A 126,026-nucleotide genomic window follows, 5' to 3' on the forward strand; every position below is an offset into this window, starting at 1 on the left:
GATTCAGACCGACTGGTTCTCCAAATGCTCTCTAGGCCCCTCCTCTGGCGCTTCATCTCCCGAAGGTCCACAGAAAACCAAGGGGCCAACCAGGACCTGCACCGGGTCAGAGGCCGCAAAGGCACAATGCGGTCAAGAGCCTCAGAAGCAGCCCATTGCCAGGCGTCAACCAAGGTCTTGACCGGGCTGTGGGAAAGGGAGGCAGGAATCAGTCCAAATGCCGTCTGAAACCCTTCCGGGTCCATCAGGCGTCTGGGACAGAACCACCTGGTCGGTTCTGCCTCCCAGCAGTGGGAGGTGGCATGACGGAGGCCCAGCCACAGGAGATAATGATCTGTCCATGAGAGGAGTTTAGTAGATGGAGAAACCCCACCCAGACCATTAAGCCACCGCCTGGAGATAAAAATAAGGTCGGGCGAGTTTCCCCCCTCGTGGGTCAGACCCTGAATAATCTGGATCAGGTCCATGGCCATCATGGAAGCCATGAACTCTCGGGCCACTTCCGAGGTCTCCCCCAAGGAAGGCAAGTTGAAATCCCCCAGAACCATAAGTCTGGGAAACTCAACCGCCAACCCCGAGAGAGCGTTGAGCAGCCCGGGCAGGGCCATTGCCATGCAGCTGGGAGAAAGGTACGCAAGCAACAGGCCCAACTGACCTCCAGGGCCCCACCTCAGGAGGAGGGACTCACATCCGCCTATCTGCAGGGCCGTGGCCTCCCACGGTCAAAGGGCCTCCTTGATGACAACAGCCACCCCTCCGCCCCTACCCTGAGCCCGAGGCTGATGCAGCACACGGAAACCTGGTGGACATAATACAATCAGAGGGACTCCTCCCTCCAGGCCCAACCAAGTTTCCGTAATGCATGCCAGGTCTGCGTCTTCCTCCTCGATCAAATCCCGGATGAGGGGAGCTTTATTCACCACAGACCTGGCATTCAAATAGACCAGCTTGAGCTCAGGTACCTGTCCTCCCCTACCCCTGGAAAAGCAGGATGAAGCCAGAGGGTCGGAGCACGCCACCGCTCGAAGATAGCAGGGGCGGGATCCCAGATTTTGATATGGCCCTCTGTTCATCCATCTGCCACCATTCCCAATCACCATGGGGATCACTGTCCCCACCCCATCCCCTCGGGCCCCAAAACTCCCCACCGTGGCCCCCCCATCGCCACGACTGTCTACCAACCTGGACTGAGAAAGGTCTGGCAAAATACCCCCATCTTTCTGCCAGGCCTTACGTCCCTCCCCCCTCCCTAACCCATTAAAAAGTTTAAAAAGAAAATCCCTAAGCCTCCTTTTTGTGCCATGCCACCTCTCGGGGTCCCAGTACCCATCATTAAGGAACCAGCGGCATAGATTAGAAGGCCACGCCTGGGAGAGGGGGGAATCTCTCAGGGCAAGCAGTTTGCCAGCAGAATAAGCCATCAATAAGAGTAAAATAAAAATAAAATAAGATAAAAGCAGGAAGGAATGAATCGGCAAGAACCAATACAGTGAATATTAATGATAAGTCCACAAAGCTGGACAGTGACTCCTGAGCATGGTCACCCTCTCACAGTGACCAAGATCTTCTGGCATCAGGGAGAAACCACTATCCAGCTCCGAGCAGGTCGCAGAGCGGAAAAAGTCTGATGAGTGGGTGATAGTAATAAGTCCATTTGTCAGTGAGGGCATCCATAGCTCCGGCGATGGACAGATGTAGACACGTCTCTGGCTTCAGGTTCCAGGCCCAGCTGACAACAGTCGGGCCCCCCTGCTGCCCAACATCGCCAGGCCCCACCGCCAACACCTCCAAAGCCGCCAAAGGTGTCAAATGGCAGCAACAAAATCTGGGCCAGTCATCCATCTCCATCTCTAGATATAACTCACGACCAAAAAGTGCTATAGTAGGCCTCAAGGCACAGATGTCATCCAGGGAAATAGGGTGGTCTCACCGCTGATCTTCGAGTGGCCTCGTCGGCAGCCTCCACCCTCCAAAAACGGCCTCAAAAGGGCCTCTGCGGAGGGGGAAGCTCGCCCTCGGCCCGTTGGTCGGTACGCCTCCACCCCCTGAGGAACCTCCACTGGAGAGGAAAGCCCACCGACCAAATCATCAATTGGGCACTCGGCCACTGCAGGCCCCAGGTGCTTTGCCGCCCGAATTGTCTCACCATCATCACGACTGCCGCAGGCCCCAGGTGCCTCGCCGCCTGGATCATCATCTCCAATGGCCTGAAAAGGAGTTGACACGGTCACCGCAGGCCCCAGGCGCCTCACTGCCTAGATCATCTCGACCGCCACAGGCCCCAGGTGCCTCGCCGCCTGGATCATCTCCAATGGCCTCAAGAGAGGTTGCCGCGGCCGCCGCAGGCCTAAGGTGTTTCTCTGCCTGGACCATCACACTACCATCATCCACAGCCTCAAGAGGAGTTGCCGCGGGCCCAGGGGCTCCCAGTGCCCAGCCGAGGCCATATGGCAATCAGCAGCCTCATCAAAATTCAAGAAGCCGAAGCTCGTTCTTCTGCATCCCTTAGCTCAGCCACGGGTAAAAAAAAATAATGGAGCTGGACTCCGGCTCCGCCAACTCTGTCATTTTGCATGAGACCTATCAGTTAATCTGCAATAGGAGCAGCCAGTGGGTTCCCTTGAGGCCATCTAGCATCACTCTTACCGATTTTCAGAATACCCCAATACAAGTCCAGCGGGAGGCTACTTTCTCTGTGCGGTACAGGGAGTTCCAGGGGCCCTTGGACGTCCTAGTGGTCAAGGGACAGAGGAATAGCCTGTTAGGGTTAGACTGGTTCCAAGCACTGGGAATTCGCATTATGGGAATTCACTAGACCCAGACTCTCAGCATCGAATTGGTGTGCAAGGCGTTTGCAGACGTGTTCGATGAAATGCTGGGAAAATACAAAGGACCACCAATTGCGTTCAAATTGAACCCCAACATTCAACCCATCAAAATCAAGCCCCGGATGGTACCATTTGCATTAAAACACAAAATCGAGCAGGAACTCGGCAAGCTAGTCATGCAGGGGGTGTTGCACCCAGTCGAGGGAGCTGAGTGTGAAACCCCCATCGTTACCCCACTCAAGGCAAATGGTGACATAAGAATCTGCACTGATTATAAATGTACATTCAATAAAGTGCTAAACCCACACGCGTACCCAGTGCCCACAGTCAGCAGCATCCTTGCATCACTCCAAGGAGGTGCGATCTTCGCCAAACTGGATCTCGCTCAGGCTTATTTGCAACTCCCGGTCAACCCAGAGACCGCCACTGCACAAACAATAGTCACCCACAAGGGTGCGTTCTGGGTAGACTGGTTGCAGTTCGGAGTTAGCGTAGCTCCAGGCATCTTCCAGGAGGTAATGGAGCGAACACTAAAGGGTATACTGGGAGTCTGCCCATACTTTGACAATGTTCTCATCGCAGGGGACACAAAGGAGATTTTGGCAGAACGACTGCAGGCTGTTTTGGGAAGATTTCGTGCTGCTGGCCTTAAGCTTAAAAGAGATAAGTGCAGCATTGGGGTGCCAGAAACGGAATTTTTGAGGTTTAGAATTGATGCTAAGGGGGTTCATCCCACAGCATCCAAGGTGCAAACAATCAAAGAGTCTTCCACACCCAAAAACAAGGCGGAGCTGCAAGCTTTCCTGGGGTTACTTAACTTTTATCACGCTTTTTTACCCCACAAGGCATCTATTGCTGAACCCTTGCACAGATTATTGGACAAGAACTCCACATGGAACTGGACCAACACACATTTATTTATTATTTATTTATTAATTGAATTTATATATCGCCCTATTCCCAAAGGACTCAGGGCAGTTCACAGGGCAAGTTAAAAACAACACAAAAAGAGAGAATAAAATAGAATTAAATTAATACAAGCCCACAAAATTAAGATAACATTAAAACTGAAATTTAATTTAATTTAATTTAATTTAATTTAATTTAATAATTTAATTTAATTTAATTTAATTTAATTTAATTTAATTTAATTTAATTTAATTTAATTTAATTTAATTTAATTTAATTTAATTTAATTTAATTTAATTTAATTTAATTTAATTTAATTTAATTTAATTTAATATACCTCAGTCCAGGCCAGACAATTCAAACAACCAGGTTTTTAAGTCCCGGCGAAACGAGCGAAGGTCGGGGGCAGTCCGAAGTTCCATCGGCAGTTCGTTCCAAAGGGCGGGCGCACCCACAGAGAACACCCTCCCCCTGGGAATCACCCGCCAGCAATCTCTAACCGGTGGAACCCTAAGGAGGCCCTCCCTGTGGGCACGCACAGGACGATGGGAAGCTGATCCTGGCAGCAGGTGCTCCCTAAGGTAATCCGGACCCATGCCATTTAGGGCTTTATAGGTCATCACCAGCACCTTGAATCTCACCCAGAGGGCAACTGGAAGCCAACGCAGCTCACGGAGAAGAGGTGTTACATGAGAGTATCAGGAAACTCCCATTACTACTCGCGCAGCTGCATTCTGCACCAGCTGAAGCCTCCGAGTGGTCCTCAAGGGCAGCCCCATGTAGAGAGCATTGCAGTAGTCTAACTGGGAGGTCACGAGCACATGAGTGACTGTGTGTAGGGCATCTCGGTCCAGATAGGGCCACAACTGGCGCATCAGGTGAACCTGGGCGAAAGCCCCCCTGGTCACGGCTCCTATATGATCTTCCAAACTGAGCCGTGAATCCAGGAGGATGCCCAAGTTATGAGCCCTATCGACAGGGGATAACACCTCACCCCCATCATTAAAGATGGAGAAGAATGGTTCACTCGAGATGCCAGTATGTACAGCCACTCAGTCTTGGCAGGATTGAGTCAGAGCCTGTTTCTCCCCATCCAAACCCGAACCGCCTCCAGGCAATGGGACATCATGTCGAGGGCATCGCTGAGTTGGTTCGGGGTGGAAAGAAAAAGTTGGGTATCATCAGCGTACTGATGATACCCCACCCCGAAACCACAAATGATCTCACCCAGCAGCTTCATATAGATGTTGAACAGGAGGGGAGAGAGGACCGAGCCCTGAGGAACTCCACAAATGAGAGGCCTCGGGGCGGACCTCTGCCCTCCCGTCAACACTGAATGCGAACGGCCCAGGAGATAGGAGGAGAACCACTGTAAAACAGTGCCCCCCACTCCCAACCCCCTGAGACGTCGCAGCAGGATACCATGGTCGATGGTATCAAAGGCCGCTGAGAGATCTAATAGGACTAGGACAGAGGAGCAACCCCTGTCCCGAGCCCGCCAGAGATCATTCATCAGCACGACCAATGCCGTCTCCATGCTGTACCTGGGCCTGAAGCCCGATTGGTATGGGTCAAGATAATCAGTTTCATCCAGGAACAGAGGAACTTGATGCGCTACCACTCTCTCAACAACCTTCGCCAAAAAGCGAAAATTGGAGACCGGACGATAGTTATTCAGAATAGCTGGATCCAGGGCAGGCTTCTTGAGAAGGGGTCTCACCACCGCCTCCTTCAAGGCGGCAGGGAAGAGACCCTCACTCAAAGAAGCAGATATCACTGCCTGGAACCAGCCTCGTGTCTCCTCCCGAGCTGAATAAACCAGCCAGGAGGGGCATGGGTCCAATAAACACGTGGTAGAGCTCAGCCTCCCCATAATCCTGTCCACCTCCTCAGGAGTCACAGGATCAAACTCAGTCCAGATAATACTACTCTCAAGACCGCTCGATTCCTCCCCATCAGACTCTGCCCAGTCAGAGTCCAAACCGGTCCGAATCTGAGCGATTTTGTCCGCCAGATGCTGGGTGAACTCCTCAGCCTGCCCCTGTAAGGGCTCCTCCCTCACCTCCTGATTAAGGAGGGAACGAGTTACCCTAAACAGGGCGGCCGGGTGATTATCTGCGGACGCGATGAGGGCAGCGAAGTAATTAGACTTCCCCGTCCTCATCACCGCGAGATAAGACCTAGTAAAAGATCTTAGTTGCAATTGGTCAGATTGAGACCAGCTGGATCTCCAACAGCTCTCCAGACTCCATCTCCGACGTTTCATCTCCCGGAGCTCCACAGAAAACCATGGAGCCCATCGGGATCTGCCCCGGGTCAGGGGTCGCAAGGGTACAACATGGTCAAGTGCCTCGGTGGCAGCTCTCTCCCAAGCCTCCACCAAGGCATTGGCCGGGCTGTGAGTGAGGGAGATAGGTATAGACCCAAGTGCCGTCTGGAACCATTCTGGATCCATTAGGCGCCTGGGGTGGAACCACCTAGTTGGCTCTGCAACCCAGCAGCGAGGGGTAGCATATCGGAAGACCAGCCATAGGAGATGATGATCAGACCATGACAGGGGGACAATATTTGGCGAGCCCCCTCCCAGATCATCAAACCACTGCCCAGATAGGAAAACCAGGTCAAGAGTGTGAAACCCCTCCATGGGTCGGACCCTGAATTATCTGGGTCAGTTCCATGGCCATCATGGAGGCCATGAACTCCCGAGCTAACTCTGATGACCCGCCCAGGGATGGAAGGTTGAAATCACCCAGAACAATAAGTCTGGGAAGTTCAACCACCAGCCCTGAAAGGGTGTCGAGAAGCCCAGGCAGGGCCGTTGCAACACAGCTGGGTGCCAGGTATGTCAGCAACAAGCCCAACTGAGCCCCAGAGCCATACCTCAGGAGGAGTGACTCACTCCCGCCAATCTGTACGACAGTGGTCTCCCGTGGGTATAAGGTCTCCCATATAACCACTGCCACACCACCGCCCCTACCCTGAGCCCGCAGCCAGTGCAGCACACAGAAACCTGGGAGGCAGAGCTCAGTCAGAGGGACACCTCCCTCTGAGCCCAACCAGGTTTCCGTAATGCATGCCAGATCCGCGCGTTCCTCCTCGATCAAATCTCGGATGAGGGGAGCTTTGTTCACCATGGATCTGGCATTAAAATACACCAGCCTAAGCTCAGGGGCCGGATCTCCCTCACCCCTGGATAAACGGGTATCAACCGGAGGGTTGGAGCACGCCACCGCTTGGAGACAGGGGGGGCGTGATCCCAGATGTTGGTATGGCCCTCCGTGCAGCCGCTTGCTACCATTCCCAATCGTCATGGGGATTTGAAACCCCACCCCACAGCCGGGAGAACCAGAAGTCCCCAACCCCAAGCCCGTCTCCCCGGGAACCGTCTCCGGCCTGGACTGACAGCTGGTTGATAAAATACCCTTATCCCTCCCACCCCTATCATTCACTCCCCTCCCTAACCCCCTAAAACAACCAGCTAAAAACATAGTAGGGGCTTTTTAATCCGATTCAGCCAACAGCCCCTATCTATGCCAGTTTCCAGTCCTTAAAAAATCTTTTGGCAAGCAATGCCACAATTACCCATTTTATAGAAAACAAACCAATTTGCATTGCTTGTGATGCATCCCCTTATGGAGTGGGGGCTGTGTTGAGCCACCTAGAGGAGGATGGCAGACAAGTCCCTATTGCATATTACTCCAGGACATTGTCAGCGGCTGAGCGGAACTATGCACAGATAGATAAGGAAGCCCTGGCAATAGTTGCTGGAGTAAAGAAATTCCATGACTATTTGTATGGTAGGAATTTCACTATTTTTACAGATCATAAACCCTTACTAGGTCTGTTTACCACAGACAAGCAGACCCCACAGATTATGTCACCCAGAATGCTCCGGTGGTCCATTTTCCTGTTGGTTTACTCATTAAATTAGTGCACAAGATGGGCAAGGAAATGGGCCATGCTGATGGCCTAAGCAGACTTCCTTTAAACAATGCTGAACCAGATCCAGCACCTGCAGCCCAAATATTGGCCATTCAAGATCTGCCAGAATGTCCTCTCAGTGCCAGGGACATTGCAACTGAAACACCAAAAGACAAGATTTTGAGTAGGGTCCAGACGTGGGTGAACACGGGGTGGCAAGACAAATCCCCAGGGCCTGAATTCATGGCATTCTTCACCAGGAGGCACGAGTTGTCCTCACACAAGTGCTGCCTATTGTGGGGATGCCGGATCATCATACCACAAACATTGAGAGACAGAGTCATTCACTCACTACACGAGGGTCACCCGGGGGTGGTACAGATGAAGGCATTGGCAAGAAGTTATTTGTGGTGGCCAGGACTTGACAAGGACATTGAGGAACAGGTAGCTGGTTGCTACACCTGCCAAAGATCTCAGCCACCACAGCCGCATGCCCCAGTCCACAAGTGGGAGGAAACACACACACCCTGGTCCTGAATACACATTGACTATGCAGGCCCCTTGCACAACCAATCATTCTTGGTAGTGGTGGACAGCCACTCCAAATGGTTGGAGGTGGTACCTGTGAGTAGCATGACCACAACAGGGACTGTCCAAGTGCTCATGGGACTGTTTGCCACTCATGGCCTTCCTGATGTATTGGTCTCTGATAACGGTCCACAATTTACCTCCTCAGAATTTCAGGCATTTCTGAAGACCAATGGGATTAGACACGTCACCTCTGCTCCTTTCCATCCTTCAACTAATGGCTTGGCTGAATGCATGGTGCGCACCACAAAGGACGCATTGAAGCGCATCATCCAAGGGGACTGGAAACAATGCTTGGCCAAGTTTTTACTACACCAAAACACCACACCCTGCACTGCTACCGGAAAAAGCCCAGCCGAACCTCGTTGGGGAAGGCGTCTCATAACTACTCTTGGCAGACTACACCCAGAGTGGCAGCAGACATGGAACACCCAAAAGCCCCCAGGGAATTTTCAGAAGGGGACTCCATTTGGGCAAGGAACTACAGTTCTGGGGAAGCATAGGTGCAGGGGGAAGTGGTTGAGAGAACAGGCCCATTGTCATACGTTGTAAGGGTGGACGGGAGCCTCCAATGGAGGAGACATGTTGACCAGCTCAGGCGTCGAGCACCTGAAAAGGTGCCAGCCAGCAACAATCAGGAGGCCCTACCCAGACCTGAACCTACTCAGAGGGACCAAAGAGACACAGTAAACAGAGAAGCATTTCCCAATCCTTGGGTTTTGGATCTAGGCAGACCCCACCAACATCCGGACCAGAGTAATGGGGTTACAACATCTTGTACAAGCCCAGGGAGTCCCCATAACTTCAGGTCCAATGAGGACAGGTGCATCCCCACACCTGAAACACCACCTGCACATGGGGCACACCACAAGCCCAGGTCAAACAACTCAAAGAGCAACACCAGGCCAGAAGGGAGGGAACCCCTGAGACATTCTGGCCAATCCCACAGGCCTCCTGCTTACCTCTCAGAGGATGTGCAAACTTGAGGGGTGGCAGGGGAAGCCTGTGTGGGAAATAAGTGTATATAGTTATGTGGGGGGGGGAAAGGTTGGAAATTGGAAAAGGGTATTGTCTTTGCTTATGGGGGAAGGGGTGTTGTGTATGCTGGCATAGCATACAGTGTAACAGCAGAATAAGGAGGCGCGGAGCTCGACAGCTCCGTGCAGGAACAGCGTTCGGTGGGAAAGCTGGATTTAAAGGGATTGGCTGCCCAGCCAGCGGGAAACCTGAGTTTAAACCTATTGGCCAGGCATTCACCTGGTCAGGTATAAAAGAAGGCAGGTAACCTTTGCTCCCCAGTTCGGACCACACTTTCTCCTAATAAAGGCTCTAACACACCTAACATCTGTGTCTCATCGATCCGCGAACCCTACCTAACACTTAACATTAAGAAAACCAAGATCATGGCATCCAGCCCTCTCAATTCCTGGCAAATAGATGGGGAAGAAATGGAGGTAGTGACAGATTTTATTTTACTGGGTTCCAAGATCACTGCAGATGGGGACTGTAGCCAAGAAATTAAAAGACGCTTGCTCCTCGGGAGGAAAGCCATGGCAAATCTAGACAGCACACTAAAAAGCAGAGACATCACCCTGTCAACAAAAGTGTGTCTAGTCAAGGCTATGGTCTTCCCAGTTGCAATGTATGGCAGTGAAAGTTGGACCATAAGAGGCTGAGCGCCAAAGAATCGAGGTCTTTGAACTATGGTGCTGGAGAAGACTCCTGCGAGTCCCTTGGACTGCAAGGCAATCAAACCGGTCAGTCCTAGAGCAGATCAACCCTGACTGCTCTTTAGAAGGCCAGATCCTGAAGCTAAAACTGAAATACTTTGGCCACCTAATGAGAACGAAGGACTCACTGGGGAAGAGCCTAATGCTGGGAAAGATTGAGGGCAATAGAAGAAGGGGACAACAGAGTATGAGGTAGCTGGATGGAGTCACTGAAACAGTAGGCATGAGCTTAAATGGACTCCAGAAGATGGTAGAGGACAGGAAGGCCTGGAGGAACGTTGTCCATAGGGTCGCGATGGGTCGGATACAACTTTGCAGCTAAAAACAACAACAAGGAATTGCTGCTGAGCTTGCCAAAAGACCCCATAGGCAAACGTTGTAGCGAAGGCAGGAACATTGCACTCTTCCCTGCTCCCCAACTACTCCATCTCAACTAGGTAAGTAAGATATTATTTGCAAATAGGATATCCAAGTATGACTCGAGGAAATTTTCCCTGCATGGAGGGAGTAGTGGTTTGTTTCACTTTGTTTTACTTTTCAAATTTTTGTAGGGAAGAAATGATGATTAGAAAAAGGCAGGAAGTTATTTTTATTAGGAAGAATTCATTTATCCCATGCTAGATCTTTGGGAGCTTAGTACCACCAGCACAGAACATTTGCTTTTCTGAAACTTCATTCAAATTCAATTGCTGATAGGGGCATTTGGGGAAAAAAATGTTATTTATTAAATTTATATGCTGACTATCTCACCAGAATGACTCTGAAGTCAAGGAGAGGGCTTGCAACTTCTGTTTGTAGTTATCCACGCTTCTGCACATTGAGATAATCGGCCATTGTACAAATACAGAGCCTATCATGCTTTTATATTTATATCGAACAGATACATTACCTGAAATTTTTGGAATGTGTAAAAAATTTGAACCAGCCCAGAAACTCATTTCCCATTGTTTGTGTATATAGAAAGTAAACCCTGAAATAGATTTGGAAAGAGCAAGGACTTTGATTAAATGGAAATGTTGCTAAGCATAGAACTGTTGAGTTAATTTGCAGCTGTTTCTTCTGTTTTCTTTTTATGTGCTTATGATTTTACATCACATTTTAAAATCAGCCAAATTGAATAGGAATAAGATTGTGACTGAAAGAATACTAATTCTGAAATATAGTAAATATCTTTAACAAGTAACATTAAATTTAGCTTTAGTGTAATTTGCTTGTTTACTGTAGCTAAAACTGGAAATTATATTTCTAAAGCATTAGTTTGGATCATTGGAAAGAAAAAAAGATTTAATATTTATGATTCAAAAATATAAATATGTGAGAAACTTGTTTTTAAAGACCTTTGCAGCTTTTTCTCATATATACCCTGCCACAAAGGAATAACTAAAATTATGAAATTTAGAATCTACCAAGCTTCCCTCCCATGGACAGAAGACAATCCATGGGAAATGTGAATCCGTAATCCACAGCTTTAGCAGCAATAATAAATCTAATTATGCTATGCATATTTAAGTTAGCCAAACCCTGGAGCAGTGGTAGCAATCTTCTATCACAATGGCAAGCCCTTTAAGATTATATATTGTTAATCATATAAGTGAAGAAATGAGGAAAACTGTGGTTAAAGTAATTGTTAGATCCAATAATAAAATTTCATTGATAATTGATGAATCAACCACAATAAGCAAAAAACCCTACCCTCATAGTATTTGTTCGATGCTGTATCGAAGGTATGGGAATGAATTCACCAGTAAATTTGTTTTTGGACTTGGTAGAACTTGAAAAAGTAACAGCAGAAGGAATATTTGATTCCTTACTCCAATGTCTTTACTCTTATGGGATGGCAGAAGATAATTTGAAAAAATATTTGATTTCTCTGGCATGCAATGGCACCGCTGTGATGATGGGATGTAAAAGTGGAGTGAAAAAATTGCTGTCAGAACGTTTTCCTTCTATTATAGTTTAGCATTGTGCTAATCGCAGACTAGAATTATCAGTAGGTGATGCTGCCAAGGAAACTTCAGGAATAAATAGATTCCAATCATTTATTGTTAAACTGTATGTCATATACCATACTTTACCAAAGAATAGCAGAGAGTTGCATTCATGTGCAGAATTACTGGGGACTGAGCTGCTGAAAATTGGAAGAATTTTAAGTACCCGATGGGTGTCATCTATTTTGCATACAGTTTTGGCTTTATGGAATAATTTTGAATGCCTTGTGTATCATTTTGAACAAGCAATGCATGATGCTACAAGAGATAAAAATGATAAATGCACTTATGATGGCTTGAAAAGAAAAATAACATCTACAAAATTTTTATTGGACCTAGGATTGATGTGTGACGCTCTCCAAGAATTGTCAGATTTAAGTTTGGATCTACAGGACCGCAACATCGACTTGTATAAGGCAAATAAGAAAATAAAAATACTGGTACAAGTTTTTGAAGAAAGAAGACAGAACTTTGGGTGCTATTATAAATGTGCTTTTGCTGCTGTAAGTGATCTTCACTTTTGTGGAATTTTACTTCACAAAAGAGATTCAAAAAAGGATCCTCCCATTGACCCAAGTATATTTTATAGAAAATTGAAAGAGTCAATTGAAAAAAGATTACTTGATAGCAAAGACGATGGGTTGGCGTATTGATCTCACATACTTGATCAGAAGTACGTGAAGATGTTAATACTCAACTGACATTTGTTGAAGTGGAAATTAGAAACTTATCAATCAGACTGCAACTAAATGAAAGAGAAATGATTTGTGGATTCCATGAATACATTCTCGAAAAGACATATGCAGAAAAACTGTTGCATTTGATATGGACTCTGAATACCATTCCTATTTCTTCAAGTGAATGTGAACGTGGGTTTTCGCAGATGAATCTAATTGCCACACCAACAAGAGCTTCGTTAAAGACTAAGACAATATCAGCACTTTTGTTCATCAAACTTGTCGGACCACCTCTGAGACTTTTCGATCCTTCAAAGTACGTTGATCTGTGGTTACTCAGAGGACGGCATTCGGCCATAGATACTAAGAGCAAGGAAAGGAGTCAAGAAGATTTGCCAGATGAGAATTGGACAAAAGTTTGAAATTTTCTATGAACATTTGCCTTAAATACAATAAATTAAATGTATGTTAAGAATTAGTTAGTTTGACTTCCGGTGGCGACGTGGCGCCGAAGACAGCCGGCTCCGGGCTGTCTGCTTCGCAGCTGTGTTTATCCACCTAAAACAGCGCCGATCAGCTGTTTAGGTGGATTTGAAGCCCCCTCCTCAGGAGAAGAGGAGGGGGTGAGGCCCCAGGTAGGGGTTGAGCTCTCCGGGGCCGCCTGAGCTGTAAGTTTGGGCGGCTGAAGAATTGAGCCCCCCCGAAGCCTGGGTTGCTCCGAGCTGCGCAGCGTCTCTGCTCCGTGAATTTTGGAGCGGAGCCAGGCGCTAGCAACCACCCCTGCCAGAAGGAAAGACTTTTGAATAACAAGGTGCAGGCAGAGCGGTACAGGAGGTCAAGGTGAAGTGGACTTTTACTTTTACTCCCTGGCTCAATGGATTTTTTAGCTTTAAAGTGAAAGTACGCAATAATTGAAAGTTGGGCAAGATGGCGGCTAAATCTTCCTCTAAAGTTCTTCGGAGTGCGGGAACTTCCCCGGTGCAACAGACATCGTTGCACGCTTTGCTTCCTCCTGCACCTCCTGTGGCATTGACACTCAAGGACTTACAAGATGCCTTTGCAAAGCAATCCCAGGTAATGTCAGAAATGATGGATGATAAGATGGTAAAGCTGGAGGAGAAACTGGAGAAACTGGAGGAGAGGATGGAAGAGAAGTTTAGTGCAATGGAGGAGAGGATGGAAGAGAAGTTCAGTGCAATGAGGGTAGACATTTTGTCTACAATTGAAAGCGTGGCTGAATGTGTGCAACGTTTGGATGAAAAAGTGGAGGATCTTAGTCAAAAGAACTCTATATTAGAAGTAAAGGTACTGGAGAATGAAAATTTAAGGGATAAAATGGACGGAGAATTGAGCCTTGTCCAGTACCATCAGATGCAGTATGTTATTAGAATCAGGGGCTTAAAAGAGAATCCTAAAGAAGACTTAAAGCAGCTAATTTCTGAGGCTTTGGAAGCAGTATTGGGCCAGCCAGCATCTGAAATAGAGGCAAGCATGGATAAAATTTTTCGTGTTAATTCATGGATTGCAAGGCAGAGGAAGCTACCTAGAGATGTGGTGGTCTATTTTACAAAGAGAGCAACTAGAGATGAAGTTATTCAAGCTGCTTATGATACTAAGGTTGTGGTTGCTGAGCAAGAAGTCCTGGTTCTAAAAGAGATTCCTCCAAAGATTTTAAGGAGAAGGAAAGATTTTGCATTTCTTGCACAGGAACTTAAGCAACGTGATATCAAGTTTAGATGGGAGATTCCAGTCGGATTGGTGGTGATGCACGAAGGTAAAAGATATCGTCTGGTTACTGTGGCTCAGGCACGTGATTTCTACAGCAATGTTTTAAAAGCAACCCCTCTATCACTCTTGGAAGCTGCAAAGGGATCTGGAGAGGGAAAATCTCAAGATGCTGAAGGGGGACAGACAGAGGAGAATGGTGCTGGAGGGGATCAAATTACAGTTTCATCGGCTGTTGCTGGAGAGCAGAGGTTGACGCGTGCCGCTTTAAGACGAGCAAGACAAGTACAAGAGCAAGATCAGCAGAAGTTTATGGAACTTTCAAAGTGTACTTACAGTGAAGCTGTGGGAGGAGCGTGGCCCAAAGAAGTTGCAGGGGCCATTGAAGATGTGCTCCAAAAGCTTCGGGGCGCCAAGCATGGCGACTAAATTTCTAACCTGGAATGTTAATGGATTAAACTCACCACAGAAAAGAAAGAAAGTTTTTCAATATTTAAAGCAATTTAAGATTGATGTTATATGTTTGCAAGAAACGCATATTAGGGTTATGGACCAAAAGTATTTATCGAACTCAAGGTTGGGCACGCAATTTGTTGCCTCTGCGATGAATAAGAAAAATGGAGTGGTTGTCTACGTTAAAAGTACTCTAACAGCGGAACTAATTGAAGTAGATAAGCAAGGAAGATATGTTATGATAGATTTGCTGTTAGAAGGTAAAAAAACGCTTCTAGTTGGACTGTATGCTCCTAATCAACAACAAGCTGATTTTTTTAGTTTACTTCACACAAAGGTTACCCAATTGGATTACAAATCGTTTATTTTTATGGGGGACTGGAATGGTGTATTGGACGTACAGATGGATAAGGCTGGTTCTTTTAAGCGTGTTCCGAGTCATGCCAGATTGCCTAAATCTTTTTTCGAAATGAAGGATGATTTGGAACTGCGAGATATTTGGCGTGATACTCACCTACATGAAAAGGATTATACTTTTTTTTCTGACAGACATCAATCTTTTTCCAGGATTGATTTTATTTTGCTGACTAATGATTTTTTTTCTAGGATTAAGAAGGTAAAGATCTGTGCAAGAACTATTTCTGACCATAGTCCAGTTTGGTTAGAGATCAATAAGGACAATAGGGATAGGCGCTCGTGGTGCGTAAATGAGAATTTGTTTAGAAATCAGAGAAATGTGGAAGAATGTAAACAGCAGATGAAGGATTTCTTTGAAATTAATATGAATAAGGATACCTCTATGGACATGGTTTGGGATGCTAGCAAGGCCTACATGAGAGGGGTGTTGATATATATGAATAATAAATGCAGACGTACTTTGGAAGTTAGAAGGAAAGAACTGGAGAATGAAATTAGGGAAAAAGAAAAGGCCCTAATCGTGAACCCATTGGATGTGAAGACTAAGGAGGTTATTAACCTATTAAGAGGACAATTTGATAAGTTGATGGCTGATCAAGTGGCAACCAATTTACGGTTTGCTAGGCATAATACTTTTTGCAATGCTAATAAGCCAGGTAGATGGCTAGCTTACAGACTAAGGAAAAAGCAAAGGGCTTCTAATATAGATAAAATTGAATATAAGGGAAAGGTTGTGTTTCAACAGGATCTTATTAAGGAAGCTTTTGTGGATTTTTATTCTAAATTATATGCTAAGGAGAAGATTAATGAAAAAGATATTGATGTATATTTGGAGAATGCTAGCATCCCGGTTCTTACGCAAGCACAAAAGGAGGAGATTAATCAACTGATAACAGAAGAAGAAATTCTTATAGCAATTAAGGAATTGAAGGTGGATAAAGCGCCAGGTACGGATGGTTTGACTGCGGCTTATTACAAAAATTTACAACTGGAGTTGATAAAGCCGTTAAAGGAACTGTTCCAGACAATTCAGAGAGGGGGAAAGGTGCCTCCGTCTTGGAGAACTGCTTTTATCTCTTTGATTCCGAAGGAAGATCAAGATGCTACTCAAGTAAAAAACTATAGACCGATATCACTTTTAAATACAGATTACAAGATATTTGCTAAGGTGTTGGTTAACAGATTGATGAGGGTTCTGCAACAGGTGATTCATGGGGATCAAACTGGGTTTATTAGTGGTAGGCAAATGAAAAATAATGTGAGGCATATAGTTGATGTGATAGAGTTTTTGGAGAGGAACAACCAGATCCCTGCGGCGCTAATTTTTCTAGATGCTGAAAAAGCTTTTGATCAATTGAATTCGCAATTTTTGTTGAAAGATCTAGATAAAATGAATTTTGGGGATAAATTTTTGCAACCAATTAGGGCATTATATCAAAAACAAACTGCCCGAATAATAGTTAACAATAGTTTGACTGAAGCATGTAATATTGAGAAGGGCACAAGGCAAGGGTGTCCGTTATCGCCTTTATTATTTGTGTTAACATTGGAGATATTATTGGTAAAAATACGGAATTCGGAAAGAATTAAGGGTATACAAATAAGAGATCAGGATTATAGATTGAGAGCGTTCGCAGATGATCTGGTTGTTATAGTGACCCAGCCGGAGAACTCTGTTGTGGACCTGATGGAGATAATAATGCAATATGGGAAGGTTTCTGGGTTTAAAGTTAATGCACAAAAAACTAAAATTCTGGCCAAAAATATGACAGTATCGCAAAAGGCTCTTTTAGAAGGATTAACTGGATTTGAGATTGCTAAAAGGGTCAAATATTTGGGGGTGTTTTTGTCACCCTCTAATACAAAGTTATATAAAAATAACTATGAAAAATTATGGGGAAAAATTCAAAAAGAAATGGAGAGTTGGGAAAAACTGCAATTGTCTTTGCTGGGAAGAATCGCAGCAGTGAAAATGAATGTCCTGCCTAAATTTCTATTCTTATTTCAAATGATACCGGTTCTTAAAAAAGACTCTAATTTGGAAGAATGGCAACGGGGTATCAATAAATTTGTTTGGGCAGGGAAAAGGCCACGAGTTAAACTTAAGATTATGCAAGATACTCGTGAAAGAGGTGGACTTAAAATGCCTAATCTTAAATTATATTATGAAGCTGCTGCGTTATCAGGAATAAGTGATTGGATTAATTTGACACAAGAGAGATTATTAAATCTTGAGGGCCACGACTTGTTATTTGGCTGGCATGCATATTTGTTGTATGATAAGAAGGTAGATAATGTATTTAAAGTGCATATTCTAAGACAGGCATTGTTGAGAGTTTGGAAGAAGTATAGACATAAGCTAGACTGCAAGATGCCATTGTGGGCAATTCCAAAACACGCAATAGAAAACATAAACGTTGGTTTCAAGCATGATGTGACTACGTATAAGGAGATTTTAAGCTTGGAAAGAAGTGTCTGGTGTTTAAAATCGTATAACCTCTTGCGAGATGAGAAGATTGTTCAAACTTGGTTTCAATATACTCAGTTACGGGCCAGGTGGAAAGAAGATCAGAAAACTGGTTTTGCAATGACTGACGAAAATTTGATAAAGCAAATTAGAAATCAGGGTCCAGCACATATCAAACGAATATATCTTGCATTGATAGAAATTGACTCAGAAACAGAACTTGTTAAAGATTGTATGATAAAATGGGCCCAGAATATCCAAGAAGTTATTACAATGGACACATGGGGAAAGATCTGGGTGAGGAACGTAAAATTTACACAAGCTCAAAACCAAAGAGAGAACTTTTATAAAATGTTTTATAGATGGCATTTAGATCCTAAAAAGCTTGCAAGTATGTATCCGAACTTGTTCTGAACCAGCCTGCTACCGGCCTTGCAATAAGGCAAACCCCTGTTCAAACAGTAGAGACTGGAGAGCGTCTGAGGCTGGAAAGCGTCTACCAAGATTTATTACTCAGACAAGAAACAAAAACACTGGAACTTGAATCCTCAAACGGAAGGGTTGCTTTCAGCAACCAGCCCTTCCCCAAACACTCCTTTTATTTAGAGTTCAGGGCGTGGCCTCCCTGTGCCTCCTCCCGAGGAGTCCCACAGCCTTTCTCTGTTTGTTCCTGCTCGACTGCCTCCTGCGTCGGGCGTCCTTGAACAGGGCCAGCTGTGGGTCATCATCCTCCGCACTATCGGGCTCACGCAGCTGAGAAGAGGGCCCCGGCTGGGGGCTCTGCGAAGCCTCCAAACCATCATCAGCCGGTTCATCTTCCACACACTCCTCCTCCCCCTCATCTGAGTCATCCGAGACATCTGAGCCGGCTGCCGGACCCACAGGCTGGCCCTGAGTCACAACAGAACTATCAGCCAAAATGTTGGAGGTGTGGTGGCGAAGATGCAACATATTTTCATATATGGTGGACCTGCAAAAAGGTTAAGGCTTTTTGGATAAAAATTTGGTGGAATATGCAGAAGATCTTCAAGCAAAGGGTAAAGTTTTGTCCGCAATTGTTTTTGTTGGGTATAATTACAGATGCTACTGTTGTGGACATTAAGTTGATGTTGAATTTAATTACAGCAGCAAGACTTTTAATAGGTCAATATTGGAAGAAGGAGGAACTGCCGACTATAGAAGAATGGACTTTAAAGGTTTCTGACCTGGCGGAAATGGCAAAGATCTCGGCTTATTTGAAAGATCACTCGCAAGAACGTTATATTATGGAGTGGAAAAAATGGATTGAATATATCCAGAACAAATATGGGACTAAAAAGTTTCATTTAGCATTTGAATAAGTCTTCCTTTCTATTTTCTTTTTTTTTTATATGTAATATTAGTATTGCTTGTAGTTATCTTATATGAGCTAGAGAGTGATAGATTTAAGAATTTATTGTTGGTAGCATATGGATGTTTATGATTGTTCTTTGTTTTTATACCTTGTACTTAGCTCTGGGAAGTCGGGGGGGGAGGGGGAAGGGGGGGAGGGGTAGGGAGGGATAGGTAGGGGTGGGGGGAGGGGGGGATGGTTAAAGATAAAATGTATTTTAAAACTTTTCAATAAAAAAAAGAATTAGTTAGTTTAGTTTATTAGACTTATATACCGCCCTTCTCCCGTAGGACTCAATTCAAGAATTGAATATATAATTGTTTAATTGTATAAATATATAAATAAAATTATATAAATAAAAGATTAACAAGATGAGAGTTCCGGCACCTTTTTTTTTTTAGAAAAAAAGCACTGGGAATAGTGCATGAGAGTTTAATTTTGGAACTGAGCAGGTCAGTTTCCTACATTCTGTATATGAAGACTTTACTGAAAGGGCTATGATAAACAATACTTCATTTTCTGCAGTAAATAAAAAGCTCCAAAGCAAAAAGGTTTCAGATTCTCTGAATAATGATAATATGACCTTTGCACATCAGAGTGGACTTAACAAGCAACAGGCAAACAACGAAGCAGAAAACAATACATTAATCAAGAAACTACCAAGAAAAATAGAAGAGGAGTTTCTGGAAGCAGAAGAAAAGAACATGTGCGAGCACACAGGCTTACCAGAGGCTGAGGAGCAAGCATCATCCAAGCAGACAGTTCATAATCCAATACTGCACAATAAGTTGAAAATTACCAAACGACAACAGAGAGATTTGGTCAGGAATATGCCAAAGTCAAAACGAAGCAGGAGACAAGATCAGGATTTCACAATGCACAAAGTCAGATGCAAAATTTGTTTCCAACAACGGAGGGCACTCTATGCACAATTTAAATGCTTTCTCCATTTAGTGGGCACAGGTGAGGCTTTGCTTGCTCAAAGGTTGCTAATGAGGCACTACACTTGCTTGCAGGCTCAGCATTTTGCTGCTTATTAGCAAGGTTCCTACTCTTAGGCTGATGGGCTCTGTCCTGCAGCTTAGAGCCTGGTTCTGAGGCCATAGCACTACTGTATGTAAACAGAAAGTGTACTGTTTACAAATAGAAAATAAACGCCACACTCATGGGCACTGATAATGTTACTTAGTCAGCTAATGAAATATCTACTTGCAAACAAGGAAGCTCAGGTTGTACCAAGGACTTCACAGAATGGACATGTTCATGATATTGCATAGCCACTTTGATGAATTTTCCTAGGATCCAGGGCAGACTGAAAACAAGACTTCAGCTCAGTGAACACTCTAAAAGCCTGATTACTGATTTATGTACAACTGCATCATTTAATCAGCTTGATGGAGAATTAACAACTAAGCTTACTATGCAAGGGCAAATGACAAAAATATCAAGGAAAATCTAAGAGATATATATTATTTTCTTCCTACAATTTTTGACCCAAAGATCAGACCCACTAATTATAACTGTACTGTAGATGAATAGTATACCTTATGGTAGATTCATGTTCACTTCTTAACATATTGTATACGTATTTTCATTACAGACTAAGAGAAACATTTCAATAATCTGTTCTTTGCATTCCACATATTTGAGTGCACTTGCTTCATGGAACACACAGTTGAACTCTGTGTCAAAAAAGAAATGCATTATATGTACAGCTTACCAAAAATTAGTGGTACATTGAATGACAACTCTACCATCTGATCACAGAGAATTACATGAACCTAACATCAAGGGCTAACCAGTTACAGTTCCTGGCGGACAAGACTCTTTGTCTCTTGCAAATAACATCCAGGTCTATTTCAATAGAAGTTTAACATCCCGGTTTCAATCCTGCATGTATTTCTTTGACATTGGATAAAATGAATTCCTACTGAAGGATCTGCTAGACTTGCATTTTTTCCTAGCTATAAAAAAGGGGGTTTTAAGTTTTAGTTAACTTTTTTCCAAAACCTTTATTTTTCCAAATGTTGATGTTGATAAAGCTGTATGCCTGCTTGAATGTTTCAAAACATTCTTTATATGCCCACATATTGCAAAGCCCTTCTTTTGAAAGGTTTGCCCAGTCCTAATACCAAGTTGTATTTCTTTCTATTAGATGGAGATCCAGCCTAATTTGTTCAACAGTAAATAGTATAAATTGTTCAAGTGAAATCATGGATTCTTTTTGGAAAGCCACTCCAAAATTTGTTCTCTCCAGATGTGTTACATGCTCCATTAGCTATGTCAGTTCTGTTAGACATGCAGTGCAGAACAAATATCAGGTTATCCTAAGGGCAGGTGAATCTGGACTTATTCCCAGTTAACATGAAAAATCTATTTCTGTTTCAGCAGAATAATAATATCAATACTATGGTTTTCTAAAATATCCAAGCACAATCCCTAATGACAACTATAACGTTAAATGCTTTGAGAAAAGATTGCAAGAAAAATATGATTTTGGAATATAACCAAATGTCCTCTGTGATACAGTGCCCCTTACAGAGGCCTTAGTCCACATTCTCTTCAAGAAGCCATTGCTGTACCCAACCATTCTGGACAGTTTTTATCTAGTACCCAATTTTCCCTTTGGGGAGAAGATTGTTGAGAAGATGGTCACACAATAACTTCAGAAGGTCCAAGATGAAATTGTTTATTTGGACCCATTTTAGTTGAGTTTGGGGCCTGCATATGGGACTGAGCATTACTTGCACTTTTTGATCACCTCTGGCAAGAGCTGGATAGAGGTAATGCATTTATCCTTCTTCTTCTTGACCTCTCAGTAGCCTTCAATACCATCAAGCATGATATCCTTCTGGACTGGCTGTTCTGAGCTGGTACTTTTCCTTCCTCATCAGCCAGTTTCAGTCAGTGCTATTTGTGCACTACATATCTGCCCTTAGCTCTAAATTGTAAGGTACTGCAGGATTGGATACTCTCCTGCTTAACATCTACTTGAAACCACAGGATGAGGTCATCCAGAGCCATAGGGTAAGGTGACATTAATATACTGATGACATCCAGCTATATATCTCACCCCTGGTAAAGTAAGTAATGCTGCCAAGGTCTTGTCTCAGCATGTTGACACTATAGGGCAGGGGTGTCAAACTACTGGCCCACGGGCCAGTTTCATCATACTGAAGCCACGCCCACCCCATTGCCGGCAATGCAAAAATAGTTGCGATACGTTGTGACACATCATGTGACATGGCAAGTTTGACACCCCATCAGCTCAATTCTGGCAACATTGAGTAGCTTTGGGTTGGGTGGGGGCACCTGGATCTTGGAATTTACTATCTTGGTTCTGGATGAGATTGTCCTTCCTCAGACAAACCCAATGCTCAATCTGGGGAGCATTTGGAACTCATGACTCCTGCTCAAAGTGCAGTAGGTACTTGTGGCTAGGAAGGCCTTTGTACAATTTCAAGTTGCATGCCAGTTGCACCCAGTCCTGAGTCACAATGCTCTATACTGAGTTATTTATGTCCTTGCCATCTCCCATATGGCTTACTGTAATGTGCTTTACCATAAGACTGCCCTTAAAGAGTACTAAAAATTTTCAGCTCGTGCAAAATTCAGTAGCATGGGCAGTTTGGGGTATGCCTAGATATGAGCATGTTACATCTGTGCTCTGCAAGCTGGATTAGTTACCAAATGGTTTCTGGGCTCAATTGAAGATGCTGGTGATAACCTATAAAGCCTGAGGCAGGGTTATTTGAGGCGGGGTTATTTGAGGGACTGCCTCCCCCCAGTGATATCTACATATTCAACAATGAAAGAGACTTACTGCCTCCAAAAAACCAGCTACACAACACTGGTGACGAAGGTGGGATCCTGCTTCTTTGAAAGAGCTGAAAGTCACTAGGGGGTGAGGCCAGCACAGTGCCTGGAAGGGATTGTGTTTCCACCCCCCCAGTCGGCCTAGCAAGCCACACTAGCGACCACCTGCCCTGCGGTCCAGTCCCAGGGCCTATGAAGAAGAAGCAGCAAGAGATAATGCGAGGCCAAGCCCAAAAAACTTTACGCCATGTTGAAGGTCAGAAAGCTTGAGGAGTTCGACGTCACTCACCCAGAGAGATGGTCGTCCCACATTTCAAGAGTAGACAACTACCTCTGTGCAATCCAAGTTGTCAAAGATGGCCTGAAGGCCGCAACACTTCTCTGTGCACACCTGCAACGTTTGACATCATGGAGAACCTAGTCACACCGGTGCAGCTGGAGTCCATTACGCAGACCTGGAGAAATGGCTCGGCAACCATTTCTAACCAAAGCTGTCGGTGATAGTGTGGAGGCATGCCTTCGAACAACGAGTACAAGAACCTGGCAAGACAGCCACAGAATTCATTGCGGCATTGAGACAAGCTTTGCACCTGTGCCAATTTTCACACTTGGAAGAAAGGCTTCATGACCAGCTCGTCTGTGGACTCAGGAGCAGAGAGTTACAACAAAAACTTTTTGCAAAAAAGACTCTCTCGCTCCAAGAAGCTTTAAAAGTGGTCATGGCAAATGAAGCCACCGGCAGGGCCGTGAAGGTGTTGTGGCCCACCAAAAGCACTCCTCATGAGGAAGCCGTCCACCACGAGGACACTGAGCATCAAGAAGACATCGACTCTGACCACAAAGTCGACAAGATTCAGCAGCACTACGACAAGGAACTGAAGCCCCCTTACAAGGCAGTTCCCTTCCTTCGGTGTTTGGGCTGTGGCGGCCACCACCAATGAGCAGACTGCCGGTTCCAGACAGCCACGTGTTGGGCCTGTGGAAAATCCAGCCACATCGCAGCTGTCTGTAGAGGTCGCCAGAAGGACCACCAATCAGACAATCCGATTAGGAGAGGTACTGTGTGCCCTGGGGCAGCATAGAGTAGGGTTCTACTCCAGTTGCCAGAGCATTTGCCACACTGGAGCTCACCACCCCCTTAAACCAAAACTTTGGCTTCACATCGAGCTGCAAGGCATTCCTTGCAGAATGGAACTGGACACTGGTACAGCTGTATCTATTATTTCCCTAGAGACTTTCTGGTTTGTGTGCAACTGCAGCAAGAGATGGGCCAAGCTTAGGCCATCCGATATCATTTTAACTGACTTCCAGAATTTGCGAGTAGCCGTCAAAGGCAAGGCCACCTTGGCCATCAAATTCAAGTGGTTTTCAGGGGCCCTAGATGTGATTGTGGTGGAGAGCCAGAGAACAAGCTTAATAGGGCATGATTGTTTTGATGTGATATGCAGGTTCTGAGGTTTTGCTGGTAAAAAATACAGGAAACCAAAAGTTGCCTTCAAGCTTTACGTTTTTATTCAGCTGAACAAAAAGATGGGCTCCTCTAAATGAGAGCAGCCCCAAAAGACAAGAAATCCTTGTATTTATTCTTTCTGATTACATAAGCAAGCCATCCAGCAAAGCTGACACGCATATGATAAAGATTTCACCCAGTAAGTCTGGCATACTGTAGATAAGAGAGCAGAAGTAACAAACATGTTCCCTTTTGGGTGTTTCCCTAAAGATATAGTATGTTCTTGGGTGGGTTAGGACATTTGCAACAGCCCAAAGACAGTAGGGCCATCTGCACATTCACAATTGATATTTCCTATACTGTCCCCTAATTCTGGGTCAACAGATGCACTGAGCATTCAAGTAACTGGGAACCATCGAACACAAGCAGCGAACTTGGCATCAGTAGGTGAGGAATTTGCAGATATTTTTGACACAAGCCTGGGAGAGTGCAAGGGCCCTCCGATAGCCTTTAAGCTTGATCCAGCTGTAACGCCTATTAGGATCAAGCCCCGTAGAGTGCCATTTGCACTAAAACAGAAAATTGATGCAGACCTGGACAAGCTAGTCAGTCAGAGGTGCTACAGCCCTTAGATGGGGATGAATGGGAAACTCCCATTGTCACGCCACTTAAGGCCAATGGGGAGGTCAAGATTTGCACTGATTACAAGTGCACCATTAACCGGGCACTACAGCAGCACGCGTACCCGGGGCCAGTCATTAGCCACATTTGGGCATTGCTGCAAGGGGGTACCGTGTTTGCTAAGTTAGATTTGGCATGGGCCTATCAGCAGTTACCTGTGGATGAGGCCACAGCGTCTCCACAAACAAGTGTGACACATGGGAGCTTTTAAAGTCAAACGCCTTCAATTCGGGGTTAGTGTAGCCCCAGGGATCTTCCAGGGAGTTATGAAGCGTACACTCAAGGACATTCTGGGGGTCTGCCCCTACTTTGACGATGTGCTCATCGCCGGTGATTCCACTGAGGCGCTTGCAAGGAGGATCAAAGCCATCCTTCAACGGTTCCGCACAGCGGGACTCAAACTGGAAAAGGACAAATGTAAAATTGGTGTCCCTTCCACTGAGTTCTTGGGATTCTGTATTGATACTGAAGGTATTCATCCTGTGGAGTCCAAGCTGAAGGCAATTCAGCTGGCACCAAGTCCCAGATCCAAGGTAGAGCTCCAGGCATTCCTGGGTCTCCTGAATGTTTACCATGCATTCCTGCCTAGCAAGGCTGCAGTGGCAGAGCCATTACACTGGCTCTTAGAAACCATACAGACGATGGAAAAATTGATTAATGAGAACCAAATAAAGGCTGAAAATAATAGGTACTTTGTCTGGTTAACCAGCTGGATTCCTAATTTGGGTCTATGGGGGCAGAGGTTACTTAGCTTGAGCATCCTGATTATAGTATTGCTTTTGAGCTTATGTTGCATGCAATGTATCCCGCTACTTATTTCATCCTTTAGGGAAGGAATTATGAATAATGGTCAAATTAAATTAATGAAGGTGACGCTAGCCCGGATAAGCCAACCTCCCAGGATTGAGGATATTGAAAAGGCAAATAAAATGCTACAAGAATTTGAAAGATATCAGTCTGTGGAGAATTCCAATGGGTATGTAAAAGAAAAAGAGTGGATTGTGAGATATAATATAATAAATTGTAATTTTCCACAATGTAGACTAGCATACAGCTTATGAATGATAAGATTTATTCTTTGTTCAAATTACCTAGAGTTAGTATTTTAAATATAACCACACACTACTACACATCCAAAGCACAGCCATGCTTAACCGATGCATGAACTCTGCTAGGCAATGATGTGCACAGCTTCTGACTTGAGATATGTACCAGGTACTGCATTGAACAGATAAACAAGAGAACTGATAAGGGAATACCCAAGAAGTGAGAAATGAAGGGGATAAGTGCTTAGCAAGTTTGGATGACAATAAGGGCTTAATTAACTTTAAGCATTTAAGTGTGATGACAGCTTATAGGCAGACTGTTAGCATGTGACTGACCTAGGCCTATCAACTGGGCCTGGGAAGGATGGACTGTGCAGCCAGGATAGAAATGTATTTAAACTGCTGAGATCTGTAACTAGCTGTGGTCTCTCTCTCTTGCTTGTATGCTTAGAGATCCACCAGCTTTTGCAAAAGCTCTAATAAAACTTTGTTATTTCCAACCATTTGAATGCGAGACTTGTTTCTCACATTATGCTCACCAGCAACTTAATACTGCTTATTTTGTATTTGGGTTCTTATTGTATGTGTTTCTATTTTTACCAGTTTCACCATCCTGTTCCTTTAATAAAGGATACAGATCTACACACATGGTCTGTTCTATTGGAGGATAGGTGAGATTAGCTGCATGTCAAGCTACCCACAGACTAAGGTGTAGCAACAAAAATAATTATTGTCAGCAGCAGAATCCATTCTTATGTCAGCTCAACATATCCAGTATAAGAGCACTCCATCTTGCTGGACTCATAAATTCTTGTATATGCCCAAATGTCCTACTCCTCTGTTGGGTAGGGATAAAATATGCAAATTAGAAGCTGAAATTTCTTTTGACAACAATACAATTACACTTAAAGTATCTAAGCAAGAGGGGTATAAATTATAAGCATATTTGCTAGGTCTTAAAGCCACACCGACACAAATACCTTCAGCAGTCACTGATGCAGTAGCCATGGATTTGTTAAGGAAAATAGGATGGCCTTCCTGGAGTATGCAATATATATTAAGGAAGGCAGAAGCCTTAATCCTGAAGTTTACAGAACCCCCCCCCCCCACACACACACAGATCAATAACTACATTTTGATTCTCACCACCAACCGGAGCACAAAATGGGAGTGATCAGAACCCTACACCATAGGGCTGAAAGTTTGCCTACCAGCAAATATGGAAAAGAAAAAGAACTAAAACAGGTCAAGTAAGCCCTCAGAACTTGTGGCTATCCCAAATCCAAAAAAAAGACCCAACAGGACGTCCTCTATAACAGACAAAGAAGAGAACAACAAACAAAGCAATATTGTCATTTCATATGTTGCAGGAATATCTGAAAAGCTCAGAAGGATTTTCAACCAACACAATATATATACACACTTCTAACCCAAAAATACACTAAGGCAGAAGCTTATCCACCCCAAGAATAAAACACCTAGACACAAACTGAGCAACATGGTACATGCAGTACAATGCAGTGAGATATGTACAGATCTGTACACTGGAGAAACAAAACAAGCACTTCAAAAACAACAAACATAGAACAAACCCTTCAGGACAAGATTCAACCATCTATCTGCATTTGAAAGACAAAGGTAACTCTTTTGAAGATAGCAAAGTCCAGATTCTGGACAGAGAAGACTGCTGGTTTGAAAGAGGGGTCAAAAAAGCCATCTATATTAAGAGTGAACAGCCTTCTCTCAACAGAGTGGGAAGGATAGAAACCACTTATCTCCTGTGGCCTCGATGTTCAGAAAGAGTGCTAATGACTAGATAACTGCAAAGGAATATAGATCCTTCCATCCTTCCCAATTCAGTCAGAACTGAAGAAGCTTCTTGGATGATAAGTGAAGCTTCTTCAAGGAAAAACAAAGCCCAGTTGCCTTTTGAAAAAGCACTTTGGGATACACCATGGATTTGGGAAACACACATACCTGCAAGGTAAAATGAATGCAACTCCTATAGACGTAGATGTAATTCTTGGGTTCAAACTATCTTGGATTTGGCAAGAAGCCTAATAGGATTGGCACCATTTGGTTGACATTTTTTTTACAATTTGAGCTAATACAGAAATGCCTGGCTGCATTTAACCCTCATTTTATCTGTGGGGAAAAAAACAAATTCACCTGAATGACATTTCATGCAAGATCTCACATCTGTGAACAGAGTTACTGTAATGATTCATCTACTATACCGAACTTTACACATTATTCGCTACTCTACTGCCTGAGGGATCTAGGTTCTCTGTGATAGACTTTAAAAGATGCTTTCTATTGCATTCCATTAGATGAAGATCATCAGAAAATTTTTGCTTTTAAATAGGAAGACTTAGAGGGATATAAAACTCAAATGTGATGGTTAAATACTTCAAGGATTTAACAACAGCCCCACCTTATTTGGAATTGCTCTTGCAACAGATTTTTGTTCTTGGCAACCACCTAAAACCTCCCTTTGCACTCTCCTTCAATATGTTGATGACCTATTATTTTGTACATCAATTAAAGAAGATATATTCAAGCCACCATAGACTTACTCAACTTTTTAGCTCAAGCAGATTACGAAGTATCCAAAGGTAAGGCTCAAATTACTCAACAAATTGTTACATATCTAGGTTTCATCATAAAACAAGGGAAAAGGCTGCTTTTATCAGAGCAAAAAGAAGCCATTTGTCACTTAGCCTCCACCCAAAATCAGAAACAACAGTGTGGAGTTTTGCCTTCAAGACAAATGGCAAGTTGGTTTTGCTAAAATGCCAAGGTGAGGAGATGCAAATATTCACTGATATTTCTAGATACTTTTAATGGCTGACCTCATGCATATCCTTGCTGAACCAACAAGGATAGGGAGGTCATTAAAACATTAACAAACTGGACTTCTGGTTAGGCATCATGGCGTGATGGATGCAGGAAGATGGGGCTCCATCTTCCATGTTTGATTTTGCCCCACTGGGACCCTAAAAAGGGTTGAAAGTCACCCCGGAGAGGCAACGAAGAAGGAGGGGGATCCTCATTGATCATGGAGAGATGGCAGTCCTTCCTCTGGATCTGAGGAAGTCTTCAAACCAGATGTTTGAATATGGTTAGAAGGATAGGATTTGTAACTAGAATATTATACTTTGTTATGAGATGGGTTTTTTTTAAAAAAAGAGTTTGAATAAGGGAAGTTTTTGATTACCCATATATAATTTATTATGAGAAAATTATAAGGGATATATTTTGAATGATGATGGGAAATTAAAATTTTTAAAAAGTGAAGAAAACAGGATATTGATTGAACAAATGGATTTTAAGTGCAAATACAATTGAGATATGTTCTGGCTAGAAGAGATACTGTATAAACTGACACCATTGATATTATGTGGAAAAATGTGATGAAGATGTCTATATTTAATTGTATATGTATTAACAATAACAAGAATTGTGTTTGCCCAGTGTGGAAAAATGCATACCACCGGAAGAAGAGAGGACCAAGGAAGCACTGGATGGTGTAGTATTGGAACTACACTGAGAAAGTTGATATGTACCACTGAATTACCAAAGGACCCAGACAACACATTGTTTATTAAGTACTCATGATTGTAAATTTAGAAAATTAATATTTATTTAAAAAACATTACTAAACCATCTTATTGTTATATTTGGAATGCTTTCTAGCTTTGGGAGAAACTGTGGGCCACATTTCATTGCACAGATAACACAAATAGCAAAATACCTTGGTATTCAATGGAAATTACACACTATTTATACAGTAGGCCCCAAATGAGCTGAAAAATAGAGTAATTGAATTGTTCAATCAAAGGTTTTGCCATTTCCCCAAAAGAGGGAATCCAAGGGTGACAGAATCCCAAGACCCCCAATAAGGCTCGAACTTGATGCTTGGTTTGTGGGTGTTTCATTCCTAAAATGGTTTTAACCCTTTCTGGTGCCAACCACCTAATCCCAGGGGCAATGATGTATCCTAAGTAGGTCACTTCCTTTTTTAGGTACTGTAGCTTTAAGGGTGAGGTTTTGTGTCCTCTTTGGGTTGGTCTTGTGGGTGGTCTTAGGAGGTGTCTTAATGGGACTTGTGAGCAAGTAAACTTATAAAAATGTATTGTTTAAGGCAGGGGTGTCAAACTCAATTTCATTGAGGGCCGCATCAGCATTGTGGTTGCCCTCAGGGGGCCAGGTGGGTATGGCCAGGGTGGGCATGGCCTACTGGTTGGGCGTGGCTGGAGTGCGTATGGCCTACTTGGTTGGAATGGCCAGCTCTACATCGTTCGCATCAAGGGTGCCTATGGGGGCCTGGGCAGGAGTGCAAGAGATCTGAGGGTCTCTGGCAGAAGGAGAGTCTCTGGGCCAGGGCCAAGGCAGTGGGGGCCGTTCCCTCACTGTTTCCAGCATGGCTTCACGGGCCGCATGAAACCACTTTGTGGGCCGGATCTGGCCCCTGGGCCTTGTGTTTGACATGTCAGGTTTAAGGTGTAGCATACAGTAGACAGGCATAATGGGAGTGGTCCCCCTGTGTTCTCCTTCTGTGCAGAATAAAGTATTTTCTATTTTCCACTTCAGTGTGTGTTTTCATTGGGTGTTACACGCTGGGCAAGACCAGTTTTCTGAGATAACAGTCCTGCCCTCAAGTGCTTTGGAGGATAGGTAGACTGTCTCTTCTCTGTGACAGCCCCTCAAACATTGGAAGACTGCCATCATGTCCACCCTAGTCCTTCTCTTTGCTAGGCCAGATATACCTAATTCCTCCAGCCATTCATCATACAGATTAGCCTCCAAATCATCTTCATTGCTCTTTTCTGCATTCTTTCTGGAGCATCAACATCTTTTTGTATTGTGGAGATCAGAACTGGATGCAATATTCCAACTGTGGTCTTACTAATGTGGTATAAAACAGTACTATCACTTTGTGTAATCTGATATTATCCTTCTGTTGATGCAGCCTAGCACTGTATTGGCTTTTTCGCTGGCTCATACTTATTTACTGCTGTTGAGCCAGGCACCACCTATTCTATATCTGAGCATTTGTTTTTTCTTGCCTAAGTGTAAGACCTTACTTTTCTCACCACTGAATTGCATTTTGTTGGATAGAGCCCAGGGTTCAAATCTATCAAGATCCTTCTGTATCTTGAGCCTATCTTTTGAAGTTTGGCTATTCCCCTCAAGATGGTATCATCTACTAATTTGATTTAATGTTTTATCTTGTTGTTTTCATTTCATTGTAAGCCACCTAGAATTGCCAATATTTTGATTGCATCTTTAAAATCTTAATGGATTAGATGTTCTAGATGCAATGTTGCATGTTTATGATCTTCAGATTATTTTATCTATATATTTGATAGATTCCATATAATTCAGGCATTCTTAAAAACAATGCATGAATCTTTAATATTCAGCAATTGAACCAAATTCATGTTAGCAGTCCTTCTGATGTCAGCTCAAAGTGATGAAAATAGAACAAGCCAAAACCATATGGGATAATATTTTAATTTCTTAGTTGCATCACCAATTGTCTTAGTTGCAAGACAATTATAACCTTCTGTATAAGGTATTTTAAGGTGTCCAGTATAATGAAGCATTGACAAATGTAATCAGTGGTGGGATTCAGCCATTTTGCACCAGGAAACAAATTTCAAATTATTTATTGACTTTCCTTTGATTTACCAAGACAAAATAGTCAAGATTATTATTCCAGACATTCTGTACATAATTAGTTGAATCAGCATCCTTCAATATCCTATTCAGCAAATATTTAATTCTGAAATAGAGTAACCAAAACAAAAAAACCACTCCACTCTAAGGCATTTTTGCAATTCAGCAAATGTTTTTAAAAATGTTTTCTCCAAACTGAATTGATCCAAACTAATAATACTATAGAAAGGCTACTTTGTCCTTCTCAAATAACTAACATGTGCTATTTTTTTTTCAACTGAGATTATTTCATAGTGTAAGCTATTCACTATGAATAGTTCGGTATAAGTCTGGTGTAATAGTTAAGGCACCCATTTAGTATAGATCCAGTTTGGTGTAACACTTAAGATATCAGACTAGAAACTAGGAGACTTTGGGACTTCTGGTTTTTGCACCATAGCTCATGGCTGCAGGATTGCGAAACTCTGGATCCCGTGGCTGTTTTTGTCCTGCCAGGGGACCCTAAATGGTCTAAAGTTGCCTCGGAGAGATGGCAAAGGAAGAGGGGCACCCCGCTGATCATGGAATGGTGGCAGTCATTCCGTTTCGATCTGGGGGAAGCTCTCTGACCCGACAGGAGAAAGGCTAACCTCATGCCAGCGTCTAGCCCAAGCTACCTGCAGCTGAAGTCCAAGAGTACTAGCCAGAACAACGGTGAACAGCGTGCTTGGAATTGCTGAGAGTATCTGATTTTCGCTCCTTTATTTTGCAACTAAGTCCCTGGGAAAGATCCCCAAAGCAAGAAAACCTCTGAAAGTGAGGAGAGAGAACTATATTCCCATTCCCCCATAGATGGAAGTGACGAATTAACTTTTAAGGATGAAAGAAACATATTGAAATTAAATTCAAAATACCACAATCTGATCAAATTTAGAAACTAAAACAAAATGCTAAGATTATATTCTAAAGGTTTTTGATGAAATTATATATAAAAAAGAAAAATAATAAGAATAATTTCTTGCCTGAAAGAGCTGGAAAACTAATATTCGCTGACACCTAGTGGACAATTAGAACATAGCACATTAAAGAGAATGTCCAGAAACAAAGAAAAATATGTTCCCATGAACTTTAATAGTCTTTCAGAGAAGAGATTATATACTGGGCCAGCTATAAGATTGGAAAGTGTCTGAAGGAAAAGAAATACTTTGTGCTCTAAATTTATGAATTGTTTACAGAAAAAGAAAAGCTTTGATCTATGACTAATCTTTGAGAGGGAAAGTTACAGGAAGGATTTAAGGTGGCAAAATATATTGAATTGTAATTCTGACTTATTGACAATTAACTTCTGAAAGAAATAATTATTATAAAACATTGATTTTACTGAAACCTTGACAATTGAAAATAGAGTGGATTATAAAAACTATATATAAAGACAAGAACTATACAAAATTGGACTGTTTGGATTTGAGTTTACAAGATTTACAAGATTTGGATACAAAAATAAATATGGAAAAGATACCTTAGGTATTAGAATATCAAAATAAACCTGAGAAGAAAGAAGACTTAACAAAGTGGACACTGCTAGGAGAATCACTGTTTGGGAGACAAAAAGCATACATCTTACATACTATGTATCCTCTACTCCTAACAACAACTATAAATATACAAGAATTGTTTGACTTGAAAATATTATTTTGGAAAACTATTTGGCAAAGGAAGAAGACCAGAGATGGGCTTAACAGACTTGATCTGCCCTACCAGATGGAACATTATACAAGCAAACACTTGTTTGAATATGGCTAAATAAACAAATAACTGGCTATAAAGGGGCTTTAGAATAAGTGGGATAAGAGATATAAGTAATATAGTATTTTTGATAAGATACAAAATGTAAAAATACTGGGATGATGTAAGTGAACAAAAAGTTTGAATTGTAAAGATAAATTAAGTTTGAAAAAATTTAGGAATGATTGAAATATTGAAGGGAAATTTGGCTTAATAAGAAGTTTGAAAAAAGGATATATAGTGATTTAACAAATCAACTTTTACAAATAGAAGTGAAATATAAATTGATTTAAAAAGATGTTATAGGTGGATGTTATGATAGATAACATCTATCATAGTAGTATAGTTTTTTTTATAATATATGAAATATGAAAATACTGGGATGATATATTTAAATGGAAAATTTGGATACTTATATGTTAATTACCAAGAAAATTATGATTGGTAAGAATTGTTTGAATATTAAGGAGAAATTTAGCTTAAACAAGATTTATGAAAATAAGATGCATGGTGAATCAATAAGATGACTTTTACGAAAATAATATAAGTTGATAAGAAAAAATGCTATGTATGGACGCTATTATTGTTGGTATAAATATAGAAGAAAATGTTTATTTTAATCATTTATATATATAAAATATCAAAAATTATATTTGTTCAATGTTGAAGAAGGAGAATACTACTGGGAGAAGAGAAGATCAAGGAAATATATTTATTTATTTATTTTATTTATTTATTTGATTTATATACCGCCCTACTCCTAGAGGACTCAGGGCGGTGTACAGGGCAATAAAATAAGAATACATTAGATAAATAATTTTAAAACCCAAATCCATCTGTTGTGATTCAGGGCCAGCCTGTGGGTCCGGCAGCCGGCTCGGATGTCTCGGATGACTCAGACGAGGGGGAGGAGGAGGGTGTTGAAGACAAACTTGCTGATGATGGCTTGGAGGCTTCGCAGAGCCCTCAGCCAGGGCCCTCTTCTCAGCTGCGCGAGCCCGACAGTGCGGATGATGATGACCCACAGCTGGCCCTGTTCAAGGACGCCCGACGCAGGAGGCAGTCAAGCAGGAACAAGCAGAGAAAGGCTGTGGGACTCCTCGGAAGGAGGCACAGGGAGGCCACGCCCTGATCTCTAATAAAAGGAGTGTTTGGGGAAGGGCTGGTTGCTGAAAGCAACCGCTCCGTTTGAGGATCAAAGTTCCGGTATTTTGTTTCTTGTTCTGTTGTTTGTGTAATAAATCTTGGCAGACGCCTTCCAGCCTCAGACGCTCTCCAGCCTCTGCCGTTTGTACAGGGGTTGCCTTTCTGCAAGGCCGGTAGCAGGCTGGTACAGAACACCATCAGGCCAGGCCGGCTTGTTCGAATAGATAAGTTTTTAGATCATGCCAGAAGGAGCGAAGTTCGGGGGCCATCCGGAGTTCATCTGGTAAGCGGTTCCAAAGGATTGGAGCACCCACCGAGAATGCTCTCCCCCTGGGGGTCACCAGCCGACATTCTCTGACCGGTGGTACCCTGAGGAGGCCCTCTCTGTGGGAACGTATAGGACGGAGGGACGATGACGCCGGCAGTAGGTGCTCCCGTAGGTAATCCAGACCCATGCCATGTAGGGCTTTGTATGTCATTACCAGCACCTTGAATTTCACTCGGAAGGTAACTGGAAGCCAGTGCAGCTCACGGAGCAGAGGTGTAATATGGGAGTATCGGGAGACCCCCAAAAGAACTCGTGCAGCTGCACACTGTACCAGCTGAAGCTTCCGAGTGGTCCTCAAGGGCAGCCCCATGTAAAGAGCGTTGCAGTAGTCTAGACGAGAGGTCACAAGTGCATGGGTGACTGTACGTAAGGCATCCAGGTCCAGATAGGGTCGCAACTGGCGCACCAGACGAACCTGGGCGAAGGCCCCTCTAGTCACAGCTCCTATATGATCTTCTAAGGAGAGCTGTGAATCTAAGAGGACACCCAGATTGCGAGCCTTATCTACGGGGGGTAATAACTCGCCCCCAATATTAAGAGATGGAATAATCTGAATTTCCTGACATGCCGGTCTGTACAGCCATTCAGTCTTGTCCGGGTTGAGTTGAAGCCTGTTCCTCCCCATCCATTCCCGGACCGCTTCCAGGCAACGGGACATCACGTCAAGGGCATCACTGGTGTGGTTTGGGGTCGAGATGAAAAGCTGGGTGTCATCAGCATACTGATGATATCCCACTCCAAAACCACGGATGATCTCACCTAGCGGCTTCATATAGATGTTAAACAGGAGAGGTGAGAGGACCGACCCCTGAGGAACTCCATAAATGAGAGGCCTCGGGGTCGATCTCTGCCCACCCGCCAACACCCATTGTGAACGTTCCAGAAGGTAGGAGGAGAACCACTGGAGAACAGTGCCTCCCACTCCCAATCTTCTGAGACGCCGCAGTAAGATACCATGGTCGATGGTATCAAAAGCCGCAGAGAGGTCTAATAGGACCAAGACAGAGGAATAACCCCTGTCCCGAGCTCGCCAGAGATCATTCATCAGAGCGACCAATGCCGTCTCCGTGCTGTGTCCAGGCCTGAAACCCGATTGGTACGGGTCTAGATAATCAGTATCTTCGAGGAACAGAGGAAGCTGATGCGCCACTACGCTCTCAACAACCTTCGCAAGAAAGCGAAGGTTGGAGACCGGGCGAAAGTTGTTTAAAACAGCTGGGTCCAGCGAAGGCTTTTTGAAGAGGGGTCTCACCACTGCTTCTTTCAAGGCTGTGGGGAAACTGCCCTCTTTCAATGAAGCAGTTATCACTGCATGGATCCAGCCTCGTGTCCCATCTCGAGCCGCATAAACCAGCCAGGAGGGGCACGGGTCCAATAAGGATGTAGTGGAGCTCAGCTTCCTCATGATCTTGTCTACCTCGTCCAGAGTCACAGGATCGAACTCTTCCCAGATAACATCAACAAGACTGTCCATGTTCTCATCGTCAGATTCTGCCCAGTCGGAATCCAGACTGGTCCGGATCCGAGCAATTTTGTCCAGCAGATGTTGGCTAAATTCCTCGGCACGACCCTGTAAGGGATCCTCCTTCACCTCTAGATTAAGGAGGGAGCGGATCACCCTAAACAGGGCAGTCGGGCGATTATCTGTGGACGCGATAAGGGTAGCAAAGTAATTAGACCTTGCCCTCCTCAGCGCCATGAGATAAGACCTCGTAAAGGACCTTAGTCGCGATCGGTCGGATTCGGATCGGCTGGATCTCCAACAGCTCTCTAGGCCCCGTCTCTGACGTTTCATCTCCCGGAGGTCCGTAGAAAACCATGGAGCCAACTGGGATCTGCACCGGGTCAGGGGCCGCATGGGTACAACTCGGTCAAGTGCTTCTGTGGCTGCCTTTTCCCAGGCTTCCACCATGGCATTGGCCGAGCTATGAGCAAAGGAGGCAGGTGGGGGACCAAGCGCTGTTTGGAACCGTCCAGGGTCCATTAGCCGCCTGGGGCGGTACCATTTTGTTGGTTCAGTAACCCCACGACGGGGAGTGGCAAAGCGGAAGGTCAGCCGCAGGAGATGATGATCTGTCCATGACAGGGGTGTAACAATTGGGGAACCCCCACCCAGATCATCTAACCACCGTCCAGATAGGAAAATCAAATATTATTAATTGATATACTAATTATGGAAATATAAAAATTATTACTGATTGTTAATTAAGTATTATTGATTGTATATCTATCCTAAAAAATTATGAACCAAGACAACAGGCTATACACCAGTTACTAAGGTTGTTATTGTAAAAAATCAATAAAGCCTTTACAAAAAGAAAAAGGAGAGTTCTAGTTCTGCCTTAGGCACAAAGCCAGCTGAGTAACCTTGGGACAGTCACTCTATCCCAGTGCTAGGAAACAAGCAATGGGAAATCATTTCTGAAATATTGCCAATAAAATTTGTCCAGTCAGGCACCGGGATTTGAATGACACACACACACACACAAAAAGAGCATCTTCCTTGTATAATGTGATTAAAATCTGTTTGGAATGTGTAAAGCTCTTAAGTTCAATCCATTTATTAGTGATCCATCTCTGTCAGCTCCCCATGACAGACTAACACTACCAGTAGGATGTGAAATTTGTCACTGTAATGCTTTGACAAATGAAAAGCTTTTTTCAGATTTTGCCAGTCTCCTTTTTCTGCGTAGAAATTCTCAACCTGTGACATTCCAGGGACGAAGAGGAGGCAGAAAGAGAAGAACCAACTCTGAATCACAAGTCAGGCTGTTCTCCAAAATGAATACTGGCACAACTGATTTTGGCCCCATCACTACAGTTGGGGAAGTCAAGCTTTACAGACACCCCTCCCCCCATGGATCTGGATTGCAGGAGCATTTCTTTCCCTCTTCTCCGTCCCAAACTTTTCAAATACTTTTCTAAGAAGTGTGCGCATCCTCCATCCGTGGTGCGAACATGCGAAGTAAGCACGATGATATTCAGGAAGAACTTAACTTCAGACTGAATCGCAGATTGGCATTTGATCGAATTGCCTCCCGTGACTGCGGGGCTAAAGAATTGGGGCGATCTTGCTTCTTGATGAAATCAGTCAAAATAGAGGCTCCACAGAGAGACTCCAAAACTTGTTTCCCAGTTTACTGAAATCAAACGAAAGGACCTTAATTCTTATCCTTTTGCTTGCGAAGAAATAGGATTTCTATGGAACCAATAAAAGGAGTTTGCTCCCCTTACTGCAGAAAAAGCTGCCAGCCGCCAACTCCTCTTTCGGACTCGAAATTCCGAACTTCCCAGGCTCGGCCGAGTTGGCTTTTGCGGCACCTCCCTCTCCGCGTTTGTTCTCCACGAGAGCAGCGGCAATGAAACTCTGTCGGCCAATCGGAGAGGGAGAAGGGGGAAATCTCTCTCGCCAGGACCCGCCCAGTCCGCCCTCCCGGTGGTGCTGAAAAGGACAGTGCCAGGTACCCCGAAGCCTCAGTCGGGAGGGTGATGGCTTCCCAGCAAGGAGAAACCGGGGTCAGGCAGAGGAGGGAGGCTGATCCCGCGGCCGATCTCTCCGGTCCTTCGCGGTGGTTTACCTGGGACGAGATCGGGCTGCGCACTGGCCAGGGAGACCCGCCACAGGAGCGCTGGCTGGTGATTGACAGGAAAGTCTATGACATCAGCCGGTTCTACAGGAGGCACCCAGGGGGTTCTCGGGTCATCGCAAGTTACGCAGGGCAGGACGCCACGGTAAGGCGCGCGGCAGGGGCGAGACGGAGAATCGGGTGTTTCCAATTCCGTGCAGCACGATTTTTTCACTCTTCGTGTCAACGTTGGATTCCTTTTCTTGCTGTTGTTACTTCTTTTTTAGCTTATTTCATTTATATTGCACTAAGATATATGTAAAGATAAACCCATCTATGATGCCAGATATGGATTTCTTCCTTTCTTTTGGAAACAGACTTTTTTTTCAATTCCTTCTTTCTAACATACTCTAATCCAATTTAATCTAATCACTGATTTTCTCCATGACAAGATTGACTTTTTTTCGGGGGGGGGATACCTTTTTTTTCACCTTGCAGAATTTGAACTTCAGTTTAAGTACTAATAGATGATGGTCTGAGCTACAATCAGCCACAGGAAGTGTTTTAACAGATGCAACTGAACTTTTCCAGTGTTGCTGGCATACAATGATTTCGAATGTTGTGCATTTGGTGCTGTCCATTTATACGAAGTTGCTTGTATTGAATAAACCATGTGTTCATTATGCTGAGATGGTTTTCCTGACAAAATTGCACTAGGTAATTCCATTTCCCTAGCTAGCCCAAACTTGTCTACTATTCTTGAAATTTCTCCTTGGCCTACTTTTGTATTGAAATCGCCCATAATGTACAAAAGATCCTTTTTGAAAGCACATTGAAGCTCACTTTTAAAAAGTTCAATTTTATCATTTGAGCCTACGGTTGGAGCATAGATTTGTAGTATGTAGTATGCTATGTAATTCTCAACACATTTAGCCGCTTGTTTGGTTACGTCTGATATTGTTTCCAGAAAAATAAACCATAAACTCGTCTGATTTGAACTGATCACTCCCATATCCAGTATAACTCACTGACACCAAGGATGCCTATATTCACCCTAAACATTTCTCTTTTTACAATTTTAAGCTTCCCAAGGGACATGCCGCTAACATTCCATGATCCAATTTCCTCTCCAAATCATCTTTATTGGGTTATGACCTGCCCAAACATTAGTTTCTATCTCAATTTCTTGTATCATCGTATTAAGTTCCAAAGATGTCCATATCATATCATTGATTTCAAGTCCAATGAGATCCATATCATATCGATTCTTGACCATGATTTATGTCTATTTGAGTAAAATGTATATTGTAATTTCTTTGGATTTTTCTCTCTCCATATATCTTGGACATAGAGTTCCTCTGTCATTTTAAAAAAATGCTTTAGGTAATATATGTCCTCCTTTTCTCCCTCGTTTGGCACTTTTGTAGTCCAAAGTTCCATCTGTTATTGCATTAAAGTCTCCCATTATACAAAGATTTTGATAGTTAAAATCTAATATTTTCGTATAGTTTTTGGTAAAATTGTTCTTGTTTATCATTTGGTGCATATATTGCTACCATCAGTATCTGTTTTGATCCTTTATTATTTCCACCATTAATATTCTCCCCTCTTCATCTGTGTAGATTTGTTTGGGGTTCATCGTTTCTTTAATGTATAAAGCTGTTTCTCTTTTCTTTTGAAGTGCTAATGCAAAGTGAAATTTACTAATTTTCAGTTGTTGTAACAACGTATAATGTTGTCTCTTAATGTGTGTTTCTTGAAGACAAATTATATCCATTTTTTAATTTTTGTAATCGTGTAAAGATTTTTCTCCTTTTTGAAGGAGAATTTAGTCCATTTATATTCATTAACAAAATCCCACTCTCCTCCATCTCTTTCAGTTATATCTAGGTCTTAATTTTCTAGTCGATCTTACCTGTCTCTGATCTCTTGGTCTTGCTCCTTCTTCTGTATATGTGTTTTTAATTTCTTCCTCCTGTCTTGGTTTGACTGCTCCTTCTACTGCCATTTCTTCCTGTTTCTTTGCTTCTCTCTTTGTACCAAATTCAGGGTCACCTCTTTCCAAAAATGCTGTATGGTTGTCAAAGAATTTCATTGCTTTAAGTGGTGTGTCCAGTCAATATCTTTTCACATCCCAGTAAATTAAAATCCCTTCTGGAATCAGCCATCTGAAATTCACTCCTTTTTGAATTAACTTCCTAGTTAGAAACTGGTATTCTCTTTGGAATTCTTTATTCTCCTAGGAATTTGTTTGAGGACTACAATTTCTTTTTCCTGTATTTCAAAGGTTCATCTCTTACTCTTCTCAAAATCTCGTCTCTTGTAGATCTTTTAAGAAATCTAACGTGTACTTCCCTGGGGACGTTATTTCTTCTAGCATAGTTTGAGTTGACTCAATAGATCTGGTCTAATTCTCCTTCCATTTGCTGTTTCCCAGTTCCTAGTGCGTCTGCCAATAATTTGGTTATTAAGCTTAAGAGGCCTTCTTCCTTAACTTCCATTATATTTTGAAATCTTTAAAAGTACCGTATGAGGCTCTGTCCATCTCTATCTCAGCGATTGAGTCTTCTAGTTCTTCAATTATTTGGATCAACTTCTGATTTTCATCTTTTAAAACTTCTAGTTTCTGGTCAACCTCAGTTGATTTATATTCTATTTTTTGAATTCTTTGTTGATTATCTATGATGATCTGTCTGAAATTTTCAAATTGAGAATCCATATTGTTAATTTTTTATTCATTTTATCAAAATCACTTTTCAGCTGCTCATGGTTTCTCGATGTGACCACCATGTGAGTAGCCATTGCCTCTTGAACTGCATGTAGGGTCGCTGGAGTGTATTTTTGGAAGGATTAGCCTTTTCTTGTTGGAGCATTGTATCAATTGATCTCTGATAGACTGGACTTACAAAAGCTGAAGAGGGAGCAGGAGATCCTTCCCCTCCCAACTTTAGATAAGTTAGGAGCAGTCATCTATATCTTTACATCATATGTTGTAACCCACCAAGTAAGTCAAAATTTATAATCCAATAGGCTCCTAACAAATAGGAGAGGTAAACAATAAAAATAGGTAAAGGTAAAGTTTCCCCCGCACATGCGTGCTAGTCGTTTCCAACTCTAAGGGCTGGTGCTCATTTCCATTTCAAAGACGAAGAGCCAGCGCTTGTCCGAGGATGTCTCCGTGGTCATGTGGCTGGCATGACTAGACACCAAAGGTGCACAGAACGCTGTTACCTTCCCACCGTAGTGGTCCCTATTTTTCTACTTGTATTTTTACGTGACTTCGAACTGCTAGGTTGTCAGAAGCTGGGACGAGTAACAGGTGCTCACTCGACCCACCAAATTGCCAACCTTCTGATCAACAAGCTCAGCGTCCTAACCCACTGAGCCACCACGTCCCTTAAACAATAAAAATAGTAAATAGTACAAAAGAGCAAAAGGGAAAAAAGAAAAAATAGAAGAAAAAATCCAAAATTTGTAATGCAAAGTATTCTTTTCAGAGGGATTTCTTGTTATTCACTCTTTCAAAACAGCTTGTAAAGATTCCAGGTCAAGCTGTGTTTGTAATCTAGGGATGTCCGATGACTTCAAACACAGTTTTTATTTATAATTGTAATCCATCCTTTAAGACAGGGCAATCCAAAAAGAGTCTTTCTTTTCCAGCCACAATCTTCAGGACTTTAAATTCCAAGCACACCAAAATGTTTAAACTATAAGCAATGTCTGGGCATGCAGCCACGTTTTACTCCAATCAGAGCAAACTGCATGTAGTTCTTCGTTTTGCCACTAGATGTCATTTAGATGTCCCTTCCCACCATACTTTGAAAAAGTTTAAGAAGTTAAAAACCCGATGGTTTCCAAACAAGAAATAAAGAAAAAATAAAAAATAAAACCGAACATTTTCCAAGTTATTCTTCTTTTATGCCTCAGTCAACTTCACAGTATTGTTATAAGTCAATTTTAATTTCCCCAAAGCTTAAACCACCGCTTATAGTTCAGGACGGAGGGGTAAGGAAAAAATCCCCCCTCCCTGGAGCTTGGGGCTTTGCTTTTGAATACTATTTCCCAGAACCAGTATTTCCACTAGTAGAGGGATAAGGAAAGTAGTCTCACCCAGATCAGCTGTTTTGCCTTCTACTTTAAAATTCATTGTCTTTGATGATCAGCTGCTTCTGGCAGACCACATGGGTGTGGTCAGCCTTTCTTCCTGCCAGTCCTGAGGGCTCCTTTGGATCAACTGCTGGCCCGTGATCTGCAAAGTTTCACCCTTTGGCCAGTTGCCTCTACGGGGCAAAGTTTGGTCCTATTGGACTCCCCAGCTGGTAGAAACTGGGCTTGGGAAGGGAGATTCATTCCCCAGTGCCCATCTTGCAGCGACGTCTCTGGAAACTCCCCATGATCCAATTTTATATAACTTTGTCCTGTGTAGGCAACCTCTTTCATCATGGGCACCGTCAATTGTTGGGCTTCCTGATGGCTTTCCTCCAACAACATCATAAAAAATCTGACTACTAAAAGCTAACCCTTGCTCTTCTCTAGTAGCTTGCAGGCTACCATCCAGCCTGGAGGGTCCACTTTTGGTATCCAACCTGAGTCATACTGAGTTATTGCCATAAAGTGAGTTTGACCCTGTTTCTTTGGATGATGTGGACAGGATTATGCATAGACTGAGCGCTACAACTTGTCTATTGGACCCATGTCCCTCCTGGCTGGTTTTGGCCACTGGGGAGGTGACAGGGGGCTGGCTCCAGGTAGTTGTCAATGCTTCACTGATGGATGGTGTCTTCCCCTCTGCCTTAAAAGAGGCGGTGGTGAGGCCCCTTCTCAAGAAGCCTGCCCTGGACCCAGCCTCCTTGAATAACTATTGTCCTGTCTCCAACCTTCGCTTTGTAGCGAAGGTTGTTGAGAGTGTTGTGGTGTGTCAGCTTCTGCAATTCCTGGATGAAGCAAACTATCTGGACCTGTACCAGTCTGGTTTCAGGCCCACTTACAGCACAGAAATGGCATTGTTTGCACTGGTAGATGATCTCTGGCGGGCCCAGGACAGGGGTTGTTCCTCTGTCCTGGTCCTACTTGACCTCTCAGTGGCTTTTGATAGCATCGACCATGGTATCCTGCTGCGACAGCTTGAGGGGTTGGGAGTGGGAGGCACTGTTTTACAGTGGTTCTCCTCCTACCTCTCGGGCCACTCGCAGTTTGTATTGGCAGGGGGGCAGAGATCTACCCCGAGGCCCCTCACCTGTGGGGTGCCTCAGGGGTCGGTTCTCTCCCCACTCCTGTTTAATATCTATATGAAGCCGCTGGGTGAGATCATCCATGGCTTTGGGGTGAGGTATCACCAATATGCGGATGAGACCCAGTTGTTCATCTCCACCCCGAACCAACCCAGTGATGCCCTCAACGTGATGTCCTGGTGCCTGGAGGTGGTACGGGTCTGGATGGGAAGGAACAGGCTCAGGCTGAACCCCTCCAAGACCGAGTGGCTGTGGATACTGGCATCTCGTATTGTCCAACATGTTCCATATCTTCTGATGGGGGGGAGGTATTGCCCCCCTCAGAAAGGGCTCACAACTTGGGTGTCCTCCTGGATTCACGGCTTAACTTGGAGGATCATCTAACTGCTGTGACCAGGGGGGCCTTCGCACAGGTTCGCCTGGTGCGCCAGTTGCACCCCTTTTTGGACCGAGATGCCCTATGCACGGTCACCCACGCCCTTGTCACTTCTCGCCTTGATTACTGCAATGCTCTCTACATGGAGCTGCCCTTGAAGTACACCCAGAGGCTTCAGCTGGTGCAAAATGCGGCCGCGCAGGTGCGATTCAAGGTGCTGGTAATCACCTTTAAAACCCTACATGGCTTAGGCCCGGGGTACTTGTGAGACCACCTGCTGCCATTATCAACCTCCCATCGCCCAGTTCGCTCCCACAGAGTCGGCCTCTTCAGGGTTCTGTCAGCTAAGCAATGCTGGCTGGCAACCCCCAGGGGGAGGGCCTTCTCTGTGGGCACACCGACCCTCTGGAATGAACTACCCCGGAGCTGCGGATGGTCCCTGACCTTCGGTCCTTCCGCCGTGACCTGAAGACATGCATGTTTCAACAATCGGGCCTGGACTGACTATAGTTTTAAATTTGGTTTTATTGGGTCAATTGTTATGTATTTACTTCATTGTTTAATTCTTTTTTAAACTTTGTATTTTATGTTTTTTAAGTTTTTATTGTTGTGAGCCGCCCTGAATCCTTAGGGAGAAGGGCAGCATATAAATTTAATAAATTCTAATTCTAATTCTAAAGTATGTCGGTGAGATTTATTTGCAGGGTAATTCACCACTGCTTTCCCTAACTCTTCTCATTTTTTTGGGCTTGGGACTGGCATATGGTCAATGAATCATCTGTTATTATGGCCAGTAATAATCAAAGTAATTTTAGCCTTCCTGTGGAGTAGATTTCTTGGTCTGATCCATCTAGTGCAGACATGTCAAACACAAGGCCCGGGGGCCGGATGCGGCCCGCGAAGTGGTTTTATGTGGCCCGCGAAGCCATCCTGGAAACAGTGAGGGAACGGCCCCCACTGCCTTGGCCCTGGCCCAGAGACCCTCCTTCTGCCAGAGACCCTCAGATCTGTCCCACTCCTGCCAAGGGCCCCCATAGGCACCCTTGATGCGAATGATGTAGAGCTGGCCATGCCCACCCAGTAGGCCATACACACTCTAGCCATGCCCACCCAGTAGGCAACGCCCACCCAGGCCACACCCACCCGGCCCTTTGAGGGCAACCGCAATGCTGATGCGGCCCTCAGTGAAATTGAGTTTGACACCCCTGATCTAGTGTATCTGACAAAGGCTGTAACTTCTTGCCAGTTCTAAGACAGAGAACAGAACAGCTGCATGCAAGTGGCTGTACTTTGAACTGTTTTCTTGAAGGAAAATAATTTTATCCTGGGTCAAACACCTCCTGGGAATTATGCCTGTGATGCCTTGAATTGGAAAGAAGAAAGGTAAAAATCAAGTATAATCACTTAGCCTAAACATGTTTCTTCCAGATTGCCTTTAAACTGGTTCTTTATTATAATATTTTTTTCTCTTTTTTCTTTATGCTTTGGCTTTAGGATCCTTTCACAGCCTTTCATGTTGACAAGACTCTAGTAAGGAAGCACATGGCATCACTTTTGATTGGGGAATTGGTACCTGATCAGCCCAGCTTTGAACCCAGTAAAAATGTAAGTTTGGAGACAGAGATTTGAGGTAGTGGCTTATGGTGTTAAAATGCAAAGCCTTAAATATTATAAGGCTTGACTCAAAGATCACTTTTGTCATTAAAACTGATCTGCTGTTAAAGGCAACAAAAGAGATTTTTATAAGGTATTCCTCAATCTTTCTGCATTGCCCTTGTATTTCACCCCAATCTCTTGACATTTATTTTTATTTATTTATTTATTTATTTATTTTTATTTATTTATAAATAAGTGGTTTACAGAGTCAATATTTTGCCCCCAACAATCTGGGTCCTCATTTTACTGACCCTGGAAAGATGGAAGGCTGTGTCACTCTTTAAGCCAGTCAGGATCAAACTCCTGGCTGTGGGAAGAATTAGCCTGCAATACTCCATTCTAATCACTGCACCACCATGTCTTCTAATAACCCTCTGATCACAAATCACTATGTGCATTGGAGGAGTCTCTAAATTGGTGTCATCTTGTGGACACTCAAGAAAGCTATATCAATTTGTCATAAAATTATTTTATTTAACACATTTTATGATTTTATCACCATATTTCTTTCTCTGTGTGTGTCAGTTTCTCCATTACAGGTAGACCTCGGCTTATGACCACAACTAAGCCCAAATTTTCTGTTGCTAAGCTAGATAGTTGTTAAGTAAATTTTGCTCCATTTTACAATCTTTCTTGCCATGGTTGTTAAGTTTATCACTGCAGTTGTTAAATTAGTAACATGGTTGTTAAGTGAATCTTACTTTGCTTGTCAGAAAGTTGCAAAAAGTGATCACGTGAACCCGGGACATTGCAACCATCATAAATATGAGCCAGTTGCCAAGTTTCTGAATTTTGATCACATGATCAAGTGGGATGCTGCAACAATCATAAGTATGAAAAATTGTCATAAGTAACTTTGAATGGTCATTAATTAAATGATGAATGATGATCCATATGTCTCCAAAGTGGGTAGTAAATTGTCTAGCAGTTTCCTCTTAATGCCTCTAAAAAAGATTTGGCAGGAGAAGGACGGCAATTACCACCAAGAGTTCTTGTTGTTAACTGTTGAGGCCACTGGCTAGCTATGCAGTATTCATGGAGTCAAAATACCTGCAAATTTGTTGTGTTTTTTTCCCCATAGAAATTATTAGTAGAAGATTTTCGGGAGCTGGTGTCCACTGTTGAAAAGATGGGACTCTTCAAGCCAAACCAATTGTTCTTTTTCCTGACCCTTCTGCACATTTTACTGCTGGATGCTGCTGGCTGGTTTGTGCTGTGGTATTTTGGAATATCTATAACACCTTTTCTTCTTGCGACACTTTGTTTGACCCTTGCACAGGTAATTTGCTTGATTTTATTTTTAGACAAAATTAAATTTCTCATTAGATAAGATTCATACAGCACAAGATCTTTTAACTAAATTAAAATAAAATAATTTCTCTGTAAGGAAAATAACACCTATTCAGTTGTTATGAGCCTTCAGAATTTTGCTCTGAACTGTTTGGAATAACGAAGTTTGAGCAATTAAGCAATTCAGTTAGCAAAAAAACTACTTTTATGTTGCCCAACAAATGATTCTGCCAACAATTTTATTTTATTCAAAAGGTTAAAATACAAAATAAAAAATAGTGACAAAACTAAACAAAAACATTGAAAAAAATGGAAATTTTTTAAAAAGGATAAAAACATATATTATGGTTAAACACTGACAGAACTATTGCAACAATAATAGCTTCCCCCACTTGCAAAGCAGGTCCAAAATTTATATATTTATATATTTATATTTATATTTCCAACCCAATTGACCTGTCATACCTTACATATATGAAAGAAAAAATAGTAAACAGGTTAAACAATAGCAAAATTAATGTTCAAACCACTCTATTAACAGTCTATTGTTGTAATTTACTCATAGAAAGTCTACACAGTTCCTTATTTACCATAAATTACCCCAATCGTTATCTCTGAGCCCAGGATCAAATACCTTTCTTTGCTTGGGTTTTTAATTGGGAACTTTCCCAACAATTGCATCTCATTTTCAAAGTTAATAATTGTAAATAATTCTGCAACATCCATTGTTGAATAATTCTCCCTGACAACACAACATTCTTCTTGCCAAGAAAGTCCAGTCCATCTTTCATCATATCCATTATCTCAGAATTTCTTATATTCCTATTCTTTTTAATCTTTTCTGGCAATTCTATATTTTTCAAACCAAGCACTTTCTTTTTCACACACAGCAACAGATCAGATTCCAATTCCTCAAATTGGAAATCGGGTTCAGCTATTATTTCCTGCCTTTGGATATCCTCTTGACTTTGCCAAACTGTTACTGACCCATCAATTTCTTTGTTTATATTTTCAAATAAAGCCTGTAATTTGGAGAACATTATTTTTCAGCTGCCTCCCAAACTATTTTGTCTCCTTTTAGAGGCATGAGAAACACTTTTATTCTCAAGGACAGGAGAAGCAAATAAATCATAACAGCTTCTACAGGGAAAGGGTCTCTGCCCCCACCATTAAAGAAAGGGAAATTTTCCCATCAAAATTTAAGAGATAAATACCACTATTTTAAAAAAGAAAAGAAAAAGAAAAATGCTAGAAGAAACAAAACTTATAGTATCAGTTTGTGTAAATGTAAGTCCCACCACAACTTCTTTATGGTTAAAAACAAATAGTTTAAAATTTGATAATAAGCAATGGAAGAACAGGAAAAAAGTTGTAAAAGTCCAACAAGGAGTTCTAAAATAGGTCAGAAATCAACTAGTCATAAATCAAGAGGCTGTGAAGCTTCAAAAATTGCAATTAAACCCAGGCATACTTAAGAAAAATGAGCAACTGAAGGGAAAATGTGGGAAGAGACCAGACCTTCAAATCACACCTTATCAAGAATTGAAGACATCTATACTCCCTGTTCTTCATTGGTGCGTAATCATCCAAAGTTCTTCTTGGGTCCTTCCTAGTCTCGTGTTGAAAGAATGGAGGGCAAAGCTACCAAAAACCCAACTCTGGTGTTAAAATCTGTTAACCACACCATCATGGGGTAGGGGCCTGCTCAACAAATGATTCATTAGAAAAGAAGGATATTGGGTCCATCTCATCTTATATCTCAAATCTCCCATTCTGAAGAACAGTAATAGCAATAGCCGTAGAACTTAGACTTATATACTGCTTCACAGTGCTTTACAGCCTTCTCTAAGCTGTTTACAGAGTCAGCATATTGCTCCCAACAATCTGGGTCCTCATTTTACCGCCCTCGGAAGGATGGAGTCAACCTTGAGCCGGTGGGAATTGAACTGCAGAACTGCTGGCAGCTGGCAATCAACAGAAGTAGCCTGCAGTACTGCATTCTAACCACTGCGCCACCATGGTTCTTGATGGAACACAAATAGAAATACATCACTAAAAAAACCAACCATGTCTTCCCACTGTCTATCACGTTTGTGGAAGATGGTTTTATCTACAATTATATTGTAGAAAAGCTTTCTTGTGCACATCCTGTTTGGAATGTTTCTCTGGGTGGCTGCCCCTTTGACTGAGTAAAAAAAAATCCTAGAATGAATTTTTATTTTAGTTATCCTAGCAATTCTTTCATAGTTATTACAAACACCACTGCATATAGTGGGAAAGCTCCAATCCAGGAGATATAGGAGTGAGACAAAAGATGACTTGGAATTGAGAGATGTTTGGAGGGAAAGAAATTTGGAAGAAAAAGATTTTACCTTTTTTTCCGATAGACACCAATCCTTTTCTAGGATTGATTTTGTATTAACTACTAATGATTTTTTTTCTAGGATTAAGAAGATTAAGATATGTCCAAGAACTCTATCAGATCATAGTCCAGTATGGTTGGAACTGGAAAAAGAGAGTGGAGATAGGAGGTCTTGGAGATTGAATGAAAATTTGTTCAGATATCAAGAAAATGGGGAAGAATGTAAAAAATAGATGAAAGAATTTTAAAATATAAATATGCATAAGGGTACTTCTATTGACCCCTTCATGGATTACTGCCTTGTCGTGGCGAAGGGGCTTGCGTAATTCAATGAAGCTATGAGCTATGCCGTGCAGGGCCACCCAAGACGGACAGGTCATAGCAGAGAGTTCTGACAAAACGTGATCCACTGGAGAAGGAAATGGCAACCCACTCCAGTATCTTTGCCATGAAAACCCTATGGACAGTACCAAAAGGCAAAACGATATGACGCTGGAAGATGAGCCCCTCAGGTCGGAAGGCGTCCAATATGCTACTGGGGAAGAGCAGAGGGCTAGTACTAGTAGCGCCAGAAAGAATGAAGCGACTGGGCCAAAGCCGAAAGGACGCTCAGCTGTGGATGTGTCTGGTGGTGAAAGGAAAGTCCAATGCTGTAAAGATTTTTTCTCCATAGGAACCTGGAATGTAAGATCCATGAATCAAGGAAAGCTGGACGTGGTCAAACAAGAGATGACAAGACTGAACATTGACATCTTAGGTATCAGCGAACTAAAATGGACAGGAATGGGTGAATTTAATTCAGATGACCATCAGGTATACTACTGTGGGCAAGAATCCTTCAGAAGAAATGGAGTAGCCTTCATAGTCAATAAAAGAGTAGGAAAAGCAATACTGGGATACAATCCTCAAAATGACAGAATGATCTCAGTTCGAATCCAAGGCAAACCATTCAATATCACAGTAGTCCAAGTCTATGCCCCAACCACCAGTGCTGAAGAGGATGAAATTGACCAGTTCTATGAAGCACTACAGCACCTTATAGAACTAACACCAAAAAATGATGTTCTTATCATCATGGGGGATTGGAATGCTAAAGTAGGAAGCCAAAAGATAACTGGAATAACAGGCAAGTTTGGCCTTGGAGTGCAAAATGAAGCAGGGCACAGGCTGATAGAATTCTGTCAAGAGAATGCGATGGTCATAGCAAACACTCTTTTCCAACAACCCAAGAGACGGCTCTACACATGGACATCACCAGATGGTCAACACAGAAATCAGATTGACTATATGCTCTGCAGCCAAAGATGGAGAAGCTCTATACAGTCAGTAAAAACAAGACCAGGAGCTGACTGTGGCTCAGACCATGAGCTTCTCCTTGCAAAGTTTAGGCTTAAACTGAAGAAAGTAGGGAAAAGCACTAGGCCACTCAGGTATGAATTAAATCATATCCCTGTTGAATATACAGTAGAGGTGACAAATAGATTTAAGGAATTAGATCTGATAGACAGAGTGCCTGAAGAACTATGGACAGAGGTTCGCGACATTGTACAAGAGGTAGCAACCAAAACCGTCCCAAAGAAAAATAAATGCAAGAAAGCAAAATGGCTGTCTGAGGAAGCTTTGCAAATAGCTGAGGAAAGGAGGGAAGCGAAAGGCAAGGGAGAAAAAGAAAGTTACGCCCAATTGAATGCAGAATTCCAGAGAATAGCTAGAAGAGATAAGAATGCCTTCTTAAATGAACAGTGCAAAGAAATAGAAGAAAACAATAGAATAGGGAGGACCAGAGATCTTTTCAAGAAAATTGGAGAAATGAAGGGCACGTTTAATGCAAAAATGGGCATGATAAAGGACCAAAATGGCAGGGACCTAACAGAGGCAGAAGAGATTAAGAAGAGGTGGCAAAATTACACAGAAGAACTATACAAGAATGAGCTTAACGTCCCTGATAATCACAATGAGGTGGTCACTGACCTCGAGCCAGACATCCTAGAATGTGAAGTGAAGTGGGCCTTAGAAAAACTGAGCAACAACAAAGCTAGTGGAAGTGACAGTATTCCAGCTGAGCTATTCAAAATCTTAAAAGACAATGCAGTAAAAGTGCTACACTCAATTTGCCAGCAAATTTGGAAAACTCAACAGTGGCCACAGGATTGGAAAAGATCAGTTTACATTCCAATTCCAAAGAAAGGCAGTGCCAAAGAATGTTCAAACTATCGCACCATTGCACTCATTTCTCATGCTAGTAAAGTCATGCTTAAAATCCTACAAGCTAGACTTCAGCAGTATGTGGATCGAGAACTACCAGAAGTACAGGCAGGATTTCGAAGAGGCAGAGGAACTAGAGATCAAATTGCCAATATACGCTGGATCATGGAGAAAGCTAGGGAGTTCCAGAAAAACATCTACTTCTGCTTCATTGACTATGCTAAAGCCTTTGATTGTGTGGATCACAACAAACTGTGGCAAGTTCTTAAAGAGATGGGAGTACCAGACCATCTTATTTGTCTCTTGAGAAACCTATATGCGGGTCAAGAAGCAACAGTGAGAACTGGACACGGAACCACTGATTGGTTCAAAATTGGGAAAGGAGTCCGGCAAGGCTGTATACTGTCGCCCTGCCTATTTAACTTATATGCAGAGCACATCATGAGAAAGGCAGGGCTAGATGAATCAAAAGTTGGAATTAAGATTGCCGGAAGAAATATCAACAACCTAAGATACGCAGATGATACCACTCTAATGGCAGAAAGTGAAGAAGAACTAAAGAGCCTCTTGTTGCAGGTGAAGAAGGAGAGTGCAAAACTTGGGTTGAAACTTAACATTAAGAAAACCAAGATCATGGCATCTGGCCCTCTCAATTCCTGGCAAATAGATGGGGAAGAAATGGAGGTAGTGAGAGATTTTATTTTCCTGGGCTCCAAGATCACTGCAGACGGGGACTGTAGCCAAGAAATTAAAAGACGCTTGCTCCTGGGGAGGAAAGCCATGGCAAATCTAGACAGCACACTAAAAAGCAGAGACATCACCCTGTCAACAAAAGTGCGTATAGTCAAGGCTATGGTCTTCCCAGTTGCAATGTATGGCAGTGAAAGTTGGATCATAAGAAAGGCTGAGCGCCAAAGAATTGAGGCCTTTGAACTGTGGTGCTGGAGAAGACTCCTGCGAGTCCCTTGGACTGCAAGGCGATCAAACCGGTCAGTCCTAGAGGAGATCAATCCTGACTGCTCTTTAGAAGGCCAGATTCTGAAGCTAAAACTCAAGTACTTTGGCCACCTAATGAGAAGGAAGGACTCACTGGAGAAGAGCCTAATGCTGGGAAAGATCGAGGGCAATAGAAGAAGGGGACGACAGAGAATGAGGTGGCTGGATGGAGTCACTGAAGCAGTAGGCGCGAGCTTAAATGGACTCCAGAAGATGGTAGAGGACAGGAAGGCCTGGAGGAATGTTGTCCATAGGGTCGCGATGGGTCGGACACGACTTCGCAGCTAACAACAACAACTTCTATTGAAATGGTTTGGGATGCAAGCAAAGCTTATATGAGAGGAGTGTTAATATATTTGAATAATAAACATAGGCGTAAACCGGAATATAAGCGAAAAGAGTTAGAGGAGGAAATTAAGAGGAAAGAGAAGGCTCTAATGTTGAATCCATCTGATAAGAAGATTAAAGAGGCAATTACTTTGTTACGAGGTCAGTTTAATATGTTGATGGCAGATCAAGTGGCAACCAATTTACGGTATGTTAAACATAATACTTTTTGTAATGCTAATAAGCTGGGTAGATGGTTAGCTTACTTGTTAAGGAAGAAACAAAGGTCACGTAATATAGATAGAATAGATTACAAGGGTAAAGAGGTGTTTCAGCAGAATCTTATTAAAAAGGCCTTTCTTGAATTTTATTCTAAGTTATACGTTAGGGATAAGATTCAAGATGTAGATATAGATAGATATTTACAAGAAGTTAATACCTCTGTTCTTACACAAGAGCCAAGGGAAGGGATGAATCAACTGATAAATGATGAAGAAATTATTTTAGCAATTAAACAATTAAAGGTGGGGAAAGCACCAGGAACAGATGGCTTGACTGTCGTTTACTATAAAGATTTACAGTTAGAAATGGTGGAATCTTTAAAAGAATTATTTAGAACAATTCAATCTGGAGGAGAAGTGCCTCCATCGTGGAAAACAGCTTTTATATCGCTGATTCAGAAGGAAGATCAAGATCTTACCCAAACCAAAAATTATAGGCCAATATCGCTTTTAAATACTGGTTATAAGATATTTGCAAAAATTTTAGCAAATAGATTAATGAAGGCCTAGGCCCGGGATATTTGCAGGACCGTCTGCTGCTGGGAACGACTTCACATTGCCCAGTGCGCTCACACAGAGAGGGCCTCCTCAGGCCGTCAGCTAGACAATGTCGGCTGGTGACCGCCAGGGGGAGGGCCTTCTCTGTGGGAGTGCCAGCCCTGTGGAACCAACTCCCCCTTGAGCTCCGGATGGCCCCAGATCTCCGGTCCTTTCGCCGCGGCCTTAAAACTTTCCTTTTTCATCAGGCTGACCTGGACTGACGACAGGGTTTTTTAAAATGTTTTTTAATTTTAATTGTTTAATCTAACTTATTTATTGGGGCTGTTTATTTAATTTCTTTTTACTTTTGTATTGTTGTTTTTATTGTTGTTAGCTGCCCTGAGTCCTTCGGGAGATAGGGCGGCATATAAGTCCCAAAAATAAATAAATAAATAAATGAATAAATAAATAAATAAATAAATAAATAAATAAGGTAATGCAGCAAATGATTCATAGTGACCAAACAGGATTTATAAGTGGTAGACAAATGAAGAATAATGTGAGACATATTGTAGATTTATTGGAATTTTTGGAAAGAAATAACCAGGTCTCTGCAGCGCTGATTTTTTTGGATGCTGAAAAAGCTTTTGATCAATTGGACTGGCAATTTTTATTTAAGGTACTGGAGAAAATGGAGTTTGGGGATAATTTTTTACAACCTACTAGGGCAATATATCAGAAGCAAACAGCTCAAATAATAATCAATGGTAGTTTGACAGAAACATGTAATATTGAAAAGGGTACAAGACATTTGTTGACATCTGTTGTCACCTTTGTTGTTTGTTTTAACATTGGAAATATTATTGATTAAGATACGAGACTCAAATAAAATTAAAAGAATTAAAATAAGAGATCAAGATTATAGATTGAGAGCGTTTGTGGATGACTTGGTTATTACATTAAGTCAAACGACTTACTCAGTTGTAGATTTGATGGAGATAATAATGTCATATGGAAAAGTTTCTGGATTTAAGATAAATACGCAAAAAACTAAAATATTGTCTAAAAATATGACTATAGAACAAAAGGTTGTTTTAGAAGAGCTAACAGGATTCGAAATAGTAAAAAAGATTAAATACTTGGGAGTATATCTTTCAGCTTCAAATGTAAAATTATATAAAAATAATTATGAATTGTTATGGTTAAAAATACAAAAAGAGTTAGATAGTTGGAAAAAAACTACAATTATTCTTATTGGGAAGAATTGCAGCAGTAAAAATGAATGTTTTGCCAAATTTTTTATTTTTGTTTCAAATGATACCTATACTTAAAAAAGATTCAAATTTGGAGGAATGGCAGAAAGGTATTAATAAATTTGTTTGGGCAGGGAAAAGACCAAGAGTTAAATTTAAGATAATGCAAGATGTACATGAAAGAGGTGGTCTTAAAATGCCCAATTTTAAATTATACTATGAGGCTGCTGCTTTATCATCAATTAGTGATTGGTTTAATTTAACACAAGGGAGGTTATTGAATATTGAGGGTTATAATCGCAACAGAGATATATTGTGGAATGGAGAAGATGGATCAAATATATTCAGAATAAATATGGGACTAAAAAGTTTCATTTAGCATTTGAATAAGTATTAGTTTTACATGACGTATTATCAGTTATTCATTACTGGTTAGTACCGGTAATTTAGTTATGTTTAAGGGGAATTAAAGCATGATAGAATTTAATATGTTTTTTTTAGTTAGTTAGCATATTTTAGCTTAAGTTTGTAAAGTTAATACCCTGTATTCAGCTCTGGGAAGTCGGGGGGGAGGGTTAGGGAGGGCAAGGGGGAGGGGAGGGGGAGTTAGTGAGTTTATGTTATTAAAAATGTATTTTAAAACTTTTCAATTAAAAAAAAGATGGCCATTCTGTTGTGTATCACCCTTTCCTTTTAGTCTCAAGCAGTCTGGCTGCAACATGATTTGGGGCATCTTTCAGTCTTCAGCAATCCAAAATGGAACCACCTTTTTCAGGAATTTGTGATGTGCCATTTAAAGGTAAGTATGGTATATTATTTTTAGAATGTTCCACAGAATTGAAGGGAAGGAATATGGAATGTACCAGAAAACGTTTCATCAGTATCAAATGTGTTGTGTTATTTATAACAGGGGTGTCAAATGGGATTCCCTTTGTCCCATTCCCACTCAAAGATCATAGAAAGCTCTCTTACATTAAATCAAACTATTTGTTCATCTATCTCATTACTGACTACAGATTAAGAATGTAATTTCACTTGTAATAAACAATATGAATGTGCAAATTAACTGAGAGCCAATCCAAATTTAAGATCTGAAGGTGGCAAGACTTGATACATATAGGACAGTGGTTCCCAACCGTCCTGGCTCCACAGAGTGGCATTGGTGGCCAGGGTGGTGGTGAGGGAGGGGATGGTTTCACATGTGCAAACTAAACCCCTGCATGTACAAATAAAGCTTTGCAAGCTTGCCTACCACTTACACGGCCCAGTTCCAAATAGGCCAAAATCCAGAACCGGTCCATGGCCGATGGGTTGGGAACCCTAGGATAGTAGATCTGAGATCAAAATCCATGACAAATAAATTCAAGAAAGTTGTTTTTTTTTTTACTTGAATGGAAAAGCATCAAAATGTCTATAGCTGTCTCATTTGGGGTGCAGAATAAAATGAAAATAACAGAGATAGTAAATCCCTTTGAGGACATTGGCACTGCAAAGTTTGAGATAAGTAGATTGAAAGGGTTCTATAGAATTTTGACATAAATTTTGAAACATTCCTCTTCTACTCTTTTAAGGCAGAAAAAATAGGAATGAAAAAGAGCAGCACAGTCTCTTAGTTCTCCAAAACAAAAAGTGTACAGAGCAGCCATATTGAAGTAAAACAGAAAACACTCTAGTCAAATTTAATAAACTAGAGAAAGCAGGTTATGTGCTATGGTGACAATGTTTTTTTTAAAAAAAAAGACTGAAGAATGTTTCTGTATGAGAAGCAGAGTCAGAGTTGGGGGAGCAGAGTCAAGAGAGGAATCATCCTGGAGTCATTATGTTCCCACAAGTAGCCCAACTCCAGCCCTTCTTGAAGTCCTCTAACTCTTACGCAGTGACAATTTAATGAAGACCATTAGTTGAATAGTTTGTGTATGGGCATGAGTAGTAAAGCAGCTTCACTGGAATTTAACATGTGGTCCTTGTAATGTATTGGCCTTAATTGCTGAAATCAGTTGCACAATGTAGTGTCCTTAATTGCTGTACTTAACTGAATGATTGCTTAATGGTTCTTGTTGCTGCAACCCAGACTGCCTGTCTCCAAGCTGTTAACTAAGTTTTGGGCGGGAATTGTTACTTTAAATCTATTGGTTGCCGCCTAGAGGTGAACAGTATATATAGCTGTTCAGCACCCATTAGAACTGCTTCTGTTGTTACCTAACAAACATGCTTGCTGTGTCACCACTCTGTCTCATCTATGCCTAACTGAACCAAGAACATAACAGTCCTGATTCTTTGCATGTGACAGTTTCCATCCAATTTTTCCATATCATCATCTTTCTCCTCATTTTTAAAGATGGCTTTCCCCATAAGGTCAATTTGGCATGGGAAAAACAGTCAGTTTTTTAAAGTAGACATTCCATTCCATAACTTTCTAAATAATGTAATTGTTTTCAGAGGTATCAGAGCTTGAGTATATTTAGATCTTAATACTGTCCATCCAACCAAAGGTGCTTTATGTGTATATATTGATAAGAACTAGGCAAGGGGTTTCATCCAACTGGCAAGATCACGGCTTGCAGCTCCAGTGCTCTTCAAGAAGAAGAAGGATGGATCCCTATGCCTATATGTAGACTTTCACGGCATCAACGGGGTTTGCGTCGAGAACAAATACATCCTACCTTTGATGAAGGACCTATTGGCCCATCTGGCCAAGGAGAAGGTGTTTACAAAACTCAACCTTAGGGAAGCATATTACAGGGCCCGGATCAAAAAAGGAGACGAGTGGAAGACGGCATTCAACTGTCCATTAGGAAGCTACCAGTTTTGAGTCATGCCATTCGGTTTGCAGGGAGCCCCTGCAGTGTTCATGCAACTCATTAATGAGGTTTTGCATGAACACCTGTACCGCAGGGTGCTTGTGTATTTGGATGACATCCTGATCTACTCCTCCATCATGGCAGACCACGTCAGACTAGTACGGTAGGTGTTCGAAAAACTGCTGAGGGCCCAACTATATGTGAAGCTGTCCAAATGTGAGTTCCACCAAACCCGGTTGGATTACCTAGGGTACCGAATATCAGGGGAGGGGGTGGAGATGGACCCAGGTAAAGTCAGGGCTGTGCTGGAGTGGGAGGCCCCAAGAACCTGCCATCAGCTGCAAAGCTTCTTGGGGTTTGCCAATTTTTACTGGTAGTTCATCCCCTTCTTTGCTGCCATCGCCTTACCCCTAATGGACCTGCTCTGTACCTGACAAGCAGCGGCCAAGCCACTCACCAGTCAACCTCTGGCATGGTTGTTGGCCTACCTAAAGGCCCTCTTTGCTAAGGAGCCAATTCTACTGCATCCGAATCCCGACTTGCCATTCATTGTCCAAGACGACGCCAGCTATGTTGTGGTGGGAGCAGTGATACTCCAGAGAAACAGCCAAGGGAAGTTACAGCCCTGTGCCTACACCTCCTGTAAGCTAACAGATACAGAACGAGCATGGGCAATATGGGAGAAGGAAGTGTTCGCTGTACGGTGGTGGGCATTGGCAACGTGGCGACATTTCCTGCAGGGCTCAAAGGAACTGTTTGAGGTGTGGATGGATCACAAAAATCTGGAGGCTTTGCAGACACCACAGTGCCTGTCCCCAAAACACAGACGGTGGGTGCAATACTTTCAGCGCTTCTGCTTTTGTTTACTATATGTACCAGGGGACAAAAACTTTCTGGCAGACACACTGTCATGCATGCCCCAATATAAGAGCAAGATGGAGGAGGTAGTACAAGCCATTATGCCTCCTTTCAGGCAAGCGGTGGCGCAAGTGGATGCACACCATCCGGCCAGTGACCTGGTCCAGGAAATGCAGAAGGCCACCCAGGACAATCCCTGGCTGCGGGACCACCAAGCCCTGCTAACAAAAAGGGATGGACTGGCATGGAAGGGCAATAAGTTATATGTCCCACAGGTAGTGAGGATAAGGGCATTGCAAAAATGCCATGATGTAAAGCAGGCAGGACACTTCAGATTCCTCAAGACCCTGCACCTAGCGAGACGCCAATTCTGGTGGCCCCAGATGAAGACGGATATTGAAGCCTATGTATGGGGCTGCCCTGTGTGTGCCACTGCAAAGCCTCATACCAGAAGGCCACCAGGGCTGCTGCAGAAAGTGATGGATCCAACCCGACCATAGGAGGAGATAGCAATGCACTTTGTCATGGAACTGCCAGAGAGCCGTGGTTACACGGTGATCTGGACAGTAGTCGACCTTTTCTCCAAGCAGGCCCATTTTGTACCATGTAAGGGTTACTGTCTGCATGGAAACTTGTTAAGATGTTCATCACGCAGGTATACTGCCTGCACAGGGTGCCTCGGCGGATAATTTCGCATCAGGGGTTGCAATTTACAGCCCGCTTCTGGCGTGAGTTCATCTGTTCCATCGGGTCATCTCAGGGACTCAGCTTGGCATACCACCCAAGTACCAACGGGGAAGCAGGACTATGTCAAGCATTTGAGAGAATGAGTTATCTAGGGGGAAGGGGTGTAATGTATTGGCTTTAATTGCTGAAATCAGTTGCACAATGTAGTATCCTTAATTGCTGTACTTAAGTGAATGATTGCTTAACGGTACTTGTTGCTGTAACCCAGACTGCCTGTCTCCAAGCTGTTAACTAAGTTTTGGGCGGGAATTGTTACTTTAAATCTATTGGTTGCCGCCTAGAGGTGAACAGTATATATAGCTGTTCAGCACCCATTAGAACTGCTTCTGTTGTTACTTAACAAACATGCTTGCTGTGTCACCACTCTGTCTCATCAATGCCTAACTGAACCAAGAACATAACAGTCCTGATTCTTTGCATGTGACAGTTTCCATCCAACTTTTCCATATCATCATCTTTCTCCTCATTTTTAAAGATGGCTTTCCCCATAAGGTCAATTTGGCATGGGAAAAACAGTCAGTTTTTTAAAGTAGACATTCCATTCCATAACTTTCTAAATAATGTAATTGTTTTCAGAGGTATCAGAGCTTGAGTATATTTAGATCTTAATACTGTCCATCCAACCAAAGGTGCTTTATGTTTATATTCCAAGGTTGCCCAAGTTGGAAAATTAACCCCAATTGTTAGCTTTCAGGATTTAATGCTTGACAATAAGTAAGCATGATAGTTCCAGATTCTAAAAACGGAATCCTCTCTCATTAATTGGAAATTGGCCTTTCTGTAAAGAGATTCTCAGAATCAAAGAAGCCCATCAAAATTTTCTAAAGAAGAAATTTATTTTCTGAAAATATTTTTTTAGATTTTTAAACTGGAATTCTTCTCAGAATATAAATTAATCTTGGAATAACATACATTTTGAGAGCATTCATCTTTCTCCCAAAGGGTAAGGTTTAATGACACCCATCTATTGATATCTGAAGAAATACACACACACACCCAATTTTATTTATATTACATGTTGTATTCTTTGATACATATATTTAATGCCTTTGGTGAAAATATGAAACTGATATTTAGCAGATGGGTAACCCAATTTTCACCTATTGGAATCAGTTCTGATTTGGGCAAGTTAATAGAATATTCTGCTGTTTTGCATCAATACTAAAATAACTGTATAAGGTTTAGAAATAAACAAAATAATATGGGGATTCATATTCAACTGAGTTATAGAGGACTCCATAGATAATTCTATGTTGTCTAATAGCACAAGTGAAGAGTTATTAAATATACATAAATAAATTGATTATTTTTTTTTATTGAAAAGTTTTAACATACAATTTTCCTTTAAAACCCCCCTCCCCCTCCCTTCTCCCTCCCCCCCTACCTCTCCCCCCTCCCCCCCTCCCCCCCCGACTTCCCAGAGCTAAATACAAGGTATATAAAAAAAACAATCATAAACAACCATATACTAACAACTATAAACTCTAAAATACATCACTCTCTAGCTTATATAGGATAAAACAAACCTTAATAATATTGAATATATATAAAAAAACTAAAAGAAAAAAAGAAAAAAAGAAAGAAGACTCATTCAAATGCTACATAAAACTTCTTCACCCTATACTTGTTCTGGATAAACTCAATCCATTTTCTCCATTCCATAATATAGCGTTCTTGCGAGTGATCTTTCAAATAGGCCGAAATCTTCGCCATTTCTGCCAGGTCGGAAACCTTTAAAGTCCACTCTTCTATGGTCGGCAGTTCCTCTTTCTTCCAATACTGACCTATCAAAAGTCTTGCTGCCGTAATAAAATTCAACATCAACTTAGTGTCCACAACTGTTGCATCTGTAATTATTCCCAACAAAAAAAGTTGCGGACAAAACTTTATCCTCTGTTTAAAAATCTTCTGCATGTTCCACCAGACTTTTATCCAAAAAGCCTTAACCTTTTTACAAGTCCACCATATGTGAAAATATGTTGCGTCTTCATCACCGCACCTCCAACATTTAGGCTGATAATTCGGATACATACTTGCAAGCTTTTTAGGATCTAGATGCCATCTATAAAACATTTTGTAAAAGTTCTCTCTTAGATTTTGAGCTTGTGTGAATTTTACGTTCCTCACCCAAATCTTTTCCCACGTGTCCATTGTGATAACTTCCTGGATGTTTTGGGCCCATTTTATCATACAATCCTTAACAAGTTCTGTTTCCGAATCAATCTCTATCAGCGCAAGATATATCCGTTTAATATGTGCGGGTCCCTGATTTCTAATTTGCTTTATCAAATTTTCATCAGTCATTGTAAAACCATTTTTCTGGTCTTCTTTCCACCTGGCCCGTAACTGAGTATATTGAAACCAGTTTTGAACAACCTTCTCTTCTCGCAAGAGGCTATATGATTTCAAACACCAGACATTTCTTTCCAAACTTAGGATCTCCTTGTACGTAGTCACATCATGTTTGAAACCAGCATGTATATTTTCTATTGCGTGTTTTGGAATTGCCCATAGTGGTATCTTGCAATCTAACTTATGTCTATACTTCTTCCAGACTCTCAGCAATGCCTGTCTTAAAATATGCACTCTAAACACATTGTCTACCTTCTTATCATACAACAAATATGCATGCCAGCCAAACAACAAGTCATGGCCCTCAAGATTTAATAATCTCTCTTGTGTCAAATTAATCCAATCACTTATTCCTACTAATGCAGCAGCTTCATAATATAATTTAAAATTGGGCATTTTAAGCCCACCTCTCTCACGAGTATCCTGCATAATCTTCAGTTTAACTCGTGGCTTTTTCCCTGCCCACACAAATTTATTGATACCTCGCTGCCATTCCTCCAAATTAGAATCTTTCTTAAGAATCGGTATCATTTGAAATAAAAATAAAAATTTAGGCAGGACATTCATTTTCACTGCTGCAATCCGTCCCAACAAAGACAATTGCAATTTTTCCCAACTCTCCAATTCTTTTTGAATTCTCCCCCATAGTTTTTCATAATTATTTTTATATAACTTTGTATTAGAGGGCGACAAAAGCACCCCCAAATATTTAACCCTTTTAACAATCTCAAATCCAGTTAGTCCTTCTAAGAGAGCCTTTTGCGAAACTGTCATATTTCTGGCCAAAATTTTGGTTTTCTGTGTATTAACTTTAAATCCAGAAACCTTCCCATATTGTGTTATTATCTCCATCAGGTCCACAACAGAGTTCTCTGGCTGAGTCACTGTAACAACCAGATCATCTGCGAATGCTCTCAATCTATAATCCTGATCTCTAATTTGTATCCCCTTAATTTTTTCCGAATTCTGTATTTTAGTCAATAATATCTCTAATGTTAACACAAATAACAAGGGCGATAACGGACACCCTTGCCTTGTGCCCTTCTCAATATTACATGCTTCTGTCAAACTATTATTAACTATAATTCGGGCAGTTTGTTTTTGATATAATGCCCTGATCGGTTGCACAAAATTTTCCCCAAAATCCATTTTATCTAAAACTTTCAACAAAAATTGCCAATTCAATTGATCAAAAGCTTTTTCAGCATCTAAAAAAATTAGCGCCGCAGAGATCTGGTTGTTCCTTTCCAAAAACTCTAACACATCAACTATATGCCTCACATTATTTTTCATTTGCCTACCACTAATAAATCCTGTTTGGTCCCCATGAATCACCTGTTGCAGAACCCTCATCAGTCTATTAGCCAAAACCTTAGCAAATATCTTGTAATCTGTATTTAAAAGCGATATCGGTCTGTAATTTTTAACTTGAGTAGCATCTTGGTCTTCCTTCGGAATCAAGGAAATAAAAGCTGTTCTCCAAGACGGTGGCACCTTTCCCCCCCTCTGGATTGTCTGGAACAGTTCCTTTAACGGTTTTATCATCTCTAATTGTAAATTTTTGTAATAGGCCGCAGTCAAACCATCCGTACCTGGTGCTTTATCCACCTTCAGTTCCTTAATTGCTGTAAAAATTTCTTCTTCTGTAATCAATTGATTAATCCCCTCTTTTTGTACTTGCGTAAGAACCGGGATGCTAGCATTCTCCAAATATATATCAATGTCTTTTTCATTAATTTTCTCCTTAACATATAGTTTAGAATAAAAATCCACAAAAGCGTCCTTGATAAGATCCTGTTGAAACACAACCCTTCCTTTGTGCTCAATCTTATCTATATTAGAAGCCCTTTGTTTTTTCCTCAATCTATAAGCTAACCATCTACCTGGTTTATTAGCGTTACAAAAAGTATTATGCCTGGCAAACCGCAGATTGGTTGCCACTTGGTCAGCCATTAATTTATCAAATTGTCCTCTTAACAGTTTAATAGCCTCCTTAGTCTTCACATCCTCTGAGTTCAAAATCAAAGCCTTTTCTTTTTCCTTTATTTCATTCTCCAGTTCTTTCCTCCTAGCTTCCACAGCACGTCTATGTTTATTATTCATATATATCAGCACCCCTCTCATGTAGGCCTTGCTAGCATCCCAGACCATATCCATAGAGGTACCCTTGTTCATATTAATTTCAAAAAAATCCTTCATCCGCTGTTTGCATTCCTCCACATTTCTCTGATTTCTAAACAAATTCTCATTGACGCGCCACGAGCGCCTATCCCTTTTCTCCTTATCAATCTCTAACCAAACTGGACTATGATCAGAGATAGTTCTTGCGCAAATCTTCACCTTTTTAGTCCTCAAAAAAAAATCATTAGTCAACAAAATAAAATCAATCCTCGAAAAAGATTGATGTCTATCAGAATAAAAAGTATAATCCTTTTCCTGCAAGTGTCTCTCACGCCAAATATCTCGCAATTCCAAGTCATCCTTCATTTCAAAAAAAGATTTAGGCAGTCTAGCATGACTTGGAATGCACTTAAAAGCTCCAGCCTTGTCCATCTGTACATCCAAAACACCATTCCAATCCCCCATAAAAATAAAAGATTTATAATCCAACTGGGTAAGCTTTGTGTGAAGCAAACTAAAAAAGTCAGCTTGTTGTTGATTAGGTGCATATAGTCCAACTAAAAGCGTCTTTTTACCTTCTAACAGCAGCTCTATCATAACGTATCTTCCAAGCTTATCTGCTTCAATTAAGTCTGCTGTTAAGGCACTTTTAACATAAACAACCACTCCATTTTTCTTATTCATTGCAGAAGCGACAAATTGCGTACCCAACCTTGAATTCGATAAATACTTTTGATCCAAAATTCTAATATGCGTTTCTTGCAAACATATAACATCTATCTTGAATTGTTTTAAATATTGAAAAACTTTCTTCCTCTTCTGTGGTGAATTTAGTCCATTAACGTTCCAAGTTAAAAATTTAGTTGCCATGCATATCCTCCCAAAGCTCTTGGAGCACTGCTTTGACAGGACTATCTTCTTTAGGCCGTGCTCCTCCCACTGCTTGGCTATAAGTACGTTGTGAAAGTTCCAAAAACTTTTGCTGGTCTTGTTCTTTTATTTTCTTTGCTCGTTTTAAAGCAGCACGCGTTACCCTTTGCTCTCTAGGATCATCCAAAGAAGTTATAGCTTGATCTCCTCCAGCACCGTTTTCCTCTATTTCAACCTCCTGATGTTCTCCTTCTCCAGATCCCTTTGCAGCTTCCAGAAGTGTTAATGGGGTTGCTTTTAAAACGTTATTGTAGAAGTCACGCGCTTGCTTCACAGTAATCAGCCGATACCTTTTACCTTCATGCATCACCATCAGCCCCTCTGGAATCTCCCATCTGAACCTTATATCTCGTTGCTTGAGCTCTTGCACAAGAAATGTAAAGTCCTTCCTTCTCCTTAAAATCTTTGGAGGAATTTCTTTTAAAACCAAGACTTCTTGATCAGCAATCACAACTTTAGCATCATAGGCAGCTTGTATAACTTCATCTCTAATTTCTCTTTTAGCAAAGTAAACCACCACATCTCTAGGCAACTTTCTCTGTCTAGCAATCCATGAGTTCACACGAAACACTTTATCCATACCTTCTCTTATTTCAGATGCTGGCTGATTCAGTACCACTTCAAGAGCCTCAGAAACCAGCTGCTTTAAATCTTCCTTAGTATTCTCTTTTAAGCCTCTAATTCTAACAGCAAACTGCATCTGGTGATATTGAGCAAGACTTAATTCTCTTTCCATTTTATCTCTTAAATCTTCATTCTCCCGTACTTTTGCTTCTAATATGGCATTCTTTTGAATCAAATCATCCACTTTTTCATCCAAATCTTCCACACATTCCGCCACTTTATGCACTTTGGACAAAATGTCTACCTTCATCACGCTGCACTTCTGTTCCATCCTCTCTTCTATTCTCTCCTCCAGTTTCTCCAATTTCTCCTCCATCTGTGCAAATTTATCACCCATTGATTGGTTAATTGATTCCAAAAGTACCTGGGCATGTTTATCCAGAGCATCTCGTAAATCCTTCGGTGTCAATACATCAGGAGGATGCAACGCCTGTAACGATGATTGTTGCACCGGAGAAGATCCACCACTCCGAAGAGTTTTAGGGGGAGGTTTAGTCGCCATCTTTAACTTTCAATTGTGACGCACTTTCACTTAAAGTTTAAAAAGTCCATCAAGCTCGAGAGTAAAATAAAATAATCCTCTTCACCTTTTCCTCTTGTACCGCTCTGCCTGCTCCTTTTAATCCATAGTCCTTCCTTCAGGCAGGGGTGGTCGCAGACGCCTGGCTCTGCTCCAAGAAATCCGGAGCAGAGACGCTGGCCAGCTGGGAGCAACCCAGGCTTCGGGGGAGTTCAATCCTTCAGCCGCCCAAGCTCCCAGCTCAGGCGGCCCCGGAGAACTCAACCCCTACCTGGGGCCTCACCCCCTCCTCTTCTCCCGAGGAGGGGGCTTCAAATTCACCCGAACAGCTGATCGGCGCTGTTTCAGGCGAAAAAACACTCAGCTGAGCCGCGGGCAGCCCGGGAAGGCTGTCTCCGTCGCCGCGGAGCCACCGGAAGTCCCCATAAATTGATTATTAAATATTAATTGAAATAATAATGTAGATATTAAAAAGCAAGGGTCATTTCTCATCCAAGAAGCTTCTTCAGCTCTGACTGGATGAGAAGTGAAACATCTTCAAAGAAAAAAATAGAAAGTCCAGTTGCTCTTGAAAAAGCATTTTTGAGACAACCATGACCTGGATGACTAAGAATCTCCATAGACACATCCTTGTCTAGTTTCTCTAAATAATGGGAAAGTGGGAGAAATATGTCATTACATTTTACTTTAGATGCAGATATAATATCTTAATTCATTTCATGAATTCCAAGGGATTTTCAAATCTGTTTAATACAATAAATATATTTTGCTTTTGTATTTTATCAAAAGCTTTTCAGCATCTAATAATGAGATTACAAATTGATCTTTATTTTTAGTCTATTATATCTACAACTAATCCTATATTATCTGCTGCATGCCTAATTTTTTATTAACCCTGCTAGATCAATAAAAGGGACGCAGTGGCTTAGTGGGTTAGGACGCTGAGCTTGTTGATCAGATGGTCGGCAGTTTGGCGGATCGAATCCTGAGTTCCGCGTAACAGAGTAAGCGCCTGTTACTCGTCCCAGCTTCTGCCAACCTAGCAGTTCGAAAGCACGTAAAAATGCAAGTAGAAAAATAAGGACCACTATGGTGGGAAGATAACAGTGTTCTGTGTGCTTTGGCATCTAGTCATGCCAGCCACATGACCACGGAGACGTCCTCAGACAAGCGCTGGCTCTTCAGCTTTGAAACGGAGATAAGCACCAGCCCCTAGAGTTGGAAACGAATAGCACGCATGTGCGGTGGAACCTTTACCTTTACCTTTAGATCAATTTTAATAACAATTTCCAATCTATTTGCCAACACTGCTATTAAAATCTTTGTATCAACATTAGCAATGAAATCAGATGAAAATTAGCATACCAGGTGTTATCTTCACCTGTTTTTGATACAACTGTAAGATAAGCCTGATTAAATCCTGGTGATAAAATGTCCTGATCAATAAACCTGCTTAAATGCCAGTGATAAAATTCCCTGATCAATAAGCCTGATTAATTGCTAGTGATAAATAAGGTAGGAAAATACAGGACACAAATCTAACAGGGACACAAATCTACAGGTGAGTCAAAAAAGAATAATGATAAAATGTTGTGGAGGCAAGGAAGAGCAAGATTCATTAAAAGTGAGACAGAGCGGAATAAAGTTAGTCCTCAATTTTGTATTCTGTTTTTTCCCTAGACCACGGGTCGGCAACTCGCGGTTCCGGAGCCGCATGCGGCTCCCAGTCCTCCTCCACCGGCGGAGGTTTGGGGAGCTGCGCGCGCAGCTCTCCAAACCTCCACTGCCCCATTTGCAGAGATGCTGCCTTCGTCCATGTTTGACGAAGGCAGCAGCTCTCCAAACAGTTTGCAGAACTGCTGCCTGCGGCGGAGGTTTGGAGAGGTGCACGCACACCTCTCCAAACCGCCGCCATCCTGTTCGTACAGCTGCCGTGCTCGTCCATGTTTGACGAGCGCGGCAGGTCTCCAAACGGGTGGCGGCGGTTTGGAGAGTGCGCACGCACCTCTCCAAACCGCCGCCATCCCGTTCTGAGGTCTGCCGCGTTCGTTCATGTTTGACGAGCGCGGCAGACCTCTGAAAGGGATGGCGGCGGTTTGGAGAGTTGCACACGCACTCTCCAAACTACCACCGCCCCGTTTGCACAGCTGCCGCATTCGTCCATGTTTGACGAGCGCGGCAGGTCTCCAAACGGGTGGCGGCGGTTTGGAGAGGTGCGCGTGCACTCTCCAAACTACCACCGCCCCGTTTGCACAGCTGCCACATTCATCCATGTTTGAAGAGCGCGGCAGGCCTCCAAACGGGCGGCGGCAGTTTGGAGAGTGCGTGCGCACCTCTCCAAACCGCTGCCGTCCCGTTTGTACAGCTGCCGCGCTCGTCCATGTTTGACAAGCGTGGCAGGTCTCCAAATGGGCGGCGGCGGTTCGGAGAGGTGCACGCGCACTCTCCAAACCTCCGCCGTCCCGTTCGGAGGTCTGCCGCGCTCGTCAAACATGAACGAACACGGCAGGTCTCCAAATGGGCAGCAGCGGTTTGGAGAGGTGCGCGTGCACTCTCCAAACCGCCGCCGTCCCGTTCGGAGGTCTGCCGCGCTCATCAAACATGGATGAGCGTGGCAGCTGTACGAATGATGTTGCTTAATGAGTAATGAAATGTCTGCAAGCTCAGAGAGCACCAAGGATCCCTTCATTTCAACCCTGAGCTACAAATATCCTCCTTTATTGAAAAAAGAATGCCTTATTCTCTCGCCGTGGTTACATTTGCGCAAACTGCAAAACTAACCAAAGTTAATATTAACTACATTTTGCTTTTTGTGCAAATGTATTTGCACTTCGCCTTTTAGTGAGTTGTGGGAACAAAAAACGGTGCACGATTACACCAATCGCGCCTATTCCTCGCTTTTTCTCTCACAGTTCAAGGCAGCTAATGCAGAACTGGAATGCGTAACTTAAGTAGCCTCCCAAGGCTCTAACCCAGGCTTGACTAATGCACTCTTCACAGGACAGGATGGGCTGCGCAGAGATCGATGGAGGGCAGCCGTTTGGTTCTCTGCTAAAAGGTCTGCCGAGATAGTTCCTTTCAGAAGGAAAATGGGCGAAGCGGGAGCAAGAAGCCCTGCTTGGAAATGAAAGAAGGCAGTAGGCGATCAGAAGCGAGAAAGTTTTGGTGGCTTCAGGTCCCACTACTTACATTTTACAGAGGAAAATAACTTTAAAAAAAAAAATCATTGATCGTACTATTGCATTTTATTTTCTTCCGACTAGACGTGAGCGCGCATCTTCGTTCTTTTAATTAACTCTTTTAATTAACTCCAAACTACCACCGCCCCGTTTGCACAGCTGCTGCATTCGTCCGTGTTTGACAAACGCAGCAGATCTCCAAACGGGACGGTGGAGGTTTAGAGAGGTGTGCGCGCACTTTGCACAGCCGCGCTGCAAGAGACGCTCGCAAGGCTTCCTTCAGCCGGGGAAGGGCCCGTTGCCTCTGAGGGGGGCCGGGCGGGATCCTCTGAAAGGCTGTTTCCTTCCTCGGCCTGCGAGTCCATCCCTCCCTCCCTGTAAGCTGGCGGCACTGGGCAGCGACAGGTGCGTGCGGCTCAGGATGCGGTGCGGGCGTAGGGGTTGTGTATGTTTTTGCTTGTTCTGCGCATGCGTGTGCATGCCCACATGCGCACGCACATTTTGCGGCTCCCACTTTTTTGTGTGTATGACAGAACCAGTTCCGAGTGGCTCTTTTGCTGTTTCGGGTTGCTGACCCCTGCCCTAGACAAATCTCTCTAAATACACAATCAGCAGAGCAGCACATCTTCCAGTGCTTTGATAGACAGGGTTTGAAAAGGTGATAAAACTCCTTTGCCCCCTACTTAAAGTTAATATCAGAGAGCTCAGTACAGTACTCAAATTCTCCCAGCTTTGTCCAAATATGCAATGAATGCTTGAGATTCTTCAAAGCTGCGTTTAATCTTCAAACTGTTTTTGAACCTCTTCAAGATAATTCAGAGTCGGCTGATTCAACCTCTCAAATTTATTTGAAAATCTGATTCAAAGGTTCAGTGGAATCTCCTCTATGTCATGGTTCCGACAGATGAAACCCTTCAAAAGAACTTTGAGGCATTATTTTCCTTAAAGGATCTCTTATTTGGGAAACAAAATATCGGCACTACATAGTTGAACCCAAAAACTAAATTCCCCTCCCCTGGATACAAAGTGACAACATACAATTCCCACCCCCAATAAACAGTCATAAAGCACATTCCCCAATTAGCTTAAAGCACAGGCTTTCTCCCCAGCTCTCCAGCCCGTCTAAAGGTTATCAGTTTGTCCTTGGGTTCCCACGGCAGAGTTATTATTATGGCTAATTGAGCTTGCATCCGAAACCCCCCTCCCTGCACCAACTAATTCTAAGAATAAGAAAAAGGGGGAAAAGAAAATGGCTGCATTTTCATCTGTTGTCAAAGCAAGAACATCCGATGTTAGCATGTTAACACTCTATATTGCCTCTTCAAAGCAGAATACTGCTGTAGTAAATAGTCAAGTAATCTTTTAAAAGTGCCTGAATGTTTTCTTTCACTCTTCCTGTACAGGGACATTCAGCTAATTGGTGGTCTTTACGCCATTCCCAGCATCATGCTAAACCCAACTGTTTCCAGAAAGACCCAGATGTTGTAATTCATCCTGTTATTTTCTCATTAGGGGAACCTCTTTCTTTGGAGGTAAGAAGCAACAGATTTTACTGAACCCTGGCCTTTCAGATCAGATCAGAAACTGTTTAGCCATTCTATTGTCAATGTTTAGATTTGAACACAGTATAATTCTTCTGGATAAGATGGCCACAACAAAAGTGAATTTCCATACACCTTTTAAGACTGAGAGAAAGTGACTGGTCAAGGTCACCCAGTTGGCTTTGCCCAAAGAGAGACTAGAACTCAAAATCTTGCAGTTTCTAGCCTGATAGCTTAACTACTACACCAGACTGGTTCTCCTGTTATAGCTCATAGCTATAGACAGGGCTTTTTTCCCCCCATAGAACGCTCAGAATGGTGTTCCGGCACCTTTCTTTACACACAAACACACACAAAAAAAAAGCTGAAGGAAACTGTTCCGGAGAGCCAAATTCTCCTCAGCAGCACACCAAGGAGGCAGCCAGGTTGCAGAGCACCAGAATGCATCACCGCAACGGGCCTTCAGATGGCTCAAATCTAAGGAAATGCGATCTCTACAGGCTAATTCAAAAGTGGGAGGGTAAGAAGGGCCAAGTGTGAACAGGTTGCCTAGCAACCTGCTTAAACAGTCTCTGTAACCGTCAGCTCCTAGTGCCTTGCCTTTTTTAAGCTGGGAATTAAAAAAATGCTAAAAAGAAGGCAATAGAGTGGTATCAAGGAAAATGTATAGATATAGCCAGCAGACATTTAGGGAACCTTTATTTTTCAAACACTGTTCGAATTTTGTTTTAATGCCATGGTGATTCACAATCAAATGTAGTCAGTTTTTTTTTAAATCCCAAAGCATCTGTTCATTAAATAGAGTATAACGAAGTTTTGGATGATGGAATTATTTTTATCTAAGGATAACTAATGATAACAGCTCTTAAATCTGTTATTTTGTTTTATTTTTGCACAAAAATTGTAAAATTACATTCAGTTATATTTAGAACATGTTGTTAAAATGTATTGGTGTTGAAATAATTAGTGCACACATACACCTAAAACCAGTTTATTGCATTTGGCAATTGTACTAAAAAAATCTCATTGTCAACCAATATAATTCATTTAATTTGAAATCAAGTGAAAAATTGATTTAAATTATTTTATTAAAACAAATTAATGGCAATTCTTTTATAAGAAGTTGCCTCAAACAAAATGAAATTTAAATACATTGTGCATTGTGAATGCTTTCTATTGCGTTCCTTAAATACCATACTTATTCTATCTTATCCCAAGAGACCTTGAGTATTTTTATGGTGATCAATGTAACAGGAAGATAAGGAAGAATGCTTTGGAAGCATAAGAATGTAATTGTGTTTCTAAATGTCCTACAGTCATGCAAAGGAATAGTACATTACAGAGGAATCTGATTTGTGCTGTGTGCCATGTGTTCAATTAATGTAGCTTGAAAAATAATAGCAGTTGCATATATACATATGGCATGGTGGTTTCTTCAGTCAACAAATTATGAAGCCCACCAAACCTCATAGAACTACAACATGCTACTGAGGTGCTCATCTGAATATTATATAGTATGAATAATATTTACCTTAGAACATTAGCATACTTGAACAAAACAACTGGAGTCATTTAAGATTTTATAGGCTCTTTAACTCAAGCTATCAGACTTTACCCCAGGACATGACTCAATTAATTTAGAATCCTTTTTGCACACAAAAATAAAACCATATATACAACAGATGAAAGGCCCTTTGCAATGAAAAAAATGGATGTCTCTAGATCAAGCATGTCAAACTGTTGGCCCACGGGCCAGATGCATCACTACGAAACCGCGCCCACCCCATTGCAAGCAATGGGCGGAAAGTACGATACATCATGCAATGTCACATGACATCACGAGTTTGACATGCCTGCTCTAGATAGTTGAATGCTCCAAAATAAATTCTAGACAAGGCCTGTACATGAAGCCTACCAAGCACCCTTGGACAGAGCACAGACTTTTTTTTAAAAAAAAAAGTAATAAAATCACCACCACTGCCCTGAAAGTCATGTTGCCTAGTGCCTCCATGGCTTACCATGACCATGAGGTCCAACACTGTAGATGCTCCTCTAGTCACCAAATCATTGATTAGCCCACCAGCATTCTTTTGCAGACCACAAAGATTTTTAATTTATCAGTGTGGGCCTTTCCCTTCTACAAGTTGCACAGACCTCTTCTAGATTTTCCTCTTGCCTTTCTGAGTTAACTCCTTGGTCTGTCACTGAGCAAGAATTGACTTTGTAGGGAAGCATATTGTCATTTGATGTATATTTAACTTATGTTCTACCTTTATTTACCGATTATATAATAGTAGTATGCAATTCACATGGCGAGGTTTGGGGCAAATTACAATAGAAAAAAATATTTTTAAAATCATAAGATTAAAACATAAAAGCAGGGCTTTTTTCTCATAGAATGCTCAGAATGGCATTCCAGCACCTTTTTTTGGAGCAAAAAAGCTTTTGCACAAGCTATGCTACTCCCTCTATTGGCTTTCGAAAGCCAATAGGAATTGCTGCTGAGCATGGCAAAAGACCCGGCCGGCAAACATTGCACCAGCAAGTTGTCTGCAGCGAAGTTGAGTTGGCAGGAACTTTGCATCCCTCCTTGCTGCCCAACTACACCATCTCAACTAGGTAAATAAGAGAGGACAAGGAGTGGGAGGTGGGTTCTGCAGAGTCCATGTGCACTCCTTCCTTGTGCTCACCCATGTCAGCCAGGCTGATGGCCTACCCGGTGCTGGACCTGCGCCACTGTTGCCTCACCTAAGTGGCTGCCCTGCATCGCCTGGCCCGCACCGCCTCCACAGCTCGCCCTGCACATCCCTGCCATATGAGTGGGCCCTGCTGCTCCCACAACACCAACCGCTCTGGCTCTGGCCCTGGGGGTCAGTCTGCCGCCAATACCTCTCGCGCCCATGACTGCAGCAGCGCTGCCCCCCCACCTCCTGCACCTGCCAGGATGAGAGTTCCGGCATCTTTTTTTTTTAAAGTACTGGCTATAGATAAATATTATGAATTGGACTACTAGGTAATTATCTCACTGGAATGACTTTATAAGGGTGTACAAAAGGATTCTGAGGAAAGCAGCAAGCTTTTATGGCCATGAGTGCAATCCTAAGAAGGTGTGTTAGGGAAGCAAAGTAGCAGGTTGTCTGCTTGTCCAAAACCCTAACAGCTCAGGTAGGATAAAACATGGAGAGTGCTATGGAGCTAAAGCATCTATTTGTTTCTGTTTTCTCCTTCTCTGGTTAATGTTATGAATTCAGCTGACTATTGTGTGAATTACCTCAGTGGATTGTTTCAGATTTGATAAGCATATTCTGCCTTGGCTCTTTCTTAAAATAGCAGTAGCAATAGTACTTTGACTAGTATACCATGTCACAGTGCTTCACAGCCCTCTCTAAGTGGTTTTCAGAGTCAGCATATTGGCCCCAACAATCTAGGTCCTCATTTTACTGACCTCGGGAGGATGGAAGGCTGAGTCAATCCTGAGCCAGTGAGAATCGAACTGTCAGCAGCCAGCAGTCACCGGAAGTAGCCTACAGTACTGCATTCTAACCACTGCGCTCTAAAACAAAGAAAATATAGAATTACTTATGCCTCACAGGCTGAAATAGAAAATGTTTTATCTTTGAGGATAAAAATCTCAAAAAGAAGAAGCTGCCTCTTTAGATAAGATTCTGGATTCCCTTTCTGTTGTTAATTCACACCTACTGATACCAGTCAGCACATTAATTGAGCCAGCGATAGGATAGTGTGGCTGAAGAGCTGATATTGGGACAATGGAGCACTTTGAACTCAGAAGATCCTGGTCCATCAATAATGCTTTCCTTTGGGGCCGTCTACTAATGGAAAAATTAGTAAAAGTTTTATATAGTGTTTCTGCTACCAAAAGATACCTCTTCCTGTCCTGGCTAAAAAAATCTAAAGTTAAGAATGCTCTTTCCATATTTATATAGAAGACCTTAGTTCAAAAGCCACCTCACTCTGCCATCTGTTTCTGCATCTGGAAACTTTGCAAATAAAGACTACAATCTACTCTAACTACCAGAATTACAGTCTATTAATGTGACAGTTGTGTGCATCTCACTTTTCTTCCCTTTTTCTTGCCTGAGTATTTATTTCAGAGAGCAGCTGAAAAAGACGTTATAAAAATGGAGCCTTAAAGTATAATTATATAAAACTGACCCCTTCATGGATTACTGCCTTGTCGTGGCGAAGGGGCTTGCGTAATTCAATGAAGCTATGAGCTATACCGTGCAGGGCCACCCAAGACGGACAGGTCATAGCAGAGAGTTCTGACAAAACGTGATCCACTGGAGAAGGAAATGGCAACCCACTCCAGTATCTTTGCCATGAAAACCCTATGGACAGTACCAAAAGGCAAAACGATATGACGCTGGAAGATGAGCCCCTCAGGTCGGAAGGCGTCCAATATGCTACTGGGGAAGAGCAGAGGGCTAGTACTAGTAGCGCCAGAAAGAATGAAGCGACTGGGCCAAAGCCGAAAGGACGCTCAGCTGTGGATATGTCTGGTGGTGAAAGGAAAGTCCGATGCTGTAAAGATTTTTTCTCCATAGGAACCTGGAATGTAAGATCCATGAATCAAGGCAAGCTGAACGTGGTCAAACAAGAGATGACAAGACTGAACATCGACATCTTAGGTATCAGCGAACTAAAATGGACAGGAATGGGTGAATTTAATTCAGATGACCATCAGGTATACTACTGCGGGCAAGAATCCCTCAGAAGAAATGGAGTAGCCTTCATAGTCAATAAAAGAGTAGGAAAAGCAATACTGGGATACAATCCTCAAAATGACAGAATGATCTCAGTTCGAATCCAAGGCAAACCATTCAATATCACAGTAGTCCAAGTCTATGCCCCAACCACCGGTGCTGAAGAGGATGAAATTGACCGGTTCTATGAAGCCCTACAGCACCTTATAGAACTAACACCAAAAAATGATGTCCTTATAATCATGGGGGATTGGAATGCTAAAGTAGGAAGCCAAAAGATAACCGGAATAACAGGCAAGTTTGGCCTTGGAGTACAAAATGAAGCAGGGCACAGGCTGATAGAATTTTGTCAAGAGAATACAATGGTCATAGCAAACACTCTTTTCCAACAACCCAAGAGACGGCTCTACACATGGACATCACCAGACGGTCAACACAGAAATCAGATTGACTATATGCTCTGCAGCCAAAGATGGAGAAGCTCTATACAGTCAGTAAAAACAAGACCAGGAGCTGACTGTGGCTCAGACCATGAGCTTCTTGTTGCAAAGTTTAGGCTTAAACTGAAGAAAGTAGGGAAAAACACCAGGCCAGTCAGGTATGAATTAAATCATATCCCCGTTGAATATACAGTAGAGGTGACAAATAGATTTAAGGAATTAGATCTGATAGACAGGGTGCCTGAAGAACTATGGACAGAGGTTCGCAACATTGTACAAGAGGTAGCAACCAAAACCATCCCAAAGAAAAAGAAATGCAAGAAAGCAAAATGGCTGTCTGAGGAAGCTTTGCAAATAGCTGAGGAAAGGAGGGAAGCAAAAGGCAAGGGAGAAAAAGAAAGATACGCCCAATTGAATGCAGAATTCCAGAGAATAGCTAGAAGAGATAAGAATGCCTTCTTAAACGAACAGTGCAAAGAAATAGAAGAAAACTATAGAATAGGGAGGACCAGAGATCTTTTCAAGAAAATTGGAGAGATGAAAAATGGGCATGATAAAGGACCAAAAATGGGCATGATAAAGGACCAAAATGGCAGGGACCTAACAGAGGCAGAAGAGATTAAGAAGAGATGGCAAAATTACACAGAAGAACTATACAAGAATGAGTTTAACGTCCCTGATAATCACAATGAGGTGGTCACTGACCTCGACATCCTAGAATGTGAAGTGAAGTGGGCCTTAGAAAAGCTGAGCAACAACAAAGCTAGTGGAGGTGACAGTATTCCAGCTGAGCTATTCAAAATCTTAAAAGACGATGCAGTAAAAGTGCTACACTCAATTTGCCAGCAAATTTGGAAAACTCAACAGTGGCCACAGGATTGGAAAAGATCAGTTTACATTCCAATTCCAAAGAAAGGCAGTGCCAAAGAATGTTCAAACTATCGCACCATTGCACTCATTTCTCATGCTAGTAAAGTTATGCTTAAAATGCTACAAGCAAGACTCCAGCAGTATGTGGATCGAGAACTACCAGAAGTACAGGCAGGATTTCGAAGAGGCAGAGGAACTAGAGATCAAATAGCCAACATACGCTGGATCATGGAGAAAGCTAGAGAGTTCCAGAAAAACATCTACTTCTGCTTCATTGACTATGCTAAAGCCTTTGATTGTGTGGATCATAACAAACTGTGGCAAGTTCTTAAAGAGATGGGAGTACCAGAACATGTTATTTGTCTCTTGAGAAACCTATATGCGGGCCAAGAAGCAACAGTGAGAACTGGACACGGAACCACTGATTGGTTCCAAATTGGGAAAGGAGTCCGGCAAGGCTGTATACTGTCGCCTTGCCTATTTAACTTATATGCAGAGCACATCATGAGAAAGGCAGGGCTAGATGAATCAAAAGTTGGAATTAAGATTGCTGGAAGAAATATCAACAACCTAAGATATGCAGATGATACCACTCTAATGGCAGAAAGTGAAGAGGAACTGAAGAGTCTCTTGTTGCGAGTGAAGAACGAGAGTGCAAAAGTTGGGTTGAAACTAAACATTAAGAAAACCAAGATCATGGCATCCGGCCCTCTCAATTCCTGGCAAATAGATGGGGAAGAAATGGAGGTAGTGACAGATTTTATTTTCCTGGGCTCCAAGATCACTGCAGATGGGGACTGTAGTCAAGAAATTAAAAGACGCTTGCTCCTCGGGAGGAAAGCCATGGCAAATCTAGACAGCACACTAAAAAGCAGAGACATCACCCTGTCAACAAAAGTGCGTATAGTCAAGGCTATGGTCTTCCCAGTTGCAATGTATGGCAGTGAAAGTTGGACCATAAGAAAGGCTGAGCACAAAAGAATTGAGGCCTTTGAACTGTGGTGCTGGAGAAGACTCCTGCGAGTCCCTTGGACTGCAAGGCGATCAAACTGGTCCGTCCTAGAGGAGATCAACCCTGACTGCTCTTTAGAAGGCCAGATCCTGAAGCTAAAACTCAAATACTTTGGCCACCTAATGAGGAGGAAGGACTCACTGGAGAAGAGCCTAATGCTGGGAAAGATTGAGGGCAATAGAAGAAGGGGACGACAGAGAATGAGGTGGCTGGATGGAGTCACTGAAGCAGTAGGCGTGAGCTTAAATGGACTCCAGAAGATGGTAGAGGACAGGAAAGCCTGGAGGAACATTGTCCATAGGGTCGCGATGGGTCGGACACGACTTCGCAACTAACAACAAATATAAAACTGGCAAAGCCTTTGGGAAAGAAATTCTAAAATAGCAAAAGTGGTAGCGTACAAAGAAAATTTATATAAATTGTTTTATAGACGGCATTTAACACCAGTGAGGTTAGCAAAAATGTTTAAAAATATATCAAGCAATTGTTGGAAATGTAAACAAAAAACAGGCACTTATTACCATCTTTGGTGGACATGCTCTAAAGCTAAAAGATTCTGGTTAAGAATACATACATGGTTAGAGAAAATGATTAAAAAAACATATAGATTTTAAGCCAGAATTATTTTTGTTAGACATAATTGTAGGACATTATGAGAAAGAGTGTATATATTTAATTTTACATATATTAACTGCAGCAAGAATTGTATTCGCTCAACATTGGAAAAATGAAGATTTACCAATGGAGGAAGAGTTAATTAAAAAATCATAGAGTGTCAGAAATGGATAGATTGACACTGAAAATGAAAGAGAAAGAAGATTCAGTTTGTTTTAGAACATATGATACCTTTTATCATTGGTTAGAAAAATGAGGTAGAGAGAAAGGAACTTAATATGTATTAGTAAGTTAAATATTGGATCCCTGACAATATGTTGCTGATAAAATATTAAGCACTTATGATTATAAAAATTAATATATATATGTATGTATGTATGTATAATTATCTAGTGAAGGATATTTGTTTTTTCATGACTTTCTTTCTTTTACAGTTGGGTTTGCAGAAAAAGAAATACATGCCTTATAACTATCAGCACAAATATTTTTTCTTCAGTTGAGTATCTGATTTTTTCCCCTACCTATAACTAAGTGTAAATGAAGTTTTTTTGTGTAAAAAAACAACTTTCACAAAATAGCTGTGGATCATCTTTGGACTCTATTTTTTCCACCATGAGTTCATGGACAGATTATATATGCATTCTGCATAATGCCCAGCCCAGTGCAGATTAATAACAACTCTTATTACGTATTAGTAATAAGTGTCTATGGCATTCAGCTTTTTGGTGCTTTTGCAAGAGGCAACTGGACTTTGTTTTTCTCTGAAGACATTTCGCTTCTCACCCAAGAAGCATTTTCCATTCTAACTGAATGGTGGAGAATGGAAGAATTTATATCCTTTGCAGTCTTATTAGTAATAAGATAAAGAGAAGGAGAAGGAGGAGGGGGAGGGGGAGAACAAGAGCAGTGGCAGCAACTGCAGAACATTGCAGAGGATGAGGAGGAATTCTTTTCTTTCTCAGAGCAAACAGACACCCCTGTACATTTAAGGTGGATGGAGGCGTCCTGATTCTAAGTCCACGTCTTCAAAAGCAGGCTACGCCTAAACAGTGCAAAGAGAGCCGGAGAGGCTACTGCACTTTCTCTTGCAACTGCTCAATTATTTGGTGCTCTAACAGGACCATCCATAATCAAATTAGAGTGGAAGAAAATTGCCATGGAAGAGAGACTGGAAAATAATGCAAATAATGCTTAACCAGCAGTTGCTTTTCTTTTTGAAACTACTTTATTCATAAGAGCATCAATGGTGCTTGCTGGATCCCACCTCTGGCCCAACAAGTTCAGGAGGGCATTCTCACAATGACCTACCAAGGAAACCCACTGGTCTCCCTTCAGACAGGCAGACTGCCATCCAGGCTAATAACCATTGATTCGCATGACTTCCATGAATTGGTCCAACCCGTTTTTTGAAGCCAAACAAGCTAGTGGCCCCCACCAATAACTGCTTACAGCAGTTCAGAGGGGACCTCTGTCATACGATTTTTTTTTACCTGTCTCCAATTAAATTGACTCTTCAGTCTGAGTCTCAAGAACCACAAAAGCCCTGGACTCTGAACAAGTGGTTTCTGTTTTTTTTTAAACAAAATATTTTCCTTTAAGGGTTCGGGAGATATTTTATTCTGAAATAAACCCAAGATATAAAGGTGAAATGTGAAACTTACAAGTTTATCTGTGTTTTTATATTGCCTCTACTTTATATTTTATTCTATTGCTATTTCTATATTGTTATATTAATTACAGTTATTATAATGACTGCTATTATTATACTCTATTACCAGACTTGATAGTAATATTATATAACAATGTTTTCTTCTTACAAACATTGTTCTCCCTTAATTCCTCTCTCTGGAATTTCTTCTCCTTTTCTTCTTCTCAGCAACTAGAGCACTTGCAACTTTTCTTATTGTGCCTCTACGCTTCTTTTCTTCTGACTATTCACACACACACACACACACACACACACACACCTTGAAGGAAAATCACCTTTTATTCAGCTGTTTCCAATAGAAGAGAATATTTGTAGCTCAGGGTGGAACTATGGGGTCCTTAGTGATCTCCGAGGTCAGTAGTTTTCTTGCAGACATTTCATTACCCAGCTAGGTAACATCATCAGTGCTAGAAGGTAGTGCGGTTTGCTCTCTTTATATATTCTAATAGTGGCTTGCCCTGTCTCTTGCTTTAGGTTTTATATTTTTGTAAGTTGCCCAGAGCTGTGTTTTACAAGATGGGCAGCTATGCCCTTTATAAATGAATGCATAAACTTAAAAGCGGGTCTCACTGGATTTACCAGGGCTTTCTTCTAAATAAACCTGAGTAGATTAAGGTAGTATTTAGATTAAGGTAGTATTGTCCACTTATCACCAGGAATAATAAGAGATTTTTTTAACTCATTCAAGTGCATTTTAGTCAATTGGTTCTAATGGAGTCAACACAGTTTGAGTGGCACAATTCTGGCAGTGTCTGCCATGTACATGTTTTGGGGTTTGATTTATGATGAGATTTCCAAGTACAATTATAATGTTTCCAAAATGTTAAATACAAAACATTTGAGGAGTGTGGTTGATACTTCCTGTTTCTGTATATCTCCTCTGTGTTTAAAAAGGACAATTAATGGCTATATGCATCTTGTTTCCTTCTACAGTATTGCCACTGATTGTAGGGCTAACTTTTCAAGTTTACTCATTGTACTTTATATTCCACCGCAAACTCTGGAGGGTGAGTATACAAATAATCCATTTTGTTGTTGTTGTTGTTGTTAGTTGCGAAGTCGTGTCCGACCCATCACAACCTGATGGACAATGTTCCTCCGGGCCTTCCTGTCCTCTACCATCTTCTGGAGTCCGTTTAAGCTGACGCCTACTGCTTCAGTGATTCCACCCAGCCACCTCATTCTCTGTTGTCCCCTTCTTCTCTTGCCCTCAACCTTTCCCAGAATTAGGCTCTTCTCCAGTGAGTCCTTCCTTCTCATTAGGTGGCCAAAGTATTTGAGTTTCAACTTCAGGATCTGTCCTTCTAAAGAGCAGTCAGGGTTGATCTCCTCTAGGACTGACGAGTTTGATCGCTTTGCAGTCCAAGGGACTCGCAGGAGTCTTCTCCAGCACCATAGTTCAAAGGCCTCAATTCTTTGGCACTCAGCCTAAATAATCTATACCAAATATTAAAATACTGAGATTTTCCGCCCCATTGTAGGTTTCTAGGTTTAGAATTTTATTTCCTTAAGAGGGAATGAAAAAGCTAAACCATTTTATTTATTTATTTATTATATTTTTATACCGCCCTTCTCCCGAAGGACTCAGGGCGGTGTACAGGGCAATAAATATAAAAACAAAATACAAAAGTTAAAAAACGATTAAATATTATGCCCAAGTTTAAAACAGTAATTAAAAGCATATTAAAACCCCAACCCTAACCCATCAAACCAGGTCAGATTGCACAAATGAATATGTTTTTAGATTGCACCGGAAGGAGCGAAGGTCGGGGGCCATCCAGAGCTCAACCGGCAAGTGGTTCCACAGGTCTGACGTGCCCACAGAGAACGCCCTCCCCCTGGGGGCCACCAATCGACATTCTTTGATCGGAGGCACCCTGAGGAGGCCCTCTCTGTGGGAGCGCACTGGACGGAGGGAAGTTGACACCGGCTGCAGGTGTTGCCGTAGGTAATCCGGACCCATGCCATGTAGGGCTTTGTAAGTCATTACCAACACCTTGAATCTCACCCGGAGGACAACCGGCAGCCAATGCAGCTCGCGGAGCAAAGGTGTAACATGGGAGTATTGGGAGACTCCCAGCACAACTCGCACGGCTGCATTCTGCACCAGTTGGAGCCTCTGAGTGAACTTCAAGGGCAGCCCCATGTAGAGAGCATTACAGTAGTCTAGACGAGAGGTCACGAGCGCATGAGTGACTGTACGCAAGGCATCCCGGTCCAGATAGGGTTGCAACTGGCGCACCAGGCGAACCTGGGCAAAGGCCCCCCTAATCACAGCTCCAATATGCTCTTCTAAAGAGAGCTGTGAGTCTAGAAGGACCCCCAAGTTGCGTGCCCTATCTACGGGGGGTAATAGCTCACCCCCCATGGCAAGAGATGGAATAATCGGAATTTCCCGGGATGCCGCCACGAACAGCCACTCAGTCTTGTCAGGGTTGAGCCGAAGCCTGTTCCTCCCCATCCAGACCTGGACCGTCTCCAGGCAACGGGACATCACGTCGAGGGCATCACTGAGGTGGTTTGGGGTCGAAATAAAAAGCTGGGTATCATCAGCATACTGATGATACCCAACTCCAAAACCACGAATGATCTCACCCAGCGGCTTCATATAGATGTTGAACAGGAGAGGCGAGAGGACCGATCCCTGAGGGACTCCACAAATGAGAGGCCTCAAGGTCGACCTCTGCCCCCCTGCCAACACTGACTGCGAACGTCCCAGAAGGTAGGAGGAGAACCACTGAAAGACTGTGCCTCCCACTCCCAACCCCCTGAGACGTCGCAGCAAGATACCATGGTCGATGGTATCAAAAGCCGCTGAGAGGTCTAAAAGGACTAGGACAGAGGAGCAACCCCTGTCCCAAGCCCGCCAGAGATCATTCACCAGCACGACCAATGCCGTCTCCGTGCTGTACCTGGGCCTGAAACCCGATTGGTATGGGTCTAGATAATCAGCTTCATCCAAGAACAAAGGGAGCTGCTGTGCCACCACGCTCTCAACAACCTTCGCCATAAAGCGAAGGTTGGAGACCGGACGAAAGTTGTTTAATAATGCTAGGTCCAAGGCAGGCTTCTTGAGGAGGGGTCTCACCACCGCCTCCTTCAAGGCGGTGGGAAAGCTACCCTCACTCAAAGAGGCAGTGATCACTGCCTGGAGCCAGCCTCGTGTCCCATCCCGGGCCGCATAAATCAGCCAGGAGGGACACGGGTCCAACAAACACGTGGTGGAGCTCAGCTTCTCCATGATCCTGTCCACTTCTTCAGGAGTCACAGGATCGAACTCCTCCCAGATAACATTGACAAGACTGCCCGTATCCTCATCATCAGACTCTGCCCAGTCGGAGTCTAGACCGGTCCGGATCCGAGCGATTTTGTCCGACAGAAATCGACTAAACTCCTTGACTCGACCCTGCAAGGGCTCCTCCCTCACCTCCTGATTAAGGAGAGAGCGAGTTACTCTAAACAGGGCAGCCGGGCGATTTTAGGACCATATAAAAATTGGCATGCAGATATTGTTAATAGGAAAGTCAATGCCACCCAATTCTAAAGTGCTTCCAGATGAACTATTACTGGCTATCAAAAGGCCTTTTATGAAGAAGACATTAAATTTTTGTATAAGGAAACAAACATATAGAAGGCATAAGGAAAGTTCTTGTATTGCTCCAATCAAATTGGTGCTGTGTGGTGTCAATGTGGGTAGAGATCATGGCATTTAACTGCCAGCTGGTTTTCATGGAACCTGGTTTTCAATTGACATGACGTTTGTCCCAATAGAATTGGTTGCAATTGTTACAGTTGGTTTTGTAAATTACATTATTTCTTTCAACCTTCTGTATCTTTTCTTTGGTTCTGGATAATTCCTGGCACAGTGAGGCTGTGGGTTTGTGGATTATTGCTATTCCTAGAGGATGGGGAATTCTGGTTGTCATTTCTGACACCCCCTTGTGTATAGTAGGGTTCATTTTTGCATGGTGGTTGGCTGTGTGGTGCATTGTGGTTTGGCTGCTTTGTGTTGGAATATGAAGTTTTTTAGATAGCCATTGCAGAGAAAGATGTCAGGCAGCCCTTTCTCTTCTGCTTTTCTTAGTGTTGTGGTGCTGCAGTGTGTCTTGGCCCTTCTGAAGAGGGTCTGGACACAGCTTCTTTTGTGTGTAGTGGGGTGGTTGCTCAGATCCTCAGCTTCACAATTCCATCAACAGACTCATCGATCTACAACCAACCTACGAACCCCTGAGAATTCAAACCAACCACACAACCAACCCGCAACAGCACTGACCTTCAACCAACCCATGCAAGTCCCCCCTCAAACAACACTTCACTTCCCAATGACCCTGACCTGATGTGACCTCCCCATCACAGGACCCTGACCTGATATGACCCTCACCTGACATGATCTCACCATCACAAGAACTACTGACCACACAAAATGCTTATAAGCAGAAGAACACCAATCCTGACATCCCCTAAACTCTGCTGATGATGTTGCCTAGCCTGGTTCTTTAACCCACAAGCTTAAAGAATGAACCTCCACCCTCATCCCTCCATCCAAAGTACAGATAGTTGCCACTATTGAAAACTGAAAACAACATTTTTAATGAGCTCAAACAGATCCACATACACACCAACATTGATGCTTACAACCACCCATTCTCTTGTATTGATAGTCGCTATATAAAAAGATTGTTTTTGCTGATTAATTTTTAAAAATCCTTATAACAACATGCAGAGAAACTTCTCTCCTTTTCCATCATTTTCAGGAATGATGTGAGCTCAAAATATTGCACTTTTTAAAAAACAAGCATACTCAATCTTGTCTGGTGAATTTTTCTATGGGTCTTTTCAATCTGTTAAATCTGTCAATCTATTAAAAAAAGCAGCCAGGATAGAAAATGGCTTTGTCTAAGTGGCAGTAAACAAATCAGATTTTCCAGAAGATACACATCTAGAACTCATTACTATTCCATGTAGGGTGCCTACTTGAAATAAGGGAAGATGCTATTCTAATGTCTGTTCCTTTTCTTCTTTTCTGCAGGAAATAGCATGGACATTTGCATATTTTATCCGATTCTTTATTGCCTTCAACCCCATATTGGGATTCAAGGGTGTTCTGGGATACTTCGTTCTTTTGAAGTACTGTTCATCATATGTACTATTTTCTTTGTGTTTCACCATTCCTTCACAGACCCTGACTATTCACTAGATTAGGGGTCTTCAAATTTGGGCCTTTTATGACTTGTGGACTTCAATGTCCAGAATTTCTCAGCCAGCATACCTGGCTGAGGAATTCTGGGAGTTGAAGTCCAGAAGACATAAAAGGGCCAAGTCTGAAGACCCCTGCTCTAGATTACCCTTTCCCAAACTTGCCCACTTCCATATGTGTGGGCTTCGGTTCTACCATTAGCAGTAATGGCTTTGTTGGCTGGGGAATTCTGGGAGTTGAGTTGAGTGCCCAGGCTGTGGAAGGCTGTTCTGAACTTACCCCAAAACATCCCCCCCCCCGTTTTTAGGACACACACACTCATTTCCTTCCTGTTGAAGACTGGTGCACATACATTCATCACTTACTGACTGCAGCATACATTTTTTTACAATCTGCATATTTGAATCAATCATCACATATATGCAAAGCATCAAAGTGGTTCTTCATTTTGACTGAACCTTAGATGAAGTGCCACTTTGATGTAACTCAATGAGTTGAAGCAGTCCTCAATTCTAAGTGCCATACTGAATTGTCTACCACAGGACAGTGATTTTCCAAAGGCTTGAGTACCCGGAGACAACAGGACTAGCCATCTTTCTCCCAATAGCAGCACAGATTTTCAAAGAATACTAAGTTTGCAAACAGCACTTTCTAATCACTTTCAGAAATTGCTGATTAACTACTTCTAAGCTATTAGAAAGACAAGTTTGAAAATGCAGGATAAATTTGCCTTTCAACCTAAAACAGAAGAAAGCTTTGATTATAAGTTTATCTGAAATAATCAGCCAAAAGTTAAATATGATTTTGATCTTAGAAAGTAACACATAGGCTAAAGATCCACATAAAATTGGAATAGCAAAACTTTTATAATAAGATTTTGGAATTAATTATAAAGTACATAGAGCTTCTTGTGGGAAATAGATCCTGTTTTGGTTTTTATAGAACATGATACTGATAAATAATTTCATTATTTCAAAAACTGGACATAAGAGGAGACTAAAGATTTTAAGTAGAGGAAAGATATACAGGCCTACAAGATAGTACAAAATGTTATGAAAATAAAAACAATGAAGGACAAGAACTGAATTAGAAAATAGTGGCCATAATATCAATAGTGTCATAATGATGATGCTTTAATGGATAAACCATGTCCAAAGGATGTTATCAAAGAAATGTCATTTTTAGAACAAATTTTCATAAGATGGAGATAGTATTGAAACTGGGTTTACAACGCCACTTGCTTGGTCTGGTTCCCAGCAAGCCATGAACTAGTATTGGCCCGCAGCCCTGGGGATAGGGACCCCTGCTCTAGTGAATGATTTGCATTGTAAGCCTAGCAAACAAGCCAATAAAATGTCCCATTGTTCTATTTAATGGTTGATTTGTGTAGATATAGTTTCACTTCCTGACTTTGCCTCATTTCTGTCTCTCAGGGTTCTTGAGAGTATCCTATTTACATGGATATCGCAGATGAGTCATATTCCTATGCACATTGATCATGATAAAAACATGGATTGGTTCTCTACACAGGTAAGAGAGATCTCAAAGATAAAATTGATGGCTGCACATGATTAAACTTTAATCTTAAAGTTGCACTTGTCTGTAATTTTATTATATGACAATAATTCACAGATCCATAATAATCCAATTACCACAGCATCAACTATAATCTGCATAGGTGAAAACTGAATTACTTTTTGGAAGTTATTTTTACCTATTTTCCTATCATAGAAAAATTTGAAGTGTGTTTAGAAATACCATGTCTTTTCTTACAGGTTATGATTGCCCTCACTTTTAGTTGGACTTTATAAAAATGGAAATGAGATGAACAAAACAAATATCTTTTGGACTCATTTTAAGATAATAGCACCAAAGAGAAACCAGCCAGTGCAGAATTCATTTCTCTCTTTTCCATTCCCAGCATCAGGTTTTCATCAAGATCAGGACATTCTTTTTAAAAAAGGAGGCTTGTGAGTTTGAATCTTACCAGACAACCTGGTTCAGTCTGGAATAAGCAAGGAGAAGATTTGAAAGTAACTGTTGACAAGAAATGTTTCACAAAATGACAAATAAACATATTAGTAAAATTACATTTTAATTCTCCATGTTTTCAAAACTGTACAATGGGGACTATCAGATTTGATACCAAATGAATATTTAAACTAATATAATTTTTTATTGAAAAGTTTTAAAGTACATTTTAGACATAAACCCCATCCCCCCCTAACCCTAACCCATACCCTAAGCCACCTAGTACCCCTACCTCCCACACACACACCCCCGACTTCCCAAAGCTGAATACAGGGTATTATTTGTAACAATCTTAATCTAAAATATACTAACTAACTATAATTACACTTTAAATCCAATTGCACTTTAACTCTCCTTAAACATCACAATATATTTCCGTTACAAATATTCTTCACATATTCCAAATTCTAGCATTTCTACCTAATTCAAAACTTTCAAAATCCATTCTTCTATAGTAAACAAATCAGCCTTCTTCCAATATAACACTACCAACAATTTACTATAGTTATTAAATTTAGTTTCTATAATAATACAGTCTATAGTAATACCCTACAAAAATAATTATAAAAAGAAAAAAGAAAAAAACCTTATCTTTTTCTTAAAAATCTTACATATTCCACCAAATTACTTTAACTTTTAAAATTGTAATCTTTTACAATTCCACCATACATAATAATACATTGCATTATCACAACCACATCTCCAACATTTAGACTAACAATTTAAATACATACATACTAATTTTTAAGATCTACTGTAAATACCATCCCCAAATATCCACCATTATTAGTTCTTGATTATCCTACTATCTTTAACAAATTCCATTACTAAATCTTGTTTCTATCAATGTCCTCCTTATATACGCTTAACTTTAATCTCTACTGTTATTGTTATTATTATTCCTTGCATCTAGACGCAGCCCGTATCATTCTTTGAGTCTTAGGTTCTTTTAATAAAACCAAAAATTGCACAGCTTCCGAAACTATTTCTTATAGCAGTCGCTCTTCTTCTTCCTTTCCCTTTTAACTTCTGAGGATGACGGTAAGCCTGCTTTCAATACATTAGAATAAAATTCACATGCCTTCCAGACTGTGTTAAGACAATATCTTTCTCCAGCATAATTCACCACAATGCCCATTGGTACCTCCCACCTAAACCGAAGCTGTTGTTTCTTTAATTCATCTGCCAGAAAAAAAATCTTTCCTTTTTCTCAAAATTCTTGGAGGAATCTCTTTCAGAATCAAAACCTCCTGATTAGCCACTTTAAGTCTTTTATTATAAAAAATTTGAATGATCTCATTTCTAATCTTTCTCTTTGTAAAGTACACCACCACATCCCTTGGCAGTTTCCTTTGTCTGGCAATCCAAGAATTAACACGGAATACTTTGTCTATCTTCCAAAAAAGGTCTTCAGGTTGAAACCCCAAAATAGGCGCCAGAGCATCCACCAACGTCTCTTCCAGATTTTTCTGCGAGTTCTCTTTCAAACCTCTGATCCTCAAGGCGAATTCCATATCTCTATATTGCATCATCACTATTTCATCTTCAAGTTTTTCCATTTTATTCTCCACTTCACCCATTTTAGCCTCCAGCATCAGATTATTTTGTTTCACTTCTTCCACACGTTCATCCAAGTTCTCAATATAGCCTGAAAACACTTGAAGTGCCATCAAAGTATCCTCCCTTATTTTCTTGCTTTCCTTTTCAATAAATTCTGCCACCTTCTCAAATATTTTTTCAGACTGAATTTTTAAAGCATCGTTTAAAGCATATTGTAAATCTTTTAAAGTCAATACAGATGCAGCAGCTTCGGAGGGTAACTTCAAAAACTGTGTTCCAGATTGCTGAACAAGCAATGCCTCCGCACTTTTAAAAACAGGTCTATGCGGTTTGGGGGCCATTTTTGCAGCTAATAACTTTCAATACACACTTTCACTTTCTAGTCGATTTGTTACTTTGTAGTTTAACTGTGAAATAACCAAATCTTGAAAATGACTTTTTAACACCTCCAAATTTTAGCTAGCTCTTTTAAAGTTTTAAATGTCCATTTTACATATTCCTACTCAGTATCCAAATGGTCATTTTACTTTGAAGAAAAACACTTTCACTTCTTGTTACAAAAAAAAATCAGTCAGGCGCCATCTTCCCCTTCTTTCAAAACGATCGTTGGAACAGGAAGAGAGTTTACGTTTCAGAGTTAAAGCCATGTACTTGCTATGTATACAGCTCCTGCATCCGCTCTGCTGCTACAGCCACTCAAGATGACAATCAGATCCGGCAGGAGTGGATTCAGCATCTTGTTCTGCAAAAGCAGAAGAGTCCTCCAATCCGGAGCATTCCCAGGCTTCGGGGGAACTCTCACCCTTCATGCCCCAGAACAAATGTTCTGGGGTGCTAGGGGAGCTCTACCCCTACCTGGAAGCTCCCCCTCCCCTCTTTGCCCGAGGGGAAGGGTTTTTGAGTGGCAGAACAGCTGATTGTCGGCTATTCTGCCACTTCAACGGGATCAAAGGGCTGGCGGTTGAATCTGACCGTCCGCGCCGCTGAAGCGCCACCTGGAAGTCTAAACTAATATAATTTAAGTCTTCCAAAATTCAATATATTTGTCTAGAAATACATATTATATACCGATATATACATACAAACATACATGAATATAAATCATGGACATTTGCCTGAAAATTGTTCTTCCTTCATTCACAGTATGTCTGGACTAAAACCTCTCTTTCTCTCTTCTCCCAGCTTCAGGCAACATGCAATGTGAATCAATCGTTTTTCAATGACTGGTTTACGGGGCACCTGAATTTTCAAATTGAGCACCAGTGAGTACAGATTTAGGGCAATGAGAAAGATTTTAAGGTATCCGTGAGAAACTGCTTCATAGTTCATATAAAACAAAAAGGTAGTAAAGGGATCATAATTCTCTGCCTTCCTTTCTGCCTATAGTCTCTTCCCTACGATGCCTCGGCACAACCTTTGGAAGGTGACTCCTTTGGTGAAATCCATGTGTGCCAAACATGGTATTGGATATCAATCAAAATCCCTCTTCACTGGCTTTGCTGACATTGTGCAGTAAGTATCAGACTGCAAAGACTATTAGCTGAGAAGAATATTTGGGCATCTAGAAAACATTCCATATATAAAGGTTAGCCAAACAGCAAATCAAATGAAGAATATGCATGGTTGTCCCAAAGGTGCTTTTTCAGGAGGCAACTGGACTTTCTTGTTTGTCTTTGAAGATGTTTTGCTTCTCATCCAAGAAGCTTCTTCAGCTCTGACTGGATGGTGGGGAATGGAAGGATCCAGTCCTCTGACCATCCAGTCAGAGCTGAAGAAGCTTCTTAGATGAGAAGTGAAACATTTTCAAAGAAAAACAAGAAAGTCCAGTTGCCTCCTGAAAAGCACCTTTGGGACAACCAGGACTTGGATGACTGAGAATCTCCATAGACAAATCTGCATGGTTTTTCTCTTAAGGACATGGAAAAGGTGAACTTGCAATGATATAGACATATATATAAGTGTGAAGATGTCAACTGAACACTAAGTCCATTGGGTAGGGGCTTCAAAAGCAATCTGCTGTGCAAAGTATTAGACTGTTAATGAGAATAAAGATTTCAGATGTAGATCCTTTAAAGGAAAAAAAGTATCAGAAAGAGAGAAATGCTAATCATTAAGCATGTGCTCTATTACATGCTTCTTTCATAAAATTAGTTCTAATTAAAAATTAGTTATCAGTTAACATCAAAGAGCCTTTCATATGTGGTAGCTCTCTACAATACTTGGGTGATCTTGAAAAAAGATAAGCAGCATCTAAGTTGGTAGTATTTTGATAGGAACCATCAAGAAAAAGGTGTAAGCTAGACCAAGAATCCCCAACCCCCTTTCCATCGACCGCACCTGGTTGGAGCATGCTAGGAACTGGTCTGCAAAAACAACCAAAGCTCCATCCACGAGATACAAGTACCATGTAAAGTTGCAAAAAAAAACCTCTAGAAACAGGCAATGGCAAACTATTTCCATATGGCTAGTATGAAAATGGCCTCCTGAAGATGGGCAGAGTCTGCCTTCTCCCTATCACTATGACCTTTCAATTTGGGTGGTTGGATAAAGTGCTACTTTATGATAATGATATATAAGTCCATAAAGAATCAATGCAGACTAGACATAACTGTCAAGTCACATCAAATACCTAAAAGAAGATGTAGCAATCACTGAGAGATTTTTGTGCTGCTCACTCTGTCCTCAATGTATTGTACTTGTTCTGAATTCAATCCTCTGCTTGAATCAGAAGCATGATTTTTCTCTGAATAGGTCTTAATTCTCATAGCAATGAAGCAGGACTTACTTTGTGGGTTTTTTTCAGTTCCTTGAAGGTTGCAGGTGAAATCTGGTTCAAAGCATATCACTTTGAAGAGAAAATACCAAATTCTAAAGTCTGCCTTCAACAAGGGAAGAAGGGTGAAGAGACATGAATGGATCTGAAATGGACCTGACAGGCTTCAGGGATAGAAAATCTAAAGTAATTTGTGGATGAAACAGAATGCTTGGAGAGACTTTGGGTCTCAGCTGAGCTTTTGGCATGTTTCCTAATGAATATAAACATTGCAAGCAACACATTTTTTTCTTTCCCGCTTTTGGGTCTTGAATACATCATAAAGATGCAGGCTTCACAAAAATGTTCATTGAATTGCTTTGTTGCTGTTTTTTAAACTTCATAGCTGTTTTACAATGGTCAGAAAAAATAAACCTAATAGTTGTTATAATGGATCTTGGATTAGGGAATGAGACTCGGCCACATCAATAGATACAAAACATACCTAAGATACTAAGAAACCTATTATGTCATGGGCTCTTGGTGCAGGAAGGAAGACACAAGGCTGAGTACAAGATGACACCTATTTTATTCTTGCTAGAACTGTACTAGAACTTGGACCGCAACCGGCCACAATATATAGTCTAGCCCCTAGGCGGCAGCCAATAGGTTTGAACCCACTCTTGCCACCAGGGGCTAACCAATTGCAGGACCAGAGACAGCCTGTCTGGGTTGCTGGAGAGCCATTAGCTGTTCTAGCAACGCACGTGATATAACACCACAAGCCCAATACATAACACCCCTCGCCTCTTAGATCAGATTATTACAGCCTTGAATAATCTTAACAGCTGTTAAGACTTCTTAATCAACTCCAAACAACTGTAGTGATAATAATAAAATAATATTAATAAAATAAATCATAATTTCACTGTGGCTACAATGAGTTTAAACAACGTCTGAACAGGCTTGCCAATGCAGTAATAGCTACAATGAGATTAAACAACGTCTCATGAACAGGCTTACATTACAGTAATGGCAGTTCCACAATGCACAAGTTTCTGTAGTTAGTGGTACAAGTTTCACAACACTATACATCACTTTATTTTACAATGTAATCTGACAGATACACAGAAGGCTTGTGTGGCCTAGAGGAACATCTTGGAGTTCCTATCACTTTGTGGTCTACCAGCTTGCCCAGTGGGCTGGGTAGATCCATGTCCCCTTGTGCTCCAGTGTCAAGGGGAATCAAAACGCTCTGGCTGGCCTCGCCAGGTTGGCCCACCCCAGAGTCAGTCTGTTTTGCAGAGTATGCACAGCTGTTGCTGAGGTTCGGCTGGCTCGCTTGGTCAGGGGTTCCATGTTGCACTTCCATGCTTCCCGGTTCTTACTCGGACTCCACCTCCGCTGAGAAGGGAAAACCCTGGTGGTTCCAGTGGGGGCTGTCTTTGCTGCAAGTTTGAGGACCTTGGGAGGGACTTATGCCACAGTCCTCACTTAGTGACTATTCTGGAAAACTTTTCCTGAGTTGGTCAATGTGTCTTCTGACCAATCACCCTCCTTCCAACCCCATTTCATAAGATAGGGGTCCAGATGCCTTGGTTATTTCACCAGGAACCCATAAATTCCCCTGACCATAGTTCCTGGCCCAAACCAAATTGTTCCTGGCCCAAACCAAACCATGTGCCCGTTGGGGGTTTTGTTCGAGAGGTTTCTGTTGCCACTCTGTCTGAATGCAACCTGTCCAGTTTAGTAATTAAACATCTCCCCCAACGTATTTCAGCAGGACTTTTACCTGTAGCAGTGCAGGGTGTAGAATGCTGGCATAGTAAGAAGTCTACCAATCTGTGATGCCATTCACCAGTGACAATGTGCTTGAGTGCCTCCTTTGTTGTCCTCACCATGCATTCAGCTTGTCCATTAGAAGATGGATGAAATGGTGCAGACGTTGCATGTCTGATGAGATTAGCTCTAAGGAAATCCTGAAATTCAGCAGCAGTGAATTGGGCCCCATTGTCAGAAACCAAAATATCAGGCAACCCATGTGTTGCAAAGAGTTTTCTCAGCACCTGGATGGTCCTAGCAGTAGTCATGTTAGGAACTGGAATTACCTCCAGCCATTTTGAGTGGCTATCCACTACTATCAGGAAAAGCTGCCCCTGAAAAGGCCCAGCGTAGCCTATGTGAATCTTAGACCAGGGAGTGTGCGTTTCCTCCCACCTGTGAGGACTAGATTGCTGGCATGTATAACAACCATGGACTTGACCCTCGATAGCCTTATCAAGGCCAGGCCACCAAAGATAGCTCCTAGCTAAAGCTTTCATTCTAACAATGCCTGGATGGCCTTCATGTAAGGAGTGTAAGACCCTGTCCCTTAGGGAAGTGGGAATTATGACTCTGTTCCCCCATAAAATGCACTCTTTATGTGCAGACAATTCATGCCTCCTGAAAAAATAACTTTGAAATTCAGAGCCTGGACTTTTTTCCAACCAGCCCGTGTATACCCAAGACAACACTCTACTTAGAATTTTATCTGTGGCAGTTTCAGCAGCAATATCTCCAGCATGGAGGGGAAACTCAGGTATGTCCTGTATGGACAATATTCTAGCAGCAGGAGCTGGATCAGGATCCATTAGTGTTAGTGGTAGTCTGCTGAAGCCATCAGCATGGCCCATTTCCTTTCCAGGTTTATGAATTAACTTAAAATTGTATGCAGACAAAAAAATAGACCATCTCAACATTCTTGGAGAAAGTATGTGGGGGGTTTCTTTGTCTGTTGTGAACAGTCTCAACAGAGGTTTGTGGTCAGTGTAGACAGTGAAATCCCTGCCATATAAATAATCATGAAATTTTTTAACTCCAGCAACTATAGCCAGGGCCTCTTTGTCAATCTGTGCATAGTTGCGCTCAGCAGAGGACAAGGTCCTAGATAAAATGCAATAGGGACCTGTTTCCCATTTTTCTCTATGTGGCTTAAGACTGCCCCCACCCCATAGGGAGATGCATCACATGCAAGACATACAGGTTTAGACTCAATGTAATGAGTTACAGTGGACTTTTCTGATAACAGTGCTTTCAAATCCTGGAAACTTTTTTCGTGTAAGTTAGTCCATTTCCAAAGGGCTTTTTTGTCAAGCAGAATGTGGAGGGGTTCTGCTATTGCTGCTTAATGAGGTAGGAATGTGTGATAAAAATTTAAGAGACCCAAAAATGCTTGCAGCTCTCCTTTTGATTTGGGTCTAGGAGCCATTTTAATGGCCTTCACTTTAGAATCAGCAGGGTGAATACCATTTGCATCAATGCAGAACCTCAAGAATTCTGTTGATGAGACCCCAATACTACACTTGTTCTTTTTTAATTTGAGGCCTGCATCATGAAGCCTCTGCAAGACAGCCCTGAGCCTTCTGGCCAACACTTCTGGGGATTCCCCTGCAATAAGAACATCATGAAAATAAAGGCAGACACCCTGAATACCCTTGAGTGTATTGTCCATGATTCCTTGAAAAATACCCGGTGCAACACTGACTCCAAACTGTAAGCGTTTAACTTTGAAAGCCCCCTTGTGAGTCACAATCGTTTGAGCCGCGGCTGTGGGCTCATCAACTGGTAATCGCTGATAGGCCTGTGCTAAATCAAGTTTAGCAAAAATAGTCCCCCCCCCCTTGCAAGGAGGCTAAAATAAGGTTGACCACTGGGACCGGGTAAGTGTGTTGCTTGAGGGCTTTATTTAGAGTGCATTTATAGTCAGCACAGATGCAAATTTCCCTGTTGGCCTTCAGTGGGGTGACAATAGGAGTTTCCCACTCCCCCCATCGACAGGCTGTAACACGCCCTGTTCTACAAGCTTATCAATTTCGTAATCAATTTTATGTTTTAAAGCAAAGGAGACCCTGCGAGGTTTAACCCTGATTGGGACGTTGGGATCTAACTTGAAAGAAATTGGAAGGCCTGTGTATGTCCCTAGGGTTGAATCAAAAACATCTGTGTATTCCTCGCACACTGACATGAGGTCTGCAATTTGTGTCTGATTTATGCCAGTAATCTGAATACCTAAGGCAGGGGTCGGCAACCGGAAAAAGGAAAAGAGCCACTCAGAACCGGTTCCGTCACACACAAAAAAAAGTGGGAGCCGCAAAATGTGCGCGCGCGTGCATGCACGCACGTGCATGCGCAAAACAAGGCAAAACGTGCACCAGCCCTGCCCCCATCCACCTCCAGTATGGATGGCTCTGCCAAAAGAAAAGCAGCCGAAGCAAGCCTCCCATTGAGAGAATGGGGCGGCGGAGGCTTGCAAAACGGCGGATCCAGCCTCTGCCGGCGGCTTGCAAAACGGCGGATCGAGCCTCTGCTGGCAGACACGCTTGCAGAATGGCGGATTGAGCCTCTGCTGGCGGCAGAGGCTTGCAGAGCGCGGATCCAGCCTCCGCCGCCGGCAGAGGCTCGATCCGCCGTTCTGCAAGCCTCCGACGCCGGCAGAGGCTCGATCCGCCGTTTTGCAAGCCGCCGGCAGAAGCTGGATCCGCCGTTTTGCAAGCCTCCGCCGCCCCATTCTCTCAATGGGAGGCTTGCTTCGGCTGCTTTTCTTTTGGCAGAGCCATCCATACTGGAGGTGGATGGGGGCAGGGCTGGTGCACGTTTTGCCTCTCTCGCCCGGTGGAGAAAAGGGGGCAGCGGGAGCCTCTCGGTGCCCAAGCCATGTTGGAGGGTCTCCAACCTGTGTGTGTGTGTGTGTGTGTGTGTGTGTGTGTGTGTGGCGGGGGGGAAATCAAATTGGATCTTTTTATTGATGTATCGTACTTTTATTCGGTATTAGGTTTTTGTGGATCAATTATGAACACCCGGGGTCCCTCTGCGACTTACGGGCGGAATATCTAACTTCAGAGCCGTCCTCTCCGGCTGCGGTGGCCCGGGGGAGGGCAGCGCGGGGCTCTAGGATGGTACTCAAGATAGTTGGGGGGGATCCAACCTGCTGCGGGGGGTGGGAGTGGGACTTTAGTCACGGACGGCGAGAGGAACCTTCGGAAGGGGAAGCGGGAACGAAGAGAAGATGAGGGTGGAGCGATCGGGGAGCCGGTAACTCAAGTTCCCCGAGTGGCTTTCAGCACTGGAGAAAATGCAAAATCGCTCGAGACCAAACTCGAAGGAATCAGCTGCCGGTGGGAGCGAGATGATCCGTGCGGTCCCGTGACAGCCAGTCGGGCAAGCAATGCGAAGAGCGGCAGGGCTTTATTTTTGCACCGTGGAGCTCCCCCTCCCCCTCCCCCCAAACTCCCCCTCCCTCCCCCTCCCCCCCACTTCCCAGAGCTGAATACAGGGTATTAACCGGCAGCGGAGGCTTGCAGAACGGCAGATTGAGCCTCTGCCGGCGGAGTTTGGAGTTGGGTAAGGAAGCGCAAAATTCAGGAAGGAAAGCGGGGCGGCGGGCGAACGGGAGACCTGCCGACGTTTGGGGAGGTGCACGCTGGGGAAAAGGCTGGGAGAGGAGGGGGTCCGGGCTGGGGGGGGAGGGATGGGGTGGGGGAGAAGGAGGCTTCCCGGGCTGGGGGGGAAGCAGAAGCGAGGGATCAGGACTCCTCCCGCTTGGCTGCTGCCGCCGCCGCCACCGCTCCTACGGCCGCCGCCGCCTGCTCTCTCGGCTGGTTGCTTTCTGCTTCTCTCCCCTGCCCTGCCCCCCCACCTGCCCTCCTTCCTGCCTTCCTCCCCTCCGCCTCGCCTTCCCCGCTCCCGCGTTTTCCCTCTCCCCGTCTCGGATTTGGGGTGATTCCCTGGGAGAGGGCAATGGGATTCCGGCAAGCTTTCAAGCCTTCTCGGCGGTCTCCAGCACGGCTCAGGAAGTGTTTCTGCACCGCCCGGCCGGAGCCTTTGCCTCCTTCCCTCCCCCAAGCAAGGCGTCCTTTTTCAAGTTGCAAAACCAAGCGGGGTGAAGCGGGCTGTCGGGAAAGACATTGCCGCCTCCTCCTCCTCCAGCGGCGACACCCCCAGTCGGGCCCCAGTGGCGGAGGAGGCAGTGGCGGCGGCGGAGGCGGCCGCAGCACCAGCAGCCTTCCTAGCAGCGGCAGAGACAGAGGCAGCGGAGGAGGAGGAGGAGGAGGAGGTGGCGGCAGCGGCGCCTGCAGAGGCAGCTTCCTGGTGGTCTTCTTCCTCTCAGCTTCCTGCCTCTCCGCCCGCGGTGCGAGCTCGGATGTTACGGGGCTGGCCGGCCCGGACTGGGTCGGGCGAGTCGATCACCTCCTCCTCCTCCTTCTCCCGCTCCCTCTCCTCTCCAGGGTGACCCTCCTGAATGTCTTTCCCGACAGCCCGCTTCACCCCGCTTGCTTTTGCAACTTGAAAAAGGACGCCTTGCTTGGGGGAGGGAAGGAGGCAAAGGCTCCGGCCGGGCGGTGCAGAAACGCTTCCTGAGCCGTGCCGGAGACTGCCGAGAAGGCTTGAAAGCTTGCCGGAATCCCATTGCCCTCTCCCGGGGAATCACCCCGAATCTGAGGCGGGAAGAGGGAAAACGCGGGAGCGGGGAAGGTGAGGCGGAGGGGAGGAAGGCAGGAAGGAGGGCAGGCGGGGGGGCAGGGCAGGGGAGAGAAGCAGAAAGCAACCAGCCGAGAGAGCAGGCGGCGGCGGCCATAGGAGCGGCGGCGGCAGCAGCCAAGCGGGAGGAGTCCTGATCCCTCGCTTCTGCTTCCCCCCCCAGCCCGGGAAGCCTCCTTCTCCCCCACCCCATCCCTCCCCCCCAGCCCAGACCCCCTGCTCTCCCAGCCTCCCCAAACGTCGGCAGGTCTCCCGTTCGCCCGCCGCCCCGCTTTCCTTCCTGAATTTTGCGCTTCCTTACCAAACTCCAAACTTTCTCTAGCGCCCCTGTGCTTTAGGAGGGGGAACCAAAGGCGGAGCCATTTCTCTCTCTCTTCCCCCCCGCCGCTTTTGCCGCTCCCCCACCCAACCAGTATCCCGCTTCTCCTTCCTCGGCAGCTTTGCAGATGGGCCACACACACACACACACACGCACACACACACAAAAGCACAGAAAGTTCCCCTTCCCCCTTGTACAGGAATGAAAGGCCCCCTGAAGGAAGCCCGGCCTCTTCACCGCACCTTCCCTTCCCTTCCAAGCGGGAGCCCCGCAGCAAATGACCAGCGTTTGGACAGCGTGTGAATGGGCGAGCGTCGCCGTCCCCAAACAACGCAATTCCTTGCAGCGATGTGGACAAGAGGGAAAGGAAGCCCAGCGGCCAGACCGTGCTCCCGCCCTGCCTCCCCAAGGGCTCGCGTGCGTCCTAATGGCTTGCGCGCGGCCTCTCGCGAGGTTGCTGCCCCTCGTGAGCCCGCTGGCTGACGCTGGCTCCGTCTCACTCTCTCTCTTCCTTCCTCCCTCCCTCCCTCCCTCGGTCTCCCCATCCCCCTTTTCCGGCTCAGCCCCACTTCACCAGGAGACCAAAACGGGGACATCATGGCAGAGCGTAGGAGACACAGGAAGCGGATCCAGGTACCGGGCTGGCTTATCTCCTCCCTCTTTTCGCAACTGCTCTGCGGGATGAGTTTCCCTTTTCCTTCTGGCTCACCCCCCCTCCCCCGCCCAGTCACCCTTCCCTCCCTCCTCCCCCTCCGCCTCCTCTGAGGCCGCCGCCAGTCAGCATCTCTCCTACCGTTTCTGCAGCTTTTCCGTCGCCCCCGCCGCCGCTCCCCCTTCCCCGCAGAGCCGGCCGCATCCAGCGCCTTCTTCCTCTGGAGGGGAAATCGTGGCCCCTCCAGTTCCCGCTTCTTTGGGCCGAGCGCCGCCTTGAAGGTTTGGAGAGCTGCGCGCGCACCTCCACCTGTTCGGAGAGGTGCGCGCGCACCAGGCGACTGGGAGCTGCAGGAGACGGCTCAAAGAGCTGCATGCGGCTCCGGAGCCGCGGGTTGCCAACCCGTGACCTAAGACATCAAACCAATCAAGTCCAATGAGACTTGTTCTCTGGCCTTCTACTACTATTCCATCCAGGTGCCCCAAAAACCCTTTAAATTTTACCAATACAGTGGTTTCACCCTTAACTTTAACGTGAGCATTTTGAAAGTCCGTTAAAATGATATCTGAGGGTCTTAGTTTGGCCCACTGGTTACTGCGCCTACACACAAAGTTGAATGTGTCTTGCGAAATGATTGAGACAGCAGAGCCACAGTCCAACTCCATTTTGCATGGAACTCCTTGTAGCTCTACTAAGAGCTTAAGTTTAGGCTTCAACGGTTGGCACAGTTCCTGTTAGCACAACACACCACACCCTGCACGGCCACAGGCAAGAGTCCAGCAGAACTTCAGTGGGGCTGGAGGCTCATCACCAAATTGTACAGACTGCACCCTGACAGAGTGGCTGCTGAGACTGAGCATCCCAGAGTCCCTAGAGAATTTCTCAATAATGACTTGGTTTGGGCAAGGAACTACGGGCCAGGTCATTTTTGGATTCTGGGGGTGGTGGTTGACAGAACTGGGCCATTGTCCTACATTATTGGGGTGGAGGGGAATCGCCAGATCAGGCATCATGTAGATCAAATCAGGAAGCAGGTTCCTGAAGGGTCTCAGGGTGACCACTCACAACAAAGAACAATTGAACAAAATGGGGAAGCCCAGGAACAAGCAGAATATTGGGACCAGGGCTCAACCTTGACCGATGATGTTTTGGAAAGCCAGCAAGAGCCAAGACGGTCTATCAGGACCCACAGACCACCAACATGTCTTGCTGATTATGAACAATCCTGAACAGGCCAGAGCCGGTCACCGCTCGGGTTGATGTTGTGTTTGTAATGAATTATGCATGCCGATTGTTTATATATATATGTGTGTGTCATCTTTTAAGGGTGAAGGGGTATAATGTATGGGGTGTGAGCAGCAGCTCTGCAGGTACCACCAAGTGGCGCTGTGCTGTGGCTGGATCGGCTGAAAGGGTTTCGGCAGGAGATATGGACGGATGGATTGGCCAGTGTGTCACCTGGCTAGATATATAAGGGGTCCAGGTAACCCCCTTGTCCAGTACGCGCCTACCACCTATAAAGAGCTGACATGCAGTATTCATCTGCCTCTTCATTGCCATGCGGTCCACAACCCACTACACAATAGAAAGGGCTATGATAATCAATACTTCATTTTCTGCAGTAAATAAAAAGCTCCAAAGCAAACAGGTTTCAGATTCTCTGAATAATGATAATATGACCTTTGCACATCAGAGTAGACTTAAAAGGCAAACAACAAAGCAGAAAACAATACATTAATCAAGAAACTACCAAGAAAAAAACCTACACCCCCACCAAAATGACAGGGCAAGCTACTCTTTATGTCCTGCCCTCTGTGAAAGGAGAAAACATTCATGCGATTGTTCAGGAAAGTATAGGTGTGATGTGGGTGCTTTTGGCAAGACCTGCAGAAGTGCTGAGTGAAAGGAGCCAGGCATTTAGGAGCAATATCTTTATAGCCAGAGTTGTAAATTGCAGGAGATTTGTCTGGAGAGATAGCAGCAGTCAGGTAGGTGAGAGGCAACAGAAGAGGAGTTTCTAGAAGCAGAAGAAAAGAACATGTGCGAGCACACAGGCTTACCAGAGGCTGAGGAGCAAGCATCATCCAAGCAGACAGTTCATAATCCAATACTGCACAATAAGTTGAAAATTACCAAAGGACAACAGAGAGATTTGGTCGGGAATATGCCACAGTCAAAACGAAGCAGGAGACAAGATCAGGATTTCACAATGCACAAAGTCAGATGCAAAATTTGTTTCCAACAACGGAGGGCACTCTATGCACAATTTAAATGCTTTCTCCATTTAGTGGGCACAGGTGAGGCTTTGCTTGCTCAAAGGTTGCTAATGAGGCACTACGCTTGCTTGCAGGCTCAGCATTTTGCTGCTTATTAGCAAGGTTCCTACTCTTAGGCTGATGGGCTCTGTCTTGCTGCTTAGAGCCTGGTTCTGAGGCCATAGCACTACTGTATGTAAACAGAAAGTGTACTGTTTACAAATAGAAAATAAACACCACACTCATGGGCACTGATAATGTTACTTAGTCAGCTAATGAAATATCTACTTGCAAACAAGGAAGCTCAGGTTGTACCAAGGACTTCACAGAATGGACAGTTTCATGATATTGCATAGCCACTTTGATGAATTTTCTTAGGATCCAGGGCAGACTGAAAACAAGACTTCAGCTCAGTGAACACGCTAAAAACCTGATTACTGATTTATGTACAACTGCATCATTTAATCATATAAAGAATTTACAGCTTGATGGAGAATTAACAACTAAGCTTACTATGCAAGGGCAAATGACAAAAATATCAAGGAAAATCCAAGAGATATATTATATATTATTTTCTTCCTACAGTTTTTGACCCAAAGATCAGACCCACTAATTATAACTATACTGTAGATGAATAGTATAAAAGGTAAAGGTAAAGGTTCCCCCACACATGCGTGCTAGTCATTTCCAACTCTAGGGGCCGGTGCTCATCTCCGTTTCAAAGCCGAAGAGCCAGCACTTGTCCGAGGACATCTCCGTGGTCATGTGGCCGGCATGACTAGATGCCAAAGGCTCACAGAACGCTGTTACCTTCCCACCATAGTGGTCCCTATTTTTTTACTTGCATTTTTATATCCTTTCGAACTGCTAGGTTGGCAGAAGCTGAGACAAGTAACAGGCACTCACTCTGTTACGCGGCACTCGGGATTCAACCCGCCAAACTGCCAACCATCTGATCGACAAGCTCAGCATCCTAACCCACTGAGCCACCGGGTCCCTTAGATGAATAGTATACCTTATGGTAGATTCATGTTCTTCATATGCCCACATATTGCAAAGCACTTCTTTTAAAAGGTTTGTCCAGTCCTAATACCAAGTTGTATTTCTTTCTATTAGATGGAGATCCAGCCTAATTTGTTCAACAGTAAATAGTATAAATTGTTCAAGTGAAATCATGGATTCTTTTTGGAAAGCCACTCCAAAATTTGTTCTCTCCAGATGTGTTACATGCTCCATTAGCTATGTCAGTTCTGTTAGACATGCAGGGCAGAACAAATATCAGGTTATCCTAAGGGCAGGTGAATCTGGACTTATTCCTAGTTAACATGAAAAATCTATTTCTGTTTCAGCAGAATAATAATATCAATACTATGGTTTTCTAAAATATCCAAGCACAATCCCTAATGACAACTATAATGTTAAATGCTTTGAGAAAAGATTGCAAGAAAAATATGATTTTGGAATATAACCAAATGTCCTCTGTGATACAGTGCCCCTTACAGAGGCCTTGGTCCACATTTTCTTCAAGAAGCCATTGCTGTACCCAACTATTCTGGACAGTTTTTATCTAGTACCCAATTTTCCCTTTGGGGAGAAGATTGTTGAGAAGATGGTCACACAATAACTTCAGAAGGTCCAAGATGAAATTGTTTATTTGGACCCATTTTAGTTGAGTTTGGGGCCTGAATATGGGACTGAGCATTGCTTGCACTTTTTGATCACCTCTGGCAAGAGCTGGATAGAGGTAATGCATTTATCCTTCTTCTTCTTGACCTCTCAGTAGCCTTCAATACCATCAAGCATGATATCCTTCTGGACTGGCTGTTCTGAGCTGGTACTTTTCCTTCCTCATCAGCCAGTTTCAGTCAGTGCTATTTGTGCACTACATATCTGCCCTTAGCTCTAAATTGTAAGGTACTGCAGGATTAGATACACTCCTGCTTAACATCTACTTGAAACCACAGGATGAGGTCATCCAGAGCCATAGGGTAAGGTGACATTAATATACTGATGACATCCAGCTATATATCTCACCCCTGGTAAAGTAAGTAATGCTGCCAAGGTCTTGTCTCAGCATGTTGACACTATAGGGCAGGGGTGTCAAACTACTGGCCCACGGGCTAGTTTCATCATACTGAAGCCACGCCCACCCCATTGCCGGCAATGCAAAAAGAGTTGCGATACGTTGTGACACATCATGTGACATGGCAAGTTTGACACCCCATCAGCTCAATTCTGGCAACATTGAGTAGCTTTGGGTTGGGTGGGGGCACCTGGATCTTGGAATTTACTATCTTGGTTCTGGATGAGATTGTCCTTCCTCAGACAAACCCAGTGCTCAATCTGGGGAGCATTTGGAACTCATGACTCCTGCTCAAAGTGCAGTAGGTACTTGTGGCTAGGAAGGCCTTTGTACAATTTCAAGTTGCATGCCAGTTGCACCCAGTCCTGAGTCACAATGCTCTATACTGAGTTATTTATGTCCTTGCCATCTCCCATATGGCTTACTGTAATGTGCTTTACCATAAGACTGCCCTTAAAGAGTACTAAAAATTTTCAGCTCGTGCAAAATTCAGTAGCATGGATAGTTTGGGCTATGCCTAGATATGAACATGTTACATCTCTGCTCTGCAAGCTGGATTAGTTACCAAATGGTTTCTGGGCTCAATTGAAGATGCTGGTGATAACCTATAAAACCTGAGGCAGGGTTATTTGAGGGACTGCCTCTCCCCAGTGATATCTACATATTCAACAATGAAAGAGACTTACTGCCTCCAAAAAACCAGCTACACAACACTGGCGCTGAAGGTGGGATCCTGCTTCTTCGAAAGAGCTGAAAGTCACTAGGGGGTGAGGCCAGCACAGTGCCTGGCAGGGACCGTGTTTCCCCCCCCAGTCGGCCTAGCAAGCCACGCTAGCGACCACCTGCCCTGCGGTCCAGTCCCAGGGCCTATGAAGAAGAAGCAGCAAGAGACAATGCGTGGCTAAGCTGCAAAGACTTCACACCATGTTGAAGGTCGGAAAGCTTGAGGAATTCGACGTCACTCACCCAAAGAGATGGTTGTCCCACATTTCAAGAGTAGAGAACTACCTCTGCGCAAACCAAGTTGCTGAAGATGGCCTGAAGGCCGCAACACTTCTCTGTGCATGCCTGCAACGTTCGACATCACAGAGAACTTAGTCACACCAGTGCAGCTGGAGTCCATTATGCAGACCTGGAGAAACAGCTCAGCGACCATTTGCAACCAAAGCTCTCTCGCTCTAAGAAGCTTTAAAAGTGGTCATGGCAGATGAAGCCGCCGGCGGGGCCATGAAGGCGTTGTGGCCCGCCAAAAGCACTCCTCACGAGGAAGCCATCCACCATGAGGACACCGAGCATCAAGAAGATGTCGACTCTGACCACAAAGTTGACAAGATTCAACAGCACCACGACAAGGAACTGAAGCCCCCTTACAAGGCAGTTCCCTTCCTTCAGTGTTTGGGCTGTGGCGGCCACCACCAACAAGCAGACTGCCAGTTCTGGACAGCCATGTGTCAGGCCTGTGGAAAATCCAGCCTCATTGCTGCCATGTGTAGAGGTCACCAGAAGGACCACCAATCGGACAATCCAATCAGGAGAGGTACTGGGGCCCTGGGGCATAGAGCATAGAGCAGCCCCAAAAGACAAGAAATCCTTGTATTTATTCTTTCTGGTTACATAAGCAAGCCATCCAGCAAAGCTGACACACATATGATAAAGATTTCACCCAGTAAGTCTGGCATACTGTAGATAAGAGAGAAGAAGTAACAAACATGTTCCCTTTTGGGTGTTTCCCTAAACATATAGTATGTTCTTGGGTGGGTTAGGACATTTGCAACAGCCCAAAGACAGTAGGGCCATCTGCACATTCACAATTGATATTTCCTATAGGTAAAAGTAAAGGTAAAGGTTCCCCCACACATGCGTGCTAGTCGTTTCCGACTCTAGGGGCCGGTGCTCATCTCCGTTTCAAAGCCGAAGAGCCAGCGCTTGTCCGAGGACATCTCCATGGTCATGTGGCCGGCATGACTAGATGCCAAAGGTGCACAGAACGCTGTTACCTTCCCACCTGTCCCCTAATTCTGGGTCAATAGATGCACTGAGCATTCAAGTAACTGTGATCCACCGTACACAAACAGCGAACTTGGCGTCAGTATGTGAGGAATTTACAGATGTTTTTGACACAAGCCTGGGAGAGTGCTAGGGCCCTCTGATAGCCTTTAAGCTTGATCCATCCATAACACCTATTAGGATCAAGCTCCATAGAGTGCCATTTGCACTAAAACAGAAAATCGATGCAGAGCTGGACAAGCTAGTCAGTCATGAGGTACTACAGCCCGTAGATGGGGGTGAATGGGAAACTCCCATTGTCACGCCACTTAAGGCCAATGGGGAGGTCAAGATTTGCACTGATTACAAGTGCACCATTAACCGGGCACTACAGCAGCACGCGTACCCGGGGCCAGTCATTAGCCACATTTTGGCATCGCTGCAAGAGGGTACCATGTTTGCTAAGTTAGATTTGGCACAGGCCTATCAGCAGTTACCTGTGGATGAGGCCACAGCGTCTGCACAAACAAGTGTGACACACGGGAGCTTTTAAAGTCAAACGTCTTCAATTCGGGGTTAGCGTAGCCCCAGGGATCTTCCAGGGAGTTATGGAGCGTACACTCAAGGACATTCTGGGGGTCTGCCCCTACTTTGACGATGTGCTCATCGCCGGTGATTCCACTGAGGCGCTTGCAAGGAGGATCAAAGCCATCCTTCAACGGTTCCGCACAGCAAGACTCAAACTGAAAAGGGACAAATGTAAAATTGGTGTCCCTTCCACTGAGTTCTTGGGATTCCATATTGATACTGAAAGCATCCATCCTGTGGAGTCCAAGCTGAAGGCAATTCAGCTGGCACCAAGCCCTAGATCCAAGGTAGAACTTCAGGCATTCCTGGGTCTCCTGAATATTTACCATGCATTCCTGCCTAGCAAGGCTGCAGTGGCAGAGCCATTACACTGGCTCTTAGAAACCTTACAGACGATGGAAAAATTGATTAATGAGAACCAAATAAAGGCTGAAAATAATAGGTATTTTGTCTGGTTAACCAGCTGGATTCCTAATTTGGGTCTATGGGGGCAGAGGTTACTCAGCTTGAGCATCCTGGTTATAGTATTGCTTTTGAGCTTATGTTGCATGCAATATATCCCGCTACTTATTTCATCCTTTAGGGAAGAAATTATGAATAACGGTCAAATTAAATTAATGAAGGTGGTGCTAGCCTGGATAAGCCAACCTCCCACGATTGAGGATATTGAAAAGGCAAATAAAATGCTACAAGAATTTGAAAGATATCAGTCTGTGGAGAATTCCAATGGGTATGTAAAAGAGTGGATTGTGAGATATAATATAATAAATTGTCATTTTCCATAATGTAGACTAGCATACAGCTTATGAATGATAAGATTTATTCTTTATTCAAATTACTTAGAGTTAGTATTTTAAAATATAACCACACACTATTACACATCTAAAGCACAACCATGCTTAACCGATGCATGAACTCCACTAGGCAATGATGTGCACAGCTTCTGGCTTGAGATATGTACCAGGTACTGCATTGTACAGATAAACAAGAGAACTGATAAGAGAATACCCAAGAGGTGAGAAATGAAGGGGATGAGTGCTTAGCAAGTTTGGATGACAATAAGGGCTTAATTAACTTTAAGCATTTAAGTGTGATGACAGCTTATAGGCAGACTGTTACCATGTGACTGACCTAGGCCTATCAACTGGGCCTGGGAAGGATGGACTGTGCAGCCAGGATAGAAATGTATTTAAACTGCTGAGATCTGTAACTAGCTGTGGTCTCTCTCTCTTGCTTGTATGCTTAGAGATCCACCAGCTTTTGCAAAAGCTCTAATAAAACTTTGTTATTTCCAACCATTTGAATGCAAGCCTTGTTTCTCTCATGCTTGTTATTGAAGTAGCTCGAGGGCAAGGACCACGCAGAGACAGCTGGCTCAGGTTGACATTTTATTTTGGTACCGGACAGCTGACAGGGCAGTGGCTCCGCTCTTTTATAGCCAGCCGGTGGCTGGCTGTCCAATCTGCTTGTCGTCTTCTTCCCGCCGGAAAGCTGGTCCAATCGGCGGCAGCTGGGTTTGACAGCTTGGAGTCCTCACGGCGGCTGCACTTGCGCTGTAGGCGGCTGTGCTGACAGCTGAGAGCTGTCAGCTGCCGCGCGTGCACAGTAGCCTGTGGCAGCTTTTGACAGCTTTCAAAAGCTGCCGCGTGTATTTCTGTCAATCGGTTTTATCTCACGGATTAAACATTTCAACGTGTATTAATAACTTAACAGTATAACATTAAATACATAACACCCCTTACCCCTTCCCTGAACTGGTGTTTGCCCACCATCCGCTTGTTACTTGTTGATCGACCATTCGTAGTCGTTTAGGTAGGCCTGGGTTTTTCTTGCTCGCCCGGAGCAACGGAGAGGTGTCTCAACCTCTGGCTCCCCTTCCCCCTGTTCTGGCTGAAAGGATGGTTGTATTGGCACAGTCTCTGGAAGTGCTTGGCTGGTGTGTTGCTGTTCGGGTCACAGTGGTGTAGCGTGCGAGGAAGCCTCTTCCCTTGAAGACGGGATTGAGAGTTCTGGTGCCCTAGTGGTTAGTTCCATTAGGTTTTGAGGGCTTCGCTTCCTCAGTTGGTCCATGTGCGTTCAAATGTGGCAGTCTTTACCAATGTCTATGATATACGACAAGGGACCCGTTTGATCAATGACAATCCCCTTCACCCACTTATGTCCCCCCCCATAGTTCCTTGCCCAAACGGTCTGTCTGTTTTCCAAGGATCTTTGTGGGAGGGGTTGCTCTGCCTCGGCATTTGCTCTGTCTGGGTGCATTCTGTCGAGCCTGGTAACAAGGCGTCGCCCCCAACGCAGTTCCGCTAGTGATTTTCCCGTGGTTGTGCAGGGGGTGGCATGTTGGGCTAATAGGAACTGGGCTAACCACCGGTGCCAATTCCCTTTGATGATTTTTCGGAGGGCATCCTTTGTTGACTTCACCATGACTTCAGCAAGACTGTTAGACGAGGGATGGAACGGAGCCAATGTGACATGCCTAATAGAGTTCTCCATGGTGAATATCTGGAATTCACGAGAAGTAAATTGGGGGCCGTTATCTGAGACCAAGGCATTGGGGAGGCCGTGTGTGGCAAAAAGCCCCCTAAGTACCTGCACGGTGGTGGCCGTAGTAATGCTGTTGACCGGAATGACTTCAAGCCACCTGGAATAGCTATCAACAGCAATTAGGAATACCTGCCCCTGGAAGGGTCCTGTGAAATCTACATGTACCCGGGACCAAGGATTCCTGGTTGCTTCCCATCTATGGATTGGGGCATGTGGTGGTGCTGGCCTTGCTAGCTGACAGGGGTAGCATCCCGCTATGTACTCTTCTATGTTTTTATCGATGCCCGGCCACCAAACATAGCTCCTAGCTAGAGCTTTCATTTTAACCATTCTTGGGTGTCCCTCGTGAAGTGTGCGCAATGTTTGTGGTCTGTGTTTTTCAGGAACCACAATCCTGTTGCCCCACAGTACGCATCCCAGATGGGATGACAGTTCTTGTCTTCTGGCGAAATATGCCTGGAACTCTTGTCCGGGGCATTTGGTTGGCCACCCTGAGGTTACCCAATTTAACACTCTGCTGATGGTCCTATCTTTGGCTGTGGCCGAAGCGATATCTTTTGCGGATAAGGGGCATTCTGGTAGTTCTGTGATTGCTAGGATGTTCCCTGCGGGGGCTGGGTCAGGGTCTTTGCCAGGCAAGGGAAGCCTGTTGAGTCCATCCGCATGACCCACTTCCTTTTCCGGTTTGTGAATTACTCTGTACGAGTAAGCCGATAAAAAGGTAGACCATCTTAAGATTCTAGGTGATAGGATTTGGGGCGTTTGTTTATCCCATGTGAATATCCCCAAAAGGGGTTTGTGGTCCATAAAGATGGTGAATTGTTGGCCATAAAGGTAGTCGTGAAATTTCTTCACACCGGCAAAAATTGCTAAAGCCTCCCTGTCAATTTGAGCGTAATTTCTCTCAGCCTTGGTCAGGGTCCTGGAATAGAATGCAATAGGCTTTTGTATTCCATTTCCCATTAAGTGGCTAAGGACTGCCCCAATTCCGTAAGGAGACGCGTCGCAAGCGATGCATAGGGGCAGATCTTCCCTGAAAAGTGTGACAGTGGAGCTTTTACACAGGAGGTTTTTTAGGTGCAGGAAGCTGGAGTCATGTTGTGGCGACCAGGTCCAGGGGGTTCCCTTATCCAGCAGTCTGTGTAAGGGTTCGGCTATGGTTGCCTTGTGGGGCAAGAATGAGTGGTAAAAGTTCAGAAGCCCTAGAAAGGCTTGTAATTCTTGTTTGTTTTTTGGAGTGGGGGCGGATTTGATAGCGCTAATTTTGGAGTCGGCAGGGTGAATTCCTTGGGCATCGATCCTATACCCAAGGAACTCGGTGGATGAAACCTCTATAGAACACTTTTCTTTTTTTAGTTTAAGACCGGCTGTTCTGAATCTGCTTAGCACAGCCTTTAATCTTTCTGCTAAATTTGTTTCTGATTTGCCAGCGATTAGTACATCGTCGAAGTATGGGCAGACCCCGGGAATCCCCTTCAAGGTTTTTTCCATTATTTCTTGGAATATGCCCGGGGCAGCCGATATGCCAAACTGCAGGCACTTTACTTTGAAAGCCCCGCGGTGGGTTACGATGGTCTGCACATCTGCGGTTTCCTGAGTGACCGGGAGTTGCAAATACGCTTGCGCCAAGTCTAACTTGGCAAAGATGGCGCCGGATCGGATAGAAGAGAAGATGTCTTTCACTGCAGGGACCGGGTAAGCGTGCGAATTTAATGCTCGGTTGAGGGTGGCCTTATAGTCGGCGCAGAGCCAAATTGGGCTGTATGGTTTAATCGGGGTGACTATTGGGGTTTCCCAGGTTCCCCCTTCAGTAGGCTCCAGGACTCCTAATTGTACCAGATGGTCCAGTTCACCCTCAGTTTTATTTTTGAGGGCGAACGGGACTCTTCTGGCCTTAATTCTTATGGGTAAGACTTCAGGGTTGAATTTTAAGGAGACCGGGGGGCCTGTGTATTTCCCCAACGAGCCGTGTATTGACTCCCATCATAGCGATGCCCAAGGCCTTAAACCAGTCCAGGCTGATTAGACTAGTTCGGTCCCCCTGGGTAACTAAAATGGTTAGCGGTCCTCGGAATTGTTTAAATTCTACCATAATTCTGGCCTTCCCTTTAAGTTGAATAGGGGTTTTTTGGTAGTCAGCCAGGTGTATTTGGGGGGGTTGTAATTTGCAGCTATGGCGGCAAATTTCCCTGAAGGTTTTTAATGAAATGAGGGAGACCGAAGAGCCGGAATCCACCTCCATTTCACAGGGAACCCCTTGTAGTCAGGCTTCAATTTTGACTTTGGGGTTCAATAATTGGTGGACTCCCTGTGATCCCCTGTCCTTGTCTACAGCCTGTACTAGGGACCCCGGGGGCTTTTTGCTATAGGCCAATGTAGGTCTCGTACCTGAGGATGTTGCCTCAAGTTCGTGTATGTTCTCGAGGTTCTGGCTTTGGCATACGGTTTGGATGTGCCCGGTCTTGCCACAGCCATGGCATTTGGCATTACAGAATCAACAGGTGCCTCTGGGATGGCTTCTCCCGCAGCTGGCACAGGCGGATCGCGGTTCTTTGGGGTTGTTTCTAGAATAGTTAGCATTTTTGTTGCTTGCCCTTCCCCTGCGATCGTCGTGACGGGTCTGAAGTTTCTCGAACCGATGTTGAATAGCGTCCAGATCAGTCAAATCTTCGTATTCCCCCTTGTCGCTGTGGACTATTTCGTCTTGGTGCACAGAACCATAGTGTCCATTCCCAGTCTGTGAGAGGGTTCCTTGGTGGCTGTCTTCATACGGCAAAATTTCCATGGTGACCTCCGCCAAGCTTAAGGAGGGCTTTGCGATGATCTTCTTTTGAAGACGTTCGTCCCTGAGCCCTATGACGATTTGGTCACGGATCCGGTCCTCCAGATCCTGGAAATGGCACCTTCAGGCGGTGTGACGGACTCCCGCAATGAAGTCGGTCACCGATTCGTCCAGAAGCTGGCGCCGATGTGCGAAATGTACCCGCCAGAATAGCTCGGAGTGAGTTGGCATAAAGTGCTTGCAGAGTCTATCCATCAGTTCCGCGTAGGGCACTTCTGCCAGCAGCTCCGGGCTGAAGAGGCCGACGGCAATGTCATACACAGCCAGGCCGCTCAGGCACAGAAGGGCTGCTGCTTTGGACCGGTCCTCCATGATCTTATTGACCAGCAGGAACCCCTCTACATGTCCCCAATGCGACTCCCAGCGCTCAGGGTAACGAATGTCAAACTCTCAGATGTGTCCGAGGTTGGCCATGCTGTCTAGGTCCGGATCACTGCTTTGCGGCATTGGAGGAAGTTATAACTTCTCCGCTCGTGACTTCAGCAGTGACTAGCTCTTGGCCGTCGGAAAGGTTCACTTTCCTCGGCTTCATGACTTCAGCTCTGCGAAGCAGATCCCACCTTCGTTGCCAGTGAAGTAGCTTGAGGGCAAGGACCATGCGGAGATAGCTGGCTCAGGTTGACATTTTATTTTGGTACCGGACAGCTGACAGTGCAGTCAGCTGCCGCGCGTGCGCAGTAGCCTGCGGCAGCTTTTGACAGCTGTCAAAAGCTGCTGCGTGTATTTCTGTCATCGGTTTTACCTCACGGATTAAACATTTCAATGTGTATTAATAACTTAACAGTATAACATTAAATACATAACAGTTATGTACATAGGGGATGTCACACACAGATAAGCCACTGACACCACCAGGTAGCAGGGTGCCCTGCAGGATTGGCAGGCATCCTTTGGCGGGAAATCTGGATATTGGGATTGGTTCGATGTATACCTGGCTAGGTATATAAAAGGTGCAGTTGCCCTTTGTTCTCCCAGTCTGTGCTGAAGCAATAAAGTGTACTATGTGAACCCTGTTGTCCTGAGTCGTCCATCTTGGCCATGCGGTTCAGAACTCACGATCCAACACTGTCGACGAGGATGGGATGCTGTTTCAAATAGCGCAGAAGTCTAGGAAGGAGGGAAAGGCAAATCTTTCCCAGGAAACCTCCTAACGCTGCAGACGCACGGAGCAGAAGGAAAAAATCTTCCGAACATCTCTAAAAAAGCAGCAATTCAAGGACCAGCAACATGGCCAAATTCGGGACCACTGAATTCCACTTCAACATCGATGAACCCGAGTGATGAGAAGCACATCTTGGACAGATCAAAGGGTTCTTAATACTCAACAAGATTACAGAAGACAAGATGAAAGCAGTGGCGCTTCTGTGTCTCAGCAGTCAAGACGTATATGATACGGCTGAGGTTTTGGCTGAGGTGAGGGCTTTCAAGGCAGCCATGGAACTAGGCAAAGCCGCACACCGCTCCAGCGGCAGCTCGGGTGTGATGATCCATCATGAGCGTGTTTCGAGCAGCGGAAGCGGTGACATGGTGAGGCTGAGCTAGATGAGGTACAACAAAAATAAGTGAAACGTCCATCGCGGCGAGTGAACGACAGAGGTCACTGGAGACATGCACCGACCAGCAGAGGCTCAGCAGGCAGTTACAGCAGCAAGGAACAAAAGAGAGCCAACTTGCCCAACCAGAAGTGTGCCAGCTGTGGGGGAAATCACCCGCGGGCGTCTTGCAGGTTCAAATCCGCAAAGTGTCGCTCCTGTGGCAAAATGGGTCACATCGTAGCCGTCTGCCAGAACCGAAGCCGGGACAGCCTCAACGAGTTACAAGCGATGGCATCAGCACTAGAAGGTACTGTTACCCCTCGGCGCAAAAGCCGGCTCATCCCCCCAATCCTGGAAAGAGCATGCAGTCTGTGTCTCACACGGAGATCCATCAGCTACTCAAGCCAAAAATAACAATACAGGTCCATCTGCAAGGGGTACCTTGCATGATGGAGCTGGACTCCGGTTCTGCAGTCTCAATCATTTCTTATGAGACATTTAAGGGGATTTGCGATAGGAGTAGAAAGAGGGTTCCTTTGAAGCCCACATCATTAAAGCTGTCAGATTTCCAACACACTCCCATTAAATTCAGGGGAATGGCCACCGTGTCCGTGGGGTTTAAGGATTTTCAGGGTCCCTTAGACATATTGGTGACTGACGGGTGGAGAACTAGTTTAGTGGGGTTGGATTGGTTTGATGCCCTGGGTATTTGGTTGGGGGGAGTGAATAGCATCCAGCCCAAGTCTCTCAAATCCGTCTGCAATGAATTTGCAGACGTGTTCGATGACAGGCTGGGAAAGTACACAGGTCCCCCCATCAAGTTGAAATTAAATCCGACGGTCTCACTGGTGCGTATCAAGCCTCGGAGAGTCCCGTTTGCTCTCAAGCAGAGGATTGAGAGCAAATTAGACAAGCTGGTGGAACAAGGAGTTTTAGAGCCAGTGGATGGGGGCAACTGGGAAACCCCTATCGTGACACCGTTAAAGGCAAATGGGAAAATTAGAATTTGTGCTGATTATAAGGCTACAATCAACCAAGCCTTAAATCCGCATGCTTACCCGGTTCCAATGGTCCGCCAGGTTCTCTCAGCTGTTCAAGGTGGTGGGGTTTTTGGTAAGCTTGATTTGGCGTAAGTGTACCTGCAGCTGACTGTCTCCAAAGAAACAGCAGACGCTCAAACCATAGTGACACATAAAGGAGCTTTCCACGTTAATCGTTTACAGTTTGGCATTTCAGTAGCTCCTGGAATTTTCCAAGAAGTCATGGAGAGGACTTTGAAGGGTATTCCTGGCATGTATCCTTATTCTGATGATGTCCTCATTGCTGGAGAATCTGAGGAGATCCTGGCTGACAGGCTGCATGCTGTTTTAAGCAGTTTTCGCACTGCTGGGCTCAAGCTTAAAAAAAGTAAGTGCAGTATTGGAGTTGCCTCCACTGAATTTCTAGGGTTCAGGATTGATGCTAAGGGCATTCACCCTACAGACTCCAAGGTCAATGCAATTAAATTGGCTCCCACACCCACCAACAAGGCAGAATTGCAGGCTTTTCTGGGGTTACTTAAATTTTATCATGCATTTTTGCCCCAAAGCTGCAATCGCAGAACCTTTACACAGACTGTTAAATAAAAAAAACCATGGAATTGGACCAAGGTCCACGAACAGAGTTTCACTAGCCTCAAACTACTACTGTCCAGTGACTCAACCATCACACGTTTTATTGAGAATAAGCCCATTTGCATCGCGTGTGATGCATCCCCTTATGGAGTGGGCACAGTATTAAGTCACATTGAGGACAATGGGGAACAAAGACCAATTGCATACTACTCCTGGACACTGTCAAAAGCAAAAAGAAATTATGCACAAATTGACAAGGAAGCCCTCGAAATTGTGTCAGGAGTCAAGAAATTCCATGACTACCTGTATGGTAGAGAGTTCACAATTTTTACTGACCACAAACCATTGCTGGGGTTATTCACCATGGATAAACAAACACCACAAATTCTTTCCCCAAGAATGCTCAGATGTTCCATCTTCCTATCCGCCTACGCTTGTAAACTGGTACACAGACCGGGAAAGGACATGGGCCATGCTAATGCATTAAGTAGGTTGCCTTTAATGAGCATTGATCCTGACCCAGCACCGGCAGAGCAGATCCTGCTCATCCAAGATCTTCCAGAATGCCCACTCCAGGTGAGAAATATTGCTGCTGGCACCACTGCGGCCAAGGTACTGAGCAGTCACCACTTGGGTAGTGTCTGGGTGGCAGGATAAGAGCCTGGGTCCGGAATTCCAGGCATATTTTATGAGGAGACATGAGTTGTCTTCCCATAAAGGATGTCTGTTGTGGGGTTGTAGGGTCATTATTCCTGAGAAATTGAGGGAAAGGGTTTTGCAGTCTTTGCATGAGGGTCACCCAGGCATTGTAAGGATGAAGGCACTAGCTAGAAGCTATGTATGGTGGCCTGGTCTGGACAAAGGCATAGAGGAGCAGGTAGTGGGGTGTTACACATGTCAGAGAACAAGGCCAGATCAGCCTCAGGCCCCCATTCACAAATGGGAAGCAACACACACCCCTTGGTCTAGATTGCATATTGACTTTGCTGGACCTTTTCAGGGGCAATTGTTCCTAGTGGTAGTTGACAGTCACTCTAAATGGCTAGAAGTAGTTCCAGTCTCTAGCATGACTACTGCAAAGACTGTTCAAGTGTGAGGGGGCTATTTGCCACTCATGGGTTGCCTGATGTGTTGGTCTCTGACAATGGCCCACAATTCACATCTGCTGATTTCCAGGCATTCACCAAGGCCAACTTGATTAGACACGTCACATCAGCACCCTTCCATCCATCATCTAATGGGATGGCAGAGTGAATGGTGAGAACAACAAAGGATGCACTGAGGCGCATCATCGATGGTGACTGGCATCAAAGGTTGGCTCAGTTTCTTTTAGCACAACATACTACACCTTGCACATCGACAGGAAAGAGTCCAGCGGAATTACGTTGGGGTCGGTGACTCATAACTAAGTTGGACAGACTTCACCCTGACAGAGTGGCAGCACAAGAAGACCAAACCCAAATGAACACCACCAGAGAGCTGCACATCGGTGATTTGGTTTGGGCTCGGAATTATAGTCCTGGACACCGCTGGGTTCAGGGAGTGGTAGTTGACGAAACAGGTCCTGTATCTTACATTGTTGAGCTGGAGGAGGGCCATGAGGTGAGAAGACATATTGACCAGTTGAGGAAGCGTCAACCAGAAAAGCCACAAACGGTGTCCTCAGGGCCAGAGTCAGGCAGAAAAAAACAATGATAGGAATCAGGACCTAGCTGGCTACCCAACTGATGACTTTTTGTTAGCAGGTGACCCAATTGATGACTCCACGACTGACCCAGGGGACCTGGACACCGAGTTAGCTGTGAGAAGGTCAACTAGAGAACATAGGCCTCCCGGATATCTCAAGGATTATGTAAGGTCTTGAGGTTAGGGTTATTATTGGGTAACAAATCAAGCCTCACAATGCAGGTGTTGTATTGTTATTCTTTATTTTTTTCTTGTTTATTATGCTTATTTCCTTGCATGGGGGAAGGGGTGTTATGTACATAGGGGATGTCACACAGAGATAAGCCACTGACACCACCAGGTGTCAGGGTGCCCTGTCAGGATTGGCAGGGCATCCTTTGGTGGGAAATCTGGATATTGGGATTGGTTCGATGTATACCTGGCTACTTATATAAAAGGGGCAGTTGCCCTTTGTTCTCCCAGTCTGTGCTGAAGCAATAAAGTGTACTATGTGAGCCCTGTTGTCCTGACTCATCCATCTTGGCCATGCAGTCCAGAACTCATGATCCAACAATGCTCACCAGCAACTTAATACTGCTTATTTTGTATTTTTTTATTGTATGTGTTTCTATTTTTATTCTTATTGTATGTGTTTCTATTTTTCCCAGTTTCACCATCCTGTTCCTTTAATAAAGGATAGAGATCTACACACATGGTCTGTTCTATTGGAGGATAGGTGAGATTAGCTGCATGTCAAGCTACCCACAGACTAAGGTGTAGCAACAAAAATAATTATTGTCAGCAGCAGAATCCATTCTTATGTCAGCTCAACATATCCAGTATAAGAGCACTCCACCTTGCTGGACTCATAAATTCTTGTATATGCCCAAATGTCCTACTCCTCTGTTGGGTAGGGATAAAATATGCAAATTAGAAGCTGAAATTTCTTTTGACAACAATACAATTACACTTAAAGTATCTAAGCAAGAGGGGTATAAATTATAAGCATATTTGCTAGGTCTTAAAGCCACACTGACACAAATACCTTCAGCAGTCACTGATGCAGTAGCCATGGATTTGTTAAGGAAAATTGTCTGGCCTTCCTGGAGTACGCAATATATGTTAAGGAAGGCAGAAGCCTTAATCCTGAAGTTTACAGAACCCCCCTCACAGACACACACAGATCAATAACTACATTTTGATTCTCACTACCAACCGGAGCACAAAATGGGAGTGATCAGAACCCTACACCATAGGGCTGAAAGTTTGCCTACCAGCAAAGATGGAAAAGAAAAAGAACTAAAACAGGTCAAGTAAGCCCTCAGAACTTGTGGCTATCCCAAATCCAAAAAAAGACCCAACAGGAGGTCCTCTATAACAGACAAAGAAGAGAACAACAAACAAAGCAATATTGTCATTCCATATGTTGCAGGAATATCTGAAAAGCTCAGAAGGATTTTCAACCAACACAATATATATACACCCTTCTAACCCAAAAATACACTAAGGCAGAAGCTTATCCACCCCAAGAATAAAACACCTAGACACAAACTGGGTGACGTGGTACATGAAGTACAATGCAGTGAGATATGTACAGATCTGTACACTGGAGAAACAAAACAACCACTTCAAAAACAACAAACATAGAACAAACCCTTCAGGACAAAATTCAATCATCTGTCTGCATTTGAAAGACAAATGTAACTCTTTTGAAGATAGCAAAGTCCAGATTCTGGACAGAGAAGACTGCTGGTTTGAAAGAGGGGTCAAAAAAGCCATCTATATTAAGAGTGAACAGCCTTCTCTCAACAGAGTGGGAAGGATACAACACCACTTATCTCCTGCGGCCTCGATGTTCAGAAAGAGTGCTAATGACTAGACAACTGCAAAGGAATATAAATCCTTCCATCCTTCCCAATTCAGTCAGAACTGAAGAAGCTTCTTGGATGATAAGTGAAGCTTCTTCAAGGAAAAACAAAGCCCAGTTGCCTTTTGAAAAAGCACTTTGGGATACACCATGGATTTGGGAAACACACATACCTGCAAAGTAAAATGAATGCAACTCCTATAGATGTAGATGTAATTCTTGGGTTCAAACTATCTTGGATTTGGCAAGAAGCCTAATAGGATTGGCACCATTTGGTTGACAATTTTTTTACAATTTGAGCTAATACAGAAATGCCTGGCTGCATTTAACCCTCATTTTATCTGTGGGAAAAAAAACAAATTCACCTGAATGGCATTTCATGCAAGATCTCACATCTGTGAACAGAGTTACTGTAATGATTCATCGTACTGTACCGAACTTTACACATTATTCGCTACTCTACTGCCTGAGGGATCTAGGTTCTCTGTGATAGACTTTAAAAGATGCTTTCTATTGCATTCCATTAGATGAAGATCATCAGAAAATTTTTGCTTTTAAATAGGAAGACTTAGAGTGATATAAAACTCAAATGTGCTGGTGTGTTTTACTTCAAGGATTTAACAACAGCCCCACCTTATTTGGAATTGCTCTTGCAACAGATTTTTGTTCTTGGCAACCACCTAAAACCTCCCTTTGCACTCTCCTTCAATATGTTGATGACCTATTATTTTGTACATCAATTAAAGAAGATATATTCAAGCCACCATAGACTTACTCAACTTTTTAGCTCAAGCAGATTACGAAGTATCCAAAGGTAAGGCTCAAATTACTCAACAAATTGTTACATATCTAGGTTTCATCATAAAACAAGGGAAAAGGCTGCTTTTATCAGAGCAAAAAGAAGCCATTTGTCACTTAGCCTCCACCCAAAATCAGAAACAACAGTGTGGAGTTTTGCCTTCAAGACAAATGGCAAGTTGGTTTTGCTAAAATGCCAAGGTGAGGAGATGCAAATATTCACTGATATTTCTAGATACTTTTACTGGTTGACCTGATGCATATCCTTGCTGAACCAACAAGGATAGGAAGGTCATTAAAACATTTAACAAACTGGACTTCTGGTTAGGCATCATGGCGTGATGGATGCAGGAAGATGGGGCTCCATCTTCCATGTTTGATTTTGCCCCACTGGGACCCTAAAAAGGGTTGAAAGTCACCCCGGAGAGGCGACGAAGAAGGAGGGGGATCCTCGTTGATCATGGAGAGATGGCAGTCCTTCCTCTGGATCTGAGGAAGTCTTCAAACCAGATGTTTGAATATGGTTAGAAGGATAGGATTTGTAACTAGAATATTATACTTTGTTATGAGATGGGTTTTTTTAAAAAAAGAGTTTGAATAAGGGAAGTTTTTGATTACGCATATATAATTTATTATGAGAAAATTATAAGGGATATATTTTGAATGATGATGGGAAATTAAAATTTTTAAAAAGTGAAGAAAACAGGATATTGATTGAACAAATGGATTTTAAGTGCAAATACAATTGAGATATGTTCTGGCTAGAAGAGATACTGTATAAACTGACACCATTGATATTATGTGGAAAAATGTGATGAAGATGTCTATATTTAATTGTATATGTATTAACAATAACAAGAATTGTATTTGCCCAGTGTGGAAAAATGCATACCACCGGAAGAAGAGAGGACCAAGGAAGCACTGGATGGTGCAGTATTGGAACTACACTGAGAAAGTTGATATGTACCACTGAATTACCAAAGGACCCAGACAACACATTGTTTATTAAGTACTCATGATTGTAAATTTAGAAAATTAATATTTATTTTAAAAACATTAATAAACCATCTTGTTGTTACATTTGGAATGCTTTCTAGCTTTGGGAGAAACTGTGGGCCACATTTCATTGCACAGATAACACAAATAGCAAAATACCTTGGTATTCAATGGAAATTACACACTATTTATACAGTAGGCCCCAAATGAGCTGAAAAATAGAGTAATTGAATTGTTCAATCAAAGGTTTTGCCATTTCCCCAAAAGAGGGAATCCAAGGGTGACAGAATCCCAAGACCCCCCAATAAGGCTCGAACTTGATGCTTGGTTTGTGGGTGTTTCATTCCTAAAATGGTTTTAACCCTTTCTGGTGCCAACCACCTAATCCCAGGGGCAATGATGTATCCTAAGTAGGTCACTTCCTTTTTTAGGTACTGTAGCTTTAAGGGTGAGGTTTTGTGTCCTCTTTGGGTTGGTCTTGTGGGTGGTCTTAGGAGGTGTCTTAATGGGACTTGTGAGCAAGTAAACTTATAAAAATGTATTGTTTAAGGCAGGGGTGTCAAACTCAATTTCATTGAGGGCCGCATCAGCATTGCTGTTGCCCTCAGGGGGCCAGGTGGGTATGGCCAGGGTGGGCATGGCCTACTGGTTGGGCGTGACTGGAGTGTGTATGGCCTACTCAGTGGGAATGGCCAGCTCTACATCGTTCGCATCAAGGGTGCCTATGGGGGCCTGGGCAGGAGTGCAAGAGATCTGAGGGTCTCTGGCAGAAGGAGAGTCTCTGGGCCAGGGCCAAGGCAGTGGGGGCCGTTCCCTCACTGTTTCCAGCATGGCTTCATGGGCCGCATGAAACCACTTTGTGGGCCGGATCTGGCCCCTGGGCCTTGTGTTTGACATGTCAGGTTTAAGGTGTAGCATACAGTAGACAGGCATAATGGGAGTGGTCCCCCTGTGTTCTCCTTCTGTGCAGAATAAAGTATTTTCTATTTTCCACTTCAGTGTGTGTTTTCATTGGGTGTTACACGCTGGGCAAGACCAGTTTTCTGAGATAACAGTCCTGCCCTCAAGTGCTTTGGAGGATAGGTAGACTGTCTCTTCTCTGTGACAGCCCCTCAAACATTGGAAGACTGCCATCATGTCCACCCTAGTCCTTCTCTTTGCTAGGCCAGATATACCTAATTCCTCCAGCCATTCATCATACAGATTAGCCTCCAAATCATCTTCATTGCTCTTTTCTGCATTCTTTCTGGAGCGTCAACATCTTTTTGTATTGTGGAGATCAGAACTGGATGCAATATTCCAACTGTGGTCTTACTAATGTGGTATAAAACAGTACTATCACTTTGTGTAATCTGATATTATCCTTCTGTTGATGCAGCCTAGCACTGTATTGGCTTTTTCGCTGGCTCATACTTATTTACTGCTGTTGAGCCAGGCACCACCCATTCTATATCTGAGCATTTGTTTTTTCTTGCCTAACTGTAAGACCTTACTTTTCTCACCACTGAATTGCATTTTGTTGGATAGAGCCCAGGGTTCAAATCTATCAAGATCCTTCTGTATCTTGAGCCTATCTTTTGAAGTTTGGCTATTCCCCTCAAGATGGTATCATCTACTAATTTGATTTAATGTTTTATCTTGTTGTTTTCATTTCATTGTAAGCCACCTAGAATTGCCAATATTTTGATTGCATCTTTAAAATCTTAATGGATTAGATGTTCTAGATGCAATGTTGCATGTTTATGATCTTCAGATTATTTTATCTATCTATTTGATAGATTCCATATAATTCAGGCATTCTTAAAAACAATGCATGAATCTTTAATATTCAGCAATTGAACCAAATTCATGTTAGCAGTCCTTCTGATGTCAGCTCAAAGTGATGAAAATAGAACAAGCCAAAACCATATGGGATAATATTTTAATTTCTTAGTTGCATCACCAATTGTCTTAGTTGCAAGACAATTATAACCCTCTGTATAAAGTATTTTAAGGTGTCCAGTATAATGAAGCATTGACAAATGTAATCAGTGGTGGGATTCAGCCATTTTGCACCAGGAAACAAATTTCAAATTATTTATTGACTTTCCTTTGATTTACCAAGACAAAATAGTCAAGTTTATTATTCCAGACATTCTGTACATAATTAGTTGAATCAACATCCTTCAATATCCTATTCAGCAAATATTTAATTCTGAAATAGAGTAACCAAAACAAAAAAAACCACTCCACTCTAAGGCATTTTTGCAATTCTGCAAATGTTTTTAAAAATGTTTTCTCCAAACTGAATTGATCCAAACTAATAATACTATAGAAAGGCTACTTTGTCCTTCTCAAATAACTAAAATGTGCTATTTTTTTTCAACTGAGATTATTTCATAGCGTAAGCTATTCACTATGAATAGTTTGGTATAAGTCTGGTGTAATAGTTAAGGCACCCATTTAGTATAGATCCAGTTTGGTGTAACACTTAAGATATCAGACTAGAAACTAGGAGACTTTGGGACTTCTGGTTTTTGCACTATAGCTCATGGCTGCAGGATTGCGAAACTCTGGATCCCATGGCTGTTTTTGTCCTGCCAGGGGACCCTAAATGGTCTAAAGTTGCCTCGGAGAGATGGCAAAGGAAGAGGGGCACCCCGCTGATCATGGAATGGTGGCAGTCATTCCGTTTCGATCTGGGGGAAGCTCTCTGACCCGACAGGAGAAAGGCTAACCTCATGCCAGCGTCTAGCCCAAGCTACCTGCAGCCGAAGTCCAAGAGTACTAGCCAGAACAACGGTGAACAGCGTGCTTGGAATTGGTGAGAGTATCTGATTTTCGCTCCTTTATTTTGCAACTAAGTCCCTGGGAAAGATCCCCAAAGCAAGAAAACCTCTGAAAGTGAGGAGAGAGAACTATATTCCCATTCCCCCATAGATGGAAGTGACGAATTAACTTTTAAGGATGAAAGAAACATATTGAAATTAAATTCAAAATACCACAATCTGATCAAATTTAGAAACTAAAACAAAATGCTAAGATTATATTCTAAAGGTTTTTGATGAAATTATATATAAAAAAGAAAAATAATAAGAATAATTTCTTGCCTGAAAGAGCTGGAAAACAAATATTCGCTGACACCTAGTGGATAATTAGAACATAGCACATTAAAGAGAATGTCCAGAAACAAAGAAAAATATGTTCCCATGAACTTTAATAGTCTATCAGAGAAGAGATTATATACTGGGCCAGCTATAAGATTGGAAAGTGTCTGAAGGAAAAGAAATACTTTGTGCTCTAAATTTATGAATTGTTTACAGAAAAAGAAAATCTTTGATCTATAACTAATCTTTGAGAGGGAAAGTTACAGGAAGGATTTAAGGTGGCAAAATATATTGAATTGCAATTCTGACTGATTGACAATTGACTCCTGAAAGAAAGAATTATTATAAAACATTGATTTTACTGAAACCTTGACAATTGAAAATAGAGTGGATTATAAAAACTATATATAAAGACAAGAACTATACAAAATTGGACTGTTTGGATTTGAGATTTGGCCGGCTTGACAAGGCTAACTACAGAGACTATGGCACTCATGATGGATTACTCGAAAGGGGGAGACAACATGGATGTGACATATTCATCAAAAAATGATAGAAAACCACACTTAACATCTACTTCTGAAGAACTCAGCCTGAAAGATCAAAGACCTCTAGAAGCAACGTTCCAAGATAAGACAAATATTTCCAAGAGGAAATTTACGCAATGCTACAACAGATATAAATCACAATAGCTTTAAACCATGAGGAGATTAAACACAACTTTGATAACATAAATGAATATACTTCTAATTTAAATTTGCAATCAAAAACACCCAAAGAATGATGATAAAGAATGAACAAACAAATCAAATAACAGAATGTAAACTAGAAAAAAATGACTTAATTTGCAAAGCCACAAATGTAGGGAATTATAACTTAATACAAACAAGAAAAAACTTACAAGATTTGGATACAACAATAAATATGGAAAAGATACCTTAGGTATTAGAATATCAAAATAAACCTGAGAAGAAAGAAGACTTAACAAAATGGACACTGCTAGGAGAATCACTGTTTGGGAGACAAAAAGCATACATCTTACATACTATCTATCCTCTACTCCTAACAACAACTATAAATATACAAGAACTGTTTGACTTGAAAATATTATTTTGGAAAACTATTTGGCAAAGGAAGAAGACCAGAGATGGGCTTAACAGACTTGATCTGCCCTACCAGATGGAACATTATACAAGCAAACACTTGTTTGAATATGGCTAAATAAACAAATAACTGGCTATAAGGGGGCTTTAGAATAAGTGGGATAAGAGATATAAGTAATATAGTATTTTTGATAAGATACAAAATGTAAAAATACTGGGATGATGTAAGTGAACAAAAAGTTTGAATTGTAAAGATAAATTAAGTTTGAAAAAATTTAGGAATGATTGAAATATTGAAGGGAAATTTGGCTTAATAAGAAGTTTGAAAAAAGGATATATAGTGATTTAACAAATCAACTTTTACAAATAGAAGTGAAATATAAATTGATTTAAAAAGATATTATAGGTGGATGTTATGATAGATAACATCTATCATAGTAGTATAGTTTTTTTTATAATATATGAAATATGAAAATACTGGGATGATATATTTAAATGGAAAATTTGGATACTTATATGTTAATTACCAAGAAAATTACAATTGGTAAGAATTGTTTGAATATTAAGGAGAAATTTAGCTTAAACAAGATTTATGAAAATAAGATGCATGGTGAATCAATAAGATGACTTTTATGAAAATAATATAAGTTGATAAGAAAAAATGCTATATAGAGACGCTATTATTGTTGGTATAAATATAGAAGAAAATGTTTATTTTAATCATTTATATATATAAAATATCAAAAATTATATTTGTTTAATGTTGAAGAAGGAGAATACTACTGGGAGAAGAGAAGATCAAGGAAATATATTATTAATTGATATACTAATTATGGAAATATAAAAATTATTACTGATTGTTAATTAAGTATTATTGATTGTATATCTATCCTAAAAAAATTATGAACCAAGACAACAGGCTATACACCAGGCACTAAGGTTGTTATTGTAAAAAATCAATAAAGCCTTTACAAAAAGAAAAAGGAGAGTTCTAGTTCTGCCTTAGGCACAAAGCCAGCTGAGTAACCTTGGGACAGTCACTCTATCCCAGTGCTAGGAAACAAGCAATGGGAAATCATTTCTGAAATATTGCCAGTAAAATTTGTCCAGTCAGACACCGGGATTTGAATGACACACATACACACAAAAAGAGCATCTTCCTTGTATAATGTGATTAAAATCTGTTTGGAATGTGTAAAGCTCTTAAGTTCAATCCATTTATTAGTGATCCATCTCTGTCAGCTCCCCATGACAGACTAACACTACCAGTAGGACGTGAAATTTGTCACTGTAATGCTTTGACAAATGAAAAGCTTTTTTCAGATTTTGCCAGTCTCCTTTTTCTGCGTAGAAATTCTCAACCTGTGACATTCCAGGGACGAAGAGGAGGCAGAAAGAGAAGAACCAACTCTGAATCACAAGTCAGGCTGTTCTCCAAAATGAATACTGGCACAACTGATTTCGGCCCCATCACTACAGTTGGGGAAGTCAAGCTTTACAGACACCCCTCGCCCCATGGATCTGGATTGCAGGAGTATTTCTTTCCCTCTTCTCCGTCCCAAACTTTTCAAATACTTTTCTAAGAAGTGTGTGCATCCTTAATCCGTGGTGCGAACATGCGAAGTAAGCGTGATGATATTCAGGAAGAACTTAACTTCAGACTGAATCGCAGATTGGCATACTGCTAAGCTTGTAAGCCGCCCTGAGTCTTCGGAGAAGGGCGGGATATAAATGGAATTTAAAAAAAATAAAAATAAAAAAATTTGATCGAATTGCCTCCCGTGACTGCGGGGCTAAAGAATTGGGGCGATCTTGCTTTTTGATGAAATCAGTCAAAATAGAGGCTCCACAGAGAGACTCCAAAACTTGTTTCCCAGTTTACTGAAATCAAACGAAGGGACCTTAATTCTTATCCTTTTGCTTGCGAAGAAATAGGATTTCTATGGAACCAATAAAAGGAGTTTGCTCCCCTTACTGCAGAAAAA

At 43.0% G+C, this 126,026-nt stretch overlaps 1 protein-coding gene across 1 annotated transcript; it reads left to right on the forward strand.

Annotated features, from left to right (window-relative positions):
- Positions 1-38,477: 38,477 nt before the first annotated feature.
- LOC308661021 (acyl-CoA (8-3)-desaturase-like) lies at positions 38,478-92,046 on the forward strand (the record flags this gene model as incomplete). The annotated part of the gene is made up of 12 exons (XM_081315713.1): positions 38,478-38,720; positions 45,656-45,766; positions 46,899-47,096; positions 55,709-55,810; positions 70,547-70,675; positions 78,780-78,840; positions 80,987-81,060; positions 85,083-85,180; positions 86,684-86,780; positions 90,024-90,103; positions 90,228-90,353; positions 91,645-92,046. The coding sequence occupies 12 exons, from the start codon at positions 38,478-38,480 to the stop codon at positions 91,751-91,753; spliced, it is 1,428 nt and encodes a 475-aa protein (XP_081171839.1). The 3' UTR covers positions 91,754-92,046.
- Positions 92,047-126,026: the final 33,980 nt, after the last annotated feature.

The sequence above is a fragment of the Vipera berus genome (assembly GCF_964194415.1).
Source record: "Vipera berus genome assembly, chromosome: 1".
NCBI lineage: Eukaryota > Metazoa > Chordata > Lepidosauria > Squamata > Viperidae > Vipera > Vipera berus.